General features: G+C 46.5%; 7 protein-coding genes and 1 non-coding gene across 10 annotated transcripts in view; 5 read left to right on the plus strand and 3 right to left on the minus strand.

The window, feature by feature from the left end:
- The first annotated feature begins 3,869 nt into the window (after positions 1-3,869).
- Calhm3 (calcium homeostasis modulator 3) lies at positions 3,870-8,250 on the plus strand. Its single transcript, XM_004659379.2, has 3 exons — positions 3,870-4,156; positions 5,422-5,677; positions 7,747-8,250. Exons 1-3 carry the CDS (start codon positions 3,870-3,872, stop codon positions 8,248-8,250), a joined length of 1,047 nt encoding a protein of 348 aa, XP_004659436.1.
- Positions 8,251-23,359: 15,109 nt separating this feature from the next.
- Positions 23,360-27,844, plus strand: Calhm1 (calcium homeostasis modulator 1). Its single transcript, XM_004659380.2, has 2 exons — positions 23,360-23,911; positions 27,347-27,844. The coding sequence occupies exons 1-2, from the start codon at positions 23,360-23,362 to the stop codon at positions 27,842-27,844; spliced, it is 1,050 nt and encodes a 349-aa protein (XP_004659437.2).
- A 2,441-nt stretch (positions 27,845-30,285) lies between these two features.
- On the plus strand, positions 30,286-36,129 carry Calhm2 (calcium homeostasis modulator family member 2). 2 transcript variants are annotated; one of them, XM_045141723.1, is made up of 3 exons: positions 30,286-30,595; positions 32,258-32,979; positions 35,207-36,129. In XM_045141723.1, the coding sequence occupies exons 2-3, from the start codon at positions 32,425-32,427 to the stop codon at positions 35,621-35,623; spliced, it is 972 nt and encodes a 323-aa protein (XP_044997658.1). In that variant the 5' UTR covers positions 30,286-30,595; positions 32,258-32,424; the 3' UTR covers positions 35,624-36,129. The 2 variants fall into 2 exon arrangements, with proteins under 2 accessions (XP_044997658.1, XP_044997659.1); XM_045141724.1 differs by having other exon boundaries at positions 32,258-32,949.
- An 877-nt stretch (positions 36,130-37,006) lies between these two features.
- Positions 37,007-87,064, minus strand: Pdcd11 (programmed cell death 11). Of its 2 annotated transcripts, none has more exons than XM_045141722.1 (36): positions 86,981-87,064; positions 85,606-85,715; positions 83,983-84,117; positions 81,608-81,775; positions 79,553-79,714; positions 77,551-77,674; positions 74,989-75,170; positions 74,707-74,814; positions 71,722-71,928; positions 70,553-70,677; positions 70,314-70,374; positions 69,631-69,777; positions 68,077-68,328; positions 66,759-66,899; positions 65,910-66,104; positions 64,865-65,035; positions 63,289-63,508; positions 60,388-60,537; positions 59,549-59,664; positions 56,816-57,357; positions 56,015-56,077; positions 52,826-52,931; positions 49,406-49,495; positions 49,170-49,272; positions 48,599-48,776; positions 43,918-43,974; positions 43,230-43,352; positions 41,980-42,102; positions 41,337-41,619; positions 41,120-41,236; positions 40,521-40,670; positions 40,085-40,329; positions 39,214-39,382; positions 38,587-38,740; positions 38,031-38,196; positions 37,007-37,445 (listed from the first exon to the last, which is right to left on the minus strand). In XM_045141722.1, the coding sequence occupies exons 2-36, from the start codon at positions 85,705-85,707 to the stop codon at positions 37,274-37,276; spliced, it is 5,607 nt and encodes a 1,868-aa protein (XP_044997657.1). In that variant the 5' UTR covers positions 85,708-85,715; positions 86,981-87,064; the 3' UTR covers positions 37,007-37,273. The 2 variants fall into 2 exon arrangements, with proteins under 2 accessions (XP_044997657.1, XP_004659438.2); XM_004659381.3 differs by having other exon boundaries at positions 40,085-40,332.
- A 94-nt stretch (positions 87,065-87,158) lies between these two features.
- Atp5mk (ATP synthase membrane subunit k) lies at positions 87,159-94,654 on the plus strand. The gene is made up of 4 exons (XM_004659382.2): positions 87,159-87,294; positions 89,962-90,057; positions 90,148-90,240; positions 94,548-94,654. Exons 2-3 carry the CDS (start codon positions 89,971-89,973, stop codon positions 90,235-90,237), a joined length of 177 nt encoding a protein of 58 aa, XP_004659439.1. The 5' UTR covers positions 87,159-87,294; positions 89,962-89,970; the 3' UTR covers positions 90,238-90,240; positions 94,548-94,654.
- Positions 94,639-114,977, minus strand: Taf5 (TATA-box binding protein associated factor 5). Its single transcript, XM_004659383.2, has 11 exons — positions 114,394-114,977; positions 110,603-110,840; positions 106,826-107,141; positions 105,506-105,669; positions 105,267-105,402; positions 103,135-103,255; positions 100,336-100,465; positions 97,771-97,935; positions 97,019-97,196; positions 96,707-96,884; positions 94,639-95,691 (listed from the first exon to the last, which is right to left on the minus strand). Exons 1-11 carry the CDS (start codon positions 114,968-114,970, stop codon positions 95,474-95,476), a joined length of 2,421 nt encoding a protein of 806 aa, XP_004659440.1. The 5' UTR covers positions 114,971-114,977; the 3' UTR covers positions 94,639-95,473.
- On the minus strand, positions 106,586-106,691 carry LOC123457950. The gene has a single exon (XR_006635298.1). It is a non-coding gene; the product is annotated as a small nucleolar RNA U13 (small nucleolar RNA).
- A 22,446-nt stretch (positions 114,978-137,423) lies between the features above and the next one.
- The window catches only part of Pcgf6 (polycomb group ring finger 6), a 24,041-nt gene continuing 20,431 nt past the window's right edge, over positions 137,424-141,033 (plus strand). Inside the window, exons 1-5 of the mRNA XM_045146626.1 lie at positions 137,424-137,810; positions 138,756-138,855; positions 138,945-139,041; positions 140,760-140,815; positions 140,909-140,968. Coding sequence (XP_045002561.1) covers positions 137,424-137,810; positions 138,756-138,855; positions 138,945-139,041; positions 140,760-140,815; positions 140,909-140,968 — 700 coding nt within the window. The remainder of the gene's footprint in view (positions 137,811-138,755; positions 138,856-138,944; positions 139,042-140,759; positions 140,816-140,908; positions 140,969-141,033) is intronic.

Genomic DNA, 141,033 nt, shown 5'->3' on the forward strand with positions numbered 1-141,033 from the left:
GTGTGCCCACTTTTTCTACCTCTTCCCCTGCCTCTTTCTCTCTCTCTCTCTCTTAAATAAATAAAATAAAAAATTTTCCAATTACAGGTTAACACATTTAGAAATGTTTCCTAATCAACATTGGAAAAAAAAATGCGAGCTTTAAAAATTCTTCCAAGGCCTGGTGTGGTGGTGCATGCCTTTAATTCCAGCACTTGGGAGGCAGAGGTAGGAGTATCAGGGTGAGTTCAAGGCCAGCCTAAAACTACATAGTGAATTCCAGGTCAGCCTGGGCTAGAGCAAGACCCTATTATGAAAAAATATTTTTTTCCCCAAGATTTTAAACCAGGCATGGTGGCTATAGTCCCAGCTAGTAGGAGGCTAAGGCAGGAGGAAGATTGCTTCCATCCAGGAGTTTGAGGACAGCCTGAGAAACATAGTAAGACCTCACTCATTGAAAAGGGGGGAGGGTGGGCTAGAGAGATGGCTCAGCAGTTAAGATGCTTGCCTGCAAAGCCTAACAACCAAGGTTCAATTACCCAGTACCCATGTTAAGCCAGATGCACAGTAGCACATCTGCTTATAAATAATAATTTTAAAAAAAGAAGTCTTGTGTTCATTAGAAATGAGAATGCTGATCACAGCCACCTTCTGTGATGTCCCTTTGCTTCATCTGCTCCCTAATGAGCTCACCCTCACTTGTGGGATATTCCTCTTCCTGCATTACAAGATCCAATGTGGGGGCTGGAGAGATGGCTTAGCTGTTAAGGCACGTGCCTGTAAAGCTTAAGGATCCAGGTTGGATTCCCCAGTACCCATTGAGCCAGATGCACAAGTGGTGCATGCATCTGGAGTTCATTTGTAGTGGCTAGGGACCCTGGCATGCCCATTCTCCTTTCTCTCTCTCTCTCTCTCTCTCTCTCTCTCTCTCTCTCTCTCTCTTTGTCTCTCTAATAAATAAAAAATAAATAAACTATCTGTGATTTCATGTAGTGGCTTTTGTTTTACAATGCTATCAACATTGTGGGTGCCAACTGGATTTTTTTTTTTTTTTTTTTTTGGTTTTTCGAGGTACGGTCTCGCTCTAGATCAGGCTGACCTAGAACTCACTATGTAGTCTCAGGCTGGCCTCGAACTCATGGCGATCCTCCTACCTCTGCCTCCCGAGTGCTGGGATTAAAGGTGTGCGCCACCACGCCCGGCCCAACTGAATATTGATACACAGTTCATACCACCAATTTTTGTCACATTCATAGGGCCAATTTTAGTCACATTTGGTTTATCTCTTTTTAATTTTTATTACCATACTTATTGGGTCTCATCGTGCCATCCATACATGTGCATAATGCATTTTGATTATATTCCCCTCGTTGCCTCTCTTGTCTCCCTTCCACAGACCCCCTTCCTCCTCTTAACGTGTCCCCTCTTACTTTCTACTCTCATGTTTTTTGTTTTCCATTTTGTGACTTAGTGAGTTTCATTAGGGCTCTTTACAGGAACATGGGTAAAGTTTTGGTTACAGGAGCCAGTCTGGGCAACATAGTAAGATCTCATCTTATTCTTAAAAAAAAAAAAAAAAAAAAGGGAGGGGGAGGCTGGAGAGATGGCTTAGCAGTTGGGGCATTTGCCTGCCACGCCAAAGGACCCAGGTTCAAGTTCCGAAGACCCACGTAAGCCAGATGCACAAGGTAGTGCATGCACCTGGAGTTCATTTACAGTGGCTGAGGGCCCTAAGGCGCTCTCTCTCTCTCTCTCTCTCTCAAATAAATAAAATAAAGAATTTTTTAGGGCTGGAGAGCTGGCTTAGCGGTTAAGCGCTTGCCTGTGAAGCCTAAGGACCCCGGTTCGAGGCTCGGTTCCCCAGGTCCCACATTAGCCAGATGCACAAGGGGGCGCACACGTCTGGAGTTCGCTTGCAGAGGCTGGAAGCCCTGGCGCGCCCATTCTCTCTCTCTCCCTCTATCTGTCTTTCTCTCTGTGTCTGTCGCTCTCAAATAAATAAATAAAAATTAAAAAAAAAAAAGAATTTTTTAAAGGCAGGGAGGGCTAGAGAGATGGTTCTACAACCCATTCATTTGCTTCCTGGGAGCAGAAGGGGAGTGGAAACAAATCAGGATGCAGCAAGAGCGAGGACAAAGCCAGACATGAACAAAGGGGGTCGAAGCACCAGTGTCATGGGAACAACCTTCACCGCACTAACTGGGCGCTTAGCTTAGCACCCACAGAGGTGGGACCAGAAACAAAGTGCAGCTCAGGCCCCTATGCTCGCTGGGCCCTGCTCAGTTAGAAAAGACTAACGCCACATCTGGGGCTATGTAAAGAGACTTGGGGGCGGGGGCTCTGCGTGGTGGCGCACACCTTTAATCCCAGTGCTCGGGAGGCAGAGGTAGCAGGATTGATGTGAGTTCAAGGCCAGTTTGAGACTACATAGTGAATTCCCGGTCAGCCTGGGCTAGAACGAGACCTTACCTCAAAAAAAGGGCGCGGGGGGGGGGGAGCTGGAGAGATGGCTCAGCGGTTTAGGCGTTTGCCTATTGAACCTAAGGGCCCAGGTTCGATTCTCCAGTACCCACGTAAAAGCCAGATGCAGTGGGTGGCACATGCATCTGGAGTTCACTTGCAGTGGCCAGATGCCCTGGAGTGCCCATTCTCTCTCTATCCCTCTCTCTGTCTCTCTCCGCTTGCAGATACATAAATATTTTCTTAAGAGCCTTTGCGACGGCTGGTGTGAGGTAAGTCTCCTCAGGTCACCACGGGTGGCTTGGTAAAAAGACTGTGTTTGGAACTCTCCTGGAGAGCAGGAAGGAGCGTGGGGTGAGTGTGCTACAGTGTGTGTGTGTGGCAGGGAGGCCTCGGCAAAGGGTTAGGGTGTCACTACGGGGGACTTAGGATGGCCTTGGGTGCTGATCTCCAGACGCTCTGGGAAGCCTGGTCAAACCTAAGCAGGGCAGTGGGGTGGTGAAGGCTGTGTTTAGGCACTCCTGGGTCACTTGGCATCCAGACATGGGGAGCAGCAGAATAAAACAGAAGCGGGTGGCTCTGCCCCCCCACCAGCACCTCCACAATACCCATGTGACACTTTGACCCCCTTGCCCTTCTTATACAGCAGTCTCCTTCTGCAGGCCTCGCCAGGACAAACACCGAGGGGAGACCCAGGCTCTTACCAGCATCACCTCCTGGAGAGGTGCCCCTGGAGCTTCCACCCAGCCTGGAAGCCCACAGGAAGTCTTCCCTGGGCAGTACTAAGTCACTTTTTGTTTTGTTTTATTTTATTTTATATTTTTGGGTTTTTCAAGGTAGGGTCTCACTCTAGCCTAGGCTGTCCTGGAATTCACTCTATTCTCAGGGTGGCCTCGAACTCCCAGAGATCTTCCTACATCTGCCTCCCATGTGCTGGGACTAAAGGCCGGCGCCACCATGCCCAGCTAAGTCATGTCTTGATCCAGATCAGCAAATACGATTTGGCTCTTTGCCTCATCACACGGAGGATTTGCGTGTACCCAGGAAGCCTCACCAGCTGTCTCATACTCAGACTCTGAAGGGAGGCGCAGTGGGAGACATATTCAAATCTTGAAGCAAGAACTGGGGCGCAGGTGGAGGGAGGGCAGGGTCCATTTGCCTTGAGGTGCTTTACACTGGCTGGTCACAGGGTGACACGTTTCCACAGAGGAGGGAGTGGCACGGGGAACGATCGCCTGGGCTCAGGCTTGGTGGAGGAGACAGCCTGCTTCTGCCTTCATTCCTTGAACCCTGGAAGCTGACCACAACCTCTTCCTTGTCCCCTCAGGCTCCTGAAAGAAGACAGAGACCCTCTCGTGGAAACCAGGCCTGTCCCAGCTCAACCTAGCCTCAGTGCCCCCACCCACAGCTGTCGCCACACAGCCACAGCCATGGATAGAATCCGCATGCTCTTCCAGAACCTGCAGTCCAGCTCCGAGTCGGTGATGAACGGGGTCTGCCTGCTGCTGGCCGCTGTCACTGTCAAGCTGTACTCTTCCTTCGATTTCAACTGCCCCTGCCTGGCACGCTACAATGCCCTCTATGGCCTGGGCCTGCTGCTCACTCCTCCGCTGGCCCTCTTCCTCTGTGGCCTCCTTATAAATCGACAGTCTGTGGTAATGGTGGAGGAGTGGCGCCGACCCACAGGACGCAGGAAGAAGGACCTAGGCATCATCAGGTATGGGCCCGTGCCTCTCTGCCACCCACGGGCACTGTCAGGGGCCTCTCCAGGCCCACCCTGCCAGCCCATAGGCACTATTATGGATACTTCTCCCTTGCCCAGCTAGACAATCAACTCATCCGCTAATCTTCATCTAGAAACATATCTTCTAAATTTTATTTACTTATTTGAGAGAGAGAGGGAGGGAGAGGAAGAGAATGGGCATACCAGGGCATCTAGCCACTGTAAATGACCTCCAGATACATGTGCCACCTTGTGCATCTGGCTTTGCATGGGTACTGGGGAATCGAACCTGGGTCCTTTGGCTTTGCTGGCAAGCGCCTTAACGGCTAAGACCCTAGACACATATTTTTTTGTTTTGTTTTATTATTATTTTATTGACAGCTTCCATAATTACAGACAATAAACCATGGTAGTTCCCTCCCTCCTACATATTTTCATTCCTATCAGGTGCCACTTTTTCGTGGCTTGTGCTGGAAAAACAGGAATGGCACAAGGTTCCCAAGAATTATCTCTCGCACTGACTGACCATGGTTTATAACTTGTCACTGGCATGAAAGGCTCATTGAATGCATAGTAATGATCCATGCGCTGTGAGAGGCAATGGGTTGCTTAAAGGCTGTGTCCCCTTCTTTATAAATTCCCTGAAGCAAGAACTTCACTGTTTGCATGCACCCTGTGTCCTCAGGATCTGGAACACGGGTGATATCCTTTGTAGAAATCAGCCAATGAAGCTTACAATTTTTTTTTTATTTTTTTAGTTATTTTTATTTATTTGAAGGAGGCAGAGAAATAGGCAGATAGAGAGAGAAAATGGGCGCCCCAGGGCCTCCAGCCACTGCAAACAAACTCCAGACGCATGTGCCACCTTGTGCATCTGGCTCACATGGGTCCTGGGGTATTGAACCTCAAACCAAGGTCCTTAGGCATCACAGGTAAGTGCTTAATGGCTAAGCCATCTCTCCAGCCCAGCCAGTGGATATTAACAAGTCCTAAGCTTCACCCACTGGCTGGCAGTGCATCCCCACCTGGGGCCAAGCTCTGTGTTCCTGAATGCTTTGCAAGCATGGCCTCTGGATACTTTCATCAGCCCAGAGACCACTCCTTTATCAGACCTGTTTTCTAGAATGAAAACCTTTGACCCAGAGAAGCTAAGAACCCTAGGCAAGCTCTCTCGGCTGGAAGCGACAGAATCAGTCCAACTCTGCTGACGCTAGCGGCACTCGGGCGGCCCCTTCAAGCCACCGTCCCTCTGCCCCCAGGTACATGTGCTCCTCGGTGCTGCAGAGGGCTCTGGCGGCACCGCTGATATGGATCCTGCTGGCCCTCCTGGATGGGAAGTGCTTCGTGTGTGCCTTCAGCAACTCCGTAGACCCAGAGAAGTTTCTGGACTTTGCCAACATGACGCCCAGCCAGGTGCAGCTCTTCCTTGCCAAGGTGCCTTGCAAGGAGGATGAGCTGGTCAGGAACAGCCCCGCACGCAAGGCTGTGTCCCGCTACTTGCGATGTCTGTCACAGGTCGGTTGTGGGGGGAGGGTCCTGCCTCACCGCCTTGCCCTCCCAGATACCCTCATTGGCTTGTGGTTGGGGCTGGGCTGGGTCTATATGATTTCGGGGGATCCTCCTCACTGCTGGAGCCACAACCATAGAGCGAGAGGTACAAGGGGCTGAGGGCGGCATGTCCTGGGAGGTAGGCCCTGGGCCACCAATACTAACTTACCTAGGACAGGTGTCAGGTGCCCTGCCCTTCTGAGAGTCAGCCAGCCCATCCCAGAAGACTGGATGACAGAAAGGCACTGGGCATGTACTGCAATGCCTTATTTCTCACCTCGGACACGATCTTCCAATTAGCCTGAAATAATACCCGTCGCCACTGATTGAGTCCTCCCATGTCCAGGTGTCATGCTAAGTGTTAAACATCCACTAGATCACTTAATCCTGGGAACAACCCTGTGAAACCTATACAGTTGTGATCATCCCATCTTAACGTAAGGAAGCTGAGGATCTGAGAGCTTTTAGTTCACAAGGCCAAAGTCACACAGCTTGTAACAGACAGGGCAAGGGTCTGGATGTGTGCGCTATTGCCCCTTGAATCACCTCCCTTAAATGCAGGTCCTTTGCCAGGTGCCTGACTCCCTGCTGGGAATCTAGTTCATCATGGATAGGGGAACAAACCCAGCCCCACCTCCACCCACTCTCTCAGCTCCATCACCTCCACACCCAGAGTACGTGCTGGCCTGTATCAGCCTCAGAGCATGGCATGAGCCCATTACGCAGCATACGGCACCCCTAGGCTCACAGGCCCGAGAAGACACGGCCCTGCCCTTTGGGGTGAAGGCTAGCAGGGTGATGAAAGAGGACCAGCACTCAGGATGCAGGGCTCTCTAAGCTCTCCTAAGTTGAGAGGGAAAAAGGTGGAGTTTGCAGTCAGACCTGGGTTTGAATCCTAAGTTTTCCATTATCAATCATATCAAGCTTAGCAAGTTGTTTTGGCTTTTGATCACTCGTGTACAAAATATGAAACTTGTTTGGTAGGAGAGTGTGTGTGTGACCAAATGAGAGAACTGTGTAAATGGTGGGAATGTCATCTATAAGTGACAAAGATTTCTCATGTCTGTGCCAAGTGCCTTCTCTGTTCCAGGTCAGACAGGTGCTCCAGACCTTCAGGTAGGTCTGCAAGAGACTGCAAATTTGAAAGATAGGAGAGGCTGGGCATGGAGGCAGAGGTAGGAGGATCGCTGTGAGTCTGAGGCCACCCAGAGACTACATAGTGAATTCCAGGTCCGCCTGGACTAGAGCGAGATCCTACCTCAAAAAAACAACAAAAATAGAAGGAGGAGGAGGTAGTGGAGGAAGAGGAGGAGTAGAAGGAAGGAAGGAAGGAAGAAAGGAAGGAAGGAAGGAAAGAAGGAAGGAAGGAAGGAAGGGAGGGAGGGAGGGAGGGAGGGGAGGGGAGGGGAGGGGAGGGGGGGAGGGGAGGGAGGGAGTGGTAGCACACACCTTTAATCCCAGCACTCAGGTGGCAAAGGTAGGAGGATCACTGTAAATTCGAGGCCACCCTGAGACTACATAGTGAATTCCGGGTCAGCATGGAAAAAAAGAAAGAAGAAAGGAAGGAGGGATAGAGAGGAGTGAGCCAGGTGTAGGCTCCAGCCTTAGGGAATGACTTCAGATACTCTTCACTGTTGGCCTCGAACAGTTTCCCTGTCTCTGTTCCTAGAGTAATATGACATGGATGAGGATGGAGAGAGAACTTAACCTGAGGATGGGGAAAAAAAAAAGATAAAAGGATGGTTAATGAGCAGGTGGGTGGTGGACTATGCACAGAAGGAAGAACAAAAGTATGGAAGCGTGAATGGATGGGATAAGAGGATGGAGGATGACTAGAGGGGTCAGTGCTGGTCAGATCAGGAGAGAGGATGGATGGGTGGGAAGGTATCAGTGGAGAACAGGTGGGAAGGAAGCCAGTTGACTGGACAGGTAGTTGGTAGGATAGTAACTGAATGGGCAGGTGTATGAGTTTAATGAAGGATGGAGGGAGAGGTGAAGCCCCCCTGCACCTCACCTCACGCCTCCTCACCCTCCAGGCCATCGGCTGGAGCGTCACTCTGCTGTTGATCACGGTGGCCTTCCTGGCCCGCTGCCTGAGGCCCTGCTTCGACCAGACGGTCTTCCTGCAGCGCAGGTACTGGAGCAACTACGTGGACTTGGAGCAGAAGCTCTTCGACGAGACGTGCTGCGAGCACGCGCGGGACTTTGCGCACCGCTGCGTGCTGCATTTCTTCTCCAGCATGCAGAGCGAGCTGCGGGCTCTGGGCCTGAAGCGGGACCTGGCAGGTGGGATCCCGGAGCCACAGGCGTCCCCGGAGCCTCCAGAGCCCCCAGAGGATGTGGACGGTGGCAGTGGCAAGGCGCACCTGCGTGCGATCTGCAGCCAGGAGCAGGTGGACCGCCTCCTAAGCACCTGGTACTCGAGTAAACCGCCACTCGACCTTGGGGCACCATCTTCCAGGCTCTGGGGTCCTGGCCTCAACCACCGCCTCCCCGTGGGGGCTCCCAGCACCAAGCTGCGTCATCAGACTGATGTGTAGGGGCCCTGTCAGGCTCCGCGACAGTGGGGTTCCCTTGTGAAATACCCATGTCGACGTGGATCTTGGAGCCACCCTACCTTTGTGGGCCTTCTATATCCCGCTGTCTACCTATTTTCTGGTTGTGTTTGCTCCCAAGCCACTCTCATTTCCCCAGTGGCTCAAGACAAGTGAAGGCTTCTGACGCAGTGCTTCTAGTATTGAGCCCCAGAATCAGTCTTGTCTGCTGTCTGTCTGTCTATCTATCTATCTATCTATCTATCTATCTATCTAATCTCTTGAGGCAGGGCCCCGACTTGCCTTGAATTCTATTCACGTAGCTGAGACTGTCTTGAATGTCTGATCCTCCTGTTCCTACCTCCCTCATGCTAGGATTGCAGGTGTGTACCACCACAACCACTTTATTTGGGGATAAAACCCAGGATTTTGTGCACACGATGCAAGCAGTCTACCAACTGAGCTATATCCCAGTCCTTTTTCTTTTTTGAACAGGAGCTCACTAAGTGACCTGGGCAGGCCTTGAACTATGGAAACCCTCTGCCTCAGCCTCCTGACAATAGGAGGTATACGGTGTGAGACTCTACACCCAACTCTCCAGAATCTCATTTCTTTCCTTTCCTCTCTTTCTTTCTTTTCTTTTACTTATTTATTATTATTTTATTGTTATTTTCAAAGTACAGTCTCACTCTAGCCCAGGCTGACCTGGCACTCACTCTGTAGTCCCAGGCTGGCCTCAAACTCACAGTGATCCTGATCCTCTCACCTCTGCCTCTCGACTGCTGTGATTAAAGGCATGCGCCACCTGGCAGGATCCCATTTCTAACAAGCTTCAAGGTAATACTGATGCTTCTAGTCAGCGGAGGAAATTTTGAGCAGCAGGGTCTGGTACATCTACCTTGGGTTCTGGGTCCTTGACAATGATTCTAGCTTAGAGGCTTTTAAAAATGCCTTTATTTACTTATTTGAGAGAAAGACAAACAGATAAAGAGAGAGTGAGTATAAGTATGCCAGGGCCTCCTGCCACTACAAATAAATTCCAGATGCATGCATCCCAGTGTCTATCTGGCTTTATGTGGGTACTGGGGAATCACACCCAGGACATCAGGCTTTGCAAGCAAGCATTTTTAATCATGAGCCATCTCTCCAGCCCATTTTTCTTCTTTTGTTAATATTTTATTTATTTATTTGAGAGAGAGTGGGGAGGAAGAGCTAGAAAGAGAATGGGCACACCAGGGTCTCCAGCCACTGCAAAGAACTCTCGACACATGCACCTCCTTGTGCATCTGGCTTACATGGGTCTTGGAGAATCACACCCGAGTCCTTAGGCTTCGCAGACAAGTGCCTTAACCACTAAGCCATCTCTCCAGCCCTTCTTTTAATTCTTCCCCTCCTCTTTCTTCGTCTCCTCCTCCTCTTCCTTCTTCTTTTACTAAGTAGCTGGCCCCAACTTGCTAATGTAGCTAAAAACATCCTTAAATTCTTGATCATCCTCCCCCACCTCCCAAGTGCTGGGATCACAGGCATGTGCCACCATCCGTGGTTTGTGCAGTGCTGGGGATCGAACCCAGAACTTTATACATGCTATGCAAGCCCCGGACCAACTAAACCACACCCCTACCCTATGGCCCATTTTTAAGAAGACAAGACTGAGGCATAAAGGAGGCAAAGTTATCCAAGGTCATCTGAGTAAGAACTGGAACTGGATCCCTGGATACCTGGCTCCAGCGTCTGTTATGTGCTATGGTGTCTGTCTGTCTGTTGAGATCTTTCTGATTGTTTCCAATGTCCTTGTTGGATTTCCTGCAACTTCTATTAGGGTTTCCAGAATAAGTTCTAGATATCTCTGCTTGGTAAGTTCCTATCGCAGGCCCTCATTAGTGTCTCTTGCTGGCTACTCCAGAGAAATAATTTTATATTTTTCTGTTGAGTATATTTTTCTGTGTTTATAGGTTAAGGTGGGCTGACTTTCACACACACACACACACACACACACACACACACACAGCTCCTAGCAGATCTTTCTATAGCCAGCCAAGGCTAAGCCTAGCCTGGAATCTTCACGCTCAGCCTTTTGCTCTCGTCCACCTGACAGAGCTGGCTCCATCATCTTTCTACCTACCACCGTTGCCACCACCTGGAGCCTGACCCCTGAGCTCAGCACCAACTCCTAAGATGACCCATCCCCACCCATTCCCTGGGGTATCTGTCTGCCACCCCCAGAGAGACTGGACCCTGGTGAGTATGTCTCCAGAGCCAGGCAGTAGCGTGGGGTCAAGTGCAGGCACAAAACCCTGAAACACCGGAGTCAGATCTACTAGAGAAACTGTCTCTGGCAGCGAAGAGAGGAAGAGCTTGGGGAAGATGAAACCTTCGAGCAACTCTGGGCCTCGGCCTGTCCCTGATGACTCACTCACTGCGCAGGCGCGCGCACACACCTCACCCCCAGCCTACCTCAATCCATACCCGTGGTAGCTACACAAATGCAGAGCTGGGTTTACCCCATGCTGTTCTGTGTCCTTGGGGCCCTGGGTAGTGCCAGGCCACTGGATCAGCCCCTGGAGACCAGCCTCCTCCGTCAGACCATCTCTGCTCCCCTGGACTCTTGCCAAGGCACCTGGTGAGACCAGAAACTCTCTGCAGCTCAGCCTCTCACCTGCGGGCTGAGGTCAGGACAAGCAAATGTGTGAAATGGCATGGGGGTGGGGCACGCCTTAGGCCAAGGGTTAGCGGTGATTGAGGGAGTGGGTGGAGAGCCCGGGAGAGGGAGGAGTGGCGAGCTCCCAGCCTGGAGAGAGGAGGCAGCAAGGCACCATGGGAACTAGAAAAGGCTACTACACTCAATACTCCTGGTTGTTGTTTTCTTTCTTTTCCTTTAAAAAAAGTTCCTTTAAAAAAATATTTTATTTTTATTTATTTATTAGAGTGGGGGGGCACGCCAGGGCCTCTAACAACTGCAAACGACCTCCAGACGCATGCACCACCATGTGCATCTGGCTTATGTGGGACCCGGACAATCGAACCTGGGTCCTTAGGCTTCGCAGGCATGAGCCTTAACCACTAAGCCATCTCTCCAGCCCCCCCCCTTTTTTTTTCATAACTTTTGTAGTTTCTATGATGGAAAGGGAAATAGGGATGTGACAAGTAAACGCACCACCAAATGGAAAGGTGCCAAGCTAGCCTTGCAGAAGTAAAGGACCTTGGGCCAAGGGGTCAGAGTCCACCAAGCAATGCCCCCTGAACCCAGTGACACATTATCTGGACCCTCTTCCCTTGGCGGTCCCTGGAAGCATCCCTGCGCTCTTCAAGCCCCAGATGATCCGGCTGCAGACCCTCGAGCAGCTTTCCCATTGTGCGCCCACACTACCTTTTATATCCCTACATGAATGACAACCCTGGAGCCACGGAGGCCACCCCACCTGAGAGTAAGGGATACAGGACACGGGCTGTCTTGGCTCCTTCAAAAATCCCACCTCTCGGGGCTGGAGAGATGGCTTAGCGGTTAAGCGCTTGCCTGTGAAGCCTAAGGACCCTGGTTTGAGGCTTGATTCCCCAGGACCCACGTCAGCCAGATGCACAAGGTGGCGCACGCATCTGGAGTTCGTTTGCAGAGGCTGGAGGCCCTGGCGCACCCATTCTCTCTCTCTCTCTTTCTCTATCTGCCTCTTTCTCCCTCTGTTGCTCTCAAATAAAAACAAACAAAAAAAAATTTTTTTTAAAGACAAAAACCCAACTCTCTAAGGAGAGCAGGGTTCTTGGGGGCCCAAGCTCATGCCCCAGACCTCAGTGAAGTTTAGATTATGACACTGTCCTATACAAGGAGTGTCTTCTGGAAGCCACAGCCTCCAGCTGAGCAGGACAGACATGGTCAGCAGCACGGGCTTTCTGCACTGGTCCTGAGCAGCCCAAGTCTCCACCTCTACTGGGCTGGACCAGAAGGGAAGCTTGTAGGCCCTCAGGACTTTAGGGAAAGACTGGGGTATTGGCAAGCTCCAGGACAGCGACTACTCACACAAGGAGGGAAGCCAAGGAACTACCGGGTCTGACGTCCACAAGGGAGCAGAACGATCGTGTTCACTCTACACGCTTTCCACTTTTCAGGGTCCCATTTTCTGCTGTGGGCCCAGCTCCACCGAATCCTTCTCCCTGACTGTGTTTCATGGGCTCTGTCAGAGATGGGAAACAGGGTCACTGGACGTCTAAGGAAGACCAGTGGAAAGTGGACTGGGGTGGCAGATAGTGGCAGAACAAAGGTGACATTGGCCTGTCTGCTGGTGGCGGCAGCCATGGCAGTGAGGTTTGGACGTTCACCGTTGGCCAGGTCTTTAGCTCTCTTCACTCTGCTCATAGTTCCTCAGCCTAGAGGGAGGCCCAGGACCAACATGGCAGGAACCGTCTCCTCTTTAGGTCTGAATTGGTTTTTGTTGTCATTCTTTTCTTTTCTTGGCAGGATCTATCTTACTTTAGCTCGGGCTAACCTGGAACTTAGTCCCCATCCTGGCCTTTGTCCTCCTACCCTAGCCGCCCCAGGCATCGGGACTAGTGACACACCCAGCCAGGTCTGAATTTTCCAATTTTTAAAAACTTTTTATTTCTATTTATTTGAGAAAGAGAAAAAGAGAAAATAAGAGAATGGGCGTGCCTCGAGCCACTGCAAACGAACTCCAAATGCATGCGCCACCATGTGCATCTGGCTTGTGTGCGTCCTGGGGAATTGAACCTGGGTCCTTAGGCTTTGCAGGCAAATGCCTTATCCACTAAATGTTTTTTAAAATATTTTATTTACTTATTTATTTGAGTGTGAGAGAGAGAGAGCAAGAAAGAAGGAGGCAGATATATACAGAGAGAATATACACAGGACCTCCAACCACTGCAAACGAACTCCAGACACATGCACCACCTTGTATATCTGACTTACGCAGGTACCGGAGAACGGAACTTGGGTTCTTACGTGTCACAGGCAAGTACTTTCACCACTAAGCCATCTCTCCAGCCCAAGGTCTAAATTCTTTAAATTTTTCTTTTCCTTTATTTACCCACATGAGCATTCACTTGGTACCAGGCCCACTGTACTGAATATTGGGAGTAGAATAGTGAGTAAAATAGACATAGACTGTTAGCATTTATGGTCCGATGGAAGCCTGCATATTAAATAAACACCCTCCCAGAGTAATTATGATTACAGTCAGTGTCGCGAAGGGGAAGTCCATCCAGGGCATGGAAACCCATGGAAGCAGGCTGATGTAACCTGCAGGCTCGGGAGGCCGGGCTCAGTCCTGTAATCCTAGTCCTTGGAAGTGGGGGACCCAAGGACAAATGAATTCAAAGTCCACACGACCCTGTCTCAAGAAAATGAAAGGGGGAGGGCATTAAACGTGGAACTTTAAAGATGCGCGGGAATTTCTCAGGTGAAAAATAAATCACAGGGGAGAAGCATTCCAAGATGTGCACTGGACTGAGATGAGAAGGCATTCACCCCGTCCAGGAGGAAAAGGAGCCTGGGGGGCTGAAGTGTAGACCCTGGGGAAGGGTGTCTGAGCTCCCGTTCTCACGGGATCATGTAGGTCCCACCAATGACTGCGGACTTCAGTCACTGGAGGGAATGAATTAAGTAGCAACTTAGTTACAGACTTTTGGTTTTGAAACAACACATGGGGCGGGGCGGGGGGGGTTGGGAAGACATTTAAGCAGTTAAAGGCAAAGCCTGCCAGTCCAGCTTCAATTCCCAAGCCACCCACATAAGCCAGATGCAAAAAGTGCTGTAAACATCTGATGCTCCTTCCCTGGTGTGCCTGTACACACACCTGCATGCGTGCACATGCACGCCCCCATCCAAATAAATTTTTTCATTATTTTAGAGAGAGAGAAAGAGAATTGGCTTACCAGGGCCTCACCCCGTGCAATCGCACTCCAGACACCGGTGCCACCTAGTGGGCATGTGCAACCTTGCACTTGCCTCACCCTTGTGCGTCTGGCTAACTTGGGATCTGGAGCGTCAAACATGGGTCCTTGGGCTTCATAGGCAAGCACCTGAAGTGCTAAGCCATCTCTCCAGCCCTCAAATAAAATTTAAACAAACTAGAATAATACACCAGGTCAGGCATGGCAGTGCATAACTGTACGCTCAGCACTTAGAGGTAGAAACAGAAGAATCAAGAGTTCCAGGCCGGCTGTGGTGGTGCACGCCTTTAATCCCAGCACTTGGGAGGCAGGGGTGGGAGGATCGCTGTGAGCTCGAGGCCAGCCTGACACTACATAGTGAATTCCAGGTCTGCCTGGGTTACAGCAAGACCCTACCTCAACCCCCACCCCCAAAAGAAGAGTTCAAGGCCAGTCTCAGCTACATAGTAAGTTTGAGGCCAGCTGGAGAAAGATCAAGAGACTGTGAGCACCCCTGCCCAGCAATGGGGAGGTTGATATTCATACTGAGAAGAGCCCTTCAAATGCAGCTACTTTGGGGTTTCCATGCTCCTGTAAGTAACCCCAGTAAACTCAGTGAAACTCAATAAGCTCGGCTCACCGAGGTAAACTGGCAGAACTGGCCTTTCGAATGTCGGGGTTGCCTTGCCTGGCGGAGTGAGTTCTCATCAGCTTCTGCCCAGAAAAGTTCATACAACAGACTCTTCGTGTCCTATTTAAAATTTATGCAAAGATACTGTCATGCTAGACTGGGAATAAAATAAAATTTGCTAAAAATAGAGCCACAATGTCAGTTGCTTAACACACAAAATCTGAGGTAGGTTCACAGAAAAGACAGTTGTGGAAGAAGCCCCCAATTGAAAGATGCCCCCATCCATGGTGTCCCCACAAGGAGGTCCTAATAGTGACTACAAGCAGGTCATGAGAAGCTCCTCCCACCCAGGAAACTCTGAAAGGAATCCAGAAGAATCCAAGAGAGGAAAGAGTCAATGAAGGTATGCCCCCCAACATGATGACCAAAGACACCCAGAGCCCGATTCCACCCCTGAGTGAGCCCATTGAGGGAGGGGCGAAGGCAGAATGCTTCCATCTGGTCTCCTACGATCTCTCTGGACACTAGATGGGTCCTGCTGGCTTGCTCTAGGCCAAACAAAAACCCATGCTAGAATGAATATCTGTCCATAGGCCCAAGACTCAATGTTGCCAGTTAGCAGCCATTAAGAGGTGTTGAGGGGTGGCTGGGGAGATGGCTCAGTGGTTAAAGGCTTGCTTGAAAAGCCTGACAGCCTGGATTCAATTCCCCAGCACCCACATAAAACCAGACACACAAAGTGGCTCATGCAAGAGACATGGTCTGCCCATTCTTTCTCTCCCACACATTCTTTCTCTCCCTCCCATGTATAAATGAAAGTTAATTTTTATTTACTTTTATTTGTTTATTTATTTTAGTCTTTCAAGGTAGGGTTTCACTCTAGGCCAGGCTGACCTGGAGTTCACTATATAGTCTCAGGGTGGCCTCGAACTTATGGCGATCCTCCTACCTCTGCCTCCCTAGTGCTGGAATTAAAGGCGTGCGTCACTGTCAGGGCCCGTAGCCACTGCAAAAGAACACCAGACTCATGCACCACTCTGTACATCTGGGTCATTAAACTTTTCAGGCAGTTGCCTTAACTGCTAAGCCATCTCTCTAGCCCTGAATTTTTTAGTTGTTGTTGTTTGTTTTTTGTTTTTGTTTTTCGAGGTAGGGTCTCACTCTGGTCCAGGCTGACGTGGAATTAACTCTGTCATCTCAGGGTGGCCTTGAACTCATGACGACCCTCCTACCTCTGCCTCCCGAGCGCTGGGATTAGAGGTGTGCGCCACCACGCCTGGCTGAAAATTATTTTTTTAAAAAAGAGGTGTAGCCATAGTGCTGAGAAGAAGTGACAGAGGAGTGTTCAGCACATAACCACCTCTATCACACCTTCCAAGGCTCAGGGTTCATTGAGGAAGAGGTGGCAAAAAGAATGTACCAGCCAAAGAATAGGACTGCTTACAATGCAATCGTTCAGACACAAATTGGTCTCAATATCCATGACCTCACAGTCCCTGACACTACCTACACAAGCCCCTCATAATAGGAGAAAAAGATGATGACATCAAAATAAAAGAGAGACTAATTGGAAAGTGGAGTTGGGGGGGGGGGTAAATGGAGGAGGGGAGGGAATTATCATGGTCTATTGTCTATAACTATGAAGTTGTCAATAAAAAATGTTTAGAAACAAATAGAGAGGGATGGCTAAGCTCAGAGGCATGGAGCCAGTATAACTGGGAAGAGAGAACAAAAAGGCAGAAAGAAAAAAAAAAAGGCAGAAAGAGGCCAGACGTGAGACTACATAGGGAATTCCAGGAAGTCAGCCTGAGCTAGAGTGAGACCCTACCTCAAAAAAAAAAAGCAGAAAGAGGTGGATAGACTTCTGCACCAGGTCTCAATCACAGGGCCCCAGTCTATCCGGAGCTAGAAACTTTCAGGAAATGTGGGCTCTGGTAAGCACTGCCATTGTCTCTTGTTACAGCACACTATCCCAGCATGCTTCCTCTGCTGTGGCTAGGAGTAGGCTCTTCATTCTTCTTAGGTCAAGATGGCGTGAGTATGGCTTAGTGGCAGAACACTTGCTCAGCCTGCATGAGGCCTTGTGTTCCATCCTCCACACCTAAAGACTTGCATCTCTGCTAACAGAGCCTGACTCAACCTGAGCTGCAGCTACGTCCCATTGCTGGCCACTGCCTCCTCTGCTGTCCTGTGACCTGGGCTCCCCCACCAGCTGCTGGTCAAGGGCGGCTCCCCACGGCAGCGCCAGGCACTCACACGCATCTACACAAACCGAGCATTTTCCTGAAATTCTGGCAGGCATTCTCCCTTAGGGGCCCCTATCGCATGGCCCGATGTAGACTTTCTTTTTTATCTGGGGTTTTCTTCTGGGCGGGGGGGGGGGGGGTGTTGAAGGCCACTTCACTCTAGGTTAGGCTGACCCGGAATTCAGTATGTAGTCTCAGGGTGGCCTCAAACTCACGGCGATCCTCCTACCTTTGCCTCCCGAGTGCTGGGATTAAAGGCATGTACCATCACTCCCCACTCTTTTTTTTTTTCTTCAACATTTATTTATTTGCCGGGCGTGGTGGCGCACGCCTTTAATCCCAGCACTCGGGAGGCAGAGGTAGGAGGATCGCCATGAGTTCGAGGCCACCCTGAGACTACATAGTGAATTCCAGGTCAGCCTGAGCCAGAGTGAGACCCTACCTCAAAAAAAAAAGAAAAATTAAATAAATAAATAAATAAATAAATAAAAAATATTTATTTATTTGAGAGAGAGAGAAAGAGACAGAGAGATAGAGAGAATGGGTGTGTCAGGGCCTCCAGCCACTGCAAATGAACTCCAGACACATGCGCCACCTTGTGCGTCTGGCTTACGTGGGTCCTGGGGAATTGGACTGCAATCCTTCTTTGGCTTTACAGGCAAGTGCCTTAACCACTAAGCCATCTCTCCAGCCCCTCAATGTAGACTTTCAAAACCCAAGGTCAAAGTCCCACTGTGCACTCTCTTCTAGCATAACAGGTGGCTCCATTCATGACCTTATCATTATCTGCAAAAGGGCTGCATAATGCGTAGCCCAGGCTAGTTGCCTCCCACATTCTGGGGTGATAGGTCTGCACCCCCACAGCCGGCCATAGCAGAAGTTTCTAATATTCTTCACAACTCAGTACATAGAAATAGTGATGGCACCGGGCGTGGTGGCGCACGCCTTTAATCCCAGCACTCGGGTGGCAGAGGTAGGAAGGAGGATTGCCATGAGTTCAAGGCCACCCTGAGATGGCAGAGTTCTTTCCAGGTCAGCCTGGACCAGAGTGAGACCCTACCTCGAAAAACCAAAAAGAAAAAAGAAAAAAAAAAAAGAAAAGAAAAGAAATAGTGATGGCAATGATTTATCATGGAGCAAACCGAGGGAACCCAGAGACATTAATAGGAAACCAGCAACAACAAAATGAAGTGATTATATTCCCATTCTCTTACAAAATTATAAGAAAAATGAGGACAAAGTATTAGTCCATTTATATGCTGCATTTATATTAGACATACAAGTGAAATTTCTATAGCTTTTCAAGATAAGAAACTCCAGAAATCCTGGGGGAGCACAACTTTTTAAAAATTTTGATTATTGGGCTGGAGAGATGGCTTAGTGGTTAAGCGCTTGCCTGTGAAGCCTAAGGACCCCAGTTCAAGGCTCGATTCCCCAGGACCCATGTTAGCCAGATGCAGAAGGGGGTGCACATGTCTGGAGTTCATTTGCAGTGGCTGGAGGCCCTGGCATTCCCATTCTTTCTCTCTCTTCTCTCTCTGCCTCTTTCTCTCGCTCTCTGTCACTGTCAAAATAAATAAATAAAAATAAACCAAAAAATTTAGATTATTTATTTGCACGTGTGTGTGTGTGTGTGTGCGCGTGTGGGCTTCTTGCCACTACAAGAGAACACGAGCTACTCTGATCCTTTTCATCTGGCTTATGTGGGTGGATTGAGAATTTGAACCTGGGCTGGCAGGCTTTGCAGGCAAGTCCTTTAAACATATATATATATATATATATATATATATATATATATATATATATATATATAATATTTATTTTTTACTTATGAGAGAGAGAGACAGAGGGGATGAATGGATGATCCAGGGCCTCCAACCACTGCAAACAAACTCCAGATGCATGTGCCAATGTGTCACCATGTGCATCTGGTTTACATGGGTTCTAGAGAGTCAAACCTGGGTCTTTAGGCTTCACAAGCAAGCACCTTAACTGCTAAGCCAGCCCCTGATAATGATTTTTTTCCTGACAACTTTTTAGCATTAGACTTTTTTTTTTTGCTACATGAAATAATCAAAGACGATTCTATCAAGACTCTTTAACAATAATCATTTCAAATAGTTGAACAACACTGGAGCCAAAACACTTAGCCTAAGTTGGAGAGAAATTTAAAACTAATTCTTACAACCACTCAAAACTTTACCTGAGGGCTGAAGAGATGGCTTAGCAGTTAAGGCATTTGTCTGCAAAGCCAAAGGACCTCGGTTCAATTCCCCAGGACCCACGTAAGCCAGATGCACAAGGTGGCACATGTGTCTGGAGTCCATTTGCAGTGGCTGGAAGCCCTGGTGCACCCGTTCTGTTTCTCTCTCTCTCTGTCTCTCTCTTTCTCTCTCTGCCTCTTTCTCTCATTCTCTCAAATAAAAATAAATAAAAAATAAAAAGATGCTTACCAGGTGGGCAAGCCTCTCTTTAAAAAAATAAAACAAACAAACAAACAAAAAAACTAGCTGAACTGGTGACACAGGCCTTTAATCTCCAGCCCTTGGGAAGCAGAGGTAGGAGAATTACTGTGAGTTCAAGGCTGGCCTGAGACTACATCATGAATTCCAGGTCAGCCTGGGGTAGAGGGAGACCATACCTTGAAAAACAAAACAAAACAACAACAACAACAATTGCAACAGTTGAGATATTTAAAGACCAGCATGTCCTTTACTTGCTGTGACAACTGTATCCAGAATTCATCATCTAATGAGGATGAGGATCTTAGAATCCAGCCAACTGGAACATCAAGGATTTTCAAATATCGCTGCAAGCGGAATCTGCAGGCAGCATTCATGGCTAGAGCAGGCACCTTTCAGGCCATGTGGGCAGCACTGAAAAAGGACACGGCCACCACCTGACAGCCACGTCCAGCACAGGTATGCCAGACAGATCCAGGTGGTGCTCGAACAGCACTCCCGGTTTCCTGAGACACCCAGCCCGCCCCGCCCCTGCCTGACGGCTGTGACCAAGCCCTGGCAGCAGTCAGAGGCCGTGTCTGCTAAGCTATACACTGCAGTAGATGTCTAGGGACCACTGACTTTTTCCTGGTCCCCACCTATGCTTGTGCTCCAGAGGAACCTTTACTAAGGGTCGTCCAGGGACCGTCAGCTTAGGAGCGCCAGTTGTCCCCGGGCCAGTCTGCTGGCTGAGGGGAGCAATATTCTTCCCCATTCTACCCTATTTGTGAGCATTTCCACCTGACAGGCAAACCTGATCCAGCAAGAAGAGAAGTCAGCAGACCACTTACCTCACCCTCCTCCACCCTGAACGCCCCACCCTAGCAGGTCCACTTCTCCACTACAAGCTGGATGGCCATTGGCTAATAGCTTAGACTCTTCATGCCTCAGTCCTCACCTCTGTAAAATGGGAGCACTGCTACCTATTCACAGGACTGTGTGCAGATTATACAAATGCATATTGGCAGCCAGACAGTGGATGCCTGGGTCAATGCCAATTCTCATCAGAAGTACAGAGACACACAGGCCACTAAAGTGGTTGCCTGCACACCTACATCTACAGACACAAGCCATAACAAGCTTACACATGGTCACAAGAAGTTGCACTGATCCTGGGCCCCATGGAGATGTCCTGCCCAGGTTCTACTTCAGCCTCAGCTCCACCCCTTGCCCCAGACAGGAGCTGTCCAGTTGAAGCCAGATCTGACCTGCCCTTCTCAGAGAGCTTCAAGCCTCAGAAGGCACTTGGAAGGGCCAATGGACCGGACTGTGACCTGGGTCCTACAGACGCTTTTGAGACCCAGACTCTGGGCATTAAAAACCCACCACCTGAAAAGAAAATAGCCTAAAATAAATAATGTCGCTAGAGACTGAAGGGAAATTGCCCCATTTGAAGGTGCCATTCTTAAGAATTTGGTATTTAAAAGTTCACCTTGAGAAAATAACGTGTAATATAATTTGAAATAAAGGCATAATAACCTTAGCATTATAACTGAAAAACATTGTTGAATGGGGTGAATTTGTTGAATGAATGATGATAAAGTTTTATGCACAGGCAAAATGTACTGACTAGATATCTGTGTGTAGTGATCTACTTTTACTTTGTAATTTGTAGTCCTTAAAAGACTTTTTAAAAAAAATAAAGTCCATCCTTACACTTAGGTTTTATAAATCATTCTTTTTTTGTAAATTCCATTTGAATATCAAATAGTGTGCTGTATGTTGTGTGTTCAGATGTCTTTACTATATAAGCATTAACTAATTCCTTTCATCCTTAAAACTTTCAAACTGTAAACACCTATATAGCATAATGTAGCTGAAACTACATTGACATTTCTACAGCCAAATCATTGCATGTTACTGCCGTACAAAGTGTGCCCTATTTTATTATACTGTGTATAGTGAAAGAGTGTGTAGTCTTCCAGAACTACATTATGATCTTTGATCACAGGGTTTTTCCTTTATAATGACACAGTAGTATTTACCTATTATAATAGTAAATGAGTAAATCATTTATGAGTATAATGTAAAAGAAAGGGAATGCTTTATAAAATGATTTTTATTTTGAATTTTAAGTGGTAAATTTAGAACTCAGCTGCAAGTGCCAACCTTTGGCTTCAAATATGTAATTCTTAATATAGATGTTAAAACTGTACTTTTAGTTATGATTGGGTCAATGTTAATTCTCCTAGCTTGGGGTCAGTTTCTAAGCATAAGTTTCTTGGATGCTGTTATGGGTTTTTAGAGCCTTATAACTCTAGGAGTATTGTCCTAGAGATACTGAAAATGCCACAGATTTTAGCATCGCGAAGGGAGTGCATGTGACCAAAAGATGAACTTATAACAGTGTTCTTCAAGCTTTTTCCATTATCAGTAACCCCCTCACCCCAGGAAACCTTTTTTTCCCTAATAATTCCCCAAATAAATTTTAATATACATACAAAAAAAAAAAAAAACCCACCACCCTAGAGCTGGAGAGAGGGCTTAGCAGTTAAGGCACTTGCCTCTGAAGCCTAATGACCTGAGTTTGATTCCCCAGTACCCATCCACATAAAGCCAGATGAACACAAAGAGGCAGATGCATCTGGAGTTAGTTTGCAGCCGTTGGAGGCCCTGGTGTGTTCATTCTCTCTGTCTGTTTCTTTTCTCTTTATCTCTCTCTGCTTGAAAATAAATAAAAAAATTTTAGGCGCCAATAAAAATAAAAAAAAAGAAAAAATTTGGGAGGCAGAGGTAGGATCGCCATGAGTTCAAGGCCACCCTGAGACTACGTAGTGAATTACAGGCCAGCCTGGGCTAGATCAAGACTCTACCTGGGGGCTGGAGAGATGGCTTAGTGGTTAAGGCGCTTGCCTGTAAAGCCAAAGGACTTTGGTTCGATTCTCCAGGACCCACATAAGCCAGAGGCACAAGGTGGCACATGAATCTGGACTTCGTTTGCAGTGACTGGAAGCCCTGATGTGCCCATTCCCTCTCTCTCTCCCTCTTTCTCTGTCACAAATAAATAGATAAAAATAAAATATTTTTTTTATAAAAGACTCTACCTGGAAAAAAAAAAAAAAAAAGAACCCATCAACCTGGAGCTTTACTTGTTGATCTGAGGATAGAGGTAGGAAGTGGCATCGGGAAAGGATTTGCTATTATCCACACCTTGCAGACACAGACACACCCACGGAGACACAGGCAACGAGGCACCCACCTAGGCCAATCCAACTCTTCAAATTCCAAGTCCAACATACTCTGGTATTTTACCATTCACCATGCTCACATTAACAGCATCTCCACCACCAGTGCCATCGCCGCTATAACCAATATCACTGTCGCGATGACCCCTCTGAAGCTACCACCACCAGTGACATCCATGTCACCATACCATCATTTAAACTGACGGAGGAGCTACCTGGAGTCCCGACAGCGTGGAAGGAAGGCCCCTGTGGGAAGGGCATAAAGAGGCAAAGTGCTTCCTGGGAGCCCAGAGGTCTCTCAAACTGCAGCTCTGCAGGAGACACCTGTGCCGGAGACTGCTCACTCCTCCCCCTCCCTCCCACACCCACACCCACACAGAGCTGGTCCCCATTAGGTGTGGCCTAGTGGCTCTCTAGGCCTGGAGGCATCTGGAGAGGGAAGAAGGGAGGGACACAGACCTGGCTGCACTCACAGGATTGGCCAAGCTGAGCTGCTCCCTCTGGACCCGCACACCACTAGAAAGTTCCTCAAAGTGACAGTGACCTGAGCTCTGCCCGTCCAGCCAGGAAAGCCAAGTCATGAGGTGAGGGTCCAGCCACAAGGGTGGGCTTCGGGAGCCACCTGGGAGACGGCCGTGAGGGGGACGAGGCTTAGGGCTCCCACTGGACACGATGGACAAGTTCCGGATGATCTTCCAATTTCTGCAGTCCAACCAGGAGTCCTTCATGAATGGCATCTGTGGCATCATGGCGCTGGCCAGCGCGCAGATGTACTCGGCTTTCGATTTCAACTGCCCCTGCTTGCCGGGCTACAACGCCGTCTACAGCGCAGGCATCCTGCTGGTGCCTCCCCTGGTGCTCTTCCTGCTCGGCCTGGTCATGAACAACAACGTGTCCATGCTGGCCGAAGAGTGGAAGCGGCCCGCGGGCCGGCGCGCCAAGGACCCGGCCGTGCTCCGCTACATGTTCTGCTCCATGGCCCAGCGCGCTCTCATCGCGCCGGTAGTCTGGGTGGCCGTCACGCTGTTGGATGGCAAGTGCTTCCTCTGCGCTTTCTGCACCGCTGTGCCAGTGACCACACTGGGCAACGGCAGTCTGGTACCCAGCTTACCTGTTCCCGAGCTGGCCCGCCTGCTGGCCCGCGTGCCCTGTCCTGAGATCTATGACGGAGACTGGCTGCTGGCCCGCGAGGTGGCCGTGCGCTACCTGCGTTGCATCTCCCAGGTGAGGGGGCTGGGTCTCCTCCCCGGGGGGGTGGGGGGGGTCCCTTTGGGAAGTCCTGTCCACCCTTACCCACCTTTTCAGTGGGGCGTCCTCTCAGAGGCGTGGGGGGAAAGGGCGTGATGTGCTGTTCCCAGCTGAGACTGAGAGTCTCCGCTCAGACCCGCCACCCAGCAGGCTGTGTCCTGAAGTCCCCAGAAATCATCCAACAGCTCAGCTGACCCCATCTCCACCATCCGGAGCTCTGAGCTTGGAGGCTAGGGGAATTTGCATTTGTTTCCTCTTCCAGGCCCAAACAGTGGTGGGGCTGGTGGGTGGCTAAACCATTTGGGTATGTATTTCCCTGGCAAATGCCCCCAGCTGGTGCCTCCCTGCTCAGACAGAGGGAGCAGAGGGTCTGGGTGTCTTGGAAGTGAGTGCATGTCTCCATCGAGATAGGATTAAAAAAAAAAAAAACACCTGAGGGCTGGACAGATGGCTTAGCAGTTAAAGGACTCGTCTGCAAAGCCTAAGGACCCGGGTTTGATTCTCCAGGTCCCACATAGGCCAGATGCACAGGGTGGTGCATGTGTCTGGAGTTCGTTTACAGTGCCTGATGCACTCATTCTCTCTCTCTTTCCCTAGCTCTTTCTCTCCCTCTCTCTGTCTCTAATAAATAAATACAAGTTTAAAAATTGCTTATAAAAAAAAACCCACCTGGGCATCATGCCCTTGGGCAGTGGACCAGGCATTGTGTTGGGAAGGGCAGGAAGCCAGGGGGCTGGAGAAACAGGTACACTCTGCTCTGGCTAGTAGTGTAGAACCCTGACTCCCACTCCAGCCAGGGCCTCTCTTCTGCAAGGCCACTGTCACCATCCAGAATATACCACCACGAGCATCCAACAGGGCTCTGCCTCCCTCCCGGACCTGTGCCTCCTCTTCTGGGGGCTTTTGTTCCATCCCCCCACACAGAACTCGGTAGCTGGAACAGCTGTCCCTCCTTCTGACCTTGAAATTGCCATACCATAAACTCAAAGATATCCCAGGAACCACAGGCCCCTGGCCTACAGACTCATTTCTTTTGGCCTTTGGCCTGAAAGACTGAATTCTAAAATCAACTTTGGAATTAATTGCCGTCATTTCACAAACAAAAATCTTCGCATAAAAGTCAGATTTCCAAGCCAGTCAGGACAGGTGCCCACCTTCAGTCCCAGCAATCGGGAGGCAGAGGTAGGAGGAGTTCGAGGCCACTCTGAGACTACACAGTGTAATCCCAGGGCAGCATGGGTCAGAGTGAGACTCCACCTCGCAAAACCACAAACAAAAGTCAGATTTCCAGCTTCAGATGAAACATGGGAAATCCAACCCCCACCCCCACCTCCACACGGGTTCAATAAACAATAGGGGGTGTCGCTGACTGAGAACTTGTTCTGTAGTTCCCCACCTACCCGTAGTAGCCATTGCACGTCACACCCATCTGTGCCCTGCCCCACCACCTCGACTTGCCAAATGTGCCTGTGTAGATGGGGGCCTGACGGAAAGCACAGAGGGGAAGGGGCTCCCCTGCCCTGTGCCAACAGTGAGCTAGCTGCTAGAAGAGCTCAGCCAGGCGTCCAGGACTACGCAGCCAGCTGTGAGCGAGGCTGTCTCTGGGACTCCTGAGGTCCCAGCTCAGCCCAGCAAAGGAAGTGCTCACTAGGGGTTGACATGTGTCCCAAGAGCCCAAGGAGAGGCCCAGAATTAGGAGGTGGAAGGGCTGAAAGGCCTGAGGAGATGAAGGGAGGCTTCTGAAGGAAGAGGCATGGTCCCCGAGAGCCTGGTTTGCCATCATAGTTACTAACAGTGGGCTGAAAAGGTGGCTGAGTCGGTAAAGTCCTTGCCTTGCAAATCGGGAGACCTGAGGCCAAGTCCCTGGCACCCATGTAAAATGTGGGTGCAATCCTAGAGTCTGTAATCAGCCGGGGAGGCTGACATGGGCAAATCCCTAGAGCTTCCTGCCTAGCTAGACTAGCTAAATGGTGAACTCCAACCCAATGAGAGACCCTGCCTCAAAAAAAAAAAAAAAAAAAAAAAGAAGCGGTGGGGCACGCCTTTAATCCCAGCCCTCGGGAGGCAGAGGTAGGAGGATCGCCGAGAGTTCGAGGCCAGCCCGAGACTACATAGGGAATTTCAGGTCAGCCTGGGCTAGAGTGAGATACTACCTTGAAAAACGAAAACAATAAAATAAAAAAGAAGTGGATGGTCTGGTTGAGAGCAACATCTCAGGACACATGTGCCCACACATATACAAACGCATGTACACACGCACATTCATGCCAGGCTCGTCACACACAGCTACAGTCCCACCACGGGGCAGGTTTACGGGCTGGTATGCCTAGTCCAGTTGGTGAGCTCTAGGCCAGTGAGACACTGTCTCAAATCAGGGGGACCATGTTCCTGAGGATGACACCTCGGTTTTCCACTGGCCTCCACAGGATTTTTTTTTATTAACAACTTCCATGATTATAAACAATATCCCATGGTAATGCCCTCCCTTCCCCCCACTTTCCCCTTTGAAACTCCATTCTCCATCAGATCTCCTCCCCCTCTCAGTCTCTCTTTTATTTTGATGTCATGATCCTTTCCTCCCATTATGGTGGTCTTGTGTAGGTAGTGTCAGGCACTGTGAGGTCAACACACACATTTTAATGTTTTATTTATTTGAGGGACAGAGAGAGAGAGAGAATGGGCATGCCAGAGCACCACTGCAAACAAACTCTAGACACATATGCGCCACCTTTGTGCATCTAGCTTATGTAGGGAATCAAACCTGGGTCCTTGGGCCTTGCAGCCAAGAGCCTTAACCACTAAGCCATCTCTCCAGCCACACACGCGCATGCACACGCATGCAATTTTTTTTGTGTGTGTGTGTTTCGAGGTAGGGTCTCACACTAGTCCAGACTGACCTGGAATTCACCATGTAGTCTCAGGGTGGCCTTGAACTCACAGCAATCCTCCTACCTCTGCCTCCCACCATGCCCAGCACACACACAGTTTTTAAAAATCGCCAACAGTGAGTGCTATGCATGAACAAGGCTCTATGTTACATTTACTATCTCATATAGTTCTCACAAGAGCAGAGAGGTAAGTGCTCTCACTAGTCCCATTTTATAAATGGGGAAACTGAGGCACAGAAAACTCAAGTGGAGCCAGGATTCAACCCCAGGCAGCCCCACTCCAGGCTCTGGAGTGCTGAATGCTCTGTCTGCCAATGCAGCATGCACTTTACTCCCACGGTCTGGGTCTCACAAGACGGGGCACATCTATACCCATTTTGCAGATGAGGAAACGAAGGCCAAGAGGTGATGTCACCTGCCCCGTACTTGCTGCCCTCCGCAGAGTCCCTAGCAAGGGTTTCGGGGTCTGAAAAGGCTAGGAAGCAGGAGGCCAGGGATTCCTGACACCCTCCTCTCCCCACAGGCACTGGGCTGGTCCTTCGTGCTGCTGACCACGCTGCTGGCATTTGTGGTACGCTCCGTGAGGCCCTGTTTCACCCAGGCCGCCTTCCTCAAGAGCAAGTACTGGTCCCACTACATTGACATCGAGCGCAAGCTCTTTGATGAGACTTGCACAGAGCATGCCAAGGCCTTTGCTAAGGTCTGCATCCAGCAGTTCTTCAAGGCCATGCGCCACGACTTGGAGCTGGGCCACACCCACGGGGCGCTGACCGCAGCCACCACTGCGATGTCGTCTACCGGCAGCCCCTCGGATGGGGCCGGGGCCGGGGCCGAGGAAGAGCAGGAAAAGCTGCGAGGCATCACCGACCAAGGCACCATGAACAGGCTGCTCACGAGCTGGCACGAATACAAACCGCCTCTGCGGCTGGGCCAGGATGCCCCGCTGATGGGCAACGGCTGGGCGGGGCCCGGGCCCAGGACTCCCCGAAAGGAAGTGGCCACCTACTTCAGCAAAGTGTGAACTGGGGCTGACTGAAAAAGACAGGAATAGGGGGGTCTGACCCCACAGCGCCCTTTGCCACTCAAACCAGACACGGAAGCAAGGCAGGCAGGCTGGGGGGTGGGGGTGGGGGGGCGGAGCCACACGTCCAGACCCTCACTCACCCCGCGGTGTGTGGAGGGAAATTTGGAATTGGAGGGGACCTCACTTCTCTAGCTGGGACGGGCTTGCAGCAGTATTAAAAGTGTTCAGAACTGCCTTGGGAGGCCGGGGTGGGGGCAGAACGTGGCTGGCACCTGACTCCCTTCCCAGTCTTCATCCTATTGCCACTGCTTCAATTTCTGGCTCACTGTCTCTCCTCAGGCTTTGTAGGGTCCCTTGCCCCACCATGTCCTTTAGTTCCAGACTTTAAAAAAAGTATGTTTTATTTATTTATTTGGAGAGAAAGAGAGAGAGAGAGAACATGTCAGAGCCTCTAGCCACTACAAACAAACTCCAGATGTATGCTCCGCCTTGGGCATCTGGCTTACATGGGTACTAGGGAACCGAACCTGGGTCCTGAGGTTTCATAGGCAAGCGTTTTAACTGCTAAGCCACCTCTCCAGCCCCTGTTCTAGACTTGAGGCTTTCTCTTCCCTCATGTTCAGGGATCCAGTAGGCATTGGTCCTCTCGTGATCTTGGCCAGAGTCTCCCGAGGAAAACTGAGCGGGACACAGTGGGACATAAGTACATACTTCAGGGCCTCAGTTGGTATGGCACGCCTGGGAAACAACGTGTCAGGACCTCAGCCTAAGTGGGGAAAGCCAGGGGGTGTGGTCATGGAGGCCATTAGACCACTATTGAGGCTTGTATGCTCACCTTGTATCAAGCACAAAAGCACAAAACCCTGTAGAAACAGAGGCTGAGGTCACCCCATTTCTCAAAGGCCCCACTTCCTAGAGAGGAGAGGCTAAGACACTCTGACCTGAATTGGGAGGGATCTGCCTAGAGTGAAAATAGTTCTTCTGAGTGGGAAATAGTTCTTCTGAGTGGGAAAGAGCTGGGTCAAAGTGTGTCCCTGGCCACGTGTGCTTCGTTCTCTGTGTCTCCGTTTCCTCATCTGTACAATGGGCAGAAGGGCGTCTTTCTCACAAGGTTGCTGTGTGTATAAGCAAATGGCACATGGCAAGCCCTTGGGACAAAGTGGCTGATGTGCTTGCTCATTTGGGTATCTGAGAGTGTACTACTTCACACCCCCTCCTGCCTCAAAGGACTGGAGATGATGTAAGGAGCAGAAATGCTCAGGAAAAAAAAAAAAAAAATGGAGATGCAGACAAGCTTCTCCTTCCGGTCCCCATCTTTCAGGCCCAAGCTCTGCCTGTCTCAGACCTCAGGTAAATAGATGTCGCTCATGATCTCCATCGCAGGTGGAGTCCCATTGTCATCTCCCACCACCAGCCCTCCTGTGGGTGGGAAGGCAGGTCTCTGCGGAGGGCAGCGGGAAGGAGGGGGGGGAGAGGGAGGGTTGAGGGGAGGGGTAGAACTTGACCCCAGCCCTGATCAGATGAGGAAGCATACACCAAGTGTATATAGGTGGGTGGGGACAGGAGGCCGAAGGTACTTAAAGGGACACAAGTGTAAGACAAAGCCGAGGTTTGGTGAGACCTGGGTCCAAGCACCAGAGAGCTGTGGCAAATCACCGAAGCTTCCTGAGCTGCAGCACATCTACCATGAAAGACGCAGACGGACACACGCTGGCTCTCTTGGAGGAGCCAGGCTCAGAGCCACTCAGCGAGCCGTTCCGGCATCCATCCCTTGCAGAGCTGACAGTGTCCCCCGCCCCGCCCCCAGGCCATATCTCCCAATCCTGGGAGCCATCTGGCCCCATCATTACTACTTGCCTCCTTCACATTCCTGACCCATGACTCTCCAGCCTCAGCTCGCATGTTCCCACAGATGGGGGGCTCATGACCACCTCTGGGTACAGGCTGGGCAGCTTCCTCCTTATAATTGCCACTCACCCTCCAGACTCTACCTTACATAACCCCAGAGACTCCCCTGAACTCCTGGATTCAATTGTCAGCCGCGCAGGCCCTGGACGCAGTACCCCCGGGGGAAGTTAAGCTGAACTCTGATGCTTGGAAGAATGTGGGGGGCGGGCGAGGTGGGCACTCAGCAACAGGACGCTCAGAGGAAGAAAGGCTTTGACATCACCTCCTCCCTGGTCCTGCCAGGGCAGCTTCTTGCCTGGTGGGGTTCCAACCTAGGGGGATGCTCTTGAAAACTGGCTGGAGGGCAGGCCCAGACAGGATCTGTCTGGAGGGCCCCGCCTGCCTCCTGCTGAGACCTCCCCGGCTGGTGTCGTAAGGGGAAGTGCCGGGTAGAGCGAGGCAGGGCCGAGGGCGGAGGACCGGCCCCCGAGCGAGCCCCGGCGGCCTGGGACGGGACGGGACGGCCCCGGGCAGCCCGCGCTCAGCTCCCCCGCTTCCTCTGCGCGCGCGCCGCCCTCAGCCTCCCGCCCTGCTCGTCGGGGAGGTTGTTTTTCCATTCGCTGGTGGGAACGTTCCATGCCACTCTTTCCCTCTCTCTCTTCCCCGGAGTTCAATTTGTCTGCAGATGCCCGAAAAAAAAAAAAAAAATCATCGTCTGCTGAAGAAGCCTGGGACCGTCTGTAACGCGGGCCACAGATCCTGGGCATCTCAACCCTCCCGCCCTGGGGCCCATGCCTGCCCAACCCTGGCAGCCCAGCCCCGAGGAAGCCACGGCCACAGGTGCCAGCTGCCAGTCCCCAGGTAAGCAGGGGGCCCTCCCTGGGGCGTGCCACGTGTCCCGAGAGCTGGAAGGGCTGATCCCCGGCAGCCCAGAGGGATTGGCTATCTGTGGAGGGGTCTTTCCCGCAGGCCCCTCACTCGGGACAGGCAGGTCCTGTCTCCTGTCCTTGGAAGAGGTCCCCTTCCGCCTAGGAGCAGCTCATCCTCCACTCATCCAGCACTCTATAAGGCATCATGTTTCTCTCTTTGGGTGGGTTAATGAACCCAGACACCCCCCCCCCTCCCCGCAAAGAACTAATTACATGCCTAGCGACCAAGGGAGAAAGAAAAAGATGGGGTGGCCACTAGCCCATTTATCCCCAGCAACAGGAGGAAATCTCTTTCCTGGGAAGTTAGAACAGAGCCCCGGGCTCTGATCTGAAGTCAGATCAGATTTTGACTCCTCTTCCCCCTCCCCCTCCCCGCGCCCACATGTCCACATGACACTGTCTGGGCCCGTCTGGCAGCGTTGGCAGAGGCAGAGAAGGGGAAGTGGGTGTAGACCGAGCACAAAAAGAGCCTGCGCCTCTCTGTTCTCTGCCCACCCTCTCTCCCCTGACCCGCTTCCTCTAGCCTGAAGAGTGTTGTTTTTCATCCTCATGATGGAGAGAACTTTGGGACCACACCCTGCCTGTCTCCCCAGGGTGTGTGGGTGGAGCCTGAGAAGGGAGTTAGGGCCGAACTTTGCAGGGTGCCAGCTGGCGGGCTTCAGAGAGGCTAGGGGACCCCGGGGGAGCCTGAATCCCCCTCTAAGACTGCCCGTGGCAGGCAGGGTGCTTCCCAGGCCTGGGAGCAGGGTTGCTGCAGGCTGCTGGGAGGGAAAGGTCAAGGGAACAAGGGCAGAGAAGGGGGAGAGAGCAGGGAGGAGTAGCTTAGTACCTCTGTCCACTTCCCAAGTCTCCTTAGGTCATGGTCACAGGTCCTTCCCAGGCCACAGTCTCCTCATCTTCGCAGTCAGGAGACTCTCCCTCACCCAGAGAACGTGACGGGTGAGAACATTTCAAATGTGGGAATGCAATCGGGTGTATCATTCAGCGTCCCTCCAGCCTTCTTCGTAGGCGAGCTGGGATGGAATGATTTATCTTTTGCACAGATGAACGACAGAGGCCCAGGGAAAGTCATATGAAGTGTGCTGAGATCCTAAGGGCTCCAAAATGCAAAAGGTCCAGATGTTGGTGTCTCACTGCATCAGACTCACCACTGTCTAAAGCCTCCTGCTAGTCTGTCCTGTATTCACCTGGACAGCCACACCCCGACTTTTGATGCCCATGACACACCCTTCAAATTGTCCCACGTCCCTCAGCATAATTAATACCACAGGGGCCATCCTAACCCACCCTGGGAGAAGTTTGTGGTAGCAAAAGGCATAAGTATTCCAAGCAGACAGATTTGAACCTTGCATCTGAGTTCTGCCACTTGAATTACATGTAGTCCTGGCTGAGGGCTCAGGACGCCTTCTTCTCTGTGCTGGAGGGGAATATAATACTAAGGATACAGTACAAGGGACCGTGGGGGACAGTGAGCAATGGACAGTGCCTGCCTCCGTCCCCCAGGGGAGGCCACCACCACTTTCCTGGGGCCTGGAGGTTCTCTCCTTCCTCACTGGCCTGGCCACAGTGACACCCGTTTTATCCTCACATTCAGAGAGAAACACTGGTCATCTGTGCACCACAGGAAGCACCAGGCCAGCCACTGTATGTGATAAAATGGCACGACCGTTTCCTGCCTACGCTCGTTCCTAGTTTTGCCAGACGCCACCCATCCCTTCTGTACCGGCCTCCTGGAAAGTGTCCTATCCCTAGCCCGCCTCCATGGCAGCCTTGATCGCAGAGAACTTCCGCTTCCTGTCTCTCTTCTTCAAGAGCAAGGATGTGATGATTTTCAATGGGTTGGTGGCACTGGGCACAGTGGGCAGCCAGGAGCTCTTCTCTGTGGTAGCCTTCCACTGCCCCTGCTCCCCAGCTCGGAACTACCTGTACGGGCTGACGGCCATTGGAGTGCCCGCCCTGGCCCTCTTCCTCATTGGCGTCATCCTCAACAACCACACGTGGAACCTGGTTGCTGAGTGCCAGTACCGGAGGGCCAAGAACTGCTCAGCAGCCCCCAACTTCCTCCTCCTAAGCTCCATCCTGGGCCGCGCAGCCGTGGCCCCCGTCACCTGGTCCGTCATCTCCCTGCTGCGAGGGGAAGCCTATGTCTGCGCTCTCAGCGAATTTGTGGACCCCTCCTCACTCACAGCTAAGGATGAGGGCTTCCCTGTGGCCCATGCCACTGAGATCCTGGCCAGGTTCCCTTGTGGAGAGGGCCCTGCCAACTTGTCAGGCTTCCGGGAGGAGGTGAGCCGCAGGCTTAAGTACGAGTCTCAGGTGAGGAGCTGTGTGACGGGCAGGGCAACCTTCTATGGTCGGGGAAGCAGGGTGGCCCAGTGTGAGAGGAGCCACGCCCCAGGAGCTGAGGCTTCCTGAAAAGCCCTGGATTTCAAGGTCAGGCATAGGAACTGGTTAACGTGCAGGTTAGCTAGTGTTTCCGGAAGCAAGGGTCAATTTGTTACAAAGGAGAGGTTTCTGGTGCTGGGGACTGAACACACCGTCATGCATGCCAAGCATGTGTTCTAAAAGCATCAGCCCCAAGACACAGTCTATATTTTACATATTTGCAATGAGAGAGAGAGGGAGAGGGAATGTGCATGCCAGGGCCTCTGGCCACTGCAAATGTACTCCAGATGCATGCACCATTTTGTGCATCCTGATTTACCTGGGTACTGGAGAATCCAACCCAGGTTGTTAGGATTTGCAGGCAAGTGCCTTAACCACTGAGCAATATCTCCGGACGAGACAGTTTTGAATACTAAAAGAACTTTCTTCTGAAGGCCGGCGTGGTCGGCACGCCTTTAATCTCAGCACTTGGAGGCAGAGGTAGTTAGATTGCAGTGAGTTCAAGGTCACAGTGAATTCCAGGACAGTCTGGGATAGAGCGAGACTCTACCTCCAAAAAAAAAAAAAAAAAAAAAAAAAACACCTTTCCTCTGGCTCAGACTAAGTCTTTAGCTCAGTCACATGGAAACCCTTTACCCTAGCCCCACACTCGGCTACCCAAAAAACAGCTGCTGTGCGCCGGTGAGTTGAACACATTCCTGAGTCAACCTGACCCTTTGGCAGCCTACGGAGTTGGGGCAGGAAGAGGCTTAGCTGTAGGCTTCCTTGTATTCTGCCACAGTCAGGGTAAAAGGGACAAGAGAATGCACAGAGGCATGAATTCAGAGGAGCACAGGATTCTCTGAAAGATCTCTTGGGGGTGGGGAGATGGCCTAGTGGCTCATGGTGCTTGCTTGGAAGGTCTCCTGGGAACATCAGAAACCTAAACCAGGTCTGGTAGTCTCAGTCCTTGGGAGGTGGAGGCAGGAGGATCTGGAGTTCAAGGCCATCCTTGGTTACAGTGTCACAGTCAGGTTCACTGCTGGCAGAAATCACCTGACCAAGAGCAGCTTTTGAGGGTAAAAATGAAAGAAATTATTTTGGCTTACAAACTCAAGGGGAAGCTCCATGATGGCAGGGGAAAATGATGGCATGAGCAGAGTGGACATCACCCCCTGGCCAGCATAAGATGGACAGCAGCAACAGGAGAGTGTGCCAAACATTGGCTATAACACCCATAATCCCACCTCCAATAGGCCTTAATTTCCAATTGCCATCAGCTGGGGAGACTAAGCACTCAGAAGACCTGTTTATGGGGGACACGTGAACCAAACCACCACACATAGTGAGTTCATGTGTGTGCACGGAGGCCAGAAGTGTTCTCTTTTCTTTTGAGGTAAGATCTCACTTTAGCCCAGGCTGACCTCAAACTCACAGTGATCCTTCTACCTCTGAGTGCTGGGATTAAAGGCGTGCGCCAGCCATCACACCCAGCTTGTCCTCCGCTTTTTAGGAGACAGAGTCTCTTAATGGCCTGGAGCTTACCAAGTAAACTAGACTGGCTGGGCAACAAGCCCCGGGGATCTGCCCGTTTCCACCTTCTCAGTGCTGGGATTACATGCCCAGCATTTTGAGTTTCTGGGGATTGAACTCCTGTCCTCATGCTTGCAAGACAAGCACTTTATCAACTGAGCTATGTCCCCAGTACCACAAGCTTAAAACCAGGCAGAGAGTGATGATGTGCGAGAAACCAGGCCATGAGGTTTCAGGGACAATTCTAGGCCTCTGAAGCCTTCCTGGAGGTAGCATTTGAGCTGAGTTTTCATGGATGTGGTGCTGGGGATCCAGCCCAGGAATATCCCGGAAGCACGTGCTGTATCACGGAGCTCCCTTCCGTGATTTGGATGGGGGCACCCTTGGTGCTAAAGAAAATTCAGGAGTGTGCGAGCTAAATGGATTAAAAATAAAAGAGGCACTCTGAGACTACATAGTGAATCCCAGGTCAGCCTGAACTAGCACGAGACCCTACCTCGGAAAACCTAAATTAAGGAAATAAAAGAGGAAGGGGCCTGCTTCCCTTGCACAGAAAAATCTGCTCCTTGTCCCTAGCTGGCCGGCGTGGGTGGGGCCCAGGCAGCTCCCCAGGCCCCTCTCTAAACCCTGCCCGTTCTCTGGACAGCTCTTTGGGTGGATGCTTATTGGCATAGTGGCCATCCTGGTGTTCCTGACCAAGTGCCTCAAGCACTACTGCTCACCGCTCAGCTACCGCCAGGAGGCTTACTGGGCCCAGTACCGCACCAACGAGGACCAGCTGTTCCAGCGCACGGCCGAGGTGCACTCAAGGGTGCTGGCCGCCAACAACGTGCGCCGCTTCTTCGGGTTCGTGGCGCTCGACAAGGACGACGAGGAGCTGGTCGCCAAGTTCCCCGTGGAAGGCACACAGCCTCGGCCACAGTGGAACGCCATCACCGGAGTCTATCTGTACCGCGAGAACCAGGGCCTCCCGCTCTACAGCCGCCTGCACAAGTGGGCCCAGGGCATAGCAGGCAACGGCACGGCCCCCGACAACGTGGAGATGGCCCTGCTCGCCAGCTAAGGACCTGCGTGCCACGCTCCTGCCAGCGATACTACCTGGTCCCAAGTGGAACCACATGGCCTCCCCACGTGAATGTTGGAAGGACATTTTTTTCCTTTCAACCAGTGTTCTGAGCACAGACCAAGGGACAGGACACAGAGCACCCTGGGGTGTGTAAAGGTGCAGTGGACGTGGCCACCCAGGCCCGCAGAAATCCCCTCCCCCGAGGTCCCCAGCGCACTGGGTTCACAGCTTTAAGGAAAAGGCTTTTCTAGAGCTGGTCCTAAGTTAACCAATACGGATGGTCTTTGGTGGGACTCCAGCCTCTGCCAACAGAGGGTGCCAGTGAGTCTCCCCCTGGCTCTTGTATAGTACTTTGTGCAGTTAACTTGTGTCTAATTGCATAGGGGTATCCAGCTTGACAGGGCACCCCTGGGAAGTTGCCTCCATTGTGTACCTCTGGCCTACTTTGACATATTTAAAAGCTTTTTTTTTTTATATATAAAACGTTTCTTACTGTAAAGGACTAGCTTGATGTCAGTGCAACTGAGTGGACAAGGTAATGCTGATAGAACTAAACTGGACCACGGAGGTGGCAGTGGTGTAAGGAACACCAGATGTCCTACACAGAGGAGCCACTGGGGCTGCTGAGGTCTCCTGGTGGTTTGACTTTGTGATCTGACTTAGGTGGTCAGAGAAAGCCTGCCCTTTCTCAGAAGGGACCTCAGTTAGAAATTTGACATCACAAGATCCTGTTCTGGACAGGATAGCAATAGACCTGACAGCCCAGTGCTGAACTCCAAGAACCAGCCAACTTCTCTCTTTGTCTCCCAGCCCTGACCTCTTAGGCTCCACCTCTAAAACCTTTTGTCCTCCCTTGTCTCCATTCTGGCATCTGATTTAGTCATTTCTAAAAAATTCTGGGGACAGCTAATGCTCTGCCAGAGAAAACACTTAATTCCTTCAGACACAGCCAAAAAGGAACTGCCTTCAACAACTAGTGGGGTCTGTGCTAGCCTCCCAGAACTCTGGGATGTGCCAGATTTGGAGAGGTGAGGGCACTGGGCTCTGCTGGGTCCAGGTGGAGGCTTCACCAGGTTTATTGAGCTAACATTGGTGGGTTTCCTCAGTAGCCTAGGTTTCCTAAATTTCTCTTTGGACTCTGACCTCCCATCTCATCTGCCCAGCCTCCACAACAGGACAGAAGGAACTAGCTGAGCTGAGGCAATGCCTGGCCCCAAGATCATGGGAGAGCCTTCCTAGACCCTGTCACCCCCCTGACTGGGTCAAAACCCTGCTAGAGACAAAGTGGATCCTGACCAAGAGATCCACGGGAGTTGGCCTTTCTGCTCTTGGACTCTAGGGAACTCCCTGGAAAGAGGAAAAAAAACATGACACAAACTGTTATATAAAACAAAACAAGTTTCAAAGGCTGTGGGTATGGCTCACTGGAAGAACACTAGCTGAGCACGTACAAGGCACTAGGTTTAAGCTCCAGCACCATGAAAGGTGGAAAAAAGGGGGGGAAAAGCCCCACCAAGTATTTTTCTTCCTAACAGGATCACCCCCAACTTGCTGCAGAAAACGCAGCACTTAAATACAGTCCTTAGGCAACAATTTCCCCAGTGCCCAGGGGCCTGCAGGAGCTGTGTACTGTACAGCCAGTGGTCACTAGTCCTCCAGCATGGAGCTCTTGGCCTCTACGTATTCCAGGGCCTTCGCCTTGACCGCCTGCACGTCCTTCTCAGTGCCGTGCTGCTTCTCGTAGTCCAGGTAGCGCTTGAAAAAGAACTTCATTCTCTTGGGGGCTAGGCTCAGGTGAATGACCCGCTCAAAGATGTCCCTGTGAGGAAGGACAGACAGGTGACTGCCTCAGGGTCTCAGTCACTTCACTGTGCTAGGCCCTCTAACACTTGGCACCCCACCTCCATTGTTACTGTTGTATTGATCTGATCTGATTCTGGGATGTCCTGGGGCAGAGAACACCCTCCTCATCTTCCAGATGAGCCGAAAGACTTAACTTGCCTATAGGCATAGAGTGTGAGAGAGAGCGAGAGAACGAGAGGGTGCTGGGGTGGGGGCACCGGGTGACAGAGGTGAACACAGAAGGGCAGGGGTGAGCTGCTTTCCTTCCTGGGACCCAGATTATCTGCCACCTCCACCGCTCTGGGGACAAAAGTGAGAGTCTGCCTATGCGGTTCTGCCAGAAAGGCTCAGGTGCAGTGTGAATCACGAGGGATCGCAAGTCTCCTGACTCCCAGGCTGCCTCCCACCAGCAGGTTTAGCCTAGACCAGAAGTTGGAAAATGAATGGACATGGGGAGTCATGTCAAAGCTGGTTTTCTAGAGCCAATAACACCTGGGGGCAGTTGTGGGGTCAATTTCCCCACCCCAGCAGGAGTCACCCCCAGGCTGTCAGCCTCACTCACCGGACTTCTTTCTGGCTGCTGTGCTTGATAGTCATGTCAATGTAAACCGACCAGACGTCTGTACGCTTTGGGTAGGTGCTCAACATGTTTTCAAAAATCGCTTTGGCCCGTTCTGCATCCCCTAGCTGGAACTCCAGCTGGGCAAACTTGGCAATCACATCCACATCTGCAAAAAAGGACCAGCTCAGAGGTGTGCCATGCTCAGACAACACTGTGTTACAGGGGCAGACACTCTGCTCTTGGGCCAAGATCCAGTACATGCTTACAGGAATGAATCCCAAAGGTTTAACGCCAAATGCACAAGTGAGCTCTGCAGATACCCTATTCTTAGAAGAGGAAGGGGTCCCAGGGCTAAGAGAATACATACTAATTGCTTTGTGGAGCTTAGTACTTGACACATAACATTATTGTAGGCATGACCATATAAGCTAGAGAGCAAGTGAGCGAGCTCTGTTCCCTCCTCTGGGCTTTCCTAACTCAGAAGCTCCACCACCCCTGGGCGGGAAGATAGAGCCCTATTATTCCTGGGGCACCTAGGGATCAGGAAAGCACTCACGCTCCTTGGTAGGCAGGCACTCAAGGGCTCGCTGCAACACTCGGTGGCTGGCCCCAGGCTGGTTCCTCCTCAAAACAAAGGCGCCATATTTGATCCAGACAGTTTTCTCCTGCCGGAAACGCTTCAGCATCCGGTTGTACAGCTCACCAGCTTCCTGCAGTAAAGACAAGGAATACTCAGGAGGAGAGAAGGGCACTTCAGAGGGGCACTAATGACGCCGTACGTAATGCTCGTGAGAAATGAGGCTGACCTCACTGACGCCAGGTCTCTGGCTAGGAGACAGAGGGAGGAAAGCACAAGACCATGGCACTTCCTCACTATCTGGGCCACGTAAGAATGTCCTAGACTAGAAAACAGGTGTGAAAAGGACAGGGGAAAACAGGTGAGGGAAAGGACACAAGAGGCCATGATGTCACATTCTATATACAGCGCCTGTCAATGGTGTGAGGCATACACCAGTATCTACCATCCCTCTACTTTGGAAGCCACCACTTCCCTTACCTGTACCAAAGTGGAGAAGAGGAGAAAGGGTTTCTCTTGCGGGAGGAGAGAAAGTTAAGCCCAAAAGTCAGGTATGGCACCCGAGTACTGGTCCTGGGCAACTGGTCACCGAGCCTGAACACCTACCTTGAACTTCTCAGACTTGGTGTAGATGTCAGCCAGCTGCAGGAAGACCTTGAGAGGCTCGTTGTACTGCACAGCCCGCTCGAAGACCTTCGTCAGCGACTCCTGAGAGCCGTACATGTTTTCCAAGTTCAGCAGTGCCACCCACACGTTCAGCTTTTCCTGTTCCTCTCTGGAGGTGGAGTGGGCAGCACATGAGCCATCAACTCAGCTTTTGAAAACCCACTTCTGTCTGGAATATCCGAGAACTGCTTCCTCCTCCCAGGCAACACCGTGTCCTCAGGTCCACCCTAAGTGGGAGCACTAGCAGCCTCTCCCCACTGCCCCTCAGAGCTCCAGAAACCGCTGTGCCTCTGCCCTCACTCCTGCCCCCTGTGCTGCCTGAGGTTCCCTTAATTCCTGCCTCCATTCCAGATCACAAGCTTGTCTATGTCTGGGCTGGAAGCTGACTCTTGCGTCTGATTCTATTCCCAAACTGAAGGAATGAAACAAATGACTGGCGTTCTCCTCTGCCAGCTTTCAGAAAGCGAGCTCTGTTCTGCCTGGAAGCCGCCATCACAGGAGTTTCTACCTAAGACACTACCATGTTCTCCCCATTCTATTTGTCTAAATCTGGAACCTTATGAAGTAGAGAGAGTAATCAATGTTACCATAACTACTTCAGTGAAGAGGACCATAAAATGTAAGTGAGCAGATGTCTCACAGGTGGCCACACTTATGAGAATGAGCCCGGGAGCCCACGGGTGCTGATGCAAGCGCCCCAACTGCCACTGGGCTGCCCGTGGTGGCAAAGTGCAAGGTGGAAGTTGAGGTGATGCAGTGCCCCCGATCTGAAGCCCTCCCGCACCAGCAGTGGAGGAGCCGAAGGCCAAACCTGAACGAGATGGTTTTCAGGGCCCTCTCGGCCACAGCTCGGGCCTTCTCGATCTCCGTGGCCTGCAGGTGGAAGGCCATGTATTGCAGCCACAGGATGGAGCTGTTGGGGGAGCTTAACACCAGCCGGTCAAAGTCATCTGCTGACTCGGGCTGTCGCCCAGGATCCATCAGCGCCTCCTCGATGCGGGACAGCTCCTTCTCTGCCTTCTGCTTCTCCAACTCCTTTTCCTTCTTGCTTTTCTTCTGCTGCGATGGAAGGCAGGCAAGTGAGTCACCTGTTCCCTAAAGCCAGGGCAATCTGAGGTGGAGGCAGTGGGTTTACAGGATAGTTTACAACTCCAGTCCCACTCAGAGAGAGATACCCAAGCTCGACAGGACACAAGTCAGGAACGAAGGGGTCTCTGCTTTGGAGAAAGTTTTGGCAAATGCAGTACCGTGGCTTGCTGCGGCTGTTCATCCTCCTCGCTGTCTGAGCTCTCTCCTCGGGGTGGTAAGGCTGGGGTCAGAGAGTCGAGTCCCACATCCCAAAGGAAGCCTGAAGACAGCTGTAGCCGGGGAACCTCGGCGGGCTTTGTGGGCCCCCCCTGTAGGATCACAGGACACTAGGAAGCACATATCAGGCTGTCCCCTGCTCCCCAGCCCATGGCCACACCTAAAAACCTGCTAGGCCCAACTCACTGAGGAAATCACAGCAGGGACATCCCAGAAGCCCTGCCCATCATGTTGAGACCTCCACACCATCCTCTCCGCTCATTAGTTCTCAGGGGAGAACACAGGCTTGCGGGCCCAGTGCCTTCCCTCCATCTGACCACACCTGATTTCATGCAGTTGCACTCAGTAAACCTGCTATTAGAGTTAGCAATTCCCATCCTCAAGGAGAGGAAGACCAGGTGAGGTAATGAAGGTCCCAGTCACCACCATCCATGTTACAGGGATCAATGTCAAGGGGATGAGGGGGAAACAGCCCAGCTCACTGGTAGGAAGCCATGGAGCTCCTCCCTGAAAGCCTTTTCTCCGTTCAGCGGGGCCTTACCTTGGGAAGCACCTTCGGCTCCTCGAGCTCATCTTCCCCTTCCCGGTAATACACCTCCACGCCGCTGTCGTCCTCTTCAGGCACACACGCCTCCTTTGGCCTCTTGTTCACTATTTCCTGAAATGGCAGTGGGGGATGCTTAGGGCCTCCTGCTCCCCCGCACTGCTGCCCCCCCCCTCAGAGGCGGGGCGAGGCGGGCGTGGCCCCGGGGCCTCACCTGCTCCCTCGCACGCTCTTGGCACTCCCGTTTGCCCGGCTTCTTCCCGCGGGACCCCTGGGGCTCTTTCTTCTGGCTAGGAAGCTTCACTTCCCTCTGTCCCTTCTGGTCTTTCCTTTTCCGCTTCTTCTTCTCTTCTCCTTTTTGGTCCCGCTCCTCGGCTTCCCCTCTCCTTGCCTCGGGCTTCCCAAGTGGCAGTTCCGGGGAGGCAGAGAATACATCCGGCTTCCCGGTGTCACCGGGTAGGAGTGACAGCTCGACCAGGTTCTTTTGGTGGTTCACTCTAGGGCGGGGAGAGAGGGGCAGTGGGAGTGAAGACAAAAAGGAACATAGGGTGCCACAGGCAGCCCAGGCCTTCTGTTCACATCGGCCAGGCCTGGGCCTGCCCCATATGCCCTGGGGTCCACCCCGCAGCCCCAGAACTAGTTCACGCGTCTGTCCTGCTCCATCCCCAGCAGCAGGCTGCGTCTAGTCAGGGACCGAGACCAAAAGCTCCACGTAAAGAAAGGCCTTTTGCCCACCCACTACTGCATGCCCTCCTACCCAAGCCACTGTGTTCCGAGACTACTTCTAAATCTTCCAGGCACCAACAGAAAGAGGTTTGCTTCACCTCACTGCCACCGGACAGCAAGCGCGTACCCACCTCAGGATCTTGGCAGTGAGCAGCCTTCCCTCAGGGAGGTAGTGGTGATAAAGCTCTTTCTTGGGCGTGCTGCTCTGGGAGACGTGTGAGTGCTGAGCCCAACCCACAACTGAGGGGCCAAGGCTAAAAGGAGACAGACAAGAGTAGGGTCAGAAATACAACAGGATTCCAACCACACTCAGTGGGTCCATTCTCACAGGGCCCCAGGTTGTGACAACATTTATGGGACATCAGTTCCTGGCACTCAGGAGGATAAACTGGGCACCGTAAACTGGAAAAAAATTACCAACCACCACGAACATATGATTAGGGATTCTGTTTATTTGAGGTACTGGGAATTGGCAAGCTAGGCAAGGGCTCTACTACTGAGCTACATCTCTAGCAAAGTTGCTTGTGCTTGTTTTTTGTTTTACTTTTTATTAAACCCCCATAATATTACAATGTCTAAATCTCAAACTGCTACACAGACAGGGGGAAAAGAGGAAATAAAATAACAGAGAAGGCGCAGTGTTTGGTGGCAGGAAACACTGTGTGTGAAGATGTAAAAATTCACAATCAGGACTGGAGAGATGGCTTAGCAGTTAAAGCACTTGCCTGTGAAAACTAAGGACCAAGGTTCGATTCCCCAGAACCCATGTAAGCCAGATGCCCATGGTGGCACATGCGCCTGTAGTTTGTTTGCAGTCGCCACAGGCTCTGGCACACCTCCCCCCCCAATAACTAAATAATTAAAAAACAAACAAACATTAGCTGTGCATGGTGGCGCATGCCTTTAATCCCAGCACTTGGGAGGCAGAGGTAGGTGGAGTGCCATGAGTTCAAAGTTACCCTGAGACTACATAGTAAATTCCAGGTCAGCCTGGGCTAGAATGAGACCCTGCCTTGAAAAAAAAAAAAAAGAAGGAAAGCAAAACACAAACAAAACTGGTGAGAAGTCCTAAGTTCTCTTTCCTCTACATTCACATCAAAGTTGACCATGGAAAGCAGTGGGACCTACATCAAGACAGTAGCCAGGGCCAGGCATGGTGGCGCACACCTTTAATCCCAGCAGAGGTAGAAGGATCACCAAGAGTTCAAGGCCACCCTGAGACTACAGAATGAATTCCAGGTCAGGCTGAGCTAGAGCGAGACCCTACCTCGAAAAACAAACAAAAAAGAAAAAAAAGAAAGCAAGCAAGCAGCTAGGGAAGACACCTGGTCTCTGGACTCTGGACCGGGCTGCAGAAGTCCCAGCGCCCCACATCACTCACCCCAACAGCACACCGCTCTGCTGGACGGACCTCACGTAGCCCCGAAGGAGCTGCCCTTCCTTAATGTCCTGGACGGAGTTAATCTCTGGATCTTCTATTTTGCTTTTTGTCTCCGGGTTTGTCCTGAAGGTGTAAAAGGCTCTCACACACACGTCTTTAACCTCATTGCCACCCTCAACCCAATACTCCCGTAATGCGCACAGTCCACGGGTAATGATCTGCACCTGCACTTAGCAGTAGAGCGTAACCTCCAGGGCCCTGCCTGCTCTCTTCTGTAGTCCTGCCAAGCTAGGGCTCTACGTTTGAGAGCAGGCCAATGCTAAGCAAGCCAGAGAGACACCAAATCTAAAGCCTGGCCTTATCAACCCCCAGTCCCAACCACACAGAAAGCAGAATGCAGGCCACCCCATTCACTCCATTCTGCTCCTACTACGGAACCCAGAGAACCAGACCATTTCCCCTCCCTGGCACCAACTTGTAACCTTGGGATTTCTCCCTGGGAGACAAAAGCCTGAGTCAAAAGCATTCTTCCAGCAACGTGAATGTCCCCAGCTTTTTTGGCTATGAGGTTCAGAGTAAAAGGTGGATGGCAGATAAGAGAGGAAACCTCAAATTTTGTGGCAGGTACATGTAGGCCACCCTCAATCCTGAGTGAGTCCTTCCTTTTTATCCCAGCACCAACACTCACCTGGATGATCGAAGTGACAATGTCAACGTATCACCTGCCGCAGACAAGACATAACATCTGGAATGGGAACAAAAGAGGACAAACTCCATGGCTGGTATCTCTGGACATGGCAAAGGCCTGAGCTGCTTCTCCACTGGCTGCCCAACAGGCAAAAGTGAGGGGACAGGAGATCTGGGTTCTGCTTCTTCCATCTAATGAAAGCCTACTGAGGGACTCTGGACAAGTCATGCCACTTCTCTGGACTACAGTTTTGTTGTTTTTGTTTTTTTCTGTCAAATTTTATTTGCAGGCAGATATATTCAGAGAGAGAAAGAATGGGCATGCCAGGGCTTCTAGCCACTACAAACAAAATCCACCTGGCTTTCCACAGGTTGTCAGGCTTTGCAGGCAAGTGCTTTTAACCATGAAGCAATCCCTCCAGCCCTGGAGACTGGAGTTTTCTAGTTTGTTGATTAGGAGAGTATGAGCAGTACCACATTCTCTTCTTTTTTATTGGGGGGGGGGTAGGGGGTGGTAAGCCCAACAGACTGCCCCCCCTTTTTTAATGAGAGTAAGCGAGAAAGAGAATTGGTGCGCCAGGGCTTCCAGCCGCTGTGATTGAACTCCAGATGCGTGTGCCACCTTGTGCACAAGTGTGACTTTGTGCATGCATCACCTTGTGCATCTGGCTTAGGTGGGATCTGGGGAGTTGAACATGGGTCTTCAGGCTTCACAGGCAAGTGCCTTGACTGCTAAGTCATCTCCCTAGCTCCCACCTTTTCTTACCCAAGAAAAGTACTGGGAGGAAAAAAAAAAAAAAAAAGCTCCCAAGAAGGCTCTCATAGCCATACAGTGTGCAGTCAGACCCAAGCTTATGATGGCCTGGTTGAAGACTCTGACTTTACCAGGGGTAAATGTGATAGGCATCAAGTAGAAACTACACTTTGAAGTTTGCTCTTTTCCCAGGCTGGGGATGAGGCGGAGTCTTCTCATGCGCGGCAGTAACAGCAGCCCCACGACCACAGGGAAATGCACGGGGCGCTCTACAGCGCTGCACCAGGCTGCTCGAGCTGGCACGCTCGGTAGTCAAGTATATGCAGAGCACTTTCACCTTCGGGTAGCTTCAACTTTCAGTAGGGTTAGTTGTTTTTTTTTTAATCAAACACTGAGGAGCATCTGTATTTAAGAGATAAAGTCGGGCATGGTGGTGCATGCCTTTAATCCCAGCGCTCAGGAGATAGAGGTAGGTGAACTGCCATGAGTTCAAGGCTACCCTGAGACTACATAGTAAATTCCAGGTCAGCCTGTACTAGAATAAGACCCTACCTAGATAAAACAAGGAGAAAAAAAAAGATAAGACCAAGTACACACAAAATCTTGAACGCAGTCTCTGTAAGGAGACAGATGAACCACAGAAAGCCACAGGCAAGGAGGCCAAGTGAAGACTTGGCCGCCCACGAGCAAGGCGGAGCAGCAAGGCCCAAGGCCCCAAGTCGAGAGGTTCTGAGAAGGGAAAGCAAGGTTGACTCTTGTGTTGGGTTTCCCAGGTGTTTCAGCCCAAATTGCTACCCATAAGCTATGGATTCACCCTTAAAATGACTGTAAAAATGGAAGACTAGAGGTAGAAAGGATCTCAGCAACAAGAATCCAAATTTTTCCCACGACAGGTGTCTACCTTTTATAACAGGTACTAGAGCACTTCAGGCTGGAAAGGGCCTCAGGGGATGGTGCACCTACATCTGACACATGAAGGCACTCTAATTTTATGGTACTCAAAGGCCTGGCTGTCACAAACAGCACTTAAGATGAATACATGTAGCTGAAGTTCACACCCTCATTTCATAAGCCTGAGCAGACAAACCAGGGATGACTGATTCTAGATGTCTCTAGGACTCATCGAGGACTCCTTTCTCCGTCCAGGCTCTGGGTATTTTGTGCTGTCTAGCTTTGGTAAGAAGTTGACACCTAAGATAGGGACACTTGAGACGGAGAAGGCAACTACTATTTTCCAGTTGTTGCCTTTTGAAGGTAGGAGTTCTACTAGCTGGCTTTATCGTATCGAGTTAAAATCTGCCTCTTCAAGGCCAATTTATTCAGGTTACAAAATGGTCTTAGAACTCTAAGAAAACAGGGCATGGTGATGTACACCTATAATCCCCAGCACTTGAGAGAGGCCGAGGTAGAAGGATTACAGATAGCTTGGGCTACATGAGACCATGTCTCCAAACAAGCCAGCAAGCAAAAAAAAAAAAAAAAAAAAAAAGAAAGAAAAAGAAAAAAAGAGCCAAAAAAGTATGCTGGGTAAGTGAAGTAGTTCATGCCATTTATAAACAAAGCATTTTCCCCAAACATTAATGTCCTTTCACAGGAAATACAGATGAATTTTAAAATTAAAAACATGAATGTTTCAAATTAAAATGTAATTAATTGGGCTGGAAAGATGGCTTAGTGGTTAAGACATTTGCCTGTGAAGTCTAAGGACCCAGGTTCGATCATCCAGGGCACATGAGGCTAGAGTTCATTTGCAGTGGCTAGAGGCCCTGGTGCACCCATTCCCACTATCTCTTTCTCCTTTCTGTCTCTAATAAATAAATAATATAAAAAAAAGTAGGGCTGGAGGGATGGCTTAGCCCTTAAGGCATTTGCCTGCAAAGCCAAAGGACCCAGGTTCAGTTCCCCAGGACCCATGTTAGCCAGATGCACAAGGGGGCTCACGCAGCTGGAGTTCATCTGCAGTTCCTGGAGGCCCTGGGGTGCCCATTCTCTCCCTCCCCCTCTTTCTCTGTCAAATAAAAAAATATATTAAAAAAAAATGTAATGACTTGGGCTAGAGAGATGGCTTAGCAGTTAAGGCACTTGCCTGTGAAGCCTAAGGGCCTATGTTCAAGTCCCCAGTACCAATTTAAGCCAGATGCACAAGGTGACATAAGCATCTGGAATTTGTTTGCACTGGCTTGAGGCCCTGGAGTGCCCATACTCTCTATCTGCCTCTCCAGCCCTCAAATAAATTAATTAAATAAAAAATGTAATGAGGGTTGGGGAGATGGCTCAGTGGTTAAGCGCTTGCCTGTGAAGCCTAAGGACCCCGGTTCAAGGCTCAATTCCCCAAGACCCACATTAGCCAGACGCACAAGGCGGCACACACATTGAGTTCATTTGCAGTGGCTGGAGGCCCTGGCGCGCCCATTCTCTCTCTCTCTCCCTGTCACTCTCAAATAAATAAATTAAAATGAACAAAAAAAAATGTAACGAATTAGAAATCAAAGGCAGAAGAGGTGTAAGGTTCTAGTAACAATGAAAAGTAACCACCTATATAAGAAATGGAAGATGAGCTACAGAAATGACCTAGTGATTAAGGCACTTGCTTGCAAAGCCTAAGGACCCATGTTTAACTCCCTAGATCCCACATAAGCCAGATGCACATGGTGATACAATCAAGGTCACATCACGTGGCTTATGTGTCTGGAGTTTGATTGCAGTGGCTGGAGGCCCTGGCTGGCTAATTTTCTCTCTTACTCTTAAAAAAGCTAGACAAAAAAAAGTACAGCTGGAGAGATGGCTTAGCTGTTAAAGCACTTGCCTGCAAAGCCAAAGGAATAAGAATCAATTCACCAGGACCCATGTAAGCCAGATGCACAAAGTGTCGTATGCGTCTGGAGTTTGTAGCAGCTGGAGACCCTGACATGCTCATTCTCTCTCCCCCTCTCAAATAAATAAATAATTTTTTTAAAGAAATATAAGATCACAAAAAGCAGCCCCAGATCAGTTTTTGCCCATGCAATAAGTAAAATTAAAATTGGGAATATAAAGTGTCAGAGCTGGGTGTGATGGCACATGCCTATAATTCCAGTATGCAGAAGGCAGGCGTCAGGAAGACAGTTCAAGGACAACCTGGTCTATAGGCCAGCTAAGGTTGCATAGTGAGAACCCTGCCTCAGTAACATCAAACAACAATAAAGAATATCTAAATTGAGGATGGTGGTGCACACCTTTAATCCCAGCACTCGGGAGGCAGAGGTAGGAGGATCACCACTGTGAGTTCAAGGCCACCCTGAGACTCCATAAGTGAATCCCAGGTCAACTTGACCAGAGTGAGACCCTACCTCAAAAAAAAAAAATAATGATAATAATAATAAAATAAATAGCCAGGCAATGTGGCTCATGCCTTTAATCCTAGCACTCAGGAGGCAGAGGTAGGAGGATCGCCATGAGTTCGAGACCACCCTGAGACTCCATAGTGAATTCCAGGTCAGCCTGGGCTACAGTGAGACCCTACCCCGAAAAACCAAAAATAGAATAAGATAAATAAAATAACAAAAATACTTTTAAAAGTTCACTTGCAGTGGCTACAGACCCTAGTATACTCTCTCATACACTGCAAAAAAATAAGTAAAATATTTAAAATAAGAGATGTACACTCTGTACTTTATACATTTGAAATTTCTTTCTAGCAAAAAAAAAAAAAAATCAATTGTATTAGCCAAGATATGAAACCAGCACCCAGGAAACAACTGGAAGGAAGCCAAATGTTGACAGGTTTCAGTAGTTCAATTTAAACAACTATAAACAACCTGTTAAATACTTCTGGAGAAAAATACCAAATTAAGCCAAAACCAAAATAAAAACCCTATACGCTATTTTTATAATTAAGAACATCCTCCAATTGCATGGGTAGGTAGAAGAAAAAAACAGTGAGGTTTACCTGACAACCTTCTGGGAAACGAAGTCCTCCAGAGGGGCCTCAGAGTAGGAGTCACTAATGTGGAACACACTGACTGTCCCTACCTTCCCAAAGGGGAAGGAAACAGTCAGCCCTTCATTGGGTGTCACCTTCACCACTCTGCCCATGGCCACCTCCCCTGGCTCAAGCTTGTGAGGACCTGATGGGAGAGGAAATGACAAGAAAGTAGCTGGAAGCCTGGCCTACTGCAGGCTAGAGAGATGAAGGCCCCCCAGACCAGGGGACGTCCAGGCTGAGCAGACCACAACAATGGTGCGTACCACGCACACCTCACCCAGTAGCCCAGGGTCTCAAGGCCGTGCAGAGGACAACCTCTTCTAAGGGACTCGGGGAAGCCAAGTGTAGATAAAAGAAACCCAGAGAACGGTAGTCATTCACAGGCAAGAGAGCACAACCCCAGGACGGGAAACAAAACAAAAAAACAATGTTCTACACTGGCTTTCTCAGGATTCCAACACTGAAGGCACCCTTCAACCCTTCTATGGTCCTTCCCAACCCCCCCTCCCCTGGCAGGCATCTCTTCATGCCACACCTATGAGTGAGAGACACAAGAAGGCCTTGCGGGAATCGGGGCCCACCACAGTGGCCCTCAAAGCCTGGCCAATCTGGAACTTCTTATCTGGATGTTTCAGCACCTGAAAGCATTTAAAAAAAAAATTCCTCTTATGTTTTTATAAAGGTCTATCATTTATCCAAAAACATACTATTTAAGTATATACAGCAAGTTACCTCCCAAACCAAGCCTTAAACGTGAACAACATTACTGACCTTGAAGCTGAGAGAAGTGAGCAACAAGGGAATTCTCCCTCGGACATCTGGTGCAACGTCCACTTCAAGCCATTTCTTAATCACATTGTACTGAGGAGAAAAAGAAATAGGTGGGGCTGGAGAGATGGCTTAGCGGTTAAGCGCTTGCCTGTGAAGCCTAAGTCCCACGTTAGCCAGATGCACAAGGGGGCGCATGCGTCTGGAGTTCGTTTGCAGAGGCTGGAAGCCCTGGCGCGCCCATTCTCTCTCTCTCCCTCTATCTGTCTTTCTCTCTGTGTCTATCGCTCTCAAATAAATAAATAAAAAATTTAAAAAAAAGAAAAGAAAAAAGAAATGGGTACAGCACTGTTCTAACCCTGCACTATGACGTAAACTCTTCTACATCCACGAGGCTGAAAAGACACTAACCCTACACCCACCCAGGGACAGAAACCCACTTCATACCCCACTGGAGCTGCCCAACCTCCATGACTCAGGGGCTAGACTGAGGCCAGCTTGCCCAGCCTAGCAGAGCACCCACCTCGCTGGTGTGTCAGCAGAGGCACAAAAGGCCATTGAAAGCTGTCCCCATGCACAAGGAGGGACCAATGTTTGTTTCTAAATCAATTCAGATCGTTATTCCCCACTGTTTTAGAGTATCCTGCCCTAAACAGACACTAACTCTCAACTCAAATAAAAGGAAAAGTTACCCCAAAATAACTTTGTCAATGGCATCATAGGAGAAATAAAAGCCTGGCTCTGCCTTTCACTTTGGTTACGTCCAGTGTAAGCAGTAAGTCAAATGAGCGTGCAAATAGCTACAGCTACAAGCAACGTTAGGAAGTAGAACAAGAGACAGATGTCCACTGGGGACTGGTCATGAGGGAAGAGGATCTGTGCTGAGCCTGGAAGGGTGTGAGGCGTGGAGGATACTCTGGGTATAGGAGCCAGCGTGAATGACGACAGGAAGGACATGAAGGTGAGTGTGACAGACGTGCGGTCAGATCACGACCAGCTGTGTGCACAACTCTTAACACATCGGACTCCCACAGGCAGGAGGTAACTAAAGGGAATTTTATCAGTGGTGTGCTCAGACTGCTTGAGGAAGAAGATTTGCCAACTGTGAGGAATTTTTATCCAAGGGCAGCGTCCTCTGACATTCCAGCTGGAATGAGTCACAGTAATCTCTTCTTTCTGGGACTCCTGTCCCATTGGGGTTGGAACACATAACCGGGCACCTGATTACACACTGCTTTGCACTATAGCCAAGCTTTATGAAAGGCAAACATTTCACTTATTTAACTCTCACCCTATAATCTGTATTTCCTTCCATTTGTACAATTAACGACTAATATGTTGAACTGTGCGTTGCTTGTTGAATATTTTGAAACCCATTAATTTACTTTCCCAATTAGACAGGTATTTTTGTTTTCTCCATTTTAACTTAAAATGCAATTCTAATTCTTTACTTCTACTTTAAAACAAAAAAATTGAAAATAAGGCTGGAGAGATGTCTTAGCAGTTACGGGCCCATGCTTGACTCTCTAGATCCTTGTAAGCCAAACATCCAAGGCGACACAAGCATGCGAGGTCACACAGGTGCACAAGGGAGCGCACATGTCTGGAGTTCGGCTGCAGTGGCTGGAGGCCCTAAGGCACCAAAAAGCACTGTCCATTAAATAAGTTTTACAAAATATTTGCAGCCTTGTAACCAAACAAGTTACCATTTCTCCTCCTTAATTTATTTTCTAATTTTTAATTTTATTAATTAATTTATTATTTGAGAGAGAGGGAGAAAGAGGCAGAGAGAATGGGAACGCCAGAGCCTTTCATCTGCTTGAACAAACTCCAGACACGTGTGCTCCCTTGTGCGCATGTGCAACATTGTGCACTTGTGTCACTTTTGTGCCTGGCTATACGTGGGACCTGGAGATTCGAACAAGTGTTCTTAGGCTTCGCAGGCAAGTGCCTTAACCACTAAGCCATCTCTCCAGCCTTTTTGTTTGTTTTTTAAGGAAGGGTTTCCCTTTAGCCCAGGCTGACCTGGAATTCACTATGTAGTCTCAGGCTGGCCTTGAACTCACAGTGATCCTCCTACCTCTGCCTCCTAAGTGTTAGGATTAAAGGTGTGTACCACCATTCCCAGCTTGTTTGTTTTGCAGTAGGATCTCATTCTAGCCCAGGCTGACTTGGCCCGGCCCTGAATGCAGTGAACACGCACTGATCCTCCTACCTCTGCCTCACTAGCACTGGCATTAAAGGCGTGCACCACCACAACTGGCTCCCCCATTCTTAATTTCTTTTTTTTAAATATTTGCAGGGCTGGAGAGGTGACTTAGTGGTTAAAGCAGTTGTCTGCAAAGCTTAGGACACAGGTCCAATTCCCCAAGACCCACACAGTCCAGAAGCACAAGGTGGCACATGAGTATGGAGTTTGTTTGCAGCAGCTGGAGGCCCTTGCACACCCATTCTCTTACTCTGCCTCCCTCTGAAATAAATAAATAAGTATAAAAGAAAAGATTTTTTTTGTGGGCTAGAGAGATGGCTTAGTAGTAAAGGCACTTGCCTGCAAAGCCTAAGTATCCAGGTTTGATTCCCCAGTATCCATGTAAGGCAGATGTACAAGGTGGCACATACACCTGGAGTTAATCTGGAAGTATCACTCTAACATACAGAGACTACGGCAAAAGGTAACTTCAAAGTGGTTCTGCCATCAGATCTGATCCCCAAGGCGGGCAGTTTCTGGGACAGTTCATCCTGCTGGCCCAACCATGCTCGTGCCCATGGAGCCAGTCCGATCCTGTGTCAGCTCCAGGGTGAAGTGAAGGTCCACCTGGCCCGCCTCTTCCTGGAGCAGCATGTCTGCTGGGCTCGGGGGAGTGCTCACATCGCCCCGCCTTCTGCATGCTGCATCTTGATGGCCAGCGTCTCACAGGGTACTCACGTTTGTCCATCGAAGCAGAGCTGAGCAGCTTCAAATCTCATGCACTGACTTGACCACACCAGCCATCACTTGGTCACTCTGCCTGTCCTCACTGTACTCTGGACTCTGGCACTCACTGCACTGACCTGTTTCCTCACTCTCAAGAAATTCACCACCTGGTTCTTAGAGCCAGTGGCATTTTTAACATGAATCCTCACTACTTCCATGTTGCCCTGGTAATGGCCTTTTCCTCTTGAACCTGTTTTTGACACTCTTGCCTAGTTTCTCTATATTGGTCATGGTCAGAGGGCTCCTTGGGATCAGTGGCCAGGCCAGGTCATATGCAGAAGGGAGACCAGCAGAGAGAGGTTTGTTCCCTTCCTTTGTTTGGGTCCCACTTGAGACAGGTTTTGGCAAACACAGACTCGGATGCCCAGTGCAAATGGCCTCTCTGCCTCCAGCTCTACCCCCACCCCTTGGAAGGAAGGCCTTCCCACTGCAGGGCAGCAACTACGTACCTTCTTTAAGAAGCAGGTCACAGTCTGACCAGCCTGGTACTGCTTGATCTTCTCCACAGGGCTGACAGAGTAAGTGTCAAGAGCAGTGTGGCTACCCTCCAGCTCACTGTGTGTAGAAAAGTTTAAAAAAATTTAAAAATGAGTAAACCAACCCTGGACAGGCTCTGATTTGAATCCACCTCCCCAAGGTGGCCATGGATCAAATGTACAGGACTCCCCTCTTCTTACCAACCCCTCCGGGCTAATCTCACTCCTTACCAGGGAATGTTCACAATACTGACTCCAGAAATAACCTTCCATGCCCTTCACTTATGTATCAGCTAGTCATAGAGCTCATGATCATCTTTATAAACTTAGGAAATAAAATTGTTTTACTTCTTTCATGATATTTTAGCTATTACTTTAATTTGTAACGCTGTCTTCAAAGTAATCTCAACAATCTCATGTGTGAATTAAAGTAGCAGAGATGTGACACGTACTGTCTGCATTGAACCAGGAGTTGAAGTTAGCGCTTTGTCCTTCTACTAACTTGTCATTTTTTTTATTTCAAAAAGATAAGGGCATGTGATCTGAATGTTATCAACACACAAATCACATAACAAAAGAAAGAAACTTTGGAGACAAAGGTAGGAGGACTGCTGTGAGTTCAAAGCCAGCCTGAGACTACACAGTGAATTCCTGGTCAGCTTGGGCTACAGCAAGATCCTACCTCAAAAAAACAAATAAAAAAATTAAAATAAATTAAAAAAGAAATTCAGAACTGCTAGCCCTGCTTACAACTAAAGTCATTTCTAAAATAAGACTCATCAATATAATGGTACAAATGATGCAGAAAACGGAAGTTCCCAATACTAAGAAAGTTACAAATGCACATATCCTATAACCTAGTAATTCTATCCCAGAGAAATGTTTAAAAGTATGTACAGTGAAGTAAGTTCCAAGTTGTTCATTGCAGCATTATTTACATTTTCCTGTAATATTTTAGAAAAATTGAAACAACCCCAAATCTAACCCAGCTTGGCACATTCATAGGACAGTGAATTTAAAAAAAATTATTCATTCATTCATTTATTTGAGAGAGAAGAGAGATGCTCATAGAGGGAGGAAGGGAGAGAATATGAATGGGTGTGACGGAGCCTACAGCCACTGCAAACGGACTCCAGACACATGCGCCACTTTGTGCGTCTGGCTTTACATAGGTACTGGGGAATGGAGCCTGGGTCCTTAGGCTTTGCAGACAAGTACATTAACTACGAAGCCATCTCTCCAGCCCCAGAGTACTATTATTTAAATTGATCCCCAAATAAGAAGATCTCAAAAAAATTTGGGGGGGGAGGGCAATGTTAGTGATGGAATTCTGGGCCTTGTACATGCTAGGTGAATACCATACCAAAAGCTCTATCACTCTCCCTCCAAAAACAAAATTTTGAATGAAGTTATCAAGTATTAAACATAACCTTCACTTAGTAAATTGACACAAAATCAATTAACAAATCATTTTCATCATGATTTCTAAGCTTTCACAGACTTGACTTCCAAATATTTATTTTAAAATATAAACAATAACAAATATAAGATATATATATAAAACATAAGAAAATACTATGTTAATACTAAACTTCTTAGGGTCCTTAATGAGCCATAAATAAATAAAAATAAAACATAAAGACATGTGGAAAGGTAGAAGCCGCCCTGGAGTTTGTCCATCTGTCTGGTGTGTCTCTGCACTCTCACCTCAATAGATTCATTCATGTCGTGGCTTGGCCCACTTGGCTATAGACAGGAAGTGCTATTCTGGCTTAATCCCATAACCTTCTAGAACAGACAGACCAATGACAATGTGTTGATCAGAAGTTCTAGCACTCTTGAGAATCGCACTGACTCATTGGTGGCTGTACACTCTTATTTACTTCAGATAAATTACTTGACCTCAATCCTAGGGATAGGTCCATTAAAATATTGCACCTCAGCTCAGAGATGAGGGCACTACAGACTAAAATCACTAACACAACAAAGTCTCATTTTTCAAAGCAAAGGGGCCTCGGGAGATGGCTAAATGGTTAAAGGTGCTTGCTTGCAAAGCCAGATGGCCCACGTTTGATTCCCCAGCACTTACAGAGAGCCCGATAAATGGCTCATGCATCTGGAGTTTGAAGTGGTAAGAGGGCCTGGCATACCCATTCATTCTCTCCCTGCTATAAATAATTTAAAAAACCATACTAAAGGGGATAAATCAAAATCCATAAAACTAAGGAAATTACATAGTAAATAAAAACATGTGTACCACATATCAAATGCCGTATTATTCTAAAATGCAAAATGAAATGAAATGAAAGTTCCAAAGGTTAAGATGAGCAACTAGAACTCAATGTCCCAGAACTATTTCCCCATCTCAGATTCAAGCCTTCTCAGTAATTTCTAGTGTGACCCCTTCAGAACACTGACCAGACACTACTCTGCAAGTTACTCTGCCAGTCTTCTGTAACATCCGGTGGTCAGCCTCACAACCTGGGCAGATCCTAGGCTGGCCCCGGGCAGCCTTCTTACAGTCAGATGCATTAAGCTACACCCACTGATGGCCACAGACCCCAAAAGATTGGGTTCTTTGATGGAGGAAGCAGCAACAGACAGGCCCATGGATCAGAATACTTAAGAGCTTCTGGAAACAGGATTCCAGAAAACAGAATCTAACACTTCATGAACTATTAAGAGCTCCTTTCCCCAGTATCTCATGGAATGCTATTCTCTGAAATGCACCAGATGACCTAAGATTCCACGTCAGCTTTTCATTACCAAGCAGCAGTAGTTCATACTTAAAGAATTATTATTCTTACCTACGTATTTATTTTTCAGAATTAGTGCATGCTAGAAAATTGAATGTTTTATTTTGTTAGAGGCTGACTTATAGCAGTCCAATCAGACTTTCCATCAGTGTGGCTTTCTATCTGGTGACAAGAAGCTGGGCTGGCAGTTTAGATCATCACGCTCTAGTTTGGGAAAGCAAGGCAAACTAAGTTCCATGTAGGAATGGATTCAGTATACCTGAGATCATTTCCCCTAACTAGTAGGAAAGGAAGGTAATTTAGAGGGAGGCCCAAGAAGTGCTCACGCTATCAGAATCACGAAAACTCCGGACCACGGCCTAAAGCCCAGCGTCCTGCCACAGCGCGCTGCCGGGGCTCTCCTCACCTTGGTCGAACACTCAGCTCCAGGATGGTTTGAATAAATCTGGGGTGACTTATTGGGAGAAACCTAGAGAAAGAAAGAAGTTCAATCACTTCCCATCTGGAGATGAGGGTTTCTCTCTACTCATCCCAAAGCAATTTGAGAAGCACCCCCCCCCACACACACTGACAGGAGATCACGCTGGGGGTCTCGTTCTCCTCTCGCATAAATGGTTAAGATAAAAAATAAGTACATGGTAGAATGGCTTGTCTGATCTTTTAGAATTATCCTGTAAGCCCCTGAGGAAGACTTTTCTTTCCAGAAATATTTCCTAAGTTTTTCATTCTAGAAATTAGGAAGCCAAGGTCTAGAGATAAGAGACTTACTGGATATCTCAGTTCCTGAAATTAAAAAGCAAACTACAGACTAGATTTTGAACTCTCTTTTTTTCAGGTTACACCAAGAAATTCTACTAGTGAAACATACTGTAACTGCATTTTAGGTAAAAAAGTAGAATCAAGGTATAGTACAGGAAGGAGTATGCAGATATGTACTGACCAAGAGCTGTGTGTCAGACAACTTGGCATGGTGGCACACACCTTTAATCCCAGCACTCGGGAGGCAGAGGTAGGAGGATCACAGTGAGTTCAAAGCAACCCTGAGACTATATAGTAAATTCCAGGTCAGCCTGGACTAGAGTAAGACCTTGCCTCAGAAAATCAAAAGAAAAAAAAATTACTAAGAGTTGGATTTATCATAAAATTCAACACCTGCCTATGTTCCCATTCCTCCACCAATGCCAGCACCACCCCCAAGCCTCCATACTTATAGGTCTTCACGTCTCGTCCGCCAATCACACGGGCAGTGACTGTCTTCCCGACTTTCAGCGTGGAAGTAGGAGAGGTGCCCACTGGAACATCATCTAGAACGTTGGAGGCATGGATACAGCCAACGATGCCATCTTCCAGAGTCACAACCACATGGGTGGCCTTCACAGACTTGACTGTCCCAGTGACCATGTCCCCAAGAGTGAGCGTGTGCTTCTTTTTGGACCCCACAACCAAAGCCGCATCCTCATCCTCATTGTCATCAGCTGTCTCAGAATCCCTCCGGGCGGTCCGCATGGTCCTCTTGGCAGCCGGCCCCTCCACGGCCAAGAGAAGGCCCGTCACCCCTGGTTCTGTGGTCTTGAGCGTGAGAGAGACACCCTGGCCCACCTGCAGCTTCTCGGAGTCGAAGCGGAAGGTGTCGTTGAGGTGAGAAGTCAGAGAGAAAGCTACCAGGTGGCCAGTCTCCACCAAGGAGGCCACGGCAAAGGATTCCTCCAGGTGCTGCACAGTCGCCTTGTGCTCGCTGCCTTTCCTCAGCTGGAAAAGAGAAAACAGCCACCCTCGCGGCCTGCGCACAGTCTGCTCACTTGTTGGTGACCCACTGGGCAGGCTGCACTGAAAGAAGGCCCCCGACGTTCAGGGGAATAAGCTAAAATACCTGAGCTTTCAATACCTGACCATTCAGTTCATGGCACCCCCAATCATACTCTAACTTTATGGTTTTTAATTAATTTATTTATTTATTTTGCCTTATGTTTTTTTTGAGACAAGGTTTTGCTCTATAGTCCGTGGTGGTCTGAACTCATAATGCTCCTGCTTCATCTCCCATTACTGGGATTAAAGGGGTGTGCCACCGCGCCTGGCTTTGGCTTGTTTTGCATTCCAATCCCCATGCCCTATCCTAGTGAATCTGAAATTCTGGAAGTTATTTGGGTGAATGCGATACACAGCCAAGTGGCCTGTAGGGGCTTCAGATGCTGGGGTGGCCTCAGTGCTGCAGCTCCCTCCCAAGCCCGCCCTCCCTGTCAGCCAGGAGTCATTAGGCAGAGCTTTCCTCGGAGTGTACGTTGTGCTCACTCTCTTCTGTGACCAAGTGCACCTAAATGACAATGTGACCTAGGACACTGCAGGAACACGGAAGGTGTTGGGCATGCTGACACCTCCCAGTAACTCAAGCATTTAGGAGAGTTAGGCAGGAGGATCACTGCTATACAGTGAGCTCCAGGCCAGGCAGGGTTACATAGCTAGACACTGTTTCAGAACACCACCAAAAATACATATAGCAATGTAAAGTGCTTGGGATGATGACCAATACAGGTGAAGCCTACCTAATACAAAAGTCCAAACCGGAAATGCTCTAAACCCCATGTTTTTGAGTCTTATCAACCTTGAGAAGTTACAGATTTCAGAGCATTTCAGATCAGGAACACTCAGCCAGCGAGGTCTGTGCACGTGCTCTACCACTCAAAAGAAAGAGACTGAAACTAGCCGGGCGTGGTGGCGCATGCCTTTAATCCCACTCCAGAGGCAAAAGCTGGAGATCGCCATGAGTTCAAGGTCAGCCTGAGCTACAGTGAGACCTGACCTTGAAAAACCAAAATCAACAAATCCCTGAACATTCTGGTGCTATGTCAATACATACTGGACCTGTACATTCATCACAGAGGAAATTCTACTAATCTGATTAAGCCCACTGTAAGCCCACCCTTACATCATAAGTAAGTGTACTGCTTCCTAAGTGCTGGGATTAAAGGTGTGCACCACCATGCCTGGCTATATTCAGTGCTGTATTACAGTTTCTAATTTAGATCTGCAGCCACCTAAGTGGAGATGTCACTGAGCAGATTTTAGGGTCCAGCCCTAAGGTGAGGTGGTGGATTTGAAATTCTAGTCTAAAAATATGCAAAGTGCCTAGTTCCCCTTGGAGTTCCCAAAGTGTGCTGTGTGGTGTGGCTTCCTCTGCCTCTCCCTCCCTCTCCCTCCTTGGATCTGTACAAGGGGGCCAGCTTCTTTGGCCATTATGGAACTTCCCTTGGATCTGTAAGCTTCAATAAATATCCCTTCTTCCATAACTGTGCCTGGTTTGGAAGTTCATCTCAGCGACCTGAGGCTGTCCACTACAGTGGTGCATGCCTTTAATCCCAGCACTTGGGAGACAGAAGTAGGAGGATCACTGTGAGTTTGAGGCCACCCTGAGACTATATAGTGAATTCCAGGTCAGCTTCAGATAAAGTGAGATCTTATCTTGAAAAACAAACAAACAAACAAAAAATCCCAATGGCTGAGCTGGATATTGTGGCACACACCTGTTAACTCCAGCACTTGAGAGGTTGAGGCAGAGAAGCATTTTGAGTCTGAAGCCAGCCTGAGCTGCACAGAGATCTTGTCTCAGTGAAAGGAGGGAAAGTGACTTAACAATATTACAGTGAGTTATTCATTATCCTAATAACAACTGCATGAGGACGAATAGTTCCTGTCCTGTGCAGGCCCAGCACACATCCACCACTTTGTCGGGGTCTTAACCTTCCATCCTAACTAACATGTACAACTCACTGATCTCTGTTCAGCCCCAACGATGCAGGACCATATAAACTAGCACCTCAACCAGCATGAAAATCAGTCCTATTACAATACCAGGACAGGCACACAGTCACTCCACCCACAAACAGCTGGGTTAGAACCCTGAGCTGTGAGAGTGCAGTGTGGAAGATATCAAGAAGCAGCTTACCTTTTTAGCTTTTCTATTCACCAACTCCTGGCGAAGGGAAACATGTACTTCCAACTTCAACATATCCACATTTAGGATCACAACCTTCCTCTTCTGCCCAGATTCCACCTCCTGCCCTGCAGCACAGAACCAAACACGGGGATGAACCTGATAAAACATGGTCAAGGGAGGGTAGCCCCTCTCCTGGGCCCCTTAGCTCCAAAAAGGCAAAGATGATGTACTTCCTGTGTTTTCATGGACCACAGTTAGGGATAATAAAGTCTACCTCACTTGCTGGGTTAAAGTGAGCCGCAATTTATGTAACTTCATATAGAAAAGCCTAAGTTTGGGAGCTGGAGAGATGGCTCTGTAATTAAGTGAACTTCATGTGCAAGTTTGAGGGGCCCAAGATCACCCAAGTTCAGTAACCCCAGTCCTTCTTATGTGGAGCAGAATAGCTGAGGCTTGCAAAAAATCGTAAGCCCTAGAATGAGTAAGAGAGCCACTCTCAAGAAAATCAAGTGAATAAATAATGGAGAGGACACCCATTTTCCTGTGGCATCCACAGGCATATACATGTACATATGTCACACACACCACCACACCACATAGAGTGCACACATGCAAAACAGAAAAAATACGAGATTACCTAAATTTAACCCAATCATAATAAAGGATCTATTCCCAAGCCTTTGGCATGCTGCCAAGGGTCTTCATTTGTATTCACACAAGATGCGCTTCCAAAAGCTTCAATAGAATCAACTCACCCACCCACCATATTTGAAGTTCTGAATCCAGCATAGAAGTTCTGGGCACAGGGTCTCCCAGCAACCCATGATGAGCAAAGCAGAGACACTCACCTTCCCGGTGGTACCTGCTGGCTCTCAAGACCAGGTCGGGCACTGGACCCCCACTGAACACCACAGAGCCATCTCCCAACACCTCCTTCACTGTGAGGTCAAGGACCATCCCTGGGGTCATCTCAGCCAGCGTCTGGATCAACACAGAGTCTGTCAAAGGCCCAAAGCAAAGGGATTATGGAGATGAAAGACATCCGAAACAGTTCTTTCCTCTGGAAGGATGCTGGCACCACAGCACAGTGGACACTCAAACAACCTAAAAGCTGAAGTCACTCATGTCTAGTTCATGTAGATCAGTGGAACAGAAGAGAGGACCCAGATGTAAGTCCAGGTAGCTATAGCCACCTGATATTCGATAGAAGTGTCAAAAATACTCATTGGAGAAAAGACAGCCTCTTCAGCAAATGGTGTTGGGAAAACTGGATATTTATCTGGAGAAAGATGAAAATAGATTCTTCTCTCTCTCTATGCACAAGAATTAAGTCTAAATGGATTAAAGACCTTAACATCAGACCTGAAACTGAAACTGCTTGAGGAAAAAGTAGAGGAAACCCTTCAATATATTGGTCTTGGCAAAGACTTTCTGAATACAACCCCAATTGCTCAGGCAATAAAACCACAGATTAATCATGGGACCTCATGAAATTACAAAGATTTTGCGCTGCAAAGGACACAGTGAAAAAAGCAAAGAGGCAACCTACAGGATGGGAAAAAAATCTTCACCAGCTATATATTTGATAGAGGATTAATATCTAGGATATACAAAGAACTCAAAATGTTAAATAATAAGGAATCAAACAAGCCAATCAAAAAATGGGCTATGGAGCTAAATAGAGCATTCTCAAAGGAAGAAATACGAATGGCATATAAGCATCTAAAAAGATGTTCTACATCACTAGTCATCAGAGAAATGCAGATTAAAACTACATTGAGATTCCATCTCACTCCTGTCAGATTGGCAACCATCATGAAAACAAATGATCATAAATGCTGGCAGGGATGTGGAAAAAGAGGAACCCTTCTACACTGCTGGTGGAAATGCAATCTGGTCCCGCCATTGTGGAAATCACTGTGGAGGTTCCTAAATCAGCTAGATTTATGACTCAGCTATTGCACTCCTATATCCTAAGGACTCATCTCATTTCCTTACAAGTACGTGCTCAACCATGTTTATTTCTGCTCAATTTCTAATAGCTGGGAAATGGAACCAGCCTAGATGTCCCTCAACTGATGAGTGGATAATGAAGATGTGGCACATTTATACAATGGAGTTCTACTCAGCAGTAAAGAAAAATGAAGTTATGAAATTTGCAGAAAAATGGATGGATCTGGAAAGGATTATACTAAGTGAGGTAACCCAGGCCCAGAAAGCCAAGCACCACATGTTCTCCCTCATATGTGGATCCTAGCTACAGATGATTGGGCTTCTGCATGAGAAAGAAAATACTTAGCAGAGGCCATAAGTTAAAAAGGAGATATAAAGGGAAGAGAAAGGAAGGGAGAGGGTACTTAATAGGTTGATATTGTATATATGTAAGTACAATGATTGAGATGGGGAGGTAATATGATGAAGAATGGAATTTCAAATGGGAAAGTGCCAGGGGGAAGTATTACCATGGGATATTTTTTATAATTATGGAAAATATTAATAAAAATTGTGAAAATAAAAAAAATAAGTAAATAAAAAAATGTCTAGTGCCCATGAAGGTTTTTGTCACAGACATCAGCACCTATGCCCCTTACAAATCCTACCTGGCCATAAACTATGAAATTACACAATAAGTCAAGAACACAGGCATTCCTTTGGTTTCTAAATTTTCACTTTTCCCTCTGAGAACCAGCAATCCTGCACAATGGTTCAGGGTCTAAGAGGGACAGAATAACCCCTCATGAAGTCCAACAGGTTCTATGTGATCATCCATTCACATCTGCTGAATAAAGGAATGAACAGTGATGACATTGATGAATTCACAATACAAGCCCAATACCAGAGTGAAGGGAAATTCAGATTCTGAGCTGGCGGGGAGACAAGCGTATTTCTGGGCTGCTTATAATGATCTTCGTCTTCATCTGGGTGGCAAAGAGAGGTGATGACTTTATAAACATTTATTGGACTAACCACTTAATGATTTCTTTCTTTCTTTCTTTTTTTTCTTTTTTTTTTTTTTTTTGGTTTTTCGAGGTAGGGTCTCGCTCTAGTCCAGGCTGACCACCTGGAATTCACTATGGAGTCTCAGGGTGGCCTCAAACTCATGGCGATCCTCCTACCTCTGCCTCCCAAGTGCTGGGATTAAAGGTGTGCGCCACCACGCCCAGCCTACTTAACGATTTCTTGATTTAACTTACATTTAAAAAAAGTTCAACACCGGGCATGGTGGCGCACGCATTTAATCCCAGCACTTGGGAGGCAGAGGTAGAAGGATCGCCGTGAGTTCAAGGCCACCCTGAGACTACAGAGTTAATTCCAGGTCAGCCTGGACCAGAGTGAGACCCTACCTCAAAAAAAAACAAACAAACAAAAAAAAAAGTTCAAGCTGGGGATGCAGCTCAGCATGCTCAAGGTTCTGGGATCAGTCACCAGTACAGGAGAAGAAAGACAGAGGAAAGAAGAAAGGAGAAAGGAAAACGAAGAGAGAAGGCTTGCCAAGCCAGATGCAATGACATGCACCTATAGTCCTGTCTGGTGGGGCAGCCAAGGCTTGAGGATCGCTTAGGCTCAGAGGCCACAGCCAGACTAAGCAACATAAAGAGACCCACCCATCACCCCACACCCTGCAAAAATTGCCAATTTTTGTTCCTAATTATGGAAAGCCCCACAACTCTTCCCACTAGGTGTGAGCACAGCACATGTACTCCCACTCCACCCTCATCTCTGCCTCCTGCCCCCAGACAGGGCCTCACCTCGGCTGCTCATGAGGCTCCGCACACCCTGCAGCTCTTCCAGGCACTGGCTCAGGAGGAGCAGGCTGGTGCTGGCCGAGGTGCCCAGATGGCAGTCGGACAGCCGCAGCGACAGCAGCATCCTCTGCTTCTCCTCGTCCACGTTGGTCACTTTTGCAACCACGGTCTGCCCCTCAACAAAGTGGTCACTTGGGGTGGTCACAAACTTGTCACTCATGATCTGAAGAGATGGCAGAAAACAGGGAAAGGAGAGGAAGTCACTTTCAAGACAGACTATTTAATGTGCCCAGATACAGGGTGAGGGGGAAGAGAGAAAGGGGATCCGTGTAGCTCTACCTTGCCATGTCCAAGCACAGCTCTACTCTCCCTTCCTAAGACACAGGAGACACTCTGGCTGCCCACCTCAGCTGAGAAGGCACACTGGGCAAGCCAGAAAGAACAGAGCTGCCCTAACACCCAACAGCAATCCTCTGCTGTCTCTATGCTGGTTTCTGAGATCCTACCACATGCTCCCACTTGAAAGTTTTCTGTAGGAGATGCTACCTTACAAAATATCAGGAAGCTAGTCCAATGGAGAAGGAAAAAAAAAATTAGTCGAGCGTGGTGGCGCACGCCTTTAATCCCAGCACCCGGGAGGCAGAGGTGGGAGGATTGCTGTGAGTTTGAGGCTACCCTGGGACTCCATAGCAAATTCCAGGTCAGCCTGGGCTAGAGTGAGACCCTACCTCGAAAAAAAAAATATATATATATATACATATATATATATATGTATATATATATATATATATATATGAATGATCTGTGATAGGAATTAGCTCTACCTTTGCCTTAGTGTTGTTTTCCACTAAGTGGTCTATGTCTCTCTATCTCTAGGACTCAGTTTATTCAGCAGGCACAGGGGGGCTTCACCTAAGAGACTGCTAAGGTCTTTTCCCACCTGAAAAGCTTATACTTCAATGGCATGGAGGAAAGAATAATAATTTCAAGGACATTCCAGGGCCTACACATCTTAAAAAACAGGAGACCTTGCCGGGTGTGATGGTACACACCTTTAACCCCAGCATTCGGGAGGCAGTGGTAGGAGGATCGTTGTGAATTTAAGACCACCCCAAGACTACATAGCAAGTTCCAGATCATCCTGGGCTAGAGTGAGACCCTACCTTGAAAAAACAAAAACAAAACACAAAACAACCAGGAGACCCCAAAACTTATGGGCTAGTACTACCAGATGGGCTACCAAGAAAAATCCACTTCTAGTCTAAATATACGGACTATGAACACAAGTTTAGTCCTCCTTACAGTGGAAACTAAAAAGTCTTCAAGGCCACTATCACCTGCCCAGTACAGCTGTGTGAAGGAGACCAGAGGCTGATCTCTCCAGGAGGCTACACAGCAGACAGGAGGAATATGACCTGAAAGTCAGCTCCACCTACCCTTCTGCCAGGGGCCTTCATGGCACACACACCGTAAGTGGTGTCCCTTGACCTCCTTCCAAGGATTAGTCTGTCGTTCCTTCTTACCCTAACACATCTATGAGCCAGCGATTCTCCTCCAAGGAAAGCAGAGCTGGACTTACAGCTTTGGGGGCCAGTCCGCTAAGACCGGAGGGGAACTGGACGAACACACCATAGTCCTTGATGTTCTTCACAAAACCAATGAGCAGCATTCCTGGCTGGATTTCTGAGAAGCTCTTGGGATCCTGGCCACCTTCTACTGTGGAGACCAAAGCAGGCTTCCTGCAAAGGAGCTAGTGGCACTTATTAAGGAATGTTCCAGAAAGAGCAGATGAAATGTCCATTTCTCCCATTTGCTTTTTCCACTCTGCCCTCTCTGCTACCATGAGTCTATGTATGCACAATTGCAGCAGCAGCAACAGCAGCAGCAGCAGTCAAGGCGTTGGGGGTGGGGGGGAGGTATGACAACAACTAAGTTTAATCTACTGAATTAGTGCCTCTGGGTGGGGCCACCCGCCAGGGGCTTCTGCTGCATAGTGACGTTGAGAAATTACTACCTGAATTAACTTCTCTCCAGATTATTCAAGGACAGTGAGGAGGGTACATCTTGGCCCATGGTCTGGCAGCGGATTAGCCAGTGCAGTCCCCTGCTAACCCCATCTTCACACCAAGGAATCCTATTTTACCTCCCCTGCCACTGGAAGGAAATTTTACACTCGATCCCGTGAGAGGCAGTATCCTCCAATAAAACACCCATAACGAGCACTCAAGGGACTATGTCTGCATCCCAAGTGGGAGGAGGAAGAAAAATGGAAAGGTCAGCAGCTATGTGATTATTAGTTCCCACCCAAGGAGCAAACACTAGATGCCCAAGGCAGCCTGATGTTCCCCAGAGCTGCACCTCCTCTCCAGCCTCTGGACTCATCTTCACTGAGAACTGTCCAGCGATGCCCTGACCACCAGCTGCTGGCAGAGCTTCTCAGGCTGCCCCTCCCTTCCAGGCCAAGGCTGGTCACTGGTTTGGTCTTAATGATGAAATCTGAGCTCCAATGATTTTTCCCCCCTGCTGGATTTTGAACCAAGAGTAGAGTCTAGTCCAGAATTCCCCATCCTAAGACTCCTGGCCTCCCACCTCCCACTGCTGGGGCAGACACTGGCCAAGGATACAACATGCTTCTCACTCTGACTCAGACACAGGACTCGGTGAAGGGTGTCGCCCGCCTGGAGCCAGTGATGCAGCAGCGGGCCATTGGCAACGTGGTCGGACAGATGAGGTGTGGGGAGGAAAGCAGGGATGTTGTGGGGCAGGACAGCCACCTGTAGCCCATCTTTGGTCTTCTCTATGACCTTCACATCTACCAGCTGCTCAGTAAAAGAAAGAAAAATTAGCACCTATCTTGGGCAAAGCACAACCTAGTCCAGAGAGCTAAGAAGTAGGCACCACGGATCACGGAGAGACCTGCAGCAGAGACACTTTCCTCCAGATCCCAACCTCTACCTGAAACTCACACAAGGGCTCATCTGGGGCTCCCACCACCCCTCGCCAGTCCCCCTGCTAGGTCCCAAAGCGAAAAAAGAACTTCAGGCTGCCCTTAATGACAAGAAAACCAAGCCAGGCATGGTGGCGCACACCTTTAATCCCAGCACTCGGAAGGCAGAGGAGGAGGATCACTGAGAGTTCGAAACCACCATGAGACTAAATAGTGAATTCCAGATCAGCCTAGGCCATGGTGAGACCCTACCTCGAAAAACCAAAAACCAAAAAAAAAAAAAAAAAACCAACCAGCAGCAACACTCAGCTGAGAAACTGCCCCATCACACAGCATTCCTTCCTGACAGCTGCCACTGGCTCTGGCATATAGGAAAGGACACACTTGAGACTACCAGCAGAATCTCTCGAGCTCCAGAAGTTTATGGAGCTCCCTGTCTTTTCCCTCCATGGGCTCTAAAATCACATGTCCAATACCTGCTTACAAGTGGCAAGACACAATAACTCATCTGGAGAATTCCAGGTACCTGCCCAATGTTAACGACTCTTCCTTTCTTCTGAGTATGTCCAATACTCTCATTCTGTGGCTCTGGATCATTCAATAGCCTGAAGGATAGCAGCATCCTCTCTTTGGATGGTTCACAGTTGAGCACCGTCACCTTCACCACCTGGTGAGAAACCACACATGTCTGGCCACCTCCTACAGCAGTAGGCCTTCAGGTCCTGGAGCATGGTACCTTCTGCCAGCACTGCAGGAACTTGGGGTGATCTACCTCGATGCCAGATCAAATCAGAGGGCAGGAGAAGATATACACAGTAACTACGTGGAAGCTCCTTAAGCCAGCCTTTTGAATAGAAGGAAGGTGTAGGAACTTTTTCAGTACAACCACAGGTTTTAAAGCAGTATTTAATGGCTGGAGAGATGGTTTAGCAGTTCAGGTACTTGCTTGCATAGCCTAAAGTCCCAGATTCAATTCCCCAATGCCCATGTTAAGGCTGGATGAGGAGAAGCACACACACCTGGAGTTCCACATGGTTGAAGGCCCTTTCTTTCACTCTGTTTCTGACTCTATCTCTCTCTCTCTCTGCTTACCAATAAATAAACAGCCGGGCATGGTCACGCACGCCTTTAATCCCAGCACTCGGGAGGCAGAGGTAGGAGGATCACTGTGAGTTCGAGGCCTCCCTGACACTACATAGTGAATTCCAGGTCAACCTGAGCTAGAGCAAGGCCCTACCTCGAAAATCAAAAAACAAACAAATAATTTCTTTTTAAAAAGAAATGGTTGAATCAGACTCAAACTTCCTAGTTTTATGGCACTGCTCCTATGGTGACACTGGCCTTAGGACACTTGCTGCAGGCAAGCGCTTAACTGCTGAGCCGTCTCTCCAGCCCCCTTCAGGACAATTTGTGATGTGAAGAACACTCCTTCATTCGGGGGTCTGGGTCCAACAGATTCTGGGGAGGACTTCTGTGTTCTGTCCCCCTTCTCCACTTAGTCAGCTCAGGCCCACCACACGCTCGGGCAGAAGGTAGAGCGGCGCTCTCTTCACCTTTTGAAAAGGCAGATCTCCTACTTACAACTTCTCCAGGACCCTGTTTAGGGGCTAGAAAGTGCCTCAGCTGGGGGCATTATTTGTGAAGGCTGTGGAACCCTCAGGTGGAACCTTGGTGGAAGAAAATGACCAGGGGGGCAGGCCTTGAGGTTTTATGACCTGACCCTCCTTCCTGACTGTGGGTGCAATGAGACCGACTGGGACTAAAAGCAGAACTAAGTCTTAAGCTGTTTTCTGCGTGGTGTGGGTCACAACTACGAGTGAAGAAACTGATACAGGAAGGGTCACCTGGCCAGTGTAGAAGACCTTCTCCGGGTCAGGGATGTATTGGGCACTGAGCTCATGCCTGGGCACCAGCCCCTGAACATCGTTGTAGAACTTCACAATGCAGCCATAGTCCTTGACCTTGACGATGACACCGTGTGTCTGCAGGCCAGCCTTGGCATCATCATAGCAGGTAATGGCAGGTAGTTTGGAAGTGACCAGGGTGTTCTTTAGGGTCATTACTAGCTTCTTGGCCTCAGGGTCACAAAGCAAAACCTAGTAGAAAGATAGCAGCCATCACTAACTTACCTGTTACCAAAACAGCCACTGCACTGGTCCCTGCCACGACCTGAAAAGTCATGGATCCTTCTCCAAGAACCCATATCTCTTTTTCCTCTCTAACAGATCAGCTGTAGATCTCCCTTGCTTCCTTTCTTCCTTCAGGACGACCCTGAACTATAAACTATACACCGACCATATGACCATAAACCACAGCCACACAGCCGTGTCATTCCTTCACAGCATTACAGCACACCATCACCCAGCAGGCTGCTGTTACTTACTCCTACCCTGGGGCCCAGCTCCTGCCCAGTGGGCTTTGCACTGCTGTGATGGGATGGATGGCACACAACCTGCCACCTCGGTAGTACGAGCCAAGACTAAGCTATCCAATCACCTCGAGGACAAACTTCGGTTCTTATCACTTGACCTCACTTTGTGCATTATATGTTACTCTTCATATCACTAGCAGCTTCTCTTGGAACTCAAGCATTTGCAACAAGTTTGTTGTGCTTCTGTAGCTTTGTCTACAGCACATCCCCTGCTCTTTACAACCTTCCAAAGCCTACCAAGACGAAGTCCCACAATCCAGGAGGCACTATTATACATAGAGGGCTACGTTGAAGGCATTTACTAGCTGTGGGACTATGAAGAAAATACTTAGCTCTCCTAAGCTTTAATTTCCCCACCTGCAAAATGAAGACCATCTAAGTACTTTTTATAGTGTGGATATAATGTGTGCATGAAGTCTGCTTTTTATCTGGCACAGACTATATGGTGCCTGGTAGTATTTACTGGTAATAGCCATGATTCTGCAGCTCCATCTCCCCTCCCCTCCCTGTTCTCAGCCATAACCACAGCACATGGGTGCAGCATATAGCCTTATGTCTTGCTCTTTCTTTCTGTGTGGATATATAGGGATTACTATTATTTCTTTTCTGAGGTAGGGTCTCACTCTAGCTAAGGCTGACCTGGAATCCACCATGTAGTCTCAGGGTGGCCTCGAACTCACAGCGATCCTCCTATCTCTGCCTCCCAAGTGCAGGGATTAAGGCGTGTGCCACCATGGCTTGATATGAGTTATTTTTGTTTGGTTTATAATAGTTCAGACCTTTTAAATCTGCATGGATCTTTCAACTGACAATTACACTACACAGTTGTCAAGGACAGGGACAAGCTATTTTCTTCCCAATCGCAGGTGCAGTACTAGACAATGTGCACATGGTACACACTCACTTTATCTGACCACTGCTCTTTCCCACCCAGCCAAAACCCCAACACAGACTCCAGGAGGCTCACCCTGCACTTGACCTCATCTCCAGCGTGGTACTTCTTCTCGGGATTTTTCATGAGAACATCAGCCAGGTGCATGGGAGGGACCAGGCCTCTCATTTGCTCACCCACTTTCACCAGTATTCCAAATGGCTTTACAGTCAGCACTGTGCCCTAGGTGGTCAAAAAAACAAGATGCCACCATCAGAGCGTAGGAATGGCCTCCCCCATCGTGTACTGCAGAGCTGCCACACAGCTTGTGGTGGCACTTTCCTAAGCTAACTGTACCCACTCTAGATCTCCTGTGGTTAAGCACACACCTCTCCCTCCACCCACCCAGACTACAGGAGGGGATGATTCTTCTAAGGCTGGACTCTACCTACAAAGAGAAGCTGCTCGATTAGAGCTACATGTTGGAGAGGCCACTGGAACGAGCGTCTCTTTCCTATCACAGAACCAACTTTCTGTCTCAACAGCTGCTACCAAATCCCAAAGGCCAGAACATCAGCCTGTGTAGTGAGGTGGTGCTAGTAAGACAATATTTTGAAATCAGTTACAAGTTAACCAAAGGCAGAGAAATTTCAAAAGCAGAGGCAAGGAATGTGACTTTACATGTGTTAACATGAGGATTAATGAAGTGGCAGTTAACTTGAGAAATAAAGAATGCCTGGGGGTGGAGGAAGATCTAGGCGTCAGCTTGAGGTCCTTACCTTCACCACTGCCCCAATGTTGATGTCATGGTATCTAAGGAACTGAGCTTCAATGACAGATCTACAACAACAACAAAAATGCAAGATTACAATGGCTATGAGAGGATACTTAAAATTCAGGACCTCCACAATCAAAAGCTGCAGGAAGAAAACACTAGCCCAGCAAGGCCAGAGGAAAGTGAAAATGTTTAAAATGTATACATACAGCAGCAACCGCCACGCACGTTACTGGCACTTACCTCCGCAGAGACAGCAAGGCCAGCTCGTCCATCTGACTGTAGTCAATAATTCTACACTTGTGAGTGCTCCCTGGCGTGAAGGCCTCAGGATTGCAGCTTTTCTTAGAATCAGAGAGATGGCTGAGCTACAAAGTACCAAGTGATTGAAGATAAGATGGCAACCAGAGCTCTGAGGCAGTCAGGTTCAAAAGCATACCAAAATGACTCAACACATTTATCATCTACCATAAAATAGTACTATTTGAGGGGCTTGAGGGATGGCTTAGTAGTTAAGGCATATGCCTGCAAAGCCAAAGGACTCAGGTTCGATACCCCAGGGCCCACATTAGCCAGATGCACTAGGGGGTACATGTGTCTGGAGTTCGTTTGCAATGGTGGGAGGCCCTGATGTGCCCATTCTCTCTCTTTCCCCCTCTTTCTCTGTCAAATAAATAAATACAAATAGTACTATTTTATTAAAATAATTCTTCTCATTCTGTACCTTTACAGAATCTCAGAGCACAGTCTATATCACAGGTCAGTAAACGACATTCATGAACCAGGGACTCTACTTATGAATAAAAAAGTTACTGGAATGTAGTCACATATGTTCAGTTATATACTGCATATGGCTGCTCTAATGGTGGAACAGAGCTGAGGAGACACACAGACCACATGACCAGCAAGCCTAAAATATTCTCCACCGACCTCATCTAGAAAATCTTTGCTGAGTCCTGGTCGAGATCCTAACCCATTCCTGTTCTTACCACTTGCCAGGTACCACATACTGGTTCTAAGGTACTAGCTCTAAAGTAGTAAGCTGACATTGTTCTGACCCCTGTGAATTATCTTCCACACTTGGGAATATCTAAGAACAAGAAAACTACTATCAAGGAAGGATGGAAGCAGACAAGAACTCATTTGTCCAAAGTCCTTCTAGGGATGAGATTCGTGGCCAAACAAAAAAGCCATCTTAGGGGCTGGAGAGATGGCTCAGCAGTTAAGGCACTTGGCTACAAAGCCTAACGACCCAGATTCTGTTCCCCCGTACCCACATAAAGCCAGATGCACATAGTGAAGCACACATCTGGAGTTCTTTTGCAGTGGCTAGAGGCCCTGATGTGCTCGTTCTCATTCTTTCTCTCTGCTTACAAGTAAATATATAAATAATAATAACAATGCCTCCTTACCCGGACATAGGCCAGGGCCCCATCCTTAAGCCTGAAGGTGACCCCAGCATTTCTGAAAAATCCCTGGACAGGAACATCATCCAGCACAGCCCCCAGATGCTGGCACGATAACCGGGTGAGCGGGTGCCCGGGCTGTAGGAAAACGGGGCGCAGGCTCAAGCGCACAGCTCTGGTGCGAGGATGGATACAGAGGACACAGGCTCTCACCTAGACAAAAGACAGGGCAGAATCAGAAGATATCCCACAAGACACAGCTGAGAGCAGAGCTTCTAAGGGTTAAAACTCTCCACGTAGGTACTAAAGTCAGCAGGAGGTACTAACCAAGCAATGTGTGGACTAATCAAATATGTCCCTGAGGGGCTGTGCTTGCTAAATCAAGGCTTACTCAACATCAAGAAAACATATAGGTCTGGAGGGATGGCTTAGTGGCTAAGGCATTTGCCTGCAAAGCCAAAGGACCCAGGCTTGATTCCCCAGGACCCACGTTAGCCAGATGCACAAGATGGCACATGAGTCTGGAGTTCGTTTGCAGTGGCTAGAGGCCCTGGCGCACCCATTCTCTCTCTCTCCCCCCCCCCTTTCTCTTTCTGTTGTCACTCTCAAATAAATAAAAATAAAAAGTATTTAAAAATAAAATCATTCAAGGATGAGAAAAATCCTAAATAGCATAAATATGTGGTCTTAGTGCACATATGTCCAAGTTCATAAAAATATCTGACTATTTAGGGCAGGAGAGATGGCTTAGCAGTTAAGTGCTTGCCTGTGAAGCCTAAGAACCCCGGTTCGAGGCTCGATTCCCCAGGACCCACATTAGCCAGATGCACAAGGGGGCACACACGCCTGGAGTTCGTTTGCAGTGGCTTGGAAGCCCTGGCGTGCCCATTCTCTCTCTCACTCTCTCTCTCTCTGTTGCTCTCAAATAAATAAAAATAAACAACAAAAAATTGTTTTTTTAATTCTGACTATTTAAATAATTACACTCAGGGTAGCTGGGTGTGGTGGCACACACCTTTGATCCCAGCACTTGGGGAGGCAGAGGTAGGAGGATTACTGTGAGTTCAAGGCTACCCTGAGACTACATAGTTTCCAGTTCAGCCTGGGCTACAGTGAAACCCTACCTCAAAAAACAAACAAAAACAAAAAACCCACTCAGGGTTAAAAATCACTATTAACACCTGATTACATAAATTTCCTGTATTTTATCTAGGTGCATTTCATTTGTTTGGTTTCAGCTTTTTTTGTTGTGTTTCGTCTTGATTTGTTGAGGTAGGATCTCACTGTAGCTCATGCTGTCCTGGAATTCACTATGTAGTCTCAGGGTGGCCTCGAACTCACGGCAATCCTCCTACCTCTGTCTCCTGTGTGCTGGGATTAAAGGTGTGCGCCACCACACCCGGCTCTGGCTTTTTAAGACAGGGTCTCAAGTAACCCAGGCTGGCCTTGAACTCACTATGTAGGTGAAGATGACATTGAACTTCTGATCCTCTTGCCTCCACATCCTGAGTGCTGGAATTACATATATATGTTACCATGGCAGGTTTTATTTGGTGCTAAGGACTGAATCCAGGGCCTCAAGTGTGCTAGGGTAAGCATGCTACCAACTGAGCTACATTAGGCCCTTTAAATCAGATCTGTACTACTTATAGAATCATAGGTTTTTGGAGCTGGAGAGATGACTCAGTGGTTAAAGGGACTTGTTTACAAAGCCTAATAGCCTGGGTTCAATTCCCCAGTACCCATGTAAAGCCAAATGCACAAAGTGACACATGCATCTAAACTTCATTTGCAATGGCAAGAGGCCCTTGTTTGCCTAATCATTCACTCTCTTTGTTGCAAATATTAAAATATTTAAAAAAAAAATCAAGCTGGGCATGGTGGTACATGACTTTAATCCCATCACTTCAGAGGCAGAAGTAGAAGGATCAGCATGAGTTCAGGGCCAGCCTGTGATTACATAGTGAATTCCAGGTCATCCTGGGTTAGAATGAGACCAACCTTGGGAAAAAAAAATATAATCAAAGGATTTTTGTTTTTGTTTTTTGGTGGAGGGGAGTGTTGAGGACTGAACCCGGGGTCTCAAAATGCAAGATAGGGCTGGAGGGATGGCTTAGCAGGTAAGGCATTTGCCTACAAAGCCAAAGGACCCAGGTTCAATTCACCAACACCCACATTAGCCAGATGCACAAGGTGGTACATGTGTCTGGAGTTCGTTTTCAGTGGCTGGAGGCCCTGGCTCACCCATTCTCTCTTTCTCTCTCCCTCTGTCAAATAAATAAATATATTTTTTAAAAAAAGAATGCAAGATAAATATGGTCTATGGCCATATCACCCAGTACATGCACAATCTGGGCCCTGTTAGTACTTGGACAGGAGAATGCAAGATAAATGCTCTGACATGAAGTACACCTCTAGACTCCATACACATTTTAGGGTGAGAGGTTTCTAGACTGCCCTTGAATTTGTGGCAGTCTTTCTCCTTCTTAAATACTGGGATAACAGGAATGAGCCATCACACCCAGCCCTTTTTTTTTTTAAGTAAGGTCTCAGACCAGCCCAGGCTAACCTGGAATTCACTTTGTAGTCTCAGGGTGGCCTCAAACTCATGGCGATCCTCCTACTCTGCCTCCCGAGTGTTGGGATTAAAGGTGTGCACCACCATGCCCGGCTCCTTAGGTTTGTTTTTTTTTTTTAAAGTGTGACTTCTTTTCTATTTAAACACATCTTATTCTCCTATTTTGTTTTTCAGACACTTTAGATATGAAGTAACAAGTAAAAGCTGCCTGTAAACCTGCTCCACCTCTACTCTCAGCCCAACCACTGCTGGTTTCTCATGCTCCTCCCTAAATACTGTCACCACCCCCTTCATGTCTCTGCACACCCACACACATGCAGTTCTAGAACCCATCCTGATGCTAGTCGGGCCACTGGAGAGCTGACTGAGACACAGTTGGAAATGAGGAAAAGACATATGTTGACATTTCTTACGGTTTGGTTTGGGGAGTATGTCCCAATTTTCTTGGGCTCCAGGTGCATGAAGTCAACCAGGCCCGTGAAGAATGTGAGGAAGTTTAACTTCAGCCCAAACGGAGTCACCTAGAAATAACCAGAACAAGTTATGAGAAGTGTTTCTCTGGTATGACCTGAAACATGAGACGCTATTCCCAGCAAGCTCTTAATGCCACAAGACCCATGATTATCATGCATCTTTCCACCCCGGCTTTATTAACAACTACACTTTACAAGAGAGCAGAACAGCGAATGACTGACCTTTTGCACCTGGGCTTTCACCACCAGCCCAGGTAGCAAGTTATTAAGGGTCCAGCTTTGATCTTCAGTTGCAAAGGCAGAAGAAATGTCTGAATGGCCTGCAGACAGACTAACAACTGCTCCATTGCTTTTCACCTCTTCAACAAGACACGTCAGGTACTGGCCAACCTTCAGTTTAGCTCCTGTAAGGCCGGCCCAAGCCCCCAAAAGGAAAAAAATACCCCTGTGAGAAGGACCTTTAGCCATGGGCCCAAGCAACACTAAAAAGATCAATGGTTCACCTACCCAATTTGCATCTACACTCCCATATTCCCAAGCCCTACAGGACCAGCTACAAGAAGGCAATGAAGTCACCCTAACTGAACTAGAATTCAACTATATTCACCAATGTGAAAATATGAACAAGCCCTAGTAGTGCTGGTTCAGAGGTCCTGGGGGCCCAAATTCAGAAGGATCTTCAAGTCAGGAAATTCTTCACCTCCCATTTTCTCTTTCCTATCAGCTTGGATTATCCACTGGTTTTTTTAATTATTATTACTAGCTTTGCGCTCAGTGACTACAGTCAAGTTGGTACCATTGTTAGCTTCCTATCTATCCTCCCCCCTCCTCAGGGACCACTGATATTTTAAAAAAATATTTTTACAGCTGGGCGTGGTGGCGCACTCGGCAGGCAGAGGTAGGAGAATTGCCGTGAGTTCGAGGTCACCCGGGGAGACTACCTAGTGAATTCCAGTGAGACCCTACCTCAAAATACCAAAAAAAGCTGTATGTATATATATGTATACACACACACACGCGCGCGCACACGTATATACACATGTATATACATGTATATATGTACATACATATATGTGTGTGTATATATACATATACATATGTGTGTGTGTGTATATATATATATATATATATATATATATATATATATACATATATGTTTCCATATTTATTTATTTATTTGTAGGCACAGAGAAATAGAAGAGAGACAGACAGAAAGAATGAGCACATCAGGGCCTCCAGCCACTGCAAATGGAACTCCAGATGCATACACCACTTTATGCATCTGGATTTTTGTGGGAACTAGGGAATCAAATTTGTTAGATTTTGCAGGCAAGTGAGTGCCTTAACCACTGACCAATCTCTCCAGCTCCTAGCCAATGATTTTTTCCAAAACCAAGCAACCTTAGGGTTACCATTTTGTCATGCTCCTTACTAAAATGACGTTTAAAATAAGCCCACATGCGTGACCTCACTCTCCTGCATCAGCCCCTCCTCCCCACCTGGTACGTCCACGGCGACCTCGCCTGTGTAGCAAGCAGAGATGCTTCTGTACTGGATGAGAGCTGAGGACAGAGTGCCAGCACTCCTCGGAGGGATGCCCCCGGTGACCACTTGGCAGTCGGTTACTGTAAAGGTTCCTGCTGCCCATGAAGTCACGACGACCTAATTGTTGGCGCCAATGAGCTGTTTTCTGTGCTCTGTTTCTCTCCTGCTTCCTTCTAGTTGTTTGTCAAAGAACAGCTAGTTTCTACGCTACACTTACTATTAATCTTGCATGCAATCAGAGTACAAAAAACAATTTGAGTATTGAATGTGCCCCTCCTATGATTAGGGCAATGGAGGAAATGTATAACTCTACTAGGAATAAAAAATTAACTCTAAAACAGTTTTTAGATGGTATAGAGTAGAAACAGCTTAAGATGTTTTAGAACAATACTGATCCTGAGAAAGTGAAAGTAGAAATGTTAATCGGTAATGTTCATTAGAAGCATGACAGTTCTACAGATAAGGAGTTGTAAAACTTAGGCATTCCCACCAGGAAACTTCCTGGGGGGTATGTTCAGTACTTGATCAAGGGCTGATAGTAGACTCCCAGAGCTGGGAACTACCTAGATCCACTCCCCTATGAGGGAGGATATGATAAATTCGGTAATAGATGAATAAATTATAAAGGAAAAAGGAGGCTATGGCATTCTCTTCCATTTATGAAATGCTTAGCAAAGACACGTAAGCCTTGGTGCTTATACTCTAGACAAGTAAGAAAAGAATTCCTGGAAAACATTAAACCAGCCTTAAAATATTGGTGGTCTTTTGGATAAAAACACTTTTATAATGAATATGAAGATTATATAAATAATCTAATAAGTGGAAAGAGATGACTCTCTGCTCGGTTTATAAAAAATAAATAACCTATTGTTCACCTTACATCCCTTACCCCAAGCTTCTATTCATGTAAAGCTGTGGTCAATGATACAAGGCGTCCTTCTTAAAAAATGGGTACATTCCTGCCTAATAAATATTACATGTATGCTTACAATAGAACAATACTTAAGATTGTTTAGATTAATGATTTCTGAGATCACTTGTTGGCTTGCTAAGTTTCCCTGTTCAATCTGTATAAAACCTTCATGAAACCTTCAATAAATTACAGCAGCATATTCAACTTAGGTCTGTCTGTCATTTCCTCGCCGAATCCCGAGTTCTCCTTGAGCCTTCGCCCTTGTTCTCCCTCGGTCCTGATCTCCCCGAGAGTCAGTCCGCGGCACCCGCCTCAACTGTTCTCACCTCTGTTCTTCTGTCGGATGCCCTCCTGGGCTTTCTGCACTGGCAGAAAAGCTCGGGTCCCGCCAATGCCAATGTCCACTAGGTAACCATGATCTTCAAGGCTTGACACGGTACCTGTCAGCAGCTGAGAGAAGAGAAAGCATCCCCAAAGTTTCAAGTCCAAGTAGTGGGCACACAATAAACATGCACTTCCAAGCATGAACGTTACGAATGTTCGACACTCCCCCCTGCATTCACAGCCCCCTACTGCAGATAGAAGGAAAGACATCAACTTTCTCACATAATTTAAAGGTTCTTCTGGTTTCCAGATAGCAAAGAGGAGTACATAACTGAATACATAACTGAATTATGAAACTGCAGAGGAGTCTCTGCCTGGAGATATTTTTTTTCCTGGAGATTTTTTTTCCCCCGAGGTAGGATCTCATTGTAGCTCAGGCTGACTTGGAATTCACTACATAGTCTCAGGGTGGCTTCAAAGTCACAGCGATCCTCCTACCTTTGCCGCCCAAGTGCTGGGATTAAAGGCATGCGCCACCATGCCTGGCCCTCTTGGAGATATTTTTAAGGATAGGAAAGTCTTATGCTACAGAGAGGGATGAATTGCACAAGCCAGGAAAGACACATGCAGAGCCACAACTATCAAGAAACTCCAGAACTCTTTTGAGCTGCCATTGTCTTTTCTAAGCCCCTTCAAGAAAGAACAGTATATTAGCTGGATGTAGTGTGGCACACATCTTTAATCCCAGCGCTTGGGAGGCAGAGGTAGGAAGAGTGCCTTGAGACTACATAGTGAATTCCAGGTCAGCCTGGGCTAGAGCAAGACTCTGCCTTGAAAAATAAAAAAAATTAAAAAAAAAAAAAAGAGTGTTGTGGTGGTTTGATTCAGGTGTCCCCCATAAACTTAGGTGCTCTGAATGTTAGGTTCCCAGCTGATGAGTATTTGGGAATTAATGCCTCCTGGAGGGAGTGTATTGTTGGGGGCAGGCTTATGGGTATAATAGCCAGTTTCCCCATGCCAGTGTTGGGCACACCCTCCTGTTGCTGTAGTTCACCTTATGTTGGCCAGGGGGTGATGTCCACCCTCTGCTCATGCCATCATTTTCCCCTGCCATCATGGAGCTTCCCCTTGAGCCTATAAGCCAAAATAAACCTCTTTTTCCCAGAAGCTGCTCTTGGTTGGGTGATTTCTACCAGCAATGCGAACTGGACTGCAACAAGTGTATTAAGAAAAGAATAGTATATTGCCAATCTCCTGTGCATTCCGTGGGCAACAGGATGGCCCTGATTCTAGCTACTTAGTCTGAGATCCTTTTTCCTTCCCTCCCAGGTTTGCCATGGGAACTGCAAGATGTATGCATGTGAAGCACTATCCAGCATGCAGCAGGCTCTTCCTACCTGAAAACTTCCTGTATTTTAGCTCACTTTTATTCTTTTCTTGCCCCAAGTCCTACCACTTCTAAACAAACAGTGAAAGATCCATCTCCTGCCCCTAAATCTCCAAAGTGTTTATATAAACGCAGGTCATTCTTCTGCTAACAGACTGGGAGGCTCTGAGCCAGGAGTCAGTTCAATCCTGAATTTCACTCAGGAGCTGGACAGAGTGGTGCCGGATATTCACGAAGGCAGCCCACAGACCCACTGCTCATGTCCCATTTCCTGTTCTCAGAGAGTGGCCCTCAACATTTCTAATGACAACAGGCCTTTGAAAACGACTTTATGAAGAAGGCTTGGTGAGGAAGGCACCATGACGAATTCCTTCTCACAGTGTGCAAATCTCCGCTAAGGATCCATGGACGCATTTGACTGTTCCACCAGAGAAACCTAGACTTGCTTTTGCTTTCTCTGCCTATGGTAATAAAATGAAGTTTTCAATGTTCACTAAGCACCCAAGAGAGCTTCCTTCCAGGACTAGACCGACCCCTGTGTGGATGTGTTAAGTCGAAAGTAAAAGGCAGGGCAGGTGCACTGCCTGTGCCTCCTGTGACCCCAGTAAGCTACGTACCATGCCAGGCTTCAGGGCCTCCGCACTCAGCACTTTGTTGACATTTCTGGGGTTCAAAGAGAGCTTGATAATCTTCTTGCCCCTCTCTGTAATGCCCACGCTGCTCACCACGCATCTCACCAACATTCCCGGGAAGAAGAGTTCAGGTAAGCTGGGTAGATCCTACACAATAGCAAGGAGAAACATCTAATAAATACTCTTCCTCCGAGCCAAGAATCCACTGCTCAGCCTTGATCCAGTGGTTTCTCATTCTCAAACCCCCAGCACCCCAAAGGGTAGGAGAGCAACCACTTGCCAACAAGACAGGATGGGTCGGCAGCCAAGTCACGCTTGTGTTTCAACAACAACTCTTCAAATATTTTCACATTATAAGCAGATGTCATTAGTTCATCAAGAGTTACCTGCACTTACTGTCTCTTCCTCGGTGTGCTGAAAAAAACGTTTTCTATTTGTCTTACTCTACTTTCTGTCCCATGAAAAACACAAGCTCCATGTAACTAAACCCAATGGCCTACTCTGCAGTCCTTCTCTTACAAGGCGTTCCTTGGTTGGTGCTGGGAATCGAGCCCAAGGTCACCAAGCTATGCCCCAGTCCTCTTACATGACCTTTAAAAAGCACTTAACACTACTGAGGACTCCTGTCTTTAAATACCTCCCTCCCTCCCTTTTTCTTTTGAGGCAGTCTCATGTATCCCAGGCTGGCCTACACTTTACTATTTAAGCAATGATGATTTTTTTTTTTGAGGTAGGGTCTCACTCTAGCCCACAAAGATGCTCTCCTGCCCCACCTCCAAGTGCTGGGATTATAGGGATTCCCACTACTCCTGGTATATGTGGAACTGTGTGTCCAAACTCTGGATGGACATGTTAAGCAAGCACTCTACCAACTGAGCCCATTCCTAGGTGGATGATTCTTTTCAAACACTGGCCCCTTCTGCATTTTCTGAGAGCAACTCACACAAGTCTTGTAGGCTCCTCTTCTCTAAGTTGCTCTCTTCAACCAACTTCTTTCAAAACTTCAATTACCATCTATACCAAGAAGTCCCAAATGGGTGTGTTTCCAGTCTAGACCTCCCTTGGGCTCAACAATCAACAGCCCCTTGGAATGTTGCAAATGTATCTCAAATTCAACATGTTAGAAAGCCAATTGTGACCATCTTTCCCATCAAACCACAAACGATGGAAACCTACAACTTGCCCTTGACACCTCGCTGCCTCACTACTCATACCACTACTTGGAAAATTCTTGTCCCAAGCTGCTGTCAGTCTCAAAGCCTAGCCTAATAGTTATCTGCATTATCACACACTCCAGTGAGACCATTTCAAGGACTTCCCTTTGATCTAGAAGGTAAAAGCAATCCTTAGTATGTTCGACGAAGCCATGTATGAGCTGTCCCCCACCACACACTGCCCTCTAGAGCTCCTTTGTTCTCTACCTTAGCCATACTAGCCTTTTCTGCTACACAGCATGCTTCTGCCTGAACTCCCTTCCTTCTGCACATAGGAAACCCTCATTCTTCAGAGCTCAGCTCCAGCTCTCTTCCTTAGGGAAGTCTCACAGGTTCCTTGGACTAAGTAAAAAAGTCCTGTAATGTTTTATAAAACACACCCCTTTTTGTAAATGCAAATGGCAGCCACATTTTTTCCTGAGCAAAGTGATACTTTGACATCTATTTAGAACTCCCTATTTTGTCTTTTTTTTTTTTTTTTTTTTGAGGTAGGGTCTTGCTATAGCCCAGGCTGACCTGGAATTCACTCTGTAGTGTCAAGGTGGCCTCGAACTCTCGGCAATCCTCCTACCGCTGCCTCCTGAGTGCTGGAATTAAAGGTGTGAGTCGCCATGCCCAGTTTTTTTGGTAAATCGTTTTATTATTGGTTCTTTCAAGGTAGGGTCTCACTCTAGCCCAAGCTGATCTGGAATTCCCTCTGTAGTCTCAGGTGGTCTAGAACTCTTGGTGATCCTGCCTCTGTTTCCTGAGTGCTGGAATTAAAGGCATGTGTCACCATGCCTAGCCTGGTATTTTTAGTGACAGGTTTTATGCGGACTTCCCTTACCTTGAGAGGTTCTTCCTGAGCCACCTGCTCATTCAGCTGCTTGGTATAGGCGTCACAGATTTCCGTCACTTGCACAAAACCTTGAAGGCCATTGGGGAGACTGATCGCCAGTTCCAGTTCATTTACCTCTTTCACACAACCCAAAATCCGCATTCCTTCACACAGGGACTAGAAAAGAAAATGTGCACTGTGTACAATTGGCAGTAAACGATGATGGGGAAGGGCAACGAAGAGGCCTTAGCACCTGGTCCCAACTTTGACATTTACAGAAACTTGGTGAATGAGAAGAAACGCACACATGCATTACCAGGTATCTGATCAAGCACTGTAAAAGGTTTAGATGAGGGCTGGAAAGATGGCTTGGTAGTTAAAAAAAAAAGCATGTCCTATGAAAGCATGAGGAACTGGGGAGCCTGAGAGATGGCTGCAGCTGGACCTAGGACCCACGTAAAGTATCTGGACGTGACCATGCACGTCTGTAAACCCAGTCCCATGGGAAGCAGAAAATTACCAGGAATCAGCAAAAGAAAAATAATAATAATAATAAATAAGGCAAGCTACAAAATCAGCTGAAGTAGGAACAGGCAGAAGAGTGAAGGAGCAGCAAGCCCAACACTATCCTCCAGCTACCACAGGCAAGTGGGCCCTGCTGCAGGTAAGGGCACGGGGTGCCGCATGGGCACACACACCACACACATACAGACACACACCACACCACATCACATACATAAATGCAAAAAAAAAAAAAAATTTAGATGAGACAACAGTGTTAATAGCACTGGGTGGCTGGAAGCTTCTTTTCCCTTATACTACATCCTAGCCAGCCACACTCAATACCTGACAGTACAGAGCAAGGAAGCAGGTTGGTGAAGATGATGGAAGGCTGAGTGTGCATGTCTCCTCTAACAGGTACAACCACAACGCTACTCCTAGAGCCCACAAGCATGAGGGGAAAAGGACCTTGTGTTGTCAGCAATCAAAGGAAATAATGTTCAACTCCATAATCTCTACAGACACATGGTGGGGGGGGGGGTGTGAGGGTATAACGAATGAAGGAAAGAAGGAACAGATAAAACACACCAAAAAGCTGGGTGTGGTGGTGCACGCCTTTAATCCCAGCACTTGGGAGGCAGAGGTAGGAGGATCGCTGTGGGTTCAAGGCTACCCTGAGACTAGAGTGAATTCCACGTCAGGCTGGGCTAGAGCAAGACCCTACCTCAAATAAAATAAAATTAAATTAAAATAAAATAAAATAAAAACTACGGCAGTATGTTAAAAGCAGAGTAGGCACTCGGCAGGCAGAGGTAGGAGGATTGCTATGAGTTCAAGGCCACCGTGAGACTACAAAGTTAATTCTAGGTCAGCCTGGACCAGAGTGAGACCCTACCAAAAAAAAAAGCAGAGTAGGGGCTGGAGAGATGCCTTAGCAGTTAAAGCATTTGCCTGCCAAGCCTAAGAACCCAGGTTTGCCCAGGACCCACGTAAACCAGATGCACAAGGTGGTGCATGTATCTGGAATTCATTTACAGTGGCTTGAGGCTCTAGGGCACCCATTTTCTCTCTCTCTCTCTCTCTGTCTCTCTCTCAAATAAATAAATAAAATATTTTGTTTTTAAAAAAAAAGAGGGCTGGAGAGATGGCTTAGCATTTAAGGCGTTTGTCTGCAAAGCCAAAGGACCTAAGTTTGATTCCCCAGGACCCACGTTAGCCAGATGCACAAGGGGGTGCTCACATCTGGAGTTTGTTTGCAGTGCCTGGAGGCCCTGGCATACCCATTCTCTTTCTCCCTATCTCCCTCTTTCTCTCAATAAATAAATAAAAATAAAATATTTTTTAAAATAAAATAAAAGCAGGGTGGGAGAGATGGCCTAGAAATTAAATGAGCTTCCTACACAAGTATGAGAGCCTGAGGGGGCCTAAAACTGCCTGAGTTCAAATCTCCAGAGTTTGAGTTTCCAGATCCCATATAAACAGCTGGGCGTGGTCACACAAATCTATAATCCCAGCCCTACAAAAGGAAGCAGAGATCAGGGAATCTCCAGGGCTCATGAAAAGCAAGTTCCAGCAAGTTCCAGTATCAGTAAGCGATCCCAGCTTAAAATGAGAACAGGGAAGAGCAATGGAGTGGGACACCTGATGATCTGCTCTGGCCAAAGCAGGCACGCACACTGGATGTGGCAAGGACATACAAGCGCATACACCACACACACCGCATTACACACAAAACTGCACCCAAGCAAAAAGAAAAAGATTGGGGAGGGAGGGAATTACCACGGGATTTTTTTTTTATATATATATAACCATGGAAAATGCAAATAAAAATTTAAAAAATTTAAAAAAAAAAGAAAAAGGAAACAAAGTAAACTTTAACTAACCTCAACAGTAAGGATTTCAAGCTTCTCTTTTAGAGACTTAATGGTTTCTGTCTTCTCGAGTTTCAACTTTTTTGTTTTTGCTGGTCCTTTTTGGATCTTTTTTTTCCTTTTGATGGATTCTTCTTCAGGGGAAATCTAAAAGGAGAAAAAAACCCATAAAGATTCAAAAGAATGAGAAGCAACAACCCCCACCTTTCCTTCACATCACAGCCACCTGTCACCTTGCTGTGCTGCCATTACTGCCCCACACCCCACCAACTGCTTTTTGGTTTTTAATTTCTGCTACCATCTCAGCTCTTCCATCCAAGCCATCAATGTTCCTTTTACACCAATGTCTAAAAAGTTTCTTTCATGTTCCCAAAGTTTTTTTCTCCTCTGTCTTCCTCCCTCAAACAGTTCTAGGATTCCCCAGTTCTTCTAGATACAACATGACACAGGGAGTAAAAATGGAAAACTGGAGCCAAGAAAAGCAAACTAAACTCCTGAACTTCTCCATAACAAATGAATATGAATACATGACCTCTCTGAGCCTGTTCCTCACCAGGAAATCCTGATTTCTACTTTATTTACATAGTTTGAGAGATTATATAACATAGAGCTAGAGTCACACACTTAATGTTTCCTCCCCACTAGCACTTAGAGCATAACTACTATAGGTGAGACAGCAATTTTTTTTTAATATTTGATTTTTATTTATTTATTTGACAGAGAAAAAGAAAGAGAGAAAGAGAGAAACCGGGCACAGCAGGGCCTCTAGCCACTGCAAACGAACTCCAGACACATGGCCAGCTTGTGCATCTGGCTAACATGGGTCCTGGGGAATGGAACCCGGGTCCTTTGGCTTTGCAGGCAAACACCTTAACTGCTAAGCTATCCCTCCAGCCAAAACAGCAAATTCTGACCATAGCTGTCAAGACTGGGGATATAGCTCTGAGGTGGAACACTTGCCTAGGTAGATGAAGTCCTAAATTTGAGCCCCAACATTGTGAAATAATAACAACTAAAAATTCAGTGATACAATGCCTTTCCCCCATCCTTCATCAAATGGCACAAATCTCTCCAGCATCTCTTCAAACCCAAATATCAAATGTCATGCTTCAAAGGCTATAGCCTGTGGTGGTATAGTCTCTCTAATAAGTTCAATTTATGAAAGTGGGCTTCAAAAAGAAACATCTGGAAAAAAAAAAAAAACAGTCTCGATAGCTGGGTATGGTGGCCCACGCCGTTAATCCCAGCACTCAGGAGGCTGATATAGAACAGCTATGAATTCAAGGCCAACCTGGAGTATGAAGTGAGTTCCAGGTCAGCCTGAGCTACAGTGAGACCCTGATTAAAAAATAAATAAATAAATAAATAAATATCTTGGGCTAAAGAGATGGCTCAGCACTTCAGACAGTTGACTGCAAAGACTAAACACCTGGGTTCGATTCCCCAGTACCCATGTAAAGCCAGACGCACAAAGCACCACATGCATCTGGAGTTTGTTTGCAGGAGCTAGACGCCCTGGCGTGACAATTCTCTCTCTGCTGGTCAATAAGTAGATACATTTCAAAATAAGGGTCAATCTTTATAAGGATGTTGGAAAGACTCTCATGGGCATCACCAAAGCAGCACAGCACTTACATCAAATAAGTTGTCTTGTTCCACCGCCTGCTGGGAAGATTTCTCTGATTTGTGGGTCTTCTTTGCACCCCCTCGGGGGAAGCTTTCCTCTAGAGTTGCCATGTTCGGGTCTTCAAAAACAATGTGAAGAAGTAACAGTGAGATGTAGCACTGAAGGCAGGTTGAAACAGGAAGGCTGTGATCAATGAGCAAGACGACCTTCTAGCAACGTGCTCCACAGGATTCAGAACTACAGCACTGAGAGCTGAGATGTCAGGCCCCTCCCTGTTAATTCAGGTTTCATCTTTCCAAAGTGGGAGGCTTCAAAACCACAAACTGAAAGTTCTCCAGGAAGAGCATTTTAATATAGTAATCACTTAAAGCACTACTATGGTAATCGTGTCAGAGATACGCAAATGAAGATATAAACCCGCTTAAGACACTTTTTAAACATTAACCTATTTGGGCTGGAGAGATGGCTTAGTGATTAAGTTCGATTCCCCAAGACCCACCTGAGGCAGCTGCACAGGTTGTACATGCGCCTGAAGTTTGTTTGCAGTGGCTGGATGCCCTGGCCCAACCATTCTCTCTCTTCCCTCTCCCTACTTTCCTCTTTCCCTCTCTCTTAGGTACATAAATAAAAATAAAATATTTTTTTTAATTTAATTTGTATGAGAGAGAGAGAGAGAGAGAGAGGCAGGGACTGAGGGAATGGGCATGCCAGGGCCTCCAGACACGTGTGCCATTCAATGCATCTGGCTTTATATGGGTACAGAGGACTCGAATCCGGCTGTCAAGTGTTGCAAGCGTCTCTAACCACTGAACAATCTCTCCAGCCCTGAACCCTTAAAAAACCACTTTTTAAGAGAAAGCAATATAATATGCTAGTAGTTTAAAATACAAATCGAAGTGTAAAGCACAAATTAGAACTGACTGACAGGCTTCAGTAAAAGCGGCAAGGTTCACAAGGATACTTTTGAGCTGTATGTTAGAGAATTAATAGGAGTCTAACAGAAAAGTAACATAGGAAAACACATGGAAACAGGAAACGTCTATTAGTTGAGAGTCACTTGGGACTAAAAAACCTACAAGAGCTCGAGTCTGTAGAAAAAGGTGACGGCCGAGATGGTGCTTTAGGATTTGGGTATTCAATGCTTCATAGAAACAGGTTTGGTTTTCGTGTTAGACAGGAGGCAGAGAAGGGACTTGATCTCCGGGGCGGGGACAGGCGCCGCTCAAGCAGAGAAGGGGCTCAGCTAGACAGACCATCATCCCGACCCCGGGGTGTTTATCAGAAACCCCGGGAACCTGACCCGACCTGAGAGCCACGAGGTCTCCCCGCTTCTCGCCCCCGCGCCCCACTCCCCCAGCCGCCGGCCCCCCGCGCCTCCCCTACCTCCGAGCGGGTTCCGAAGGAACCACACACGCCGGCAGCCGCAAGCCTACAGCCCCATGCCGCAGGTCCCGGGGCGTGGGCGGGATCAGCGCACTACTTCCGTTCCTAGGTCGGATCCTATAGGCTGAGCGCCACCGCTGAGACGGGAAGCGGAAGGGCGGGGCGGGGCGCTCCAGCCAATCGGCGCAGCTGGCTGAGTCGCCGCGGCTTGTGGGACGCGTGCGGGGGAGGTTTCTTCTTCCGTCCGGGCCGAGCCGCTAGCTGAGATCGTTGAAGGACGTCCATCGGCCGAGGAACTTGTGACTGGGACGAAGGTGGGCGAGCAGGGATTCCCGGACTCGGGCCTCCTGTTTGGGATTTGCCTAGCCGACTAGGATCTGACGGTCTCTGGGGACGGGAACTCTGCGAGATCTTCGCTTTGGGGCGCGGGAGAGCGGAGGGGATCGGGGAAGGATCGAAGGAAAACGAGGATCGGGGCCCAAGGGAGGAAGGTGGGACGCGGACTGCAACTGGAAAGACCCGGGGCACCGCACACAGACACGCCCGGCTCCCGAGGACCCTAATATTGCACTTTCCAGTGGCGGGGGGGATGAGAGCCGCCGCGAGGGGAGTCGCCCAAGGTCACCCAGTGACATCTCAGACGAGAACTCCGGTCTCTGATCCCATCTGTGACCGAACTCGCCCGTTTCGATCTGTGTGGTCACAGCGATTTGGTTTTCCACCGAGCTGGGGTCAGGAAGCTGGCAGCCAGGCCTCCCCTTTGCGGAGAGGCGGCCTTTATCAAAGCGAGAAGGAGCCTGACGACCCGGCTCCTGCAGCTCTCCAGACCCCGGGCGTGATAAGTGCTTAGATTTTAGTCTGGACGATTGGCAGGAAGGACTTTGCTTAGCGAGGCGGCCAGTGTTGGGAGCTGAAATGCAAGAGGCTGCTGTTTCTGGTCCCCGAACGGTTCTCACTCATCCTTGAGTCAGGCAGAATACCAATATCGAGGACCAGAGAATGTATCAAGGGCAATCGATCATTTTGGGTCGTAATGAAATGCTCATTTCACAGGCAGCCAGGCGTGGAGACTGGTTAGATTTAATAGTGGCCAATGGGGCTGGGAAGATGGCTCAGTGATTCAAAGAGCTTGCTTGCAAAGCCTGATAGTCAGGGATCGATTCCCTAGTACCCATAAAGCTACATGCACAAAGTGGCACTTGCATCTGGAGTTTGCAGTGGCAACAAGTCCTGCTGCACCTATTCTCTTTCCCTCACCCTTGCAAATAAATAAATAAAATATTTTTTTAAAAAAAGCAGTACTTAACAGAGATAGGCAGTTAGAGAGAGAGAGAAAAAGGGGTTGACAGGGCCTCCAGCCGCTCCAAACGAACTCCAGGCACATACACCCCCTCCCTGTGCATCTGGCTTATGTGGGTCCTTGGGAGTTGAACCCGGGTCCTTTGACTTTGCAAGCAAGTACCTCAACCACTAAGCCATCTCTCCAGCTCTCTAGTTTTATTTTTTATTTATTTATTTTTGGTTTTTCGAGGTAGGGTTTCACTCTAGCTCAGGCTCTCCTGTGATTCACTATGTAGTTTCAGGGTGGCCTCGAACTCACTGCGATACTCCTACCTCTGCCTCCGGAGTGCTGGGATTAAAGGCGTGCGCCACCACACCCAGCTTTTTAGTTTTAATTATTGACGATCCTCCACACTGACTTCCACAGAAGCCATATCACTTTACATTTCTACCAGGAGTGTAGTCCACATTTGTTTTCTGGTCGCTATTTCTTATTATAAAAGAAGTATATGTCTTTGTAAAATACAGACTTTACCCCCCTTGCAAGGTGTGTGTTCTCCAGCATTTCATCACATACAATTACTAAGTATTTAGCTTCTGTTTCCATTATTGTGGTGTTTTTTGCACTTTTGTGTGTGTTAAAATTACCAAGCTGGCCTTTTTAAGAAAGATAAGCTCAGTGGTAGAGTTGTGTGGCGTGCACAGGCCATGGGTTCCATCTCCAGTGATACAAAACAAATAGGCTTGGTCCCTACATTCAGGGAGCATTCAGGACAGATGAGGGTTTCTAATTTGGTAGGCCTATAATAGACCTGAGAATTTACATTTCCAGCAAGTTTTCAGTGATGTTGATGCTGCTAGTCTAGAGACCAGACTGAGAGCCCTCAATACACACTGTAATGTACAGAAATAGGATTTTTCTCACATTTAACACCACTTAGGGACCTCTTTCTATTGAAGTACACAACAGTCTGTACAATAGGAACCATCATTTACCAGTCTTGTGTTAGATTTCTAGCTTTTCTAGTTATTTTCATGAATAGCAGTTCACTGGGACCCAGGAACCATATGTTCACCTTGTGATGTTTCTATAAGGGTGAACTCCTGAGATGAAATGGACCAGCTACATAGAATACATGCATTATGTAATCTGATAGATATTCCAAATTGTACATATGGAAGGTATTCCAGCTTACACTCCAAGCAAGGAGAATGCAAAATCCCAGTTATTCTTACTTAATTTTATATGTGCTGGTTTGATAAATATTAGTCTGGTTTTCTATTTATTTATTTTTAAATATCAGTTCTGTTTTAAGTAACAGAATTGGTAACTGGGCAAGGAATCATAATTTGATTTATTTTCTTTTTTATTACTATTTTTATTTATTATGGGCAGAGAGTGAGTGAGAATAGGTGCACCAGGGCTTCTAGCCACTGCAAATTCCAGATGCATGTGCCACCATGTTTGACTCTCCAGATCCAACTTAAGCCAGATGCACAAAGGCAAGTGCAAGGTTGTACATGTCCACTAGGTGGCACAAGTATCTGGAGTTCAGCTATAGTGGCTGAGGCCCTGGTGCACCAATTTTCTCTTCCTGTCTCTTATTCGCTCTGTTTCTATCACTCTCTAAAGGTATTTTTTTTAAAATTTTTTTCTAAATTGCATCCAGGCTAATTCATTTTTTGTGTTGTTTTTTAAGATTGAAATCATGGCAGGTGCAGAATCTGATGCCCAATTCCAGTTCACTGGTATTAAGAAATATTTCAACTCTTACACTCTTACAGGTAGAATGAATGTAAGTATTATTTATACCTTTTAGCAGTTATATTTTAGAGTAATATCAATGGTACAGTGTCTTTGTTTACATTTTTCTTTTTTATCTCAGTGTGTACTGGCCACATATGGAGGTATTGCTTTGATGGTCTTATACTTCAAGTTAAGGTCTAAAAAAACTCCAGCTGTGAAAGCAACATAAATGGTAAGGAATTTAAGTTTGTAACTATTTCAATGTTAAGACTATTTGTTATTTATTTATCTTTGAGGTAGGGTCCTGCTCTAACTCAGGCTGAACTGGAATTCACTTAATCTCATGTAAATTCATGTAATCTCCCAACTCACTGCTATCCTTTACTTCTGCCTCCCAAGTGCTGGAGTTAAAGGCATAGTGGCACACACCTTTAATCCCGGGCCATGTTAGGGGTCTTATCTTGCTTTATGAAAGTACTGTCATTCTGAAATTTCTTGCTTACTAGAAAGAACACATTGGGTGTCGTTTGTAATCCCAGCAGTTAGGAAACAGGGACAGCAAGAATACAAATTTGAGTCTAACTTGGACTAAATAGCAAGACCCAGTCTAAATGAAAACAAAACCAAAGAAGCCCAGAAGAGTGGTTCATGCCTGTAATTGTTAGAGCACTAAGGAGGCTGAGCAATGATGAGTTCAAGACTTTCCTGGGCTATGCTGAGAACCCTGGCAGCCCTCCCAGCACCCTTGTAAAACTGGATGCAGGAAGATGCCTCTTTCTTTCTTTCTTTTTAAATTTCATTTATTTATTTCAGAGAGAGAAAGAAGCAGATAGAGAGAATAGGCATGCCAGGGCCTCCAGCCACTGTAAATGAAATCAGACACATGCACCACCTTGAACCTCTGGCTGATTTATTTATTTTGAGAGAGAGGCATATAGGAAGAAAGAGAATGGGCATGCCAAGGTCTCAAGCCATTGTAAATGAAATCAGACACATGCACCACCTTGAACCTCTGACTGATTTATTTATCATGAGAGTGAAAAAAAAGGCAGACAGGAAGAAAGAGAAAATGGGCACACCAGGGCCTTCAGGCACATGTGTCACCTTGTGCACCTGGCTTATGTGGGTTGTGGGAAATCAAACCTGGGTCCTTTGGCTTTGCAGGCAAATGCCTTAGCCAATAAGCCATCTCTCCAGCCAAAGATGCTTATTTCTGATCCCACTGTACCTATGGCAGTGAGTGGGAGATGGAGCCAGGAGAATCTGAAGCTCATAGGCCAACCAGATGTACAGAGAAGGCAGAAGAGACCTTGTCTCAAAGAAAAAGGAAAGGGGGAGGAGGGTGGAGAGATAGCTTAACAGTTAAGGCACTTGCCTGCAAAGCCTAAGGATCCACATTTGACTCTCCAGGTTCCACATATGCCAGACATACAAGGTGGCGCAAGTGTCTGGAGTTCTTTTATGACGGTTGGAGGCTTGGGCACATCAGTCCTTTCTCACTCTTACTCTTACTCTCATTCTCACATTTAAAAATTCTAGCCTGTTGGGCTTGCCTTAAAAAGGAAGGGGGCTGCTGGGGAGAGAGTGATTAATGCAGTTGCCTGAGAAGCCTAAGGAACCAGGTTCTACTCTTCATCCCAGACATGTAAGGTTACACATGTGCACAAGGTGGCACACTCATCTGTAGTTCGATTACAGTGGCTGGAGGCCCTGGCACACCAGTTTTTTCTCTTTTGCCCTCTCAAATTTAAAAAAAAAAAAAAAAAGGCCAGTCTTGCCTGAAAAAAAACGGGGGCTGGAAAGATGGCTTAGCAGTTAAGACACTTGCTAGCAAAGCTGAAGGACCCAGATTCAATTTGCCAGGACCCATGTAAGTCATATGTACATCATGGCGCAAGCATCTGGATAAAAATTCTGGTTTCAAAAAACATGGTTGGCCGGGCTTGGTGGCGCACGCCTTTAGTCCCAGCACTCGGGAGGCAGAGGTAGGAGGATCACCGTGAATTCAAGGCCACCCTGAGGCTACATGATGAATTCCAGGTCAGCCTGGGCTAGGGTGAGACCCTACCTCAAAAAGCCTAAAGAAAAAAAAATGATTGACGGTATAGCTTAGTAATGAAGAACTTGCCTAACCAAGAAAATTAAATTTTTTTTTAAAGAAAGGAAAGGATAAAAACCGGGCATGGTGGCGCACGCCTTTAATCCCTGCACTTGGGAGGCAGAGGTAGGAGGATCGCCATGAGTTTGAGGCCACCTTGAGTGAATTCCGGGTCAACCTGGGCTAGAGTGAGACCCTACCTTGAAAAAACAAAGCAACAAAAAAAAGATAAAAACACCAAGGTTGTCTTGTGACTTCCACACATATGCCCATACATACACACACAATTTTTAAAAAGCCAATTAATGGCACACACACCTTTAATCCCAGCACTTGAGGAGGTTGAAATAGTCACCATAACTTTGAGCTCAGTCTGAGCTAGAGTGAACCCCTGCTTTAAAAAAGAAAAGGTACAAGCCAGGTGTGGTGGCGCACACCTTTAATCCCAGCACTCAGGAGGCAGAGGTAGGAGGATCGCCATGAGTTCGAGGCCACCGGTACAACAAGGACTAGCGAGATGGCTTAATAGTTAAGGCACTCGCCTGTGAAGCCTAAGATTCTCCAGGTAAGCCAGATGCACATAGTGGCACATGCATCTGTAGTTTGTTTGCAGTGGCTAAAGGCCCTGGTGTGCCCATTCTTACTCTCTCTCTGTCTCTAATAGATAAATAAAAATATTTTGTTTCTCTTCAGATTAAATAAATCTTTCTCCCTTTACTTTAAAAAAAACAAAAGGTACAACAAATGCTTTCAAGCGTGAAGTATTGTATGTACCAAAGTTTTCTTAAGCTAAATGCCTTCCCAAAGGATTTTAGGTCTATACTATGCTGCTATCTTTTACTTTGACTGATGTAAAGTATTTCTTTGGTTAAATTGACCTTGTATAAAAACAACTGGGGCTAGGCGTGGTGGCATACACCTTTAATCCCAGCACTTGGGAGGCAGAGGTAGGCGGTACACTGTGAGTTTAAGAAAAAACAAACAAAAAAAAATTGGGCTGGAGAGATGACCCAGGTTCAATTTTCTAGTATCCACATTGTCCTTATCTTACAATTTGGTAACTTTTTGGTTTATCCAGGTAGGGTCTCACTCTAGCCCAGGCTGAATTCACTATGGAGACTCAGGGTAGCCTCGAACTCTTGGCGAATCCTCCTACCTCAGCCTCCCAAGTGCTGGGATTAAAGGTGTGCACCACCACGCCCAGCTTTGGTAACTTTTTTATAAGTACTCTATGTAATTTTTTTTTTGACACAAGCCCAACAGACTGGCCTTTAAAAAAAAAAAAATGCAAAGAGTGAGAGAGTATGAGAGAGAATTGGTGCACCAGGGACTCCAGCCACCGCAACTGAACTCCAGACACGTGAGACCCCTTGTGTGACCTTGCGTGCTTGCATCACTGTGCATCTGGCTTACACGGGACCTGGAGAGTCAAACATGAGTCCTTAGGGTTCACAGGCAAGTGCCTTAACCACTAAGCCATCTCTCTCCAGCCCTAATTTTTTCTTTTTCAATCAAGGTCTTTCGATGTAGCCCAAAGTGGCCTCAAACTTATGGCAGTTCCTCTGCCGTAGCCTGCAAAGTGCTGGGATTACAGGTGTATGCCACCATGTCCAGCCCTACACACACATACCCTGTCCAACAAAAAGATTTTGTGTGTGATATTGGAAACACTATAAACCCAAGGTCTTGTGAAGGCTAGGGCAATACTTTGCCATTGAGCTATAGTCCTAACCAACTTGTATTATATAGAATTGCAAAATTTCACTGAATACTAATTTCTTCCTAAGTCACCACAAGATATTCTTATATCCCCCGCCACACACCTGAAACCCCTTTTCTATGTATTCTGTGGTGTTCACAGGTGATATGTAGAAAACCAAAATCCAGCTCATCTAATGCAGGTTTCTTTCACAGATAATTTTTGTTCTGATCTTAAGAACTTTTAAATCATAAATCTTAATTATACGGGACTATAGTCCAGAATGCAGTAGTCCACAGTTTATTCCTAACAATCAGTATATTGCTGTTTCCCATATAAGGGAACTCCTAACATTGGGAGTATGGTACCATTCCCATGAAAATGGAAAACCAGGTCTTAAAAACCTAGTAACAGATATCGAACTGTCTTTTTATTAGGCAGGGTCTCCCCGTAGCTCAGGCTGACCTGGAACTCACTATGTTGTCACAGAGTGGCCTCAAACTCATGGAGATCCTCCTACTTCTGCTTCCCAGAGTGCTGGGACTAAAAGTGGGCACCACCACACCCACCTTTGTTTTCTGCTACTTTAAATATTGCTTTCTTTTAATCTGAGGGGTGCTCTTTATTTTTTTTATCTTACTCCTTTTCAGAATCTGATGGATTTGCATTCATGGTAATGACTGCATGTCTTAAAAGTGGAATAGAACACATTTGTCTCAACCTGTTTTTGCTTTGTTTATAGGATTCGTATATGTTTGACTTCATCTGTTAAGTTCCCCTGCCTGGAGAAGCTAATGTCAATTCATCATGTAATACTCAATTTGTACAATAAATTATGAACCTGGAAAAGCTGGTTGTCTTTATTTACAAGATATCAAAAATATAAAACTGTACAAAATGCAACAAAGGCAAAAACTGGCAGTGGCTTGGTCTAAATCTTTTAAGTTTTCCAAAGCAAGGCTCAGTACTGGAGGTAAGCAACTGAAATGTCTGTCTGACTTCAAGTGTACCAGGCTGCACGTAGCCACGTTAGCTGAAGTAGAATACGGCATCTAAACAACTCCACCTGGTTTATAGTGTTGGGGGCACTCAGAGCTCAAAAGGTTTAAACTGAGATGTTAGCTGATGGTTGTGACTTCCTTGTTAAGGAACTGTGGTTCTCCCTACCCAGTTACATACATTCCACTAATCATGGGTCAGGAAAAACACATTAGTGGGTCACTTAACATAATATTTGAGTGCCATACAGTTTCTTCATTTTTACAGCAGAAACATACATGCTCGTAGAATTCTTCAGTTGAAACTCAACAGAGTATATTTCTTAATTTGAATCTTGAAGCAGGATGAATATTTTTAAATCAAATTGATTTTTTTCTAAACATAATAAATTAAAATAGCATTTGAACAGAAAATGCATAGTTTCCACACAATCCAAAGCACCAAAATGTCCCCTCCACGAACATAATACCTCTTATTCAACTAACGGAAATTAGTTAAATGTGGTTGCTATAGAAACGTGGAACAGTCCTGTTCAGATTTTCCAAGCAGCATACTTCCAGATCCATATACAAAAACATTCTTTGTAGCTTAAATACTAATCACTGAGGTATTTGCTTTTAGTCTCCCTTTTCAAACAGTAGCTTCCAGAAGGTCTTCAATATCAATGATTTATTGCGGACTGTAAGCTCCTGCAGCTAGAACCAAGTTTCTTCGAGTAAAATGGAGGTGTACAACTGGTGTTGATTTGGTCATATATGTACCCAATAATAACTCTTGTGAATTCTCAGGTAGATTTATATGCCCAGTGGCTGTAGTAAAGTCATCAGTCTCTAAATCTTCAAAGGCTTTGATGGCATCCCATAACCGGACTGTATTATCCATTGAACCTAAGAGGAAGTCAAAGGAAACCATTAATTGTCTATCACATTGAAAACCTGGCACTTTGTCCTGCAAAGTGTATTTGCTGTATATTTCTGATGAAAATTACCCCTTAATAACTTAGGTGGGGGGAGGTGGCTCACTGCATAAAATACTGGTCAGGCAAGTGTGATTACCTGAGTTCAAACACCCACACCCCTTTGTAAAAAGCCAGAGTTGGGCTATGGAAATGGCTTAGCAGTTAAAGCTACTTACAAAGCCTGAAAGCCTAGGTTCAATTATCCAGTACCCACATAAAAGCCAGATGCACGAAGTGGTGCATGCATCTGAAGTTCCTTTGTCGTGGCAAAGGGCTCTGGCAGCATGCACTTTCTCCTCCCTCCCTCCCCACCAATGTGTGTCTCAAATTATTTTTTTAAAAAGCCAGAAGCTAGCCGAATGTGGTGGTACACGCCTTTGTGTGTGTGTGTGTGTGTGTATTTTTATTTATTTATTTGAGAGTGACAGAGAGAAAGAGGCAGTTAGGGAGAGAGAGAATGGGCACACCAGGGTCTCCAGCCTGCGTGCGCCCCCTTGTGCATCTGGCTTATGTGGGTACTGGGGAACTGAGCCTCGAACCGGGGTCCTTAGGCTTCTCAGGCAAGCGCTTAACCTCTAAGCCATCTCTCCAGCCCGGTACACGCCTTTTAATCCCAGCACTCAGGTGGTAGAGATAGGCTAACCTGAGACTACACTGAATTCCAGGTCAACCTGAACTAGAGTGAGACCCTACCTCGAAAAAAAAAAAAGCCAGAAGCTGTGGCAGACTTGTCTATTCCTAGCATGCCTATAGTGAGGTGGGAGGCAGACAGAATTTCCCGTATGTTCATGAACCAGCTAGCCTAGCAGGGGAGCAGTGAACAATGGCATCTTTATTCAAATGAGGTGGAAGGTAAGAATGCCTCCTGAGTCACCCTCTGACCTACACACACTCCACTGCATGCACATACCCCGCCCCACTCACATACACAAATTGTAATTTACCTGATGCCAAAATTTCACCATCTCTACTAAACCTAAGCGAACAGACTGTATCAGTGTGGCCTTTCAACTCTCCAACCATCAGACCATGCCCAATGTCCCAAAGGAGTACTCTGCCATCTGTTGCTCCTGTAGCCAGGAATCTCCCATTGGGAGAAAATGTCAAGGAATGAATTGGTCCCTAGAAAAGTCCGCAGAAAAGACAGATTAAGGAAACAAGACCTCAGTAGAATTTTAGTTTAGTGGTTAAAATGTGTACTGGTTAAGTCTCTATCTTGATAACATTTTTGCTGGAACAATGAAGTCGTAGAATACCTTGTGTCCAGTGAAGATCCTTACACAGTTGCCATTCAGGACATCCCAGAGCCGCACAGTTCTATCTGCAGAGCCCGTAGCAACGTAATTTGAATTTGGATGGAATCTAGTACAATTCACATCAGCAAGATGGCCAGCAAATATTCTTAAAGGCTGGTAGTGGTCTGTAGCCCAAAGCCTTTTTTAAGTAAATAAAAACCAAGAAATAATAGTTAACTAAAATACTAAAAATACACAAGATAGATATATCTAAGTGAAAGTTAATTCCAAATAGATTCTCCTCACTAGCCAGCTGAAGGAAAGATGAAAAAAATGGGCTAATATTTGTCTTTCTAGTCTGATATAGCCTAAGGTTGGCCTCAAATTCAATACGCTGTAGACCCACCTTCTTCCCCCTCCTAATCAAAAACACTCCAAGCCCCTAGTCTTGCTATCACATAGTTTCTGACCTGAGCTGTACCAACTTGAACTTCTAAGGAGAAGACAGAAAATATAAAGGCGGAAAACAAGGATAAACAGTTTTGAGGAAGTAGGAAGTATGTTATAAAATAAAGCCAGAGTTGTGTAGACATAATTGGAGATAAATATTCTCATCCCAAATTCATTTTCAAATTAGAGCTAAAAAGGCTGATTTTCTCAAAAAGCTGACCCCTAAATAGCAAGTAAAAATGAGGTTAGTTGGAACTTGTGATTACCAACAAGAGCCTGTTTTTCTGTGAGTAGACCCAATCGTAAGGTCCTGGGGTTCTTACCGAGCTACTCGGTCATGGCCTCCTGATACAAAGTAATACCCATGTGGAGAGAACTGTGTGTCCCATACTGGGTAGTTGTGTCCTTTATATCCCACCAAGCAAGTGAATGTCTGAAGGCTCCACAATCTCACAGTTCCATCCTCTGAAGAGGAAAGCAGATAGTTCCTAAGGAGAAGAGATGATGTATTTAATTCCCAGAGTTTCTCATATTTTAACATTAAATGTAGCTACGAGGGGCTGGAGAGATGGTTAAACAATTAAGGAGCTTGCCAGCAAAGCCAAAGGAGCTGGGTTCAATTCCCCAGTACCCATGTAAAACCAACTGCACAAGGTGGTGCATACATCCAGAATTCATTTGCAGTGGCTAGAAACCCATTCTTTCTCTCTCTCTCTCCCCTCTCTCTCTGAAATAAATAAATAAAAATACTTAAAAATAAATAAATGTAGCTAGGAGGTTACATCTCATGTGTGTGTGTGCCCGTGCATGTGCACACATGCAGGCATGCACACTTTGTATTGGAGATTAAACCCAGGACCTTCCACATGCTAACCAGTCTACCACTGAGCTACATCCCCAGCTCCCTAACTTTGAGTTTACAATAGGTACCAAGAGCTAAAAGTATTAAACTAATGTTGAAACAAAATGTTAATCCTAACAATACATCACCTGAGCATATACTAAAGTTCAATTAGAAAAAATAAGAAGACTTGAGCTGGAGAGATGGCTAAACGGTTAAGACACTTGCCTGTGGAGCCTAAGGACCCATGTAAAGCCAGATGCACAGGTGGTGCTTTCATTTAGAGTTCGTTTGCAGTGGCTAGAAGCCCTGGCGTACCCATTCTCTACCTGCCCCCCCCCCTAGTAAATAAATAATAAATAAATAAAAGACTCATGTTACAAAAGGAAAACTAACAGGCTTGTTTTTTTGTTTTTTTTTTTTTTTTTGAGGTAGGGTCTGGCTCTATCTGGCCCAGCTGACCTGGAATCACTAAGTAGTCTCAGGATGACAGGTGACCTCAACTAGTAGTGACTCTCCTACCTCTCTGCCCCTCGTTCTCAAGGTGTCATAAATATAATGAAAACTTGGATGGAGTGAACATTACTAACCAAGTAGAACATAGATGACAATGTGGATGCAAAATATCCTCTACTTAACAGAATGTCACAGATTATGAAAAAGCAGCTAATACCTAAATATAAGGTAATACTCTCAAATTCTATGAGTAAAGGGAAGAAAAACCTAAAATAACAATTTCAAAACAAGGTCTTAAGAAAATCCTTTCTGAGCCAAGCGCCGCATGTTCTCCCTCATATGTGGATCCTAGCTACAGATGATTGGGCTTCTGCGTGAGAAGGAAAATACTTAGTAGCAGAGGCCAGTAAGTTAAAAAGGAGATATAAAGGGAAGAGAAAGGAAGGGAGGAGGGTACTTAATAGGTTGGTATTGTATATATGTAAGTACAATGATTGAGATGGGGAGGTAATATGATGGAGAATGGAATTTCAAAGGGGAAAGTGCAGGGGAGGAGAGCATTACCATGGGATATTTTTTATAATCATGGAAAATGTTGATAAAAATTTTTATAAAGGGTAGAGAAAGGAAGGGAGGAGGATACTTAATAGGTTGATATTGTATATATGTAATTACAATGATTGTAATGGGGAGGTAATATGATGGAGAATGGAATTTCAAATGGGAAAGTGTGGGGGTGGGGAGGGAGGGAATTACCATGGGATATATTTTATAATCATGGAAAATGTTAATAAAAATTAAAAAAAAATTTTTTTTTAAATCCTTTTTGAGGGAAGTACTAACTACCAACCTTTCTCCTGATTCTCCAAGTGGATAACTAAGATAATTAAGAGCCTATTTTTAACTTAGCCAGCCCACATATTAGAAAAAAGAAAATCTTGCAATCAAAACAAGGTCTTGCTACATTGCTCATGCTAGCCTTGAACTTATGATTCTCCTGCCTTATCTTCCAAATTATCTGGAGTTACGGGTACACACCACCACATGCAGTTCTTTTGATTATGGCATAATACTGCCTCTGATAGCTGTTATGCCATTAATATCAGGAATGGGCCTTAAATTCTATGAAGTACCACAAGAACAATGTGGGGACTCAAGCAATTCAACTCCCTATCTCAGACTTATATAAAACCAAAACTAAATTTTGAAACCAGGACTGCATCTTGATCCTGTTGAATTCAGACATAAATTTCTTCTTATGTATCAGTTTTACAAGCAAACTAGCAAAAAGGCAAAACTCTTAAAGACACTAAATGAAACCTTTAATCACAGCAATCAAGAGACAGAGATAGGAGGATTCTGTGAGTTCAAGGCCACCCTGAGAGTACCAAGTGAATTCCAGGTCGGCCTAGGCAAAAGTGAGACCCTGCCTTGAAAAAACAAAAATAAAAATAAAAAATACTAAATGGTAGGCAACCATGAGGTTTCTCTACCAAAATTTTTTACAGACCTGCATTGTATTTCTAGATGTTAACTTTGTCATATAACCTTAATACTGTACATCAATACTTAATTTTCGTTGGCATTTTACCTATCAGGACTGAAGCTGGCTCCATAGACAGGCCCACTGTGACCATACAAAATCTTCAACTCACTTGCAGTTTTCTCATCCATGATCCTTTCTAAGACATCATCTGATTCTTTGTCTATAAGGCTAAGATCTAAAAAGGTCCAGAAATATTATTTTAGGTGCATTCATCAAAACATTTAAAGGCAATCCCATCACAGTTCAAGACAGGCACTACCACTTCAACATTTCTTCTCTGTACCCACCTGTGTTAATGCCTCTAAATCTGTAATACATCCCAGGGTGTAGAAGGAAATGAGGTTCCACAATAGTCCACCTGCTAGAATACTCAGCTCTCCAGTACTACAACCAGGACTGAATCTCAGGTTTGTCCACAATGCTACAGTGTTTATTGGAAAACACACATACACAAAACAACAGGACTTGGGTGGTAGCTCAGGTGCAGAGTGCTTGCCTGTCATGTGCAAAAACTCTTGAGTACAATCCCAACACTGTATAAACCTTTTATTTTTCTTTTCTTTTTTAAAAATTTTTTTGAGGTAGGGCCTCGCTTTAGCCCAGGCGGACCTGGAATTCACTCTGTAGTCTCGGGTGGCCTCAAACTCATGGCAATCCTCCTACCTCTGCCTCCCAAGTGCTGGGATTAAAGGTGTGTGTCATCACGCTGAGCTCTGTATAAATCTTGTATGGTGGCGAACACCTGTAATTCCATCACTGAGGTGGCAGAGGCAGAAGGTTCAAGAGTTCAAGGTCAGTCTCAGTCTCTGCTATATTGCAGGTTTGAGGCCACCCTAGGATACCTAACACCCTGACTCAAAAAAAAAAAAAAAAAAAAAAAGCAGGCTGGAAAGATGGCTCAGTGGTTAAGGAGCTTGCCTGCAATGCCTGAGAACCCAGCTTTGATTCTGCAGTATGCACATAAAGCCAAATGCACAGCAGTGCACACATTTGGAGTTCGTTTTCAAATGGCTGGAGGCCTTAGTGTGCCCATTCTCTCTGTCTCTGGTCTATTTCTCTGCTTGAAATCAGACTTTTCTTTGGGGGGGAGGCCTCAAGGTAGGGTTTCACTCTAGCCCAGGCTGACCTGGAATTCACTCTGTAGTCTCAGAGTAGCCTCGAACTCACTGTGATCCTCCTACCTCTGCCTCTCGAAGGCTGGGATTAAAGGCGTGCACTACCACACCTGGCTAAGAATATTTTTTAAATAAATAAAAAAGTTTAAAAAAAAAAAGCCTGGAAGCAGAATGCTGAGGCTGGAAAAATTGCTCAGTAGTTAAGACACTTGCCTGCAAAGCCTCAGGACTTGAGTTTGACTCCCAGTACCCACATAAAGCCAGATGCACAAAGTGGTGCATATGTCTAGAATTTGCTTGCAGGGGCTACAGGCCCTGGTGCGCCCATTCTATCTGCCTCTTTCTCTCGCCCACTCTTAAATAAATAAATATTTAACAAAAAAGAAAGAAACAAATCTTAAAATTACCTGCACATGATTGGGCCCCACGGAGGGAGGAATTCAACAGACCACACCCTCCCTCAGGATCTACTAACAGTTAATGAGCACTGGGGGAGGAAGTGTTATTTTCTTCAGTGGCATTGCCACTGGTAAATAACCTCTCACCCATGCTCCTTGAAGAACCCTAACTAAACTCATTGTCTCTCACACAACTATAAAAACGCTAAAACAATTTAGGATTCCAGTTTCCAGATCCCCTCCTCCTAAGAAGGCTGTTTTTCTGCCTCTTTCACTTTAGATAAACTGTTCTACTTTATCTTTTCTGCTTTTTCATTTTTCTTTTTCGAGGTAGGGTCTCACTCTGGTCCAGGCTGACCTGAATTAACTATGTAGTCTCAGGGTGGCCTTGAACTCTCGGTGATCCTCCCACCTCTAATTCCCAAGTGCTGGGATTAAAGGCGTGCGCCACCACGCCCAGCCTGTTTCTGCTTTTGAAAGAAATTAAATGTACTCTTCAGATAACATTGCTAATAAAAAGAACTTTAAAACAAAATCATAACCTTATTGTTTTTGTGTCTTTATTTTTATTTTTGGAGACAGGGTCTCCCTCTACAGATCAGGCTGGGCTGGAACTTAAAGTAATCCTCCCTCCCATCTCAGCCTTCTTAAGCCATTTTTTATGGCTGAAACAATTATTCTCACTCAACTTAAGGCCTATCACTAGTTAAATTTTTTTTAATTTACAGGCCAATAATAATAAGATGTTGAAGGGTTTTTACTTTAAATTAGAGTTTTCTAGCCTAGCTGGGCATGGTGGTACACGCCTTTAATCCCAGCACTTGGGAAGCAGAGGTAGGAGGATCACCATGAGTTCAAGGCCACCTTGAGACTACATAGTAAATTCCAGGTCAGCCTGGGCTAGTGCAGACCCTACCTCAAAAAAATCAAAGAGTTTTCTAACCTAACCCATTTTCTATATGAGAAAACTGAGGGCTACAGAACAAACCCAATTGAGCATCCCAGCGTCCTCACTGCCACGGTAGGCCTCGTTCACTTTTGGAACTGTTATCTTGTTTGTTTTATTTTTTGTGACAGTCTGGCAAAGTTATATAGACTGGCCTTGAACTCACTCTGTGGCCCAAGTGGGCCCTGAACTCTCAGTCCTCCTGCCTCATTCTCCCAAGGAGCTAGGATTACAGGTCTGTGCCATCAGGCCCAGCAGGCAATGTTCCCTTGAGTTAAAGTGAAATTAGTTCTGGAAGGATCACAACCTCCTGCCTATATTTCATGGAATCAAGATTAATGTGGACAAAGTTTAAGAAGTTTACACCAACAGTCACCTCAGTTACCTGATGCTTGTTTGACACTACGAAGCTTTTTGGGTGTCACCGACCACACTCTGACAGTTGAATCTGCAAAACCTCCAGCAATTAAACTAGAGTCATCAGTGACATCCACTGCGGTAAGGCCCTGCCAGTTTAATTCAAAACAAAAAAGAAGTGGTTACACTAAGTAATACTGCTGCAAGAGAAATTACAATCACGTCTCAGAGAATTCACAAAGATGGCTATTCTTTCCATATAAAAGATCATTTGAGATTACATTTCCCAATCAAACGTACTATTTGAAGGCACATGCTTCAAGGGCATGGTGTGATATCATCTGTTTTTCACCCTTCATATTTGAATTATGTGATAAGCAGAGAACATTAATCATTTTTGTACTCTGATATATCCCTATTCAGTTTCTCAGAAGGAGTCAATTGGGATACATAGAATTCATAACAATAATAAAAAGTTTGGCTGATGGGCTGGAGAGATGGCTTAGCGGTTAAGCGCTTGCCTGTGAAGCCTAAGGACCCTGGTTCGAGGCTCGGTTCCCCAGGTCCCACTTTAGCCAGATGCACAAGGGGGCGCACGCGTCTGGAGTTCGTTTGCAGAGGCTGGAAGCCCTGGCGCGCCCATTCTCTCTCTCTCCCTCTATCTGTCTTTCTCTCTGTGTCTGTCGCTCTCAAATAAATAAATTAAAAAAAAAAAAAAGTTTGGCTGATGGGAGATGGCTTAGTGGTCTTGTAAAGCTTAATAGCCTGGGTTCAATTCCCCAGTACCCACATAAAGACAGGTAACAAAGTGGTGTATGTATCTGGAGTTCATTTACAGAGACAGGAGGTCTTACAGTGCCCATACTCTCTCTGTGTCTGTCTTTCTCTATCTCTCTCTCAAATAAATGAATAAATAATTTTTTAAATGAAAAAAAAATTAAGGCTGGAGAAATGGCTTAGCAGTAAAGGTGCTTCCCTGCAAAACGTAATGACCCTGGTTCAATTCCCCAGTACTCACTTAAAACCAGATGCACAAAGCCAATGGCACACGCATCTGGAGTTTGCCACAGCTAAAAGCCCTGGTGTGTCATTCTGTCTCTGTCTGCAAATAATTAATTTTAAAAAATAAAAATAAGGGCTGGAGGGATGGCTTAGTGGTTAAAGCACTTGCCTGTGAAGCCTAAGTACACAGGTTCGATTCCCCAGGACTCACATAAGCACATGGAGTTGGTTTGTAGTGGCTGGAGGCCCTGGTACACTCATTTTCTCTCTGCCTCTTTCTTTGTGTGTGTGTGTGTCTCTATTAAATATTTTTTTAGAGATTTTTTTTGTTTTATTTTTATTTATTTATTTGAGAGAGAGAGAGAAAGGCAGGCAGGCACAGAGAGAGAGAGAGAGAGAGAGAGAGAGAGAGAGAGAGAGAGGGAGGGAGGGAGGGAGGGAGGGAGGGTGGGGGGGAGGGAGGATGGGCGCGCAAGGGCCTCCAGCCACTGTAAATGAACTCCAAATGCACACCCCCTTGTGCATCTGGCTAATGTGGGTCCTGGGGAATCCAGCCTTGAACCAGGGTCCACAGACTTCACCGGCAAGCACTTAACCACTAAGCCATCTCTCCAGCCCCCCTATTAAATATTTTTTAAAATAAAAAACTAAATTAAAAGTTTACATTGAGGGCTGGAGGGATGGCTAAGTGGTTAAGATGCTTGCCTGCAAAGCTGAAAAACCGGGATTCAATCCCTAGTACGCATGTAAAGCCAGATGTACAAGGTGGGACACGCAGCATCTGGAGTTCATTTACAGTGGCTATAGGCCCTGGTGTGCCCATTTTCTACCTGCCTCGTTCTTGCTCTCTCTCAAATAAGTTAACAAAGTTTACATTGAACACTTAAATTCAAGAGGTAAACCAGACAAACTTTCTCAGAGGCTAGCAGAATTCCAATCAATAAAGCAAGGGTCAAGTATAACCAAGATTTTGGTACACACACATTACTAATGGTCTTTTAAATGCAACTCTAATCTGCATTAATTCTCCTGTTTTTAAACTTTACCAAGAGCTTAAACAAAACTCCTTTTGTGTTAATACATTTAAGTTTCTCTTAATGGTAAGTCACCATTTTTGCCTGACTCTCCAAGCAAAAAATGCCCAGTTATTTTACTAACCTGGTAAGCATTGAGGAATGTATAGAAACAAATGGAGGGTAAGCAGTCTGGCCCAAGGCGGACTCGTTTGGTGGTTTCTTTCATATTCATTATCTTATCCAACTTGTCTGAATCTTTTAACTCAGGGAGAGGGATCCTATGAGAGAAAACAGACTAAAATTACTGCAAATATTGATGAATTTCAACCCTTCATCACACATCCTTCATCTCTATACAAGGTTCTGAGGTTCCTTTCACACCTGTTTTGAGGTGGGGCATTGGGATCTTGTTTTTTGCTTTTAGATCCAATGCTGTCTTTTTTAGGCTTCTTTTTTTTGGGTTTTCCTTCTTCGTTTTCTCCTTCTTCATCCTCATCATCCAAAGGCACCTCAATTTCTGGTTCTTTTAATAAACCAAAGAATACCTGAAAGTCAAAACAACCATCACTTTTTAAATTCATTTTTGTTCATGAATACACCCTTTGCAAATCTTGACAGGATCAGTCACAATACAACATAACGTATACGGTGAAGCAGTACACCAATCTCAATAGCAAATTCCTCCTTTTCCCTTGGCAGCAGAACCTGATTTGAATAGAGCAGCAATGTGCTTGTTTAAATCATTTCTGCTCTCAAGGCTCTCTTGCAGCTACAAATGGCTATATAACATAACATGGAACAGAAGATGCACCCAGAAATACAGTGCATGTGGTTTTAATTAAAAACAAAACAGGCTGGGGCGATGGGTTAGCGGTTAGTCTGCCTGCAAAGCCAAAGGATCCTGGTTTGACTCTCCAGAACCCACGTAAGCCAGATGTACAAGGGGGCGCACACATCTGGAGTTCATTTGCAGCGGTTAAAGGCCCTGGCATGCCCATTAAAAAAATAAAAATAAAACTGCTGGGTTTGGTGGAGCATGCCTTTAATCCCAGCATTCAGGAGGCAGAGATAGGAGGGTTGCCCTGAGACTATACGGTGCATTCCAGGTCAGCCTGAGCTAGAGTGAGACCCTACCTCAAAAGAGAGAGAGAGAGAGAGAGAGTCCCCCAGCAAGCCTGACTTCCCAGATTCCCTTCCAGAATGCAGCTGTAATGCTAGAGCACAGCCAAGACAGCCATATTTTAAACATGGGCTAGAAAGCAGAAGGTGGGGTCACTGCCATATGGTGGAACTATTAGGCCCGCCCTCGACAACTTTCTCGAGAGGACATTCGTGTGAGGAAAAGCCCCTTACTTCTTTCAGCTATTCAGCTTCTGTAGTCAGGGTTCTCTTAAATATAACCACTCGCAGATCCTCAGATATATTAGTCATAGTTAGAACATTAAAAAAATTGGTTTTTCACATCAGATGGGTAATGCGCTGACGTTGTAACAAAGGTTTGTGGGAGACACCTATCACACAAGTGCGTGGACACCCAAACATCACGCTTATCAATCAATCAAAGGATCAGATCACCAAATATTAAATACAGTGTAAAAACCGTTCCCAAGCTAGCTTGTAAGAAAAATGTACACATTAAGTAGATAGAAATGCTAGTTTTTCACAATCTATAGTATATAGTTCTTACGTTTATGCCCATACCTTTGATTTGTTTGCCTCTCGTTTAGCCTCTCCTGCCAAACTTCCCACCATCGCATCTATCTGTTGCTTACTACGCGGCATCCCATCAAAGATGTCAATGTAGAGGTGCTCCTGAACTATGTTCCATATCTGATTGTTCTGTTTCTCCTGAAGATGCCTCTTCAAGAGTTGGTACGAGTCACGAGAAATACGCAGAACAAATTTACTTGTTCGAAAATCCAACATGGTTTCATTCCCTTTCATGTGTTCCTTTTTGGTAAGACTAGATAATACTCGTAGGTCATCCTGGTAATAACATTCCTGATCTCCATGGAACCTGTTTCAGTGATTTTAAAAAGTCATTCAATGTAATCATTAAGATTCTGCCTCTCCCCAACATTTATAAACCATCCCAGAATATTTTCAGTGTAGTACTATGAAAAATTCTAACCTAAGCTGTACCTCATGTCGAAATGACTATTAATTCAGTTTATGAGTTCACTCTTAAAATGATCCATTTCTCTAATGAAATGTATCATAAACATTTCAAGAGGAAATTCTAAAACAGAATATAGTAAATGAAACATTTCATTTGAATGCAACATAAGCTATTCATCATTGGTAGATATCTCTTTTGAATGCCATCTTTAGTAAATATTTGAAAATGTTAGAACCTTTATCTTACTGAATTTTTTCTGTTGTCTTTTGTAGCCCAGGCTGGTCTCCAACTTACTATAGAGCAGAGATTAGCCTTGACTTCCTGATCCTCCTGTATCTACCTCCTATGTGCTCAGATTACAAGTGTGTGCCACCTAATCTGACTAAAACTCCACCTTTTAAAAGCTTTTATTATAGAAAATGTACCGATCACAGCCTCACAAATAATCAGTACACAGATTCTCAGAAGCCCAAACATTTTAATGACTTCCTATATTCTCAATATCAGACACATTTATTAAATATCAGTATTTTCATATGATTATTAAGAACAAATATTGGTACCAAACAATGGGTAATTCCATTTTCTATTACCAAAGGCAATTAAATAAAGCCTTCAGCCTTGGTGACAGCTCATAAATTTACTTAATAATTTATTAATATATATACTTTTACAAGTCTTAGCTTTCCTAAAAAAGTAAAATTAAAGGACCTTTATTCACAGGGACAAACAGAAGGTGGGGGTCAGAATAATTTGGCTGACCAGTGTTGGAGGCTACCTAGTAGTTCTGAACAGGAATGACATGCTTCCTTCTCTGAGGCCATTTGCAATGTGCAGAGACATTTCCAGTTGTCACGTCAATGGTGGGGTCGGAGGGAGAGGTAGGATAGTGGATGTTCTAAGATATGCAGATAGTCCCAATTACTAACCTTCCCAAAATGCAGTGGCATCTCTAATGAAAGAAATTGGACTAAATTGTGTTAGCAGAAATAAAGAGACATAGGCTCACTGCTTGAACACTTGATAGTCTGGAGAGACTGGAGGAAGGTAACATTGATAATATCAGCCAACAGGTCTGGGATGACCTCCACTGAACCTAGAAAAGCCTGGAAGAGAACTGGTTTTGTGGAGAGGGGCACAATTCGTTTGAATATGCCTTTGACTCATTTAAGAGGCAATACTCCATTAAAGACCACTCAATAATTTGCAAAACTGGTTAACCAACAGTTACTCTGTTCTCTTGCCCCCACTGTAAGAGCTCAAAGGAGAGACAGACATTAGAGCTACATATTGGAGTTATGTTCAATATTGAGGGATATGGATGGAATTATCTAGAGAAGAGTAAATGAAGAGGGCTAACCCTAAGCCTTGAGGAACTCCAACATTGAGCCAAGTGTAAGATATATAAAAACAAAGGTAGAGGAGTAGGAAGAAAACCAGGAGAAGCCAAGGGACAGCAGTTTTGAGTTGCTTGAATGAGACCTCTTCAGTGACAGCAACGGAATTTGAAGCCAGGTCTTGGTCAGGATTACACCGACAGTGGTGATAAAGAACAGAGCTCTTGGACCATACTATTCATTCATTACACTAGATACCTAAGGGAAGATACAGAAAGTAAAATGTTTCCTAGCTCAGTTTTCTTTCTTTTTTTAGAGGCCAGTAATACAACTAATCTAAAATGTATAAATTGCAGGACATGGTGGCGCACGCCTTTTAATTCCTGCACTTGGGAGGCAGAGGTAGGAAGATCGCTATGAGTTCAAAGCCAGCCTGGGACTACAGAGTGAGTTCCAGGTCAGCCTGGGCTACAGTGAGACCCTACCTTGAAACCCCCCCCAAAAAAATTAATTAAAAAAATAAAAGGGAGCTGGAGAGATGGCTCAGTGGTTAAGGTGCTTGCCTGCAAAACCTAATGACTCAGGTTCAATTCCCCAGTGCCCACATAAAGCCAGATGCACAGTGGTGCATGCATCTGGAGCTTGCAGCATCTGGAGGCCCTAGCATGGCCACTCATTCTCTCTCCCTCTTTCTTTGCTTTATTTATTATTAAAAAATAAATAAGTGCCAGGTGTGGTGGCACACACCTTTAATCCCAGCACTTGGAAGGCATAAGGAGGAGGATCACCATGAGTTCGAGGCCACCCTGAGATTACATAGTGAATTCCACGTCAGCCTGAACTAGAGAGAGACCCTACCTTGAAAAACCAAAATAATAATAATAATAACAATAATACCAGATACATATCCTTAAAAATGCATATTCAGGAACAGATGTGGTGGCCCATGCCTGCAATCTGAGCACTTGGGAGGCAGAAGCAGGATTGTCACAAGTTCTGGGCCAGCCAGGACTACACAATGAGACCCTGTCTCAGGAAGAAAGGGAAGAGGAGAGGGAAAAAGACTGTCTCCAGGGGAAAAAAAGTATGTACATTCAATAATAAAATGGTCCCCAATGACTTCTATAGCAAAGATGCCTCACTGCCCCCAGATACCCCCTTTTTCTCCTCCACAACACAGTACTTATTTATAAGTGGGAAACGGAGACATTCAAGGAAAGGCCAGGCTTCCTACCCTTTAGTTCAGTATGGCTACTGACCCAAAAAATTCTAAAAAGTGTGCCCTCTTCTCTGACTGCAACATGGGTATGACTGCTCAGAACTAGAGGCAGTCTTGTGCCTGCCACACAGTGGCAGAAAGCTACAGGACAAGGGTGACAGAACAAGACAGAGGGAGCCTCCCGAAGTGAGGGCTCTCCTGAACTTCCCACATTTATGAGGAAAAAAATGAACTTTCGTTATATTTAGGCTTGTTGTTTGGGTTTTCGACACTCAATATAATTTTATCTAAGCTTCCCATTGCTCTTAGCAAAAACTAGCTTTATTTACACCATCATTGAATATTCAATGACTCAGTCAAGCCTAATCTAATCAATACAATTCCCTATTGTTCCTGTGAACACCGGCAAGAACCTGCCTATTGCTCCAGCCCCTGGCCAATCCCCTGACTTCTACTTCAGAGTTGTACCTCATCCCAACCCATTCCCTGCTCCAACTACTGTGACCTTTTTGTCTCTGAAACTACCATGGTCCCTTCCTCCCACAGAGCTTTCAAACACGTTTTCCTCTTCTCCTCATCTGGTTAATGCCTTCCCAATTTTCGGACTCCATCACAAGCATGACTTCCTCTGGGAGCCCTCCTTCACTTCTCCACTGGACCACACACCCCATTTTAGGTTCACAGAGCTCCAGGTACCTCTCTTTCACAAAGTGCTTTCTGAGTTGCAGCCTTACATTTGTGTGGTTACAGATGTGTGTGTATACATTCATATATACATAAAATATAGGTTAAAATTCACATACTTCTCAAAGAATGATTTTGCTTCATTTTCATGTTGATTATAAACTAGCTCCAAGTACATGTGTACAAACAGAGGATAAAAGAGTTGGGACAATTCTGCTCGATGGCAGTCCAAGGAACATTCAATGAAGTGCTTCAGTCCACTATAGTATTCTTCATACATTGTGGGGTCTCCTTGTTGGTTGTAGGCCGACAAGACAGCACTGACATCTGGCTGGTCTTCCACAGCTACACTTCCAACTGTTCAAAAGATGAATGACAACTTTTAAGAAAAGGATATGATAGACCACATGACTATGGTTGTTTGCTGAGGTGCAGAGGCGAGCTCTTTCTTAGTGTGTCCCTTTCTTCTCAACCTCTCTTCCCCAACATTCACAAAATCTTTTAGCATTTGTTCCAGTCACTCAAGTCAAAAGCCCTTGTTTGTTCACATCTTAATTTTCAAATCAATAAAAGGGGATGAGGAGCTGGGTGTGGTGGCACAGGTCTTTAATCCCAGCACTCGGGAGGCAGAGGCAAGAGGAATGCCATTGAGTTCAAGGCCACCCTGAGATTACATAGTTAATTCCAGGTCAGCCTGGGCCAGAGAGAGACCCTACCTCGAAAAAAAAGGGGGGACAGGACAAGGAGATAGCTCAGTGTATAAGAGTGTGTGCTTTGCAAGCAAGAGGACCTGAGTACACCCACAGAAAAAGTTGAGTATGGGGCTAGGAAGCTGACTCGGTGGTTAAGGCACTTGTCTACAAAGCCAAAGGTCCTGGGTTTGATTCCCCAGTACCCATGTAAAGCCATGTAAATGCACAAGGTGGCACATGCATCTGCAATGTCTGCAGTGCCTAGTGGCCCTGATGTGCCCATTCTTTTTCTCTCTCCACATATATGTGTGTATGTGTACATATATGTACATGTATATGTTGAGTGTGCCTGCACCTGTCTGTAACTCTGGCAATGAGGGGAGGTGTAGACAAGAGTATAGATGGGGCTCTCTGGTCAGCCAGTCTAACTGCCAAACAAGAGCTCCAGGTTCAGTGAGAGACTCTGTCTCAGTAAAACAGAACAAAAGAATAACATCTGGCATCATCCTCTGGCCTCTGTGTGCATGCATACAGCAGTGCACAGCTGCACACATCATGCATAAACCACACACACACCAAAAAAAAAAAAAACTCAATGAGAAAAAGGTCCAATACTTTTCTTTGAACCACTTTAACGACAAGCTGTATAAAAGATGCTATGTGCAGGGTTGTGCAGCGCAGAGGTACAAACGTGCTCCTCACGCACAACAGCCTAATTTCCATCCACAGCACCACCAAAAAAAAAAGGTAATGTACATATCAAACAATTATTTTCTCAATGCTCATTGCCAATAGCATACCCCACTAAGCCATACCCTAGAAACTTTCCTAGCTCTCCTAGCCTTCATATGTAGTTATTAGTCACCCCATATAAAATATCAGCATGTTAGGGGTGGAAGGAACATAGCTGTTATATTTCCAGAAGATAAATAATTATAACTTAATCATATATGCTTAAAGCCATTTCTATAATCATTTCAAGACAGAAAGCCTGAGCATTTATGTGTAATATAGCAATGTGAAATACTAACATATCTGCCAATCAAATCAGAATTTGGATGTCAAAAGTTTTCATAAGCAGAAATTATATAAATTATACTTTTTTGTTGCTATTGTTGATTTGAGGCAGGGTCTTATTCTAGCACAGGCTGACCTAGAACTCACTCTATACTCCCAGGCTGGCCTTGAACTCTTAGCAATCCTCCTACCTCTGCCACCCCAGTGCTAGGATTAAAGGCTTGCACTACCACATCCAGCTAGAAGTTACAGTTTTTACTACAAAACGTTCTAATTTTGTGTCATTGTCTCTTTCCATCCTTTTGGTTTCTCAGTTATGATCTAAAAATAAGCCAAGTTTCTGAAAAGACAAGACATGTTAGTAAATGATACAATTCATCTTATAGTCCACTCATAAAATGCATATGCAGAAGATTCCTCTCAATCATATTTTTCACACATTTCTTTTTTGTAAATGTGTGCTCATGTGTGTACATGAGTATATGTGTGTGTACATGCATGTAGAGACCAGAATACAATCCAAAGGTGTCATCCTCAGGTACACTATCCACCTTTTTATGAGGCAGGGTCTTTCAAGGGCCTGGAGCTCACCAATTTGGCTAGACTTGCTGGCCAACATGTCCCAGGGATCCTCATGTCTCACATCCCCAGCACTGAGATTACAGGCACATGCCACCACACCTGGCATTTACGTGTATTCTGGGAACAGAATTCAGGGCTGCATGATTGCAAGGCAAACGCTTTACTGACTGAGGTCTCCCTCCAGGCTTTTTTTACACATCCTAAGGAGCAGTCATGTCCCTAGACCAGGAAGCCACTTCACCAGCCCTTTTCAAGCATTTTTATGGTTACTTTTTCACCCAAGACAGGGTCTCACTGTATTGTCCAGACTGGCTTTACCTTGCTGTAATCCTCCTGCTTATCTTCAAGTGCTGAGATTACAGGCATGTGCCTTTGCACTAACCTTTCACACATCTATCTATGGATGACAACACCATGTCTTCAAACTTCTGGCAATGCTGCAAAGATTAGGACTCACATATACAGATTAATGTGACTTGAGCCACCATACTGGGTAGTTGAAGTCAACACTTACTGATCATCTCTGAGAACTTAAATTGAGTATGAAGTTTCTTGCATGGGCTTTGTAACAATAGTTTCTGCTAAAATAAAAGGTGAAGGTCAGGTGTTGGGGATGGGTCCAGAGACAAAACTTTTCAGTACTAGTCACTTAACACAGGTTATAAGTTAGCCTCATAATAGCCTACTTAATATAGAGGGGAAATTTTAGCCTTACAAAAATGACCTCAACAGGCACCACAAAGGTAAAGGCAACAGAATCAAAAAGGTCTGCCCCACATCTATTCGAAAACGTTGGGTTTTCAGTCTCCCAATACATCAATACTCCTTAAAAAGGCCCTATGGCAGATTCCCAGGTTCTACTGTGAGGCGAGTGTAATCCTGACGTCTGTCTAATCAGCCCAGAAATTTGCACGCTCCAAAAATCCTTAACACCAGCAGGGCATGGTGTGGCTCACGACTATAATCCTAACACTAGGGATGCAGAGGCAGGATAACAGTGAGTTCAAGGTCAGCTTGGTTTATATAGTGAGTTCAGGACAGGCTGAGATATAGAGTAAGATCCTGTTTCAAAAAACAAACAATAAAAACAAAACAAACAAAAAAAACACGTAAAACTGATGATACGTAGCACTGATGATACACAGTCCGCATTTTGAAAACCACGGTTACAGTATGTTCCATCACTCCCTGCCTGTGCGGTCCAAAGCAAGTCTTCTGGCTTTGCTCAAGAAATCTGTTTTCTCGCCTCTAAAGCCGAGCCAATGTCTACCTCACTGTGAAAGGCATGGTTTACAAAGTACGGAAGTGTGTCAATATTTTTAGTGCCAATGGGATCCTGCACAAGGCTCAAAATCCCAAAGAGGCAAGGCACCAAAAAGCCCAAGGTCCCCGCCTCTCCGCGCCCGGCTCTGCTCAGCGTCTGGCTGGAACTGACAGCTCGGAAGAGGGTTTGACTGCGCAGCCGGCGCACTGGAGAAAGGGGCGGGCATGTGGCCCTAGAAGGCGGGCCCAGGAAATTCAAAACAAGCCCGCAGAGGTGCAGGCCCGCCAGCCCCAGCCTTCCCGGCTGCTTCCCCCTTCGTAGCCGACGTTACTTCCCCGGGACCCCCGCGACTCACCTTTGCCTGGAGCCGCTGGAGCTGCGGCTGAGCCCGAGAAGCCCGTGGCCACCGACGCGCCGGTGCCCGGAGGCTCGGGGACCGCCGAGCCGGGGACCGAAGCGGTGACCCGACTGAGAAGCGCGCTGGCCGCCTCCGCGCCGACACCGTCCACCTCGCCCGGAGCTCCAGCACCTGCCCCGGCTTCCTCCAGCAGCCGGGCCTCCCGGCGCAGCGCCTCCTCGGCCTCGCGGAGGTTGCTCTGCCGTAGGAACTGCAGCACAGCCAGCAGTGTCTGTCGGTCGTGGGAAGCGCCGGGCTCCGCGGCGGCGGCGGTAGCGGCAGCGGCGGGCACCGGAGCCGCCCCCGCCGGGGCAGCGGCAGACACAGCCACCACGGGCTTGGGAGTCCCGCCATCCCCGCCGGCCGACGACGACGCCGCCACCGTCCCGCCGCCGCCGCCGTTGGGGCCGTTGTTGGGAGTGCCGCCGCTCCCCTCGCTCGCGCCGTCGCCGGACTGCGGAGGTAGCAGCGTCGGCGGTCCCTCCGGCTCCAGCTTGACCGCCACCTCCGTCTGCTCCTCCGCCAGCGCCGCCATCTTGCGGCTGAGCCACCTCGCGCCGTCAAGCGTGACTGCGTTTTCGCCACATGGAGGGCGGGGAGGAGCATTTCACGACGGCTCGGGCGAGCCATTTACGGCAGAAGGAGGAGCGAAAGAGGAGAAAAGGAATGGGAGAGTGAGCAATTTTCAAAAACGAGCGCAAGGCAGGCAGGAAGTGGAAGTTGGCTACCGTCTACTTCGTTTGCCTGATAATTGCTGTTTCTTGCGGGCAAGCTGTATTCAGGCATTGAGATAGACGTTTACACTAAATGGCTTCCTTTTAATTCGGTTTTATGTGGTGCCCTGGTCGCTTTGCACGTGGCTCAACCGAAACCCTTGCCAAAAAAAAAAAATCACACAAGGAAGAGTGTCACGAATCAAGGCCAGGTGTTAACTCGAAAGCACTATTTTGCCAGAAAGAGGTTTCTGAGTTACCGGTAATCTTTTATATTGTGGTCTAAGTAATAGTTGTTATGGGGTCCATTGTCACACAAGTAAGACCGTAGATTCACGGAATGTGAGGCAAAGTTTTATTGGGTAAAAAAGACGAAAGCTGGTGCATCAGGTCTGCATCCCAGAGGTTGGGATCTCAGGTTGCAGCCCCAAACTGCTGGGAGGTTCAGCTTTTATTGGAGAAAACCGCAAATGTTCATTGTAAAAACAGGACGTAAGTTAAAATACAAAGTCAGGCGGAACTGAGACAAGAAACATTCTATGCTATGTAATCATAAAAGTAGAAACAAGAGAGGTACAGGAAGGTCATGGTACATTGCACAGAGGGGTCGTCCCATTTTTTAGACAACAGAAAACACCTGCATTTTGCAATAAGGCCTGTGATAATGATTCCTGGAACTTGTTTGGAAGATCAACTTGAGTGGTGGTCTGCATTATGTGTGCATAAAGGCAAGGGCTGCACACACAGGAGGATGTTTAACCAGGTCTGATGTGTCCCTTTATATTCCATTTTCCAAGTTGCCTTTTTCTTATTCTTGTATAAATCTAGTTTTGTGAACATACATTTCAATCAAATGTTTTCAAGATGAGAGTCGTGACATACTCCTGTAATCCCAGTCCTGGACAGGTGGAGGCAAAAGAATCGGCTATCCTCATTACATAGTGAGTTTGAGGCCAGCCTAGGCTACTTCCATGAAAGCTTATCTCAAAAACAAAAAGTATTAAAATAAAAATTTAAGCTGGAGCCGGGTGTGGTGGCACATGCCTTTAATCCCAGCACTTGGGAGGCACAGGGTAGGCGGATCACTGTGAATTTGAGGCCAGTGTAAGACTACATAGTGAATTCCAGGTCAGCCTGGGCTAGAGTGAGACCTGACCTGGTGGGGGGGGACGTTAAACCAGAAGTGGTGGTGCACACCTGTAATCCCAGTATTTCAGAAGCAAGACATGGGGATCAGGAATTCAAGTGACTACATTAAAGGGATGGGCTAGAGAGGTGGCTTAGCCATTAAGGTATTTGTCTGTCTCACCAAAGGACCCAGGTTCAATTCTCCAGGACCCACGTAAGCCAGATGCACAAGATGGCATGTGTGTCTGGAGTTTGTTTACAGTGGCTAAAGGCCCAGGTGATCTCATTCTGTCTGTCTCTCTTTCTATCTCAAATAAATAAAATAAAAAATTTTAAAAGATTAAAGAGTGCTGGGATTAAAGGCATGTGTCACCACTCCAGACCAGCCCCCACCCTGTTTTTCCCCCAGACACAATCTAAGTTTCCCTGGCTGGCCTTTCACTACCAGTATAGCTCAGGCAGACTTTGAACTTGCTATCCTCCTACCCTAACCTGTCAAGGAGCTGGGATTGCAGACCTGCACTACCAGAGCCAGCTTCCTCAGGACTTTAATAGAGGAATTCTCTTCTTTGCCCACCCTGGTACACAGTCTAGGCTTTAGCTTGTTGTTGAGTCCAGGCCAGGGGAGAATACCAAAAGAAAAACAAAATCGAAACTCGGTAATGGTTAAATGGTTCAGAAACTATGTGTTCCGGAACTATGCATGGTGACACATGCCTGAAGCCCCAGCACTTGGAAAGTGGAGGCAGGAGGCTCAGGAGTTCATCCTCAGATCATCCTCCGCTACATAGTGAGTGAGAGTAACATGAGACCCTGTCTCAGAAAAAAAAAAAAATTCCAACCTGGCTGTTACCATTTGTATTCTACAGGCTTCAAACAGCTTTATACCTTCTAGAGTTTTTGTCTGTACTACTCAGTAGAGACAGAGTGAGGCACATACCAATTTCACCACAACTCAGTAATCTCAATGCATTTTCACTTACAGTTTTCTCATCGCTAGAGATGGAGCATCCTTTATTACTTTGGGTGAAAATATATTTTGTCTTTTCCGTCTAATTTTTGAGTGGTTTAAGGGTAAGTGTAATTTGGTGGGAAAGTGCTTGCCTAGTGTGCATGAGGCTCTGAGTTTGATCTACACTGCAAAAGGGGGGCTTAGGGGCTGGAATGATGGCTTAATCATCAAGGCACTTGCCTACAAAGCCTAAGGACCCAGGTTCAATTTCCCCAGTACCTACATAAAGCCAGATGCACAAGATTGCACATGCGTTGAATTCATTTGCCCTGGCTAGAGACCCTGGTGTGTCCATCCTCTCTCTATATATGTACATATTTTTAAAATTTTATTTATTTATTTGCAAGCAGAGAGAGAATGGGCATGCCAAGTCCTCCAGCCACTGCAAACAAACTCCACATACATGTGCCCCTTGTGCATCTGGCTTACGTGGGTCCTGGGGAATCAAGCCTGGGTCCTTTGGCTTCGCAGGCAAATGCCTTAACTGCTAAGCCATTTCTCCAGCCCCAAAGTAATAAAAATATTTTTAAAATTTAAAAATGGAAGCTCGGTGTGGTGGTACACAGCTTTAATCCCAGTACTTGGGAGGCAGAGGTAGGAGGAAAGCTGAGAGTTTGAGGCTACCCTGAGACTACATAGTGAATTCCAGGTCAACCTGGACTACAGCAAGACCATACCTTGAAAAAAAAATTAAAAATACTATAAAACCTGCTGGGCATGGTGGTTCACACCTTTAATCCCAGCACTTGGGAGGCAGAGGGTAGATCATCCTTGTGAGTTTGAGGCCAGCCTCAGGCTACATAGTGAATTCCAGGTCAGCCTGGGTTTAAATGAGACCCTACCTCAAAAAAAAAAAAAACTAAAAATAGTATAAAACCAGCCTAATTATGCAGTTCAGCACAACAGTCCTGTCAGCAGTGAAGGAAATGAGACAAATCTTTACATTGTCTGCCATCGTAGCCTGAGGAGATCCCCTAGAGTCTGAGACCTCCACTGCCACATACCCAGGGTTATGGCTTCAATGCTGACAGGAACTTCAAGACTAGCTGGTATGAAGCACTCTCTGTACACTCAGAAGGCAGATGTAGGAGGATCACCATGAGTTCAAGGCCACCCTGAGATAGTGAATTCCAGATAAGACTGGGCTAGACCAAGACTCTACCTCAAAATAAATAAATTAATTAATTAAATTAAAAAGCTTCTATTTCAGTTCCAACACGATCTCTCAGTGTTCTCTGTCTGCAGCCTGTGCAGTCATCAGCAATAATGTCTTACCATTTAGTTCTGGTGGGTGCTTTGGCAATGGCCTGAATTATCTTGGGGGTTTCATGGGCCTCCCTGATCAACAGCTAACTGTGGAGGTTAACTCACTTCTGGCACTGGGCTTTATCAGCAACAGCCTATGGTTTTAGGGTAAAGTTTTCTCAACCCTTGCAGGGTGCTTCTGCCCAAACTGTCTGTCTGTCTGTCTCTTCCTCCCTCCCTCCCCCCTTCCCTCTCTCTCTCTCTCTTTTGAGATAGAGTCTTGCTTTAGCCCAGGCTGACATGGAATTCACTATGTAGTCACAGGGTGGCCTTGAACTCAAGGCAGTCTTCTACCTCTGCCTCCCACATGCTGGAATTGAAGGCATGCACCACCATACCCAGCTCTGTCTCTCTCTTTTGAAAAAAGTTATATCTTTTTTAAAAAAATAATTTATTTATTTGAGAGGGGGATATATAGAGAGAGAGGAAGAGAGAAATTGGGCACGATAGGGCCTTTAGCCACTGCAAACGAACTCCAGATGCATGTGCCACCTTGTGCATCTGGCTTACGTGTGTCCTGGGGAATTGAACCTGGGTCCTTTGGCTTTGCAGTCAAGCACCTTAACCACTAAGCCATCTCTCCAACCCAAAAGTTATATCTTTTAATTAGCTAACCAACAGGAAGGTTTCTATAGTAGTAATCCTAGCATCATTAATTTTGTGGATCTCCCTGCACTTCTCCCTCCCTTGCTCCAGGTCTCCCTAGAACCTTCACCCTCTGTATTCTGTTCCTCTACTTGCCTGTCTAGTATCCCCTCCTCTGATCCCTCACTGCTTCACCTGTCTCCAAGCCTCATTCTAGCTTCCTAACCGGTGATGCTTAATACAACTTATAAACAAACCAAACTGCTCCATGTTAGTATCCACATATAATATAGTACATGTGGCAGCCGGGCGTGGTGGCGCATGCCTTTAATCCCAGCACTTGGGAAGCAGAGGTAGGAGGATCGCCGTGAGTTCAAGGCCACACTGAGACTTCGCAGTGAATTCCAGGTCAGCCTGAGCTAGAGCAAGACCCTAACTCAAAAAAACAAAACAAAAAAAAAAAAAAAAAAAACAACAAAAAAAAAAAGATAGTACATGTGGCATTTTGATGCTAGCCATTCTGACCAGAATGAGATCGAATTTCAAAGTAGTTTTAATCTGCAATTCCCTGATGGCTAAAGAATAACATCTTTAATTTATTTTTTTTTTTAATGAGAGAGTGAGAAACAGAATTGGTGCACCAGGGCCTCCAGCCATTGCAGTCAAACTCCAGACGTGTACACCACCTTGTGCGCATGTACAACCTTGTGCATGTGTCACCTTGAGCATCTGGCTTTCATGGGATCTGGGGAGTCAAGCGTGGGTCTTTAGGCTTCACAAGCAATCACCTTAATCACTAAGCCATCTCTACAGCCCAACATCTTTATTATTTTTATTTTTTTAAATATTTTGGTTTTTGTGAGGGAGGGCTTAGGTGGGATATGATGTTTCAGTCACTCCCAGGTATACAAGCTGCGAGTCTCCTGCTTAAGGAGGTTTGTGCAGGCTTCCTGGTACTTTGATCCAAACAGCAGTTGTCCACTCAGTTCCCAGCATACAGAACCTAATGCATGGACCAGCAGAAATATATAACCACCATCACTGCCACTATAACAGATAAAGTGAGTGACGTATAAAAGACAGGAAAGTTAGCCGGGCGTGGTGGCGCACGCCTTTAATCCCAGCACTCGGGAGGCAGAGGTAGGAGGATCGCCGTGAGTTCAAGGCCACCCTGAGACTACAGAGTTAATTCCAGGTCAGCCTGGACCAGAGTGAGACACTACCTCGAAAAACCAAAAAAAAAAAACAAAAAAACAAAAAACAGGGAAGTTCATGTGCCTTTTCCATGTGCAAGAATTCTTACATTGGTCACACTTGAACTTTTTCCATGGCTAGTTTTTTTGTTGTTGTTGTTATTGTTTTGTTTTAAACAAACAAACCTTGAAATAAATGCAGTTTCTTGCTGGAAAAATAAAATATTTTTGTTTTTATTTATTTATTTGAGAGAGGGGGAGAGTATGTGCATGCCAGAGCTTCCAGCCACTTCAAACTAACTCCAGACGCATGTGCCACCTTGTGCATCTGTCTTACGTGGGTTCTGGGGAATCTAATTGAGGTCCTTTGGCTTTGCAGGCAAATGCTTTAACCACTAAGCCATCTTTCTAACCCCTCAACATCTTTAATTTTGATTAACCCTACCCTTGCCTTGTTGCAGTTACCTTCTCATTGTTGGCACAAAGCACCTGACCAGAAGCAGCTTGTGGAAAGAAAGGGTTTATTTTGGTTTACAGACTCAAGGAGAAGCTTTGTGATGGCAAGAGGAAATGATGGCATGAGCAGAGGCTGGACATTACCTCTGCCACATCAGATAGAAGATAGCAGCATCAGAGTGAAACTACTAACACTGGTAAACTGATGGCTAATGAATTTCAAGGTCCACTTCCAGTAACATACCTCCTCTAGCAAGGCTCCACTTCCCAAATTGCCTTCAGCTGGGAATTAGGCATTCAAAACACACAGTTTATGCGTTACACCTAATTCAAACCACCACATTCTGCCACTGGGCCCCATAAACTCATGACCATCCATGATATAAAATGCAATACATTCAGTCTAACTTTATTTATATTTATTTATTAATTTGACAGGAAAGAGGGAGGGAAGGGGAAAGAGAGAGAGAGAATGAATGTGCCAAGCCACCAGCCACTGCAGAGGAACTCCAGATGCATGCACACCCTTGTGCCTTTGGCTAACATGGCTCCTGGGGAATCAAACCTGGGTCACTTGGCTTTGCAGGCAAACACCTTAACCGCTAAGCCATCCAGCCAGCTCTCAGTGCAACTTTAAAAGTCCCCATAGTTTTTTACAATCCCAACACTGTACAAACATACCCATAGTTCAAAGTCTCTTAAGTGTGAATTGTAAAACCAAAATAATATAATGGCACAGAATTAATATGCACACCACAAAAGATGGCATTGAACATAGCAAGGAAAGATTGAACCAAGACAAGATCTAAAATGAACAGGGCAAATATCAAATCCTGTAGCTCCAAGTCCAACAACCAGTGTCAATATCTCTGGAATTCCAATCCTGCCCCTCAAGCTGGGCTGCTCATAGCCTGGAGAATAATCCATCCCAACCTGGCAGCTCTCCTTGGTGGCTGTCTCACAGTCCTGGCATTTCAAAAGGCTCCAGGAGGCTGGAGAGATTGCTCAGTGGTTAAAGCTGCTTGCTTTAAAAGCCTGATGGCCCAGAGTCAATTCCCCAGTACCCATGCAAAGGCAAGTTATACAAAGTGACACATGCATCTAGAGTTCATTTGCAGTGGCAAGAGGCCCTGATGTGCCCATTCCCCCATCCTGAATGTATATACATAAAAATATTTTTTAGAAAAGTTCTAGGATCTCTACTGCAACTGATGGTTCATCCTAGTGACTCAATTGGTCAACTGGCTCTCCACACACTGACTTCCAACAACCCTGCTTCTCATTGCCCATGATCATTAAAAAAAAAAAAAAAAATAGCACACTGCAAATCCAATGACCCTTTCTTTTTCCTACATTTGTTACACTCCCTATGGTACCAAGTAAGCCACCAACTTTTTTTTGTTTCGTTTTGTATTGTTTTTTGTTTTTTGAGGTAGGGTCTTGCTCTAGGCCAGGGCAACCTGGAATTCACTCCTCAGTCTCAGGGTGGCCTCAAACTCTCAGCGATACTCCTACCTTTGCCTCCCATGTGCTGGGATTAAAGGAGTATGCCACCATGCCTAGCACACAGGTTCCCAGGACATGGGGAAAATGCAATCAGCCTCTCCCACAAACTTCTTTTGAGCCAGTCTGCATGAAGCTCTTTCTTCCCCTCATAAGCCAGACCTCATAGTCCATACTTCTTTCTGCATCTAGATCTCTTAACTCTGACCAGAATGATCCATCAAACTCTGCCGTCAACACTGCAAGGTGTCTCTGAGGCCAGTACTTCAAAACCTTTCACATTCCTCCCACAAATCAGTTCCAAAAGGCCACAATCCATACAGTCAGGTTTCTAGCAGTAATAATCTCACTTCTCACTATCAATTTTCCTGTTGCAGTTACCTTCTTGTTGCTGGCACAAAGCACCCCACCAAAAGTAGCTTGTGGGAGGAAAGAAGTTACTGTGACTTACAGACTTGAGGGGGCACTCAATCATGGCAGGGGAAAGGGTGTCATGAGCAGAGGCTGGAAATCATCTCAGCAACAGAAGGTGGAACACTAGAGCTGAGAGCGAGCCTTAACACTGGAAAGCAGAGGCTGGTCTAACTACTCCAGCAAGGCTCCACTTTCCAAATTGCCATCCACTGGAAACTAAGAACTTGATGAGCCTAATTCAAACCACCTCATACCCCCTCCTCACATTTCCTCTTCTGTTCAGAACTTTTTATTGATACTTTCCATACATGTACATAACATATATTTTTTTAATTTTATTTATTTATTTGCAAGCAGAGAGAGAGAGAGAGAGATAGAAGAGAGAGAGAATGGGTGTGCCAGAGCCTTCAGCCACGGCAAATGAACTCCAGATGCATGTGCCCCCTTGTGCATCTGGCTTACGTGGGCACTGGGGAATCAAACCTGGGTCCTTTGGCTTCATGAGCAAATGCCTTAACTGCTAAGCCATTTCTCCAGCCCAACGTAACATATTTTGGTCATAATTCCATCCCATTACTTTCATTTGTCTCTTCTCTCCCATCTCCCTCATTCCTCCTCTTCTTCTTTTGTAGTAGTCAACACGTTCTATTTTTACTAGATCTGATATCATAGGGCAGGAACAAGAGATGGAGGAGATCAATGTAAAGACCACCAGGAAAAGTCTGGGAGAGGGCATTTTACTCTCTATCCTTTCAGTGGGCTACAAATTGGATGTGTAACAACACCAATGGGACCAAGTGGGGGTATGACTCAGGAAGGAACATCAAACTTCCAGCTATAAAAAGAAAACTGGGGACTGGAGAAATGGCTTGGTGGTTATAGCATTGGCCTATGAAGCCTAAGAACCTGGGTTTGATTCCCCAGGAACCACGAGGGGCATATGTGTCTGGAGTTCATATGTAGTGGCTAGAGGCCCTGGTGTGCCTATTATCTCTTTCACTCTGTCTGTCTTTCTCTCTCGTAAAGAAATAAATAAAATATTTTTTAAAAAATAAAATTGAGGGCTGGAGAGATGGCTTAGCGGTTAAGCGCTTGCCTGTGAAGCCTAAGGACCCTGGTTCGAGGCTCGGTTCCCCAGGTCCCACGTTAGCCAGATGCACAAAGGGGTGCATGCGTCTGGAGTTCGTTTGCAGAGGCTGGAAGCCCTGGCGCGCCCATTCTCTCTCTCTCTCTCTATCTGTTTTTCTCTCTGTGTCTGTCGCTCTCTAATAAATAAATAAAAAATTAAAAAATAAATAAATAAAATAAAATTGAGCTGGAGAGATGGCTTATCAGTTCAAGTGCTTGCCTGCAAAGCCAAAGAACCCAGGTTCGATTGTCCAGTACCCAGTACCCATGTAAAGCCAGATGTGCTAGGTGACACATGCATCTGGAGTTTGTTTGCACTGCCTAGAGGCCCTGGCATGCTCAGTCTCTCTATATCTGTCTCCATCTGCCTGTTTCTTGCTCGCTTGCACTCTCTCTCCCTCTCTCTCTCTCTCTTACATAAATAAAATATTTTTTTTCAAGGTAGGGTCTCACTCAAGCCTAGGCTGACCTGAGATTCACTGTGTAGTCTCAGACTGGCCTCAAACTCACAGCAATCCTCCCGCCTTGGCCTCCCAAGTGCTGGTATTAAAAACGTGCTTATCCCTCTGCACACACCAGTCCATTTTTACACAAAGCTACCATGCACAATTCAGGACATGACCATAATAGCCAGCCTCTCACACAAACTGCTTCTAACCAATCCAAGCAAAGTTCTTTCTCACCCTCATAAGCCAAACCTCACAGTCCATAGTTCTTATTACATTCAGGTCTTTCAACTCTACCGGAATAGTCCACCAAGCTGTACTTACAGCACTGAAAGGGGGTGGACATCACCCCCTGGCCCACATAAGGTGGACAATAGCAAAAGGAGGGTGTGCCAAATACTGGCAAGGGTACACTGGTTATAATATCCATAAGCCCACCCCCAACAATACACTGCCTCCAGGAATCTTTAATTCCAAAATTGCCATCAGCTGGGAACCTAGCATTCCGAACACCTAAGTTTAGGGGGGACACCTGAATCAAAGCACCATAGCCTGATATTGAGCAGGTCTTGTACAGGTACTGACAAGTGTTGTGCAGTCGTAAATGCAACGTCCACTTCTTATCCAGAAGACAGCATTTCAAAGCATTCCTCCCCATCCTCTGGCTCTTAGGTTCTTTCCATCCCTCTTCCTCAATATTTTTGAGCCTTGAAGGTTGTTATAATGATGTCTCATTTAGTGCTGAGCTCATAACAATTATTATTCTCAGCACTTTCATGAGTTTTGAGTCTTCCCAGTGGCCACCACCATCTGCAATAAGAGCCTTCCCTGACCAAAGAGAAGCACTAATCTATAGACATAAACATACCTATTTAGAGAACAACTTGATGTGCACAAATATATTTATTTAGCCAAACAATAGTAGTAGCACCTCTCTTAGAGCCTGTGAACTTCCCAGAAATGACTTTTCAAAAAATATTTTATTTTTATTTATTTATTTGACAGACAGAAAGAGGGAGAAAAAAAGGGAGAGAGAGAGAAAATGGGCATGCCAGGGCTCCAGCCACTGCAAATGAACTCCAGATGCATGAGTCCCCTTGTGCATTTGGCTTATGTGGGTCCTGGGGAATTGAACCTGGGTCCTTTGGCTTTGCAGGCTAACACCTTAACAGCTAAGCCATCTCTCCAGCCCCAGAAATGGATTTTGATTAGAGATTCAGTGCCAGGCATGAATTCCCTCCCATGAGCAGGCCTCGAATCTAATTAGAAAGAAGTTGGTTACCCCCATAACAGTCATGCCACTATTGTAACAGTGGACACATCTTGCTGGGCTGCTGAGTTGTGTAGCTTATGGAGTCTACTTTTGGCTAAAAATTTTGATGATTTCAATGATACTAAACAACAATGGACCCTGCAAACCTTATGGCTGGCCAGCTAAGCAAAATGTCAATAAATAGTTTAAAAAACAATAAGCCAGGCATATTGGCACACACCTTTAATCCCAGCACTCAACAGGCAGAGGTAGGTGGATTACTGTGAGTTTAGGGCCACTCTGAGACTACATAGGGAATTCCACGTCAGCCTGGACTAGAGTAAGACCCTACCTCAAAAAAACAAAAAAACAAAACAAAGCAATAATAATAAATAAGCTACTGGGTTGGAGAGATGGCTTAGTGGTTAAGGTATTTTCCTGTGAAGCCTAAGAACCCAAGTTTAATTCCTCAGAACCCATGTAAGCTAGATGCACAAGGTGGTGCATGTGTCTGGAGTTTGTTTGCAGTGGCTAGAGGCCCTGGCATGTCCATTCTCTCTGTCTTTCTCTCTTCTCTCTATCTCTGTCTGCTTGCAAATAAATTAATTAAAATTTTTTAGTTATTTAAGCAATATTTTATTTATGGGCTGGGGAAATGGCTTAGTGGTTAAGACATTTGCCTACAAAGCCTAGGGACCCTGGTTCGATTCCCCAGGGCCCATGTAAGCCAGATGCACAAGGGGGCACATGCATCTAGAGTTCGTTTGCAGTGGCTAGAAGCCCTGGTGTGCCCATTCTCTCTTTCTCTCTCTCTGCCTCTTTCTCTCTCAAATAAATAAATAATAAAATAAACAAACATTTATTTTATTTTAGTTATATATAAATAATAAAATAAACATTTTATTTATATATAAATAATAAAATAAATAAACATTTATTTTATTTATCTATAAATAATAAAATAAACAAACATTTATTTTATTTTATTTATATATAAATAATAAAATAAACATTTTATTTATATATAAATAATAAAATAAATAAACATTTATTTTATTTATTTGAGAGAGAGAGAGGCAGATAGAGAGAAAGAGAGAATGGGCACACCAGGCCCTCCAGCCACTGCAAACAAACTCTAGATGCATGTGCCCCCTTGTGCATCTGGTTTATGTGGGTCCTAGGGAATTGAACCAGGGTCCTTAGGCTCCATAGGTAAATGCCTTAACTGCCAAGCCATTTCCTGAGCCCAATTAATTAACTTAAAAAATCTACTGATGACTTTTCTTTTACAGCAGCCTGTGTATAGCACTTACCAGCACTCAAGCAGCTTCCATATCAGTTCCAGCTTGGATTCTCAGCATCCTGCAAACAGGGTATGTGGTATCTTCAGCAATAGAGTCTTGCCACCTAGTTCTGATGGACAATAGTTTGTATTATTTTGGGACTCCCAGGGGAATTTAATCTTTGATATGCTTTGAGATACGCATCTAAATGTTTTTTTGCAAAAGTATTCCAAGTACTGGGATATAGCTCTAGGGTAAAGTGCACTTGCTTAGCATTAGGAAGACCCTGGTTTTAGTCCTCAGGGAATGCTGAGGGAATCTTATTTGAGTTTTAGAGTCTGGGGTCTTATAAGGGCTGGTCATATGGAAAACATATCCTCCTTCCCAGCCATCAGGTCTTCAGTAATGGAACTGGGTGTAGACACATCATCAATCCTGTGGTTTGCACAAAGCACTTCAACAAGCTGGCATAGCATGGTCCATTGCTTCAGGTATACACAGTGAAACCATGACTCACTGACAGAAAACAAATGCTGATGTCATATTTTCAGAGGGTGGCCTGGAGTCAATCATAGTTCTAGATTCCCTTGAAGATAGAAAAGGGTAAGCAGCTGATCTGTTATTGAACCCTTTCCTTGACAGACAACCGCTGTGGTCATTTGAATGGGATCGTTTGAATATGTGGCCCCCATAGACTGAATATTGAGCTTGAAACATGAGTGAACCCCTACCAGGCAGATCCCTGCCACAGGCTGGCATGTCACTCGGGGTATATCATGGAGTCCAGCCCTGCTAGCTGTGCAGAGAGCAGTTTGAGCATGTATCGTGTAAATAGTACAATCATTTTTTTATAATACAAATTCATTTCCTCTAGAGAGCCCTGTTCAGTACCCATGTGAGAGGCAGAGATAGGAGGATCACCGTGAGTTCAAGGCCACCCTGAGACTACAATTCCAGGTCAGCCTGGGCTAGAGCAAGACCCTACCTCAAAAAAACAAAAAAGGGGCTGGAGAGATGGCTTAGCGGTTAAGCACTTGCCTGTGAAGCCTAAGGACCCCGGTTCGAGGCTCGGTTCCCCAGGTCCCACGTTAGCCAGATGCACAAGGGGGCGCACGCATCTGGAGTTCGTTTGCAGAGGCTGGAAGTCCTGGCGCGCCCATTCTCTCTCTCTCTCCCTCTATCTGTCTTTCTCTCTGGGTCTGTCGCTCTCAAATAAATAAATAAAAAGTTTAAAAAATAAAAGGAAAAATTTAAAACCTGAGATGGCAGTCTCTACTCCTGAGCTCAATCAGTCCTCTCAACTCAGGTTTCTTTTTAAGTGTTTTTTTGTTTTTGTTTTTTGAGGTAGGGCCTCACTCTAGCCCAGGCTGATCTTGATCTCACTATGTAGTCCCATACTGGCCTCGAACTCATGGCAATCCTCCTACCTCTGCCTGTAGAGTGCTGGAATTAAAGGCATGTGCCACCACACCCTGCTCTCCTTAGGTTCTTGCCTTGGAAAAAAAAAAAAAAAAACAGTCCAAAGTCCAAGATTTCATCTGAGACTCAAGACAGCCTTTCAACTGTAAGCCTGTAAAATTAAAACACAAGTTATATACACAGACTAGCACAGGATAACAGGAAGGCATAACAAGAAAATCCTGAAAAAATGCAAAACCTAAAACAAGCGGGGAACCTGTAGCTCTAAATCCTACGTCTATGGCCGCTAACAAAGACTCTGGGGCTCTACTTCTGCCTCTCCAGCTGGGCTGCCCACAGCCTGGGTAAAACTCCATCCCAAGCCAGCAGCTCTCCTTGGCAGCTGTCCCAGTCTCCTGGCATCTTTAAAATGCTGGGCTCTCTTCTACAACCCATGGTTCCATGCCTTGGCCCTTGATGGCCTCTATTCGGGGACGGTAACCATGTGCCACATCACCCAGTGGCCATCTCCAAACAACTGCCCTGCAAATCCAGTGGCCCCCTCTTTCCTGCGTTTGTTATATTTCAGCATTCTTCCTTCAGGCCCCTTTCAAAGAGTTAGAATTCATTCTGCTGTCCCAGTGTAGAATAACTGGCCCAATCTCAATGGTGATAATCTCAAGCAATTGCAGCTGAACCAGGCTATAGTCACCTGCCAAACTGAACCAGGGAAAATACTTCTCCAAGCAGTCCCAGTCTAGAAGGGCACCCCTGTGTCTTCACCTTCTTGGGCATTCTCTCTCTCTCTCGTTTTTTTTTTCTTTTCCAAGGTAGGGTCTCACTCTAGCCTAGGCTAACCTGGAATTAACTCTGTATTCTCAGGGTGGCCTCAAACTCCACAGCAATCTTCCTACCTCTGCCTCCCAAGTGCTGGGATTAAAGGTGTGTGCCACCACGCCTGGTGGCATTCTCTTTTAAATGTTTTATTTATTTGGGGGGGTGGAGAGAATAGGCATACCAAGGCCTTTAGCCACTGCAAGTGAACTCCAGATGCATGCATCACTTTGTGAATCTGGATTTACATGGGTACTGGGGAATCAAAACAGGGTCCTCGGGGCTGGAGAGATGGCTTAGCAGTTAAGCGCTTGCCTGTGAAGCCTATTCCCCAGGACCCACGTTAGCCAGATGCACAAGGGGCACATGCATCTGGAGTTCATTTGCAGTGGCTGGAGGCCCTGACGTGCCCATTCTTTCTTTCTATTTGCCTCTTTCTCTCTGCCTGTCACTCTCAAATAAATAAATAACAGGGTCCTTAGGCTTTGCAGGCAAGTGACTTGACTGCTGATCCATCTCTCCAGCCCAGTTTTTCAAATATTTTATTTATCTATTTGAGAGAGAGGCAGATAGAGAAAGGGAGAGAGAAAGAAGAAGAGAGAGAATGCGCGTGCCAGGGCCTCCAGCCACTCTGCAAACAAACTCTAGACCTGTGTACCACCTTGTGCAGCTGGCTTTGTGTGGGTACTGGGGAATCGAACTTGGGCTGTTAGTCCTTGCAGCCAAGTGCCTTAGCCACGGAGCCTTCTGTCCATTCTGGCACTCTCTTTCTAAATGAAAAATTCTCAAATGGATTCACATCATTACAACCTAAAGCTTTCAATGGTAGAGGCCTTGCTGTCCCGGCACCTTACCTATTGTTTCAGGGCAGTGCCCAGCTCCTCTTTAATGGCACCAATGTGTTTCTGAGAGCAGCTGCTTTCTCTGTACCTGCTCTGTTCCCTTGTCCATCTTATCTGCACACTTACTGTTATAATTTTTTAATTTTTGCATATGTATGATATGTTTTGTGTGTATGTACATATGTGTGTGAGTGTGGTGTGCATGTGCCACAATGCCCATGCAGAGGTCAGAAGACAAGCTTGGGCGTTGGTCCTCACCATCTACCTCGTTTGAAGCAGGGTCTCTTGTTCACGACTGCATCCAACAGGCTGGCAGGCCCACCAGCTTCCGGAGATTCTCCTCTGCCTGCTTCCCATCTTGCTATAGGAGGGCTGGAATCATGGGCACTCACTACTTATGTTCTGGGGATCCAAAATGATCATTACGTTTGCCCAGCAAGTCCTTTTGCCCACTCTCCAGGTCCCCTACCTGCAACTTTAAATGGGCAAAAATCCATATTGTTTCCACATCTTTCAGTTCCACATTTTGGTCTTGATTCTCACTATAAAGCTAGCTAAAAGCAAAGAGCAACAACCACATCAGAGCCCTGCATGTTACATTACCTTGAAATTTCCTCTACTAAACAAATTACTCAATTACAGTTTTTACTTTTTCTTTTTTCCAAAGTAGGGTCTCACTCTAGCTCAGGCAGACCTGGAACTCACTCTGTAGCTCAGGCTAGCCTCAAACTCACTGTGATCCTCCCACCTAAGCCTCCAGAGTGCTGGATTAAAGGTGTGTGCTACCATGCATGGCTTTTGATTACTTTTGTGGTGGTTTTATTCAGGTGCCCCTATAAACTTAGGTGTTCTGAATGCTAGGTTCCCAGCTGATGAAGAGTTGGGAATTAAAGCCTCCTGGAAAGAGTGTATTATTGGGGGTGGGTTTATGGGTGTTATAGCCAGTTTCCCCTTACTAGTGTTTGGCACACTCTCCTGTTGCCATTGTCCACCGGATGTTGCCCAGCAGGTGATGTCTACCCTCTGCTCATGCTATCATTTTCCCTCCCATCATGGAGCTTCCCCTTTTTTTCTCCAAAGCTGCTTTTGGTTGGGTGATTTATGCCAGCAATGTGAACCTGACTGCAATAGACTTTAATTTTTTTTTCCAGGTAAGGTCTCCCTTCTAGCGCAAGCTGACCTGGAATTCACTATGTAGTCTCAGGGTGGCCTCAAACTCACAACAGTCCTCCTACTTCAGCCTCTTGAGTGCTGGGAATAAAGGAGTGCGCCACCACGCCTGGCCTTTAAAATGTTATTTTTATTTAAAAAATTTATTATTGACAACCTCCATAATTATAAGCAATTAACCATGATAACCCCACCCCCACTTTCCCCTTCACAACTCCATTCTCCCTCAAATCCCCTCTCCCTCTCAGTCTCGCTTTTATTTTGATGTCATCATCTTTTCCTCCTATTATACTGATCTTGTGTAGGTAGTTCCAGGGCACTGTGAAGTCATGGATATCCAGGCCATTTTGTGCCTGGGAGAGTGAATTGTAAGGGGTTCTATCCTTCCTTTGGCTCCTACATTCTTCCTGCCACCTCTTTCACAATGGACCGTGAGCCTTGGAAGGTGTGATAGAGATGTTTCAGTGCTGAGCACTCCTCTGTCACTTCTTCTCAGCACCATGGTGCCTTTTGAGTCATCCCAGAGATCACTGCCCTCTGAAAAGCGAAGCTTCTCTAACCAAAGTGAGAGTGGCATTAATATATGGGTATGAACATTAAGAGAAGGAAGTGCTTACTGTGCAGTTTGGTGAGTATAATATATGCATTTAGCCAGGCACCAGCAGTCATTATATCCCTAGGGCTCATGACTTTCCCCATCATAGGTTTTTGGTATCAGGCATGTGTTCCCTCCCATGGAGCAGGCCTCCAGTCCAATTAGAGAGCAGTTGTTTTCCCCCATAACACACATGCCACTATTGCACCCATTAGCTCATTTGGCCTGGCTGGCCCAACTTAAAGCTTGCATTGTCCACTATTGTTTGTCTCTACTGATGACTTCTCTCCCATGGAGCTGCATGCAGCATAGCTTTTTCCAGCTTTCTGTCAGCTGGTTTACAAGAGGAGCATTTTTCCTTTTTTTTTTTTTTTTTTTTTGGTTTTTCAAGGTAGGGTCTCACTCTAGCCCAGGCTGACCTGGAATTCACTATGGAGTCTCAGGGTGGCCTCGAACTCATGGTGATCCTCCTACCTCTGCCTCCTGAGTGCTGGGATTAAAGGCGTGTGCCACCATGCCCGGCTATTTTTCCTTTTTATTAAATGGAAGGTTCCTTACTGGTCTTGCTTCCATGAGTAAGTAAGACAAAGGGAAAATGGAGGAGAGCCAGTTGTCATAGGAAAGGGTCATTTCCACAATATTCCGGTCATGCACAGGACTAAACAGACATGCATAGTCACTATGATGGTTAGAAATTGGCAGCATGGGCTTGGGCAGGAATAGGTAAGGAGTAGGGTTATTGTTAAACACATGCAGTCCCTCTCAAACTGGCTGCCTGAAGGGAACTTGGTCTGCTTAAAACCCAAGAGGAACTATAAGATCAAAAGTGAGGCGTGGCGGTGCAGGCCTTTAATCCCAGCAGCACTAAGGAGGCAGGAGCACTAAGAGGTAGGAGGATGGCCACAAGTGCAGGCCACCCTGAGACTACATCATGAATTGCAGGTCAGCCTGAGCTACAGTGAGACCCTGCCTTGAGAACCAAGTAAGCAAACAAACAAAAAAAGTGGTGTGGGAAGGGATGGAGGAAGGGAGGACAAAGGTCCAGGAAGTGAGAGCGAGAATGTGTGTGTGTGTGAGAGAGAGAGAGAGAGAAAGAGAGAGAGAGACAGAGAGAGAGAAAGAAAGAGAGAATTGGTGTGCCAGAGACTCCAGCCATTGCAATTGAACTCCAGATATGTGCACCCCATTATGCACATGTATGGCCCTGGCCTTGATTCTTTTTTCTTTATAATTTCATTTCATTTCATTTATTTATTTATTTGAGAGACAGAGAGATGGCTTAGTGGCTAAGGCTTCTGCTGCAAAGCCTAAGGACCCTGCTTCGATTCCCCAGAACCCATGTAAGCCAGATGCACATGGTGGCACATATGTGTGAAGTTCGTTTGCAGTAGCTAGAGGCCCTAGCATGCCCAATCTCTCTATATATCATAAATAAATAAAGTTGTTTTAAAAAGATTTATCAGGGGCTGGAGAGATTGCTCCATGGTTAAGGCACTTGCTTGCAAAGACTGACACCTGGGTTCAATTCAATTTACCTATGTAAAGCCAGATGCACAAAGTGGCACATATATCTGGAGATTGCAGCAGCAATAAGCCCTACCATGCCCATTCTCTCTGTCTCTCTCTCTGTCCTTGCAAGTAAGTAAGTTTTTTAAAAATAAGCCGGGTATGGTGGCACACACTTTCAATCCTAGCACTCAGGAGGCAGAGGTAGGAGGATCACTGTGAGTTCAAAGCCACTCTGAGACCACATAGTGAATTCCAGGTCAGCCTGGGCTAGAGTGAGACCCTACCTCAAAAAAAACAAATCCTCTTACTTCAGCTCCAAAAGTGCTGAGATTATAGGCTACTTTATTGTTATTTTAAATACACACACACACACACACACACACACAAGCATTTTTATTTATTTATTTATTTGAGAGAGAGAAAGAAAGAAAGAATGGGTGCACCAAGGCCTTCAGTTATTGCAAACAATCTCCAGACGCATGCGCCACCTCTGCCTCTCCAGTGCTGGGATTAAAGGCGTGCACCACCACACCTGACTTATTTATTTATTTGAGAGCTAGAGGGAGAGAGAAAGAGGCAGATAGAGAATGGACGCATCAGAACCTCTAGCATCTGGCTTTACCTGGGTACTAGAAAATAGAACCTGGATCCTTAGACTTTACAGGCAAGTGCCTTAACCAGTAATCCATCTTTCTAGCCCCAAATTAACTTTCTGTTTAAAAAGGCTTTATTTTATTTATTTGAGAGAAAGAGGAAAGAGGCAGATAGAGAATGGGCCACCCAGGGCCCTTGGCCACTGAAGTGAATTTTAGACACATGTACCACCTTGTGCATCTGGTTTACATGGGTCCTGGGGAATCGAACCTGGGTCTTTTGGCTTTACAGGCAAGCACCTTAACTGCTAAGCCATTTCTCCAGCCCCCAAGTTCACTTTTTTCCAAGGAAGGATCTCACTGTAGTTCAGGCTGACCTGGAACTCATTCTTTAGCTACAGGTCGGCCTTGAACTCATGGTGATACTCCTACCTCACCCTCTGAGTGCTTGGATTAAAATATATGTGCTACCATGCCCACCTTTAATTTTAATTTTACCCAGTCCCAACATCTTTCAGATATGACTTTGCCCCCATAAGTTTTTTTTTTCTTTTGGTGAGTCAGGGTCTCACTAGTGATCCTCCTGCCTCAGCCTCCTGGGTCCATAGTCACCATGCTGGATTTTTCCCCATCATAATGTTTATCAGCATTTGGCTTCCTAAACCTGACTTGTAGGCATTCTAACATTAACTGGAAGTATGTTACTCAGCAAAGATAAACAGTAAGCTAACTCTAAATATCTTTCCAAATAAAATTGGGGTGTGGTGTGGGGGAGTGGGGAGGAATGTGTGTGTAGATCTCAGTTCTTGTTGTAGAAGATCCTCAGTAAATATCTGTCAAATGAAATCTAGTTATCATTAAGTGACATAGGAGCATGGATGGTGTGGTAGTTTGAATGCATGTCCCTATGGACTGAGGCGTTCTCAGCTTCATTCCCCTAGTAGGCTGACTCCTGGTACAGAGGATGTGTCACTGGGGGCAGATCTGAATTCCAGCCCAAGGTATACATATGTTTGAGCTCTGGCAGGGGTCCCTACTTGCTGCTTTATTTATTTATTTATTTATCTTTTTTTCTTATTAACTTCCATGATTATAAACAATAGCCCATGGTAATGCCCTCCCTCTCTCCCTCCCTCCCCCCACTTTCCCCTTTGAAACTCCATTCTCCATCATATCCCCTCCTCCTCTCAATTAGTCTTATTTTGATATCATGATCTTTTCCTCCTATTATGATGGTCTTGTGGAGGTAGTGTCAGGCACTGTGAGGTCATGGATACCCAGGCCATTTTGTGTCTGGAGGATCACGTTATAAGGAGTCCTACCCTTTCTTTGGCTCTTACATTCTTTCCTCCACCTCTTCCACCCAGATCCTTGGAAGGTGTGATAGAGATATTGCAGTGCTGAGTCCTCCTGTCACTTCTTGCCAGCACCATAATGCCTTCTGAGTCATCCCAAGGTCACTGGCATCTGAAAAGACAAAGTTCTCTCCAAAAAGGGAGAGTAGCATTAATAGATGGGTATGAACATTAACAGAAGTGCTTACTGGGCAGTTTGATGAGCATAGTATATACATTTAGCCAGAGAGCAGCAGACATTACACCCCTAGAGCTCATGACTACCCATGTTTTAGGTTTTCATTATCAGGGGTGAATTCCCTCCCATGGAGTGGGCCTCCAGTCCAATTAGAGGGCAGTTGGTTTCTACCATGACAGACATGCCACTATTGCATCTGTTGGCTCATTTGGGCTGGCTGGCAAAATATTAGGCTTCCTACTTGCTGCTTTTTGAAGTTTGCTGGTTTTTGGTTGTTTCTGTTTGAATCTGAGAAAGGGAGCCAGCTTCTTCTGCCATTAATTAATTACAGATCCCCTGGATCTGTAAGCTTGAAATAAATCATAAACTGTGTCTGTCTGGAAGTTTGAGCATTATGGAGTTGTCTACAACAGATGGTCTTGAGGCACTGGGGAATGAACAGAGGGTATTGCTCATATCAGGCAAGTGCTCTATCACTGAACTACACCCCAGGTGTCATGAGTAATGTTTGAATAGCAGTTAGAGTCTCATCCCTGTGGTAATAGTTAATTTTGCAAAATATGTAGATGTGCATTTTTCAGATAGGAAGTTAATAGTTCTTAACAGAAATAAGCTTGGCTGTAACTTGCCACATAAAAACAAGCAATTGTTATTGAAATTGAAATCATGACTATTCCTGATACAGGCCGCATGGCATCTAGTTTAATGCACTGTGCATAAGCTGATGCACACAGAGTGTTGTTGCCCAAAGCAACCTTATTAAACTCAGTGGGCCACAAAAAGAACAAATGGAAAGAAAAGGCATCTAAGTAGAAGTAGGACTAGTTAGGGGCTGGAGTGATGGCTCAGCGGTTATAAGGTGCTTGCCTGTAAAGCTTAAGACCCTGGTTTCATTCCCCAGTACACATACAAAGCCTCTGGAGTTCGTTTGCAGTCGTTAGAGGCTCTGGCATGTCCATTTTCTCTTTCTTTCATTTTTTAAAAAAATTATTTTATTTTTTGTTTCTTTGGAGCTAAGGTCTTACTCTAGCTCAGGCTGACCTACAATTTACACTGTAGTCTCAGGGTGACCTTGAACTCATGTGATCCTTCCTGCCTCTGCCTCCCAAGTGCTGGGATTAAAGGTGTGTGCCACTACGCCTGGCTTTCTGTTTCTTTCAAATAAATTAATTTTAAAAAATTGTGAAGTGGGGCTGGAGAGATGGCTTAGCGGTTAAGGTGCTTGCCTGCAAAGCCAAAGGACCTCGGTTCAATTCCCCAGAACCCACGTAAGCCAGATGCACAAGGGGCACATGCATCTGGAGTTCATTTACAGGGCTGGAGGTCCTGGCATGCCCATTTTCTGTCTCTCTACCTGCCTATTTCTGTATCTCTCTCTCTCAAATAAATAAAAATAAAATATTTGAAAAAAATTTGTAAAGTAGAACTAGAGCTGGAGAGATGGTTTAGTGGTTAAGGTGCTTTCTGGCAAAGCCAAAGGACTCTGGTTCAATTCCCAGTACCCATGTAAAGCTGAATGCACAAGGTGGTGCATGCATCTGGAGTTCGTTTGCAGTGGCTGGAGGCGCTGCTGCACTCATTATTTCTTTCTCTTTCTGCCAATTTCTCTATCTCTCAGAAAATATTTTTCATTTTTAATAACAATTCTTTCTTTCTTTTTTTTTTTTTTTTTGTTTTTCGATGTAGGGTCTCACTCTGGCTCCGGCTGACGTGGACTTCACTATGTCGTGTCAGGGTGGCCTCGAACTCGTGCCGATCCTTCTACCAATGCCTCCCGAGTGCTGGGATTAAAAGTGTGCGCCACAACTCCCGGCAATAATAATTTTTTTTTAAAGGATATTATTGCATTTTAATTACTTTTAGAAGTCAAGGAAATTCGGTGAGATTCCTTTAAGGTGGGCTCCCTGTACACCTGAGCAGCCACGCCTCACCTTGACCTAGGTGAAACCACATTTCCCAGAGGGCCCCGCAGACCTCGGCGCCTGCGCCTTGGAGCCAGAGGGTGGGGCGGGGGGGAGGGGGGAGGTGTGCCGGCGGAACTGGCGCGCCGTCGGTCCATCCGCTCCGCTCGCGCGCGCCTCGCCGGCTTTCTCGTGATGGAGAGGGTCGCGGCGGGCTCGGGGGAGGACGCGGCCCCGGCCGAGGCGGAGGCGGAGGCGGAGGGCGCCGCAGCCATGCCGCCGCCGCCGCCCGGCTCCCCGCCCGCGCTCACGCCCGCGCCCGCCGCCTGCGAGGAGAGCCTGGCGTCGCCGCCGCCCGAGTTCGGGGCTCCGGGCTGCTCGGGCTCGCGGCCCCCCGAGCTGGAGCCGGTGCGCAGCCAGGGCCGTGTGCGAGGCCGCTTCGAGGACTACGACGAGGAGCTGGAGGAGGACGAGGAGCTGGAGGACGAGGACGAGGAGCTGGAGGAGGAGGAGGAGGAAGACACGAGCCACTTCTCGCTGCGGCTGGAGTCGGGGCGGCCGGAGTCGGAGGACGAGGAGGAGGTATTTCGTGACCGGGCTCGGCCCGAGCCCGCCTCGGCCACGCCGGGGTGCACGCGCCCACGCCCCCTCCCCCGATGCCCACCGCCCCCTGCCCTCCGCGCGCGCGCGCAGGCCTGCCTCCCTCGGCCGGTTCTCTCGATCTGCGGATCTCTCGATCTGCGGCGGCCGCTGCCTCTCCGAGGGCTCTTGGCGGGACGGGCGTGGATGACTTTAAGGCGTCGGTGGGCACCGTGCCTGGCACCCCCGCGCCGGGCTGACAAAAAGTCGGACGGCACCCTGTCACTTTGGGGCGCGGGGGGTGCTCGTGCAAGGGTGCCGAGAAGAGGGGCGATGAATTTTTCTTCGACTGGCTCTCGAATTGGGAGAGGGCATTTAATATTTTAAGAAACATGGTAGCACAAGGGGAAAGTTTGCCCCTTTTGTAAATTATATCCCCTCTGTGTCAATGTGTGTTTTTATTTATCCTAGAGCGTGGCATCCTTTGGAAACAGCACTTTATCTTTGGGCATTGTAAATTTCAAGTCTTTGAAGGGGTGGAGTTGTAACTAAAGTACACATCACTTTATGATGAGCTGTAGAGAATAAAGTTTAAATTGTTTTATTTTAAAAAAAAAAAACTGTTTTTTTTTTGGGTGGGGGGAGGAGTTTCCGAGGTAGGGTCTTGCTCTCTAGCCCAGGCTGACCTGGAATTCACTGTGTAGTCTCAGGATGGTCTCAGCAGCCTTCCTACCTTCTGCCTCCCAAGACGCCGGGATTAAAGGCGTCTGGCCTTATTTTGTTTTAAAAGGGGTTCTGTTTTGTGCAACCTAGCCTCAGATTCCTGTGATTTTTTTCTCTCTCAACCTACAGAGTGAGACGGGTAGTAGGCACCGGCCACCTCGCCTGGCTTATGACTTTGAGAAGGCAAAGGCTTGTATTCTAAAAGTGTTACCATTGCATTTACAGCGCCTGATTAATCTTGCTGAGCTGACCCCATACATCTTGTGCTCCATTTGCAAAGGTTACTTAATAGATGCAACTACCATTACAGAATGTCTTCACACCTGTAAGCATACGGTTTACATTCCTGAATTGTATGTTAAAATTTTGAAATGTCTGTAAAGCGTCCTGATTTAAGCATTTCTTTTCTAACAGTTTGTAAAAGCTGCATTGTAAGACATTTTTACTATAGCAACAGATGTCCAAAATGCAACATAGTGGTACATCAGACACAACCTCTTTATAACATAAGGTAAGAATGCATACATAACTATTTTAACAATAGCTTTTCTGAAAGATTGACATTGTGTAATTAGGAATACTTTTTTGTTGTTTTTTAAAAAATATTTTATTTTTGTTTATTTATTTGAGACAAGAGAGAGAGAGAGAAAGAAAGAGAGGATGGCCACACCAGGGGTCCTGGCCCCTGCAAATGAACTCCAGATGCATGTGCCACCATGTGCATCTGGCTTTCGTGGGACCTGGAGAATTGAACCTGGGTTTCACAGGCATGCGTCTTAACCACTAAGCCATGTCTCCAGCCCCGCACCTCCTTTTTTTCTGAGGTAGGGTTTCACTCTAGCTAGTTGTCTAGCAGTCTCAGGTTGGCCTTGAACTCACTGCAGTCTTCCTACCTCTGCCTTGCAATTGCTGAGACTAAAGGCATGTGCCACCAGTGCCTGGTGGAATAAATTCTTTTAAAAATTTACTTATTATTATTTGCAAGCAGAGAGAGGGGGAACAAAATGAAAGAATGAATGGGTGCACCAGGACCTCCTGCCACTGCAAGCAGACTCCAGTTGCATATGCTGTTCTGTGCATGGCTTTACATGGTTACTGGGGATTCAAACCTGGCTATAAGGCTTGCAAGCAAGTATCTTAACCACTAAGCCATTTCTCCAGCCCGAGAATAAATTCTTTATTTCCCATAAAATTAGAAGGGAGGAAACTGCATGTTATTTTTAAGAAATGTGTATGCACTTCCTGTGTATCAGGCACTGTGATATCTGTTAAGAGATTTTAAAAGGGGAGAGGAGAAAAAGGAAACCAGCCAGATGTGGTGGTGCATGTCTTTAATCCCAGCACTTGCCTTTAATCCCAGCACTCAGGAAGCAGAGGTAGGAGGATTGCCTTGAGGTGGAGAACACTCTGAGACTACATAGTGAATTACAGGTCAGCCTGGGCTACAGTGAGACCATAACTCAAAAAAACAAAAAAAAAGGGGGCTGGCGAGATGGATTAGTGGTTAAGTGCTTGCCTGTGAAGCGTAAGGACCCCCGTTCAAGGCTTGATTCCCCAGGATCGACGTTAGCCAGATGCACAAGGGGGCATCGCATCTGGAGTTTGTTTGCAGTGGCTGGAGGCCCTGGCATGCACATTCTCTGTCTCTCTCTCTCTCTGCCTCTTTCTCTCTCTCACACTTTCAAATAAATAAATAAAAAAAAAAAAAAAGAAAGAAAGAGAAAAAGAAAAGAAACAGGAAACCAAACACAGATTATAATCATTTTCACCATGTAGTTTATAATGTTGTTTTAGAAGTAATATCTGAAACAATTGGCCTCTCTCTGGTAGATTATTATGGCCTATTGAGCAAGCTGTTATGCTGTTTCCTAGGAAAAGAAAAGTTCCAAAAGTAGATTACTTTTTACCTAGCAAATAAAAGTTTTTATTATGTTCATAGGAAGAGTACTTTGTACGTGATATGGCATACAAAGGTTAAAATACAGTCTCTGTCCTCAAGCTGTAAGGCCAAGGAACAATTAATTAATCAACTGTTTAAGAACCTATTGAACACTTAAGACTATGTATAATCAGCTTAGGTCTTTAGATGAATTACATATTAGGCACTGTAAGTGCTTTTTTCCTGTGATACTCAAGGAGACATCAGCCCCCCAAGGGAAACCTGGTGAATTCACTTTGTTCCAAAATTCATTTTTCTGAATTCTAAGGAATTTTCCTATCTTTTATTAGGTTGGACCGACAATTGCAAGACATAGTGTATAAATTAGTGATGAATCTAGAGGAAAGTAAGTTTCTTTTATTACATAGTTACGAATCCCAGCATCTCTTGACTCTGCTAGTCTCATTTTAATCTAGTTTGTGTTTTATCATTTTTTTAGGAGAAAAAAAGCAAATGCATGATTTCTATAAAGAAAGAGGTCTAGAAGTACCTAAACCTGGTAAGTTTGGATATTAACTGTAATGTGCTTACAGATTAAAGAATGCTATTTAAAGCTGGGTGGGT

The sequence above is a fragment of the Jaculus jaculus genome, chromosome 1, assembly GCF_020740685.1.
Source record: "Jaculus jaculus isolate mJacJac1 chromosome 1, mJacJac1.mat.Y.cur, whole genome shotgun sequence".
Taxonomy (NCBI): Eukaryota; Metazoa; Chordata; class Mammalia; order Rodentia; family Dipodidae; genus Jaculus; species Jaculus jaculus.

What these genes read in the sequence shown, in the direction of transcription:
- Calhm3 (XM_004659379.2), top strand. Translation starts at nt 3,870, where the DNA reads ATGGATAGAATCCGCATGCTCTTCCAGAACCTGCAGTCCAGCTCCGAG. An exon ending in AAGGACCTAGGCATCATCAG is followed by an intron (nt 4,157 to 5,421) that starts GTATGGGCCCGT and finishes CTCTGCCCCCAG; the next exon opens with GTACATGTGCTCCTCGGTGC. An exon ending in ACTTGCGATGTCTGTCACAG is followed by an intron (nt 5,678 to 7,746) that starts GTCGGTTGTGGG and finishes CTCACCCTCCAG; the next exon opens with GCCATCGGCTGGAGCGTCAC.
- Taf5 (XM_004659383.2), bottom strand. Translation starts at nt 114,970, where the DNA reads ATGGCGGCGCTGGCGGAGGAGCAGACGGAGGTGGCGGTCAAGCTGGAG. An exon ending in GGCCATGACCGAGTAGCTCG is followed by an intron (nt 97,197 to 97,770) that starts GTAAGAACCCCA and finishes TACTTAAAAAAG; the next exon opens with GCTTTGGGCTACAGACCACT. An exon ending in GGATCTTCACTGGACACAAG is followed by an intron (nt 96,885 to 97,018) that starts GTATTCTACGAC and finishes GGACTTTTCTAG; the next exon opens with GGACCAATTCATTCCTTGAC.
- Calhm1 (XM_004659380.2), top strand. Translation starts at nt 23,360, where the DNA reads ATGGACAAGTTCCGGATGATCTTCCAATTTCTGCAGTCCAACCAGGAG. An exon ending in ACCTGCGTTGCATCTCCCAG is followed by an intron (nt 23,912 to 27,346) that starts GTGAGGGGGCTG and finishes CTCTCCCCACAG; the next exon opens with GCACTGGGCTGGTCCTTCGT.
- Pdcd11 (XM_004659381.3), bottom strand. Translation starts at nt 85,707, where the DNA reads ATGGCAACTCTAGAGGAAAGCTTCCCCCGAGGGGGTGCAAAGAAGACC. An exon ending in GAGTCGTTAACATTGGGCAG is followed by an intron (nt 66,105 to 66,758) that starts GTACCTGGAATT and finishes TTTACTGAGCAG; the next exon opens with CTGGTAGATGTGAAGGTCAT. An exon ending in GTTTCCCAGAAGGTTGTCAG is followed by an intron (nt 43,975 to 48,598) that starts GTAAACCTCACT and finishes TTCCCATTCCAG; the next exon opens with ATGTTATGTCTTGTCTGCGG.
- Atp5mk (XM_004659382.2), top strand. Translation starts at nt 89,971, where the DNA reads ATGGCAGGTGCAGAATCTGATGCCCAATTCCAGTTCACTGGTATTAAG. An exon ending in CTCTTACAGGTAGAATGAAT is followed by an intron (nt 90,058 to 90,147) that starts GTAAGTATTATT and finishes TTTTTATCTCAG; the next exon opens with TGTGTACTGGCCACATATGG.
- Calhm2 (XM_045141723.1), top strand. Translation starts at nt 32,425, where the DNA reads ATGGCAGCCTTGATCGCAGAGAACTTCCGCTTCCTGTCTCTCTTCTTC. An exon ending in GGCTTAAGTACGAGTCTCAG is followed by an intron (nt 32,980 to 35,206) that starts GTGAGGAGCTGT and finishes TTCTCTGGACAG; the next exon opens with CTCTTTGGGTGGATGCTTAT.